The sequence below is a fragment of the Anomalospiza imberbis genome, chromosome 2, assembly GCF_031753505.1.
Source record: "Anomalospiza imberbis isolate Cuckoo-Finch-1a 21T00152 chromosome 2, ASM3175350v1, whole genome shotgun sequence".
Taxonomy (NCBI): Eukaryota; Metazoa; Chordata; class Aves; order Passeriformes; family Viduidae; genus Anomalospiza; species Anomalospiza imberbis.
In genome coordinates this window covers 5,116,552-5,231,031 of record NC_089682.1, presented here as the reverse complement: position 1 = coordinate 5,231,031, position 114,480 = coordinate 5,116,552, and the positions used below count along the sequence as shown (strand labels likewise).

Below are 114,480 nucleotides of genomic sequence, written 5' to 3'. Positions count from 1 at the left end.
AGTCCTCACCATCAGCTGCAGGCAGCAGTTTAGGCAATGTCTTTTTGCTGACTACTTTTGAAACCACTAGGGCAAAGCTTCTCTGAAATGACCTTTTCCTCCCACACAGGGTCTTGGGCTCACTTATTATTTCCTAAGTCTCCTGCTTCTCCTATTTCAGGCATTTCTCTTTTGTATTTATCTCGTTAGCTATTTGTGTCAGAAATAACCTTGCAGCCTGCATTGCCTGGTTTTCAAAGTTTTGATCATTGTTCCCATAGTAGCAAATGAGAGCCATGATATTTTTTTTTTTTTTAATATCTCATGTGTCCCAAATAATATTCAGTCCTTGACATGTGAGGTGAAACTCAGAGCTCTCAATCTGCTCTAAGAAAGTGCCAGAAAACCAAAGGGGTAACATTTCCTTTTAGCTTGCAGGGTGAATGGCTGCTGACCCCTGCCTGCTCCTATTTACACTGCTAATTGCTCTGACATTAATGAATGAATTATGCTAAAGTGATGCAATATGGGCAATGTATATCAGCTGTTCCATGCCGTTGCCCTCAGAATATCAGTGTTTGGGGCTGCTGGGTGATCTCAGTGGCCCCCTGTCCCTGTGTGCAGGTGAGAGGTGTCGGCTCGTGCTCCTTGCAGGTGATGCTCTTTCTTCACTGCACCTGCAGGAATCCCTCCCTCCCTCCCTCCCACCAGCCACTGTGGAAAGGAACAGACCCAAAAACCTTCTCCATGTCACAGTGGTGCTGGATTTGGGTCTTCCTTCCGGGAATCACAACCAATCCACAGGTGTGGGTTTGCTTCAGGTTTTGGTGAGTTTTTGAATCAACAGTGAAGCTCCACCCTTCAGCATTTTCCATTCTCCAAACCAGGACTTTTTTACCAGATTCAGTAGTAAACCCAAACTAGATTATCTTGGCTTTGAGCTTGAAACTTTCACTAGATGATTTGAAAAGATGTCCCTGAGAAATGATGAAAATCAAAAGATGCAGTGATAAAATCATGGGATCGGTCAAATTAATCCCTCCCTAGCCCACAGGGGTGCTCACAGGAGAACTTCAACCAGGAGCAAAGATAATCCAGTCATACACCACATTATTCTCATTTCCCAATCCAGCTCCATCATTTTATTAAATGCTTTCTCGTTGTTTTGTTCTGAGAAATGATGAGTAAATTTTGCTCAAGTCCACCCAGCCACAGGCAGTGATACTTTCCCAAAAATACCCTTCCAACCTCCAAGGATTTGCAGCTTAGACATTTCCTGAGATAGATGTGCAGTTTGGGGATGTAACAGCCCCAAAACAGTTTTTGTTCAATGAGTTCATCCAGGTGCTTTTCAGACTTGTGGGAAGTTTTAACATCCACAGCTGAATTGCATTATATCCCTGTGCTAGGTGATGAACCATCTTCCCTCGTGTGCTTCTAACTTACCACAGAGATTTTTATGTTAGATGAGACCACAAGCTGTGCCTCCTGTGACCTGTCTGGATCTGGAGAGACCTGGTGCACACAAATATTCCTGATGTGGATGCCGTCCCACGCTGGTGTCCCCTCCACGGGACCTTTTACAGGCTGGAGATTGAGAGCACAGCGTGAAAACGTAGACACAGAGCAGGTTTATAAAATGGAAAAAAAAACTTTGTAAATCTGTGATTCTCGATGCCTTGCCTAAGAATTGTTAATCTGTCATTTGCTTTTGTCACGGTTGCTAAGCACTGAGCTGGTGTTTTCACCAAACTGTCTGTCATCCTCCATATGCTCCTGTCATCCTCACCCTGCACTCACAGGACCCTGTGTGATCACAACCAGCTCAGGGTCCTCTGTTGTAGCTGGAGAGGTGGGATTGCTCCTTTCCCAGGTGTGCATCACTCCACGTTTCCAGACACGATGCCTCACATGCCATCCAGCCCTGCAGCCATTCCCTTTTGCACAATCCATCGCAGCAGCTGCCTCATATTTTCACTGCCACTGAAATTCCGTGTCACCAACAGATTTTACCCTCTCACCTCCTCTTTCAGATGGTTGTGAGCCTGTTAAGCTGCAAAGGTCCCTGCAGGAGCCCTCTCATGACCTCTCCCCACAGTGAAAACCATCCTGTCCTCTGCTTGCTTTTATCCAGGAGAAAATTTCCCCATCTGGCCTGTGGTGACTTTGTTTCTAAGATCCCTACACTCTTCAAAACATTTTTCCATAGCTCATTGCTCTCATGAGCCAGAGGGCTTTTCTCAGCATCTCTTCTAATTACACTGTCTCCTTCTTAACTCAGGGCAGCCGGAACGTCACAAAGGGACTGGGACCATACCAGATTTATGTTTCCTCCTTTGTACTCCTTTCCTACTAACCGCTGAAAGCAATTTGCCTTTTTTTCACTTTGAATATTCAGCTGGCACATGCCCAGTGATGGGAAGCTGTGTAAGTGACAGTAGCTAATTTGCAGCCCATCTTGGTGATTATATACTTAGGTTACTCTTCCTCCGTGCACTTTACTTTTTATTTCATTTATCATTTATCACCCAGTCAATCTTGTAAAATATTTCTACCACTGTTCAGTTAGCTGCACTTTAAAAAAATATGAAAAATAATTCTGAATCATCAGCATATTCATCACTTCATTATTCACCAAGCTTTCCTGATCATTTATGAGTATGTTGAGCAAAAATCCCCTCCTCTCCCCTGTGATTGCTGACCTTTGTCTCCTCTCTGAAGTGATTTGTTTACCTCTTTGTGAATTTACTTTCCAGCAGTATTTTTTTTCTATTTTCTTTATTTTACTTTGAAAAAAAAATCTTTTTTTTTTCTAGTAGCTTCCTTTACTCTCTCATTTCATTATTCTGGGTTTAAATGTGTGCCTGAGGACATCCTTCTCATATTTTTTGTTCGATGGTAAATATTTACTGAGTTTTTCATATTGTGTCTTTCAATAGCACTCTGCTGTTTGCCAACAACACACACATTTTACTCTTCCTTTCAGCCCAATTTAATTAGTCTTCTTGATTTATTTTTCCCTTTTTAGATGGTAATAGGCCAGGATTTGGGCTCCCTCATTGCCTGTGGCATGGTAAACTGGAATGTATCATAACCATTATCATAACAAGACCTTTCAGTGGCCACATTTTGAACCAGATCATCTGTATTTTTCAGGAGTTTCTTCCTTTCTCTGGGTCACTACAAATCTGATGGGGTCTAGAAAAGAAACAAAAAAAAAATATTTCCCTGCTTTGCTTGCTCCAGCCAGTGTGTCCTCTTCTCCACAGGCTGGTCCCCGCCTCATTTCAGGAATGATAAGGATTTTTCTGGGGTTATTTTGGTGCTCACAGAAAATGATGGCAATGCTGAGATCACGGACTGCCTGGAGATCCCAGAAGCATTAAGGAAAATTACTGTCTCAGATCAGTATTTCTAAACTGGCACTGGGCTTTGCAGTCACAATCAGACCTTTTTGTAGTGAATGGGATGCTGAAATTCAGGCTTTGAGATCTGACTCAGCTCTGAGTTACACATTTGATTCACTTCAGTAATTAAATCTTGCTTTTCACCTTGGGCAAGGGTGTTTGCCGCAGAAATGTGACAAAAGTCCTCTTCCAGCACTGTCTGTGGTTTGTAGGAATGACATATCCTTTGCTAAAATTCCCCTGAAGGAGTTTGAACTCAGAAAGCTCAAGATGATTTTGACAACTTCATGAATACATCTGTGGTTGGGAACTTTATCAAAGCCATGGATCTCAGGGGTTATTTTGAACTGTCCATTTTCAAAAGGAAGATGTAGGGGTTTCTCTGTTTGTTTTTTGACCCCTCGGTGTTATCTGGTAGACAGACAGATATTGTCCTGGTTTGAAGAATTTCATGTGCCAACTCAATACTTTTCTGTGCCTTGCACAGCTGGAAGGAGCAAATTGCAGACACCCCTTTCCTTTGCCACTGAATTTTTTCTCTGTTATGATGATTTATTTTAGAGAGCACTTAAAACTTGGGCTTTACTTTGTGGGCTCATAAGCAGTGATGTTGGCCCAGTGACAGATTTCTTCATGTCAGCATTCAAACTAAGAGTTACCACAAAAGGAAATTCCCTTCAGGGCAAAACACTCCCTTTAGGATGAAAATCAAAGTTTGCTTGTTAAGTGAAAAGAGATAGAGAAAAAAAAATACCCTTATCCTTCAAAAACTCTGGTTTAGGAGAATAAAGAGTTGCAGGCTGCCACAAATCCACAGCAAGATCCAATACCAGCTGTCATTTCTCCTTGCTGGGAAGGAAACGAGGGCACCACAGTGCAGCTGAAAGGGACCAGGGGAGGGTGGTGATGGAGGAAACGGAGCCTGGAGAGGAGGAAGGAGCCTGGAGAGGAGGAAGGAGCCCTCCAAGCCCCTTCTGGCCATGGGCACCTGCAGAACCTGAGATCCCTCACAGATTTACCGAAAGGTTTAAGGCAGGTGCCGGCCTAAGGAAAGGAAGGAAACACATTTACAGGGAAACCCTAGATAATTTTCAAGGCTTTGCTATATAAACATATTAAAGATCTTTAAGTAATCCCCTGGCAGAAAGCGGGCACTCGTTCCTTGCGGTGTGTTTGCTCTGAGATGCCAATCAAACGCTTTTTCCGCAGAGAGAGCTCGGCGCTAGATTTGCCTTTGTGCCCGCAGCTGGGATCGGGCCCAAGAGGTGACAGCCAGCAGATAAGGGCTGAATTAATGTCCAGAAAGGAGCAGGAGCACAAACGTTATCTGCAGTTTCAGCTGACTCACACGATGGGCTGATAATCTACTGAGAATTCCATGGTCCCCCTCGGGATCGGGATCGCTGCTTTCCTCCTCCAGCCAACCTCACTGCCCATCTCCCAGGCTGGTGGAAAAGCTCCCCATGACTTCTCTGGGCAAGGCACCATGGTGGACCTTTGCACGTGAGGGGAAAACTGGGTTTTAAAGTTTTTAGTCCGATGTTTTCTCTGATGGACGTGAAAGCTGCTGAGTGATGGAGCTGCAGCAGCTGCATCTGCCTCTTCTGCTCCACCTCCCTCTTCTGCCTGCAGCTCTTGTGACATGGAGGATACACAAAATATCGAATTTATCAATTGTGACTGTCAATGAGAAATGCCTCCCGTGTCTTAAATAGGGATGGATATAAATGGAGTCCATAAACTATTGAATAAGTTCATCTTTAGGGAGAAGAACTCTATTATTTTTTCCTCTTGTAGGACAAAATGCCTCCCACTTTGTTGGAAATACTTTTCAACAAATAAACTTCCTCCAAAACACAACCATGGAAGCTGAAAGTTCTCACTTTGAGCTTTGTAATGGAAATATGCACCAAAAAAAATTCATATATAATATTCAAAAGCAAGAAGACACAATTCTGTCAAAGATCAAAAAAGTGCATTGAATCTCTTTATTTTGGTGATGAACAGGAAGGGTTACCTGGTGGTTTTCCCACAGGAAAAGTGATGCTGCAGAGCACCCAAGGGGCTGCAGCCTGCCCTGCCTGCTCTGCAGGTGCCTCCTGTGGGGAGATGGTTCCACCATCCCACTGCTTCTCCCCTCTCCCTGGAAATGATTGTCTTTAAGAGTTGACAAGTAGCTAGAGGTTAAGAAATGTTACAGTAAGTGGTAGAAAATTGTCCAAAAGGAAGACAAAAGCCTTCAGCAGTCCAAGTCCCAAGGCCCGTTGTCCTAAAACAACCCAAAGTCTGCCTGGGAGGCCACCTTTGAAACCAGGAGAAAAGAAATCAGGAAATTATTAGGTCAAACACAGTGTTTCAGAAGTTTGGTTTTGGCAAAACACATGCAGGTGGTGTTGGGTGGGTTGGGAAGTGCTGCTCTGCCTTGGGGATCAGGCAGAGGGGGTGGGGACAGCCCCTGCTGTGGCACTCCTGGAACAGGACCTGGCACAGGGCAGCAACTCCAAAATACAGCTGGGACACTCAGGACTGATGCCTGGATGACCTGTGGGGCAGGCTGGGATCATACAGAAACTCTCATTTCTTCTCTTGTGTCTCTATGCTGCTGGAACTCTTGGGCTTTTGGGGTTTGTTTTTTTTCCCCCTGATCTTACCTTCTTTTCCTAAATCCCCTTGTGTGGAAACCAACAGTGGCCTTATGTGCTCAGTATTTCTCAGCCCCACCTTCCAGATTCTGTGTTTATGTATTTTTTCAGGTGCACAGTGTTCTCCTGAAGCTTGGAGGTATCACAGCTCCAGCCCTCCTCCCTTACCTGTTTCAGAGTAAGCCCAACCAAAACCTTAAGGCCAGGGAAAAATTGAGGCAGAAAAGATACACTGAGTACAAAACATATATGTACATGTTTTTCAGTAGTGACCAGAAAATAAAACTGCCTAGAGGCTTCAAATACTCTAAAGGCAATGAAATCAGAGCACAATGAAGTCTGGCACTCCGAGCCAGAGCCTCTGGCACCCAGAGGCACCCAGCAGCGTCCATGTGATAGATTATGGGATCACGTAATAGAGATGGATCCATAGGTACGTAATAGATATGTGATCAATAGCTCACGGGAGCCCAGAAATTTATCTCTGGGATATCAAAATATGCATGGCAACACTTCCTAACCAAACAAAAGAAAACCCAGCCTTCTGGGTGAAGCTTCAGATGGAACAATGTTATCAGACCTCGCTGGGCAAACACCAGGAGCGCATAAAACCCGCGGCTTCCAGGGAAGCCAGCACCTCTCCTCTGGCAAGAGCCATGGATCTCAAGGTGCTCTGTGCACTCTCCATCGCACTCATCATAGCCCTCAGCACCCTGGCAGAGGGAATTGCACCTCCAAGTAAGTACCTCCATGTGCTGCTGCCTTCCAGGTACGTGTGGGACCCTCCTCCCACGGACTGCAGCCAGAGCCTGTCAGCTCTGACAGACAGACAGACAGCAAATGGCTTTCTGTGCTGCTGTTTATGCCCAAAGTGGAGCCTACTTTTTAATTTTTATCTGAGAGATCTGTAGCAAAGAAAGACTGCAGCTGAGCTCTTGTGTTGTTGGAATAACCAGGAGCCTGCTGCAAAGGCAGAGGTGGTCACTAGAACAGGACCAGGGCTGGAACAGGAGCCAGCTTCGTCTAAATTTTCTTCTGACACTTGGTTTATACTGCTTTGCCACGTGAATACAGTTTTAAAGGAGTCTATCTGCCTCCTCATTAAAGGCAAGCCATTTAGACAGCTCCAGAAGAGGAAAGCAAGTCACTCAATGACAGCTGGAGGACAGCTCCAGAATTTCTTGGCTGTGGCTGACTGTGCAAATGACTTAAAATGTTAAAAGCATATCTGCAGCTATTTGCACATCATCCTGTATTTTATATGATGCAAAGATTTTGTGTCTTTACACCTGTTTGAATATACACTGGACCCTTAAGTCTTTCCCTCTTCACATGAGATGGGCAAAGCAGCAAACATTTAATAGCATAACATTTGAAATTCTTGGGATTTCCCATTGGGTGTGGTCGATTTGAAGCCCACAAACCACACTATGCTGGGCTGGCTTGCCTGCAAGGGAGACCACAGACTCTCAAACTGTGATGTACATCCCTGACCAAAATTGATAATGGTTTAAAAGCGACTTTTAAACCACTCAGGTTGTGGTCTTAGCAGGGGACTGAAAAGATGGAAAGCATCTAGGGAAAGGGCACTGTTCCCAGTGAGCATTTGATAAACACCCCTCCATAACAGCAGTGCAAACTGACACCTGTAACTTGCTTCTTCTGTCCTAAACAGCAAAATGCCAGTGTAAAGTGGTTCCCAGGGAGAGGACAAACTGTGGCTACCCGGGGATCTCAGCAGCAGAGTGCAAGAAAATTGGGTGCTGCTTCAACGCCTCAGTCCCCAGCGTCCCCTGGTGCTACAATCCTAAACCAAAGAAAGGTAATATCTCTGCCAGAAACACCGATTTACTTCGTGTTTGATTATCCAGAAATGTGTACAACCAGGGGAAAAGCAGTTAGAAAAAAACTTAGGAAAAAAAAAACTTAGAAAAGCAGTTCTGCTTTTCTCCTTAGGCAAGAAAAATGGGCACAAACCTCTGTTAGGAGACCAGTGACAGTGAAATGCAAAGTCGAGCCTTGCTTACCTGTCAGACTCCTGCCTTATCCTCTTCACACAATAGATTTCCTCTTCCTTCAGGCTTCTAGTTATCAAACAACGTGTGCTGGTTACTTAGAGGCATTTCAGTGTCATTTGTGGTCTTGTCCATGGGTAGAGCCAGGGATACTCAGCACTTATTTAAGTGGGTTTGCTGTGTGGCTACTTGTTTGGCACCTGTCAGCATCCTGCTTCTATTTTTTACCATTATTTTCTCAGAAAGGATAACAGCAGCTCTTAGTCTTTCTAGGATTAGCTGTATATTTTACATAACTGTGTTAAGTAATGGAGTGTAATTAGCTGTGTTAATTAACTCAGGGTAAGCTATATTTGCTGGGCTGACAGCACGACTCCTTCTTAGGAGAACTTCAGGGCAGTCTCAGCAGCTGCACAGGTGACATGAAAGGAAACGAGGGTGCAAAGGCAATGTTACCCAACAGAAGAACTTGATATAAAATGGAATTAGTCAACAGGGGTCAGAATTACAGTAGGAAAAAATAGTGTTGCTTTTGAGCACTGCTTGCAACTCTTGTAAACCTTGAAAAACAAGCAGCTGCTACTTAGAGTGCCATTCCCATAGAATTGCTTTTCTGAGCAGAACCGCTCCATGAGAGGAAAACTGAAGTATTCAAGCTGGGTGGTATAATCTCTTTACTTGGGATTTTAGTTTTAAGTGCCTGGAAGAGCTGTGATTTCCTCCTAAAAGACTTATTTCACTTCTGTAACTTAAGCTGGCACGCAGAGAGGCCTGGGTGGTCCTTTCCCTGTGTTAGCCAGGCTGCTCTGGGGTTAGCATGGGGTCAGGTCATGGGCATACCTGGTCTGAGGCCAGTGGATGTGTTGCCACCACAGGAGACACAGGACTTTTCACCCCATTGCTGGATTTAGGATGGGCTGCTACCAGACACTTCCAGGGGTGAATTTTGCCTTCTCTTATCTCTGGGGCACAGCAGCAACTCATCACCCTTTGGAATTGAATTTGCCTAGGAGGCTGGGTGAGGATTTGGGTGATTCTGCTGGCTGCAATTGTTTCAGAGAAGGTCATCATGGCCATCCCATCTTCCCAGTGACCTCTCCTTTGTGTCCTGCCTTTTATTTTGAATTGTGTCACCAGCGGGTAGACGGATCACTAAGTAACACATTTCCCTTCCTTCCCTTTTTTTTTTTTCTTTTTTTTTTTTTTGCTTTACACAGTGAAGAAAGTGTGTCCCAACGATCCCTACACCAGGATAAACTGTGGCTACCCAGGCATCAAGCCCAGGGATTGCACAAGGAAGGGCTGCTGCTTCAGGGCACACCCCGCCGGTGTCCCCTGGTGCTTCTACCACCGCGTCGTGGAGGAAGGTAACGTCCCACAGGAGACGTCCCCCGTGTCCCTGTGGGTGCTCCACAGCTCCTGGCAGCGTCTCTGCTCTGCCCAGGTCTGGTGTGCTGTGCAGGCCAGAGAATCCTAAGGTGTGAGCACAAAAAGGTGGCTAAACCCTAAAAAAAAACCAGCTTCTTGTACAGAGAGTGGGGTGTTGCTGATGCATCCGAGCCAGGGATTTGTGGGCAATGTGACAGTCTGGGCTCAGGCGTGAGCTTAAGACCCCAGCTAATCCCAGAACAGAGGTGCAGTCACCCAACTCACATCCACCTTATCATGAGAGATAAAAGGCTTTGCTTTGGGAATGTGGACTGAAACTTACAGACATTTCTGATCCCCAGCTAACTTTGTTTTAGTTAGGATTGACCTTTCAGCATATTTGATAACCAATAGCCTCAGCCACACTGTGTTCTGTACTACATACAACTCCCCATGATTTGGTTTTACTGATCTGGATCATAATTGGCAAACACGTCTACATATGGGGGTTGGTTGAGATGGCTAAAAAATTGCTTTTTGGATGTCCTACATTGAAGCAAAACTCTTCCTAACATCTTGTGTGATTTATGGAGGAAACGTGTCCCTTAATCTGCTTCTCCTCTTCACCTCCCCAGCTTGTTAAAGGAGAAACTTCCATCGAGAACTTTGCAACCTTTGGATCTACTCCAATGGAACGACAGACGGAGGTCCCAAGTCAGACTTTATATTTTGCAACAGCCATGATTTCTAGGCTGTTCTTTACCTGGGATTGACTCCCTTCTGATGAAAAGTTACTGGTAGCTTTTATTCTCTCTGTAGGCTAGCACTGCACAGGTTTTCACTGTAATAAAACGAGTACGACACCACTTGTGAGGTTGGTTTTTTCTGGTTCTTTTTTGGGGTTTTTTTTCTGTCTTTATTTAAAAGCTGTGTATTTCTCAGTTTCCCAGGAAATTTGGCATGTCAGCAACCTGCTGACGAGGGAGCAGGCACCAGTGCTTCCAAAAGGAACGCAGCACTCAGCTTTTTGTGTTAGTTACTCTTCACACTTGCAAGTGACTGCTTGAATTTGTCAGCTGGCATCACACTGGTCACCCGTCCTTCTGAATGCTGGAAATATTCCGAGTTTGCCTTTATATAGATTTAGCTGTGGGTTTGGGCTTTTATTTCCCCTTGAGACACAGGGAAGGGTGCCTCTGATAGCTGATCACGGAGCTGGTCTGACTCAAACGCCTCCTGCTCTCTGCATCTCCCTGTCCCTGGTGCTCACCACAAGCAGGTCCCATGGGTCACACTCAGGAAATGTCTCTGCAGCACCAAAAGCCTCACACAGGCTCTCCCAGCCCTGGCCTAGACCTGAAGTGGAGCTGCTGTGTCTCACCAGACACAGGAGAAGCTCCTGGTGTGGTGTGGCTGCTTTCTCCTGGGAGTCTTCAACGCTCAGCACAGCAGCTCTGGAGCTTCCCTGCTTCAGCTGAGTGGGAGCTCAATACAGAGCCTCTAAGAGCTGTGCTGGGAACAAAGTGGGGACCCTGAGACTGCTGCAGCAGCAAACTCTGCTCAGGGCTCAGCAGGGGAGAGCAGCTGTGGAGGGCTGTGCTGCTAAGAGAGAGAAAAAGCTGGAGACACAGAATCACAGAGCCATAGAATGGTTTATTTGGAGGGACCTTGAAAGGTCATTTAATCCAACCCCCCTGCAGTGAGCAAGGACATCTTCAACTCGATCATATTGCTCCTAGCCCCCTCCAATCTGTCCTCGAACTTTTCCAGGGATTTTTCACCTGTTGCAGCCTTTCACAGCCCCACTGTAAAAATCTTCCTCTTTAGCATGCCTCCTTGGAGATTTGATTTATCCCTGCACACTTTAGTGATGAGTAAGTTTATCCAGGCAGGTTAAAAATTAATCATTCATAAACCACTTCCAACAGAGTCAATAACAGGATTTGAATATGGTCCATATTCATGTTACACATATTACCCAATATTGCCATTGTAATATGAGCAATAAACTGAGCAGTGTGCTGGAGCTGTTTCAAAGAATCACAGAAAATGCTGAGCTGGGAGGCACCCACAAAAATCAAGTCCAACTCCTGGTCCTGCACAGCCCCAAGAATCCCTGCTCCTGAGAGTGTTGTTCAAACACTCCTTGAGCTCTGCCAGGCTGGTGCTGTGACCACTGCCCTGGGGAGCCTGTTCAGTGCCCAGCCACCCTCTGGGGGAAGAACCTTTTCCTAATATCCAACCTAAACCTGCCCTGACACAGCTCCAGGCCATTCCCTTGGGTCCTGTCACTGTCACCACAGAGCAGAGATCAGTGCCTGCCCCTCCTCTGCCCCTCTTGAGAAAGTTATAACTGCAGTGAGGTCTCCACTCTGTCTCCTCTTCTCCAGCCTGGACAGACCAAGTGCCCCCAGCATCATCCCTGGGCATGATGTCACCTGCAAAAGCCATGAACTGCTGTGCTGAGGCAAAGCATTCCCAAGAGCTAAGCCACCACTGGGGTGGGGTTATAAATCAGAGTTAGTTGCTCACAGCACTAATAATTATTACCTAAGGATATGCCATCATCACTAAGCCCAAAGGGATGATGTTGAGAGGAATGATGGATTTTGTCTTTACAAATGAGCTGTGGGCCTGCTGGTGGATAAAACTAGCACTGAGATAAAAGAAGCAATGGGAAGGATTCCACTGATTGATGAATGGAAAAAGATATTTGCTTTTACAAATAAACCTCAGGCTTGTTGATAAATGAAACTGGATATTGAAAGATGAAAGAAACAATGGGGAAAACCCCTAAATTCCATAATTATTAAAAAATTAAAAGGGAGGGTTGTACATTAGAGGGAAATCTTTGGTATCAGGCGTATTGGGAAGTCTGTACCTCTCAAGTACCTCAGCCAGTGGGAGAAGAGAGAAGGGAAATGCAGCCAGGAAATTAGGATAAAAAAGGAGGCTGTGTCCTCCAAAAATTTCAGAGACCCCAGAGGAATGCCCCATGGCCTCTCCCTTTATTCGAATAAAGTAAAAGGGCTCCTCTGTCTCCTTTTTGGACATAAACCTCTGATGCTTGTGGATTAATTTTCCTGACAATGTTTATTCTGGGAATTTACATTCGGGAAGTGCTCGAGGTCTCTCTAGGTAGACTGTTATCAACACCCACACAAATGAACCTGAAAAAAACTGCCTAGAATCCTAAAAACTAACATTTTTGGTGAGAAAATAAAGCTGGCAGAAACAGAGTGGAAGCAGCAGCTGCTGGGGTTTGAAGATGACAGGCAGAGCCAAGGCAGAGCCAAGTGAGATCCCAAAACAGGAGCGCACACCAAAGAGAAGTGAGCAGGACCTGCAGAGAGGTGGCTACAAAAGGAGGGACCTTCCTCACCTGAGTCAGTGTCCATGGGCCTCATTTACAGCCCCAGAGAGAAAAAGCCTCGAATGAAGACTCACCCTTTGTATCTGCAGCTCTGCACAGCCACATCGCCATGCAGAGAGTGCTAAATAAGTAAACAAAATCCTGAATATTTTTTCTGAAGGGGCAGAAAGTAGGTCAGCGTAGTGATTTTTTGTCAGCAAAGGTGCTACAGTGTGAAAAACGCCAATCACTTGGTTTTTAAATTTTTAAAAGTTTCATAATAATAAAATGGTTATAAAAATAGTAATACAATTTGAGTAATAAAAAATTAGAGTTAGGACAATTACAAGACAATAAAAAGCAAAGAATTACGGATGTCTGGATGCTCTCGGGCACTTAAGCCCGATAAGCATGTTTTGTGAACAAAGGAATAACCTTTAAAAACAATACACTGTTGCATATTCATACATACTTCATGGTTCTGCATACATTCTATTCAAAACAAGAAACTCTCTCTGTTATATGTCAGCTGTTTCCTTTAATCCCCATGGTGTCTTCGAGTCTGAGCAAGGCCTGAAGAAATTAGCTTTTTCTGATAAGAAAACCATAAATTCCTCTTCTCTGGAAGATTTAGGTGTTCCATGACAGTTACCTCGAAGTGAGTATCTCATTCCTTTAAAAAAACCCCACACATACATAGTTTCTATTTTAACTACAAAAATTACATTTGCCATACTATTAAAATGTTAATACAACACAACTAATCAATGTAACATAACACATATAGTAACTCTCTACATCGAGCCATATAATACACATTTTTCACATACAGGAACCCATTTGTGTCAATTTGTGACACAAAGGCTTTGTGCTGATGGGGTCATGTTTAAAATCCCAAATACCCAACAGTCCTAAACTGCAGCCATGGCAGCTGAGTGCCACCGAAGCTCCAGCTTCTAATAAAGGCTGAATGGAACATGTTTGACATTGCAGATTGATTGCAATGGTGCTTCAGCGAATGAAGATGTTCTGCTGGCTTTTGAAGCAATTGTCGCCGAGGGAAAGGTCTCGGAAATCGTTCATTTTGAAGTAGTCAGGAAAGCTGAGCTTGGCGGACAGGGAGAACAGGGGAGAAAACTAGGACAGACAAGGAGCTCAGAGCAGATGGGTGCTAGCAACAAAGAACAAACCTGTAGCCATGTGAACACGGGATTTAACTGCAAACAACTCCAAAAAAAAGTGTTTTTTTTTTTTAATGTGCCACTTCCTTCAGGTCCTGTTCCCAAATGACTCTGGGTAGGGTGTAGGAATGTGCCCCTTGCTGACAGAGTAAACAAGTTACCCTTTGTCTCTTTAAAAAGGAAAAAAGCTCAGAAGTTTCTCTCTTTAATTTAGTTAAAATACATCTCATAAGACTTTAGAGACTTCACTTCAAACTTAAGGATAGCTAATTGGACAGAAGCCAAAAAGTCTGCCAAAGCAATTCACTAAAAAAAGAAGAGAACAAAAGAAGTAAATCACTTTTGTGACATGTTTTAGCAGGAGCAAGAACCTCTTTCCCTGGCTCGGGTTTTCTCGGTAAAGAGCTTTTTATTTTGCCTTTTATTAAAACCTTTTTGTTTCCAACACTGTCACAGGAGCCATCCTGCTCCTTTATGCCACCTGAGGTAGCTGAACTATCAAGGGTATGATGTTTTTCTATGAGAGCCTATAAGACCAAGCTCGAATAGATAAAACAGTAGGGCATGGATCCTGCTACAGCATCACACACCTCCTCTGGCAAAGCTCGTGTTCCAAAGAAAGATTTCAGACAAGGTGCTAAACTGAAGTGAAAAAGAAAATGGGAACTGAAATCTTCCTCTGTTGAGAGCGGCTAAGTCACACAATGCTGCCACAGGTCTCTGTGTGAGTTACTGGCTTTACTAATGCTTGAAAACTCGACCACAATGCCATTAAACAGCTTGGAAAACAGAAAATATAACCCAGGCAGAACGATGATCTCCAGACCCAGATTCAGTTTCCAAGAGGTTGCCCCCACTGCCAGACTGAGCCCAAAAATGAAAATTCACTACTCAGGGGTGATGGTTGCTAAACCTTCCTTAGGAAAAAAGTTCAAGTGAGAGTTTCAGAAGCTCTCAGATGATTTTTCCAAGCAGCACTCTGCCAGAAACAAGAGTCCTCTCTGGGCAGGAGAGTCCATTATTACTCTGCAGGCTTTTTTCCCTCATCTGAGCCTTCTTCTAAAGCATTTGAAAGCTGCCAGAGTTGGTATTTGAACGTGAGCTGCCCAGCTCCCACCCATGGAAGGTCCCTGTCCCAGCACACTTCACCTGGTACACAATGGGACTACATTGTGTCTTCAGTACTAGAAAAAACCAGCCAGACCAGCAGACTTTGCTGTAAAATATCTGTCCTTGCACTTTCTGTGCTGCAGCACAGAATGCATTCAAGTTCTAGAAGGAGCTGGGTAGCACTCAGGTGCTGTAGAAGAGGCTGCTCCTTTTTTTCCAGCATTTGCCATGCTTGGGTGCTCCTTCCCCTGCCAGTGAATGGTAAATTTTCCCATTTTTCACTTCATAACATTTTGTTTCATAAAATTTCCATGTACCAGAGGTGGGCAGGGTAAGAAAACAAAGTACTTTTCTGCTGGAGACCAGTGTTTCTATTCACCTAGCTGTGATAACTTCTTGTGCTTTGTGATGTCCCTTTGCACACCCACTGTGGCACCCAGAAACCCCCCTTGGAGAAGCCACCAGACAAAGACAGGCCCTTGTAGGGTCCTGTTCCCACCTGTCTCTGAGTTAGGTCCCTCAGGCTTCCTTCAACCTGTGCTTCTGTCTCAGAGCATAACAGAAGGTTGTTTTGGTAAGCAGCAATTTTGAGGGATTCAGTACTAGAACACCACAATTGAAATGAGAATCTGGAAGTCTTGAATCAAAATATTTCACTGCAGCTGAGCCAAATATCTTAATTACAGAAAGATATTTCTGCAGTATCTGGGGCAGAAATTCTAGGAAATTCCCAGGGGTCTGACCTGCCACCAGTGGGGACTGACACTCCAGTCTGTGGTGTTTGCAGAAAGCTTCATGAGAAGTAAATTTGGTAAGTAAAATGCAGCTCCTTCCTGCCACAAAATGAGATTTCCCCTGCTTGTTACCCTGTTTGAGACTTGGCATCATGCCCCATCCAAGGAATGCTTCACCAAGACACAGAACATGAGTTTCAATGAACAGAAGGAGCAAAATCGAAAGGTTTACTGTCACTTTTGTTTCTTCTTTAAGTACTTTGGGATTACTGTCTGATTCTTACACAGGAGAAAAACAAAAAGCACCTGCAAGACTCTTGATGAAGCCACAAAATCTGCTTCATATTTGATTCTACAGATGCCACGGGGATATTAAAAAAAAGGTCCTAGGAACAGGTGGAGCTTTATTCTGTCTGTCCAGCAGAGCAAAACAGGTAGGGGGACAAGAGAATGACTCTGCTAGAAAGAACTGGGGGGAACAGTGCAAACTCTGAGGGGTGTTTTAGCTGTCAGAAGCTGACAATGGATCAGCTTCATGTTTTGATAATGTTTTCTGTCTGTGGAAGTGAGAGCATTGACTTTTTTTCTCAGCCTTCCCATGTGTGTGCAGGCACAGGCTTGAACAGGAATGTCAGGAATCCAGAAAAGCCATCACACAGAGTTAACAGTGCATAATAAAATTCACAGATCTTGAAAAGATCTACAAGGCACAGGGAGAAAAAAAAAAAGACACAGAACCAAACGAGGCTATGAAATTTAAAATGCACTAAACAACAGAAATGGATGCAATTAGTGTCAGTTTGACTAATCCAGCCTGTGACAGCTTCTCTGCCCCTAAATGAAGCTGGCAACACTTCCCACCAAGCCCTTCCTGAAGGCTGTCCCATGGACAGGTGTCAGTGCTGGTGCTGACAGCACAGCCCCTGCTCCCTGCTCACCTGGGCAGGTCCCTGCACCCTCCCATGCTCCACAAGCCCATCTCTTACTCTGCCCACCTCCCTGACATCCCATGCCTTTCAGCCTGCTTTCCAAAGCAGGATTTAAATGGATAGCTGTTAGAAAATTATGTTTCCTTTAGTTTCAGGTGCTCTTTATGTTATGAATCCATTTGGAGAGTGCAGTGGGTGGGAATTGCATGTGAGGTATATTAATTTCTGCAGTGCTGCTAATGAGAAGTTAATGGTTGGGTTATTTAATAGCATTAACTGCCATATAAAATGCTTAAAGTCATTTATGTTGCCACTCAGGCTATGAAGGACTCCTGTTCCTCCTCTTCCCTTCCTGATCTGTGGAAAAAAATTGGCACTGGGAGGCTTCAAGTTTTTGGGAAGATAATTCCTTCAATTTAGTATTATTTCCAGGGCTATAAAACATAACATAAAGTGTGATCTCTGTCATCATGAGAAAACTGTCTTGAAAATGTAATCCTATTCATCCTTAGGGCAATCCATGCTTTAAGCATCACTGCTCATGTTATTTATGAATGAGTAAAAGTTAGGGCAGTTTTCTTTGAGCTGTGGTGAGCAAGGCAGGTAATTTGGTTGCTGTGGTGGTCTGGATGGGTGGCACAAAGACAGTGATGTTGTCTAGGCTTGACCTCAAGTCCAACACACAAACACCATCAAACAGCCTTAAAAATGCATGAAAACCCACCTAGGCAAAGTGAGTATTTGCCAAAGCACAGGACACCAACACTGAACCATCCTCCTGGCACTGGCATTGCTTGTGGGGCCCTACAAGGTCAGGATTTCTGCCCAAGGGTTTCCCTGCCAGTGCGGGAGGAAGCAGCAGGAAGAGTAAGCATGTCATTTCTTGGCCAATGTGGATCTTCAGGAGAAACACAAGGAATGAAAATACTGACTCTCTAAACCAGCTGAAGACTTTCCAGGTGACAGAGGTGCCCTGAGGGCTGCAGAACATCACACAGGTGCTGTGGCAGAATGAGGGAGAACGGTGTTTGTTAAAATGGGAAATGGACAGGTGGGACTGGCAGGATGAAACAGAGGTTTTCTTCATCTGGGAAGAAGGGAGGAAGAAACCCACCGATTCCAGAGTGCCAAGCAGAAGGCAAAAAGGGAATGATCTTTCCTGCTTCTTCTAATGAAACAGCACAGGGAACATCTGCCTCTTGCAGGTAGCAAGGACAAGATGAACAGAAGATTAGTCCATGGAAGAAAAATTCATCAAAATTGGATGAAAATACAAAGGTAATTAATTCCACTAGTTCAGGAAGTCCTTCAATTCTCAGAGAAGCACTCCCTGATGCTTGCCCTGTTCGGGTCGGAAGGGACCTTAAATATCGTCTAGTTCCAACCCCCAGTGTGACTGCAACTCCTGCTTCTAAGGATTTTTACTGGATATTTCTGTAACCCACCTGTACTGGGAATTACCTGAAACCACCCCAATTGGAAACAGGCAATTCCATGCCCTTGCTGGCTGCCAGGATCAAGGAGCAGGCAGTGAAAATGTGTCAGTACCAACACATCTTCCACTTCCCTCAGAGTGAGAACAGGAACAAAGGCATCTGTCTGAAAATAATAACACTTTATTTGATTTTTTGTGTGAGTGTTACATTATCATAAATGTTCTCTAGTCTCAGAAAACAAAGCCCTAAGTTTGGAAAATAATGCACATACAAATCTCTTCTTACAGGTATTAAGTATACAGAAATATACAAAGATTTCTCTATTACTGTAATATATCATCAGAATGCCCCACATCCCACATTTTTACTCAGGTCCACTGTACCAGGAAGCATAAACTACAAAGGTAACAAGCAACCTGAAAAAGACATGGTTTGTTTAATATAATTACATCATATGTATATATATATATATATATATATCTACAACAGTGCAAATATATCACAGCGTGCAGGCAGCAATAGTCTCTAGAGAAGCAGAATAAAATTGATTCATAGTAATGCAAATGCATTACAGAAACAAGAGACAACAATGACATACTAGATATTCAGAATATGCACACTTTAGCACGCTGATTTAAAATCATACCTTGCATTGACTCTTGCTTTGAAAAACAAAAGAACCGAATGTTAAATAATTCAGTTACAGGTTCAAGGGCAGAATCTCACAATAAGGTCAGCTGACTCAGAAAAGGTATTTGATAAATCTTTACTGACACAGGTAAAGGCTTGGCCCCACTGCAGGACTTGTTATCTTCTTCTTTTAAGATACGTCAGTGTAATCGTCTCAAATTTAATTTTCTTTTGCCATAATTTAATGGAATTCTTTCCATATTTTTTTTAAAAATTGCTCAACAACTCATTCACATTTGGGAAGATTGGTGTAATTATCACTGAGGCCAGGAAAGCTTGTTTCTGGAAGTAACAGAAAGGAGTTTGTATAATGATTACCCTAAATGGGCCACTAAAATAAGCTACAACGGGGTCAGAAAAAAAGACATCACAGATGCCACTGAAGTAGAAAACCCCATCAACCTTAAAAAGTAGAAGCTTCCCTGTTGCCTTGCAATCATCTGAAAAAGACATTTTTGATTTTTTTTTTCTTCTTGAAAGAGTAAAGCACACCCAGAGATCCAGTACACTGGGGTTTTGGTAGCTCAAAGAAGCCTCAGAGTCATCCCTCCACCTTTAACCATCCTGCACTCTTCCCAGGCAGCTCATTTTCACACCCCACGTGGACAGCAGCCATGAATATCCAGAAAAAAAGGGACACAACCAATGAACCAGCAAAAGCTGGATGTGTCCTGAAGGCACAACCAGTGCAGAGAATGCAGGCTGAGCCATGGCCATGTTTTGTGCCATAGGAGACACATCCTGGCTGGTCACCCTTTGTTTTACAGTGCTGGCAACAGGTCTCAACAGAAATCTAAATCTCCTAAAGAAAGGTTCTACAGCTGACAGCTGCATAAAATTATCATTCTTCGTAAGATTTCAAAACAACAAAAAGACTGAAGCTAAATTTTGTGCTCTATGGTACAATTATTCCTTCAGAAACTCTACGTGAAATATGTACAGAAACAGAAATAAAGCATTGAACAGAATTAAAATGAAACTTGCTATGTTTGCAGGCTCAACCTGAAACTTTTAGACATGTAATATGAAGAGGGATATGTGGGCTGACAAAAATCACTCAGTGGGATACACCACAACAGCCCCTTTGTGTATTTCTGGGAACAGGAGGGCAGTAGGAGTCGACCCCTGAAAATGCCACTGCCCCTGTTCACAAATGGCAGAGCTCCTGGTGAACTCCAGTGGCACTCAGCACTTAATTTATGCACTCACCAGTGCTGTGTGGCACTGCAGTGATCAGCCTGTCACAAGCTGTCACAGAGGACATGACACGGTGTCATTTTCTGCCTACTTCTAGTTCCCAACAGCTTGTCACACGATCATACATTATAAATGGATGTGCACACAGAAATTCCTGAGCAGCTGCACCCTATGGGGCTGTCGCCCTGTTCTTTTGAGAGTTTTAAAGTTCTTGTAAAAGTTCCTATGCCTTCTGATATTTACATATTTGAACTAAGTTTTCTCACACGCTGTTCATGTAAATGATGATTGTTTTGCGTTCTTCTTTGTGGGTGGAGAGAATTGATGGACTGTTGGTTTGACCAGTGTGGTTGGAGAGGAGGCAGTTTCACCCTCCAATCCACTGTCACTTTGGCTATTGTATATATAGTAGAGTCAGAAAATAAAGTTGGCTTTTTTGGGTTCTTTTTCTTTCCTTTTACATCTAGCCTGCTTCTCTGAGTTATTTCGTGTTGCAGTGTGACAATGGGCCTGTTCTGGTAGGAAATAAAGGATGGCATCCAAGGAAGGATGGAGACTCTCCTTAGTGCTGTATTTACAGAAATATTTTTTATTGTCTTTTGCAGCAGTATCCAGATTAAGTTCTAGTTGGGCTTTGGCCCTTCTTATTTCTCGTTGAATAACCTCACGGCGTCCCTGTAGTCCTGCTGGGTTGCCTGCCCTTTCTTCCAAAGGTCACACACCCTGTTTTGTTACCTGAGTTCCAACCAAAGCTCTCTGCTCAGCCAGGCCAGTCCTTCTGCCCCTCTGGCTCATCCTTTGGCACATGGGGATGGATAGCCTGCTCCTGCTGTGCCTTTAGGATTTCCTTCTTCAGGATCCCCAGCCTTCCTGGACTTCTCAGCCCTTCAGGGCTGCCTCCCAAGGGACTCTGCCAACCCAGCTCTCAAGCACAGTCTGCCCTCCAGCAGCCCAAGGGTCCAGTTCTGCTGGATCCCCTCCATCTCCCCAAGAACCAAAACCTCTCACTTCATGTTCACTGTGCCCAAGAGGATCTCCAGCGACCACATCAGCCACCAGCCTTCCTCTGCTCACAAACAGGTCCAGTGGGCATCACCACTGCCTGGTTCCCTCACCACCTGTGTCAGGAATTACCTCCCACACACTCCAGGAACCTCTTGGACTGTTTCCTCTCTGCTGTGCTGTATTTCCAGCAGACATTTGGCAACTTAAAGTCTCCCACAGGAAAAGGGGCATTGGTCACAAGACATGGAACATTTCACCTGCCTCTTCATCCTGGCTGGGTGGTCTCTTACAGACTCCCACCAGGATATCTGCTTTGTTGGCCTTCCCCCTGATCCTTAGAACCCCAAAATCCACCCAGCACTGTGTAAATAAGTCTGGCAGGATCTCCTCTGTGAGGATCACTGGGGTGGCACAGGTCAGTATGTACCACACTTCCCTGCAGGAACAAGTGTTTAATGAAACATTCCTTTCTGCTGAGAGCACAGAGTTTGACACAGAAGTGTGGATAGAACTGTCAATCACCTGAGACATCCAGCTCTTGGACTCAAGTTCATTATCTCCCACTTACATAACCAGCTCTCCCTGTTACATGTGCACATATTCTCCTCTTTTAATTAAAAAGGTACTTTGTGCTCTAAATTCTAAGAGCTGAAGAGGATTTCAGCACCAGTCTTCTTCCACTCCCTTTGACCTGTAACAATGGAACCTTCTCAATTTCTTAAGAGTAGTATCTGCTTTTCAAATCTTTTATTTAATTGAAAATAATAATGCTTCAAGTTATTTTTAAAAACCTTCAGGGTTTTTCAGATTATATGCAAGTTTCCACAAAGAAAAACAACAAAAGAAGTAGGAAGGACCTAAAGTCTTAACTAATGCACACAGTAACCAAAGCAACGTCTCAAAACAAGTCAAAATAGAGCAAGGAGGCCAACAGGACACTAAAGTCTTCCTGCAGTCCCAACAAAAGTCATACATTCACTTTTCAAGAGAAACTTTAAGCCTCTTACATAACTTTTAGCCAGGCTGTGACTGGTTTAAATAGTAATAGTGGCATTGATTTCCAAGAGTTTATGGCTCTTTATATATGGCTATAAAACTGAGGATTCAAAAATTGAGGATTTGAAGCCTTCAGAATCTTGCTGGCCTTGTTATTCTTCCAAGTGAAGCCTCCAGAGCTTCACAAGGTGCTGCTCAACACAACAGCACCTGCATGCTCCACTCATTAACCTGGGAATGTGTTTTATACCAGCCTGTTGGAATTTATCTCCACATAAAGAGGAAAAAAGCCAACCTGAGACTACGTTACGAATCTTTGCAGTAGATGAAGACATAATTGGGATGGATTTTAAATGCTTCTGTCCCACAGCAGTGACACAGAGAGATCATTAGTTAATTTGTGAGCTAGGGAGAGGAAAAATTATTATCTCGTCTATGTGTATCATTGAGTCTCCAGAGAATTACTTCTTTACTGGGATACTACAGTCTGAAAGTATTCCTAACAATAGTAACTTCCAGCTAAATGCTGGCAGCAGAAGGCTGGAAAAGGCATATCTAACAAAAAAAGGAGTGACAAAAAATATTCCCAGGGCAGGAGTTTTCTCAGGAACACCCGTGGAGGACCAGATTTTTGGCTACCATAACACAATACAAACTTACAGTACAGGAGGACATGCTGGAGGCTAAAAACATAAAATGAGACAGTCTAAAACCAGAGGAACAGGCACAGATAACAAGACAGAATCCAAGGAATTCATGCAGCTAAACTGGTCTAGATGGGAGAGAACAGCATCCTGCAAGATACCAGTGTGGAAATGCCAGCAAAGTTGCCTCATTTGGAACACTGCAGGGGATTGTCAGGGTGGTATTTGGTAAATGGTGCTGGTAAACACAAAGCATGAACCCTGAAGGTTTTCAGTGCCAGGGATGTCACACTCCTTGACCTCAGCTTGGACCACAAGTCTGCAATCCAAGAGTAATTTGGCAAATGTAGTCCTTTGTCTGCTTGCAAAAATGTTTGAACTGCCTGTAATATCCATAAATATGTTGAGAGTCTTGAAATAATCAAGGCACGTTATGCTAAAGGGATTTCAGCTTGTGCCTTGTTTAAAAACTGTTCACAGCTATGAGCATTATTTAGAATAGCTCAAATTCTTAATTTCTCAAATCTGACAGCTATATAGGTTTGTACCTGCTCGTGATTATGCCTGGAAAAGCTGCAGAGCTGTACAAAAGCTTTTTTGAGAAAAAACGGCAACAAAAATTATGCAAAGAGGCTGAGCAAGGAATGTGTTTTTTCTTCTACACTAAAGACTGATTTTGCTTTCACAGGTAAACCTTATTTTCAGGGAAAGTACAGCTAGCCTTCCTAAAATATGTGACTTAATTTGAAGCCTTCCAGACCCCAGGCTTAGTTCAGATGTCCTGAGTTGAACAGATACATGCAGTCTGTGTCTGTATTGGTAAATCAAACAGAGCCTGGGCATGGGTCAGGAAAACTGGGAAACAATTTTCTTCCCTGCTAAATGGCAGAGCTGCAGCCCAGCACAGCCAGAGCTTTTGCAGACAGTGTTTGGGCTGTGTAAATTCAGTACAGGGGCCATTCCTATACGCCCCAGCTGTGTGAGGACTAACAGAGCTGAGCCTGGCACTATTTATTTCACTAGAATAGACACAGCCATGGAGTCTTGGAAAAGTTTGCTGGATTTTTGGAGGCCAGAAGACGCACCAGGTCCCTCTTATCTACCCTGCTGCCATGAGCTGCTGGGCTCCTCAAGGGTTTGCTGAAATTGAGCTGCATCCAGCCTGCAAGAGTTCAGCATCCTTAAGGGAAAAATGCATTTACAGAACGTGCAGGCTTCACTCAGGGGTCTGGAACACCCAGATAAATTCACAGTCATGGCAGAAGGCTGTGCAATTTGCACCAAAGCCCTCCAAGGTGTCCAACATGAGGATGGTAGATTAACTTTGGGTTGAAAATCCAAACCCATGAAAATTGGTGAGAAAAATCACATCAGCTTGGAACCAGAATTCCCCCTGCCAAATTTACAGAGGTGAGATACCCAAAATAACAGTTTCATAGGTGTTCAGATCAATTGATTCTCATGTTGTGCATACAGACTTAGGGATGAGAACAAAACTTCCTGGCATAATTAGACCTGCAGCGTTACAAGGTCATTTGTGTATTTTTGGGAGAGTCCCACACAGACTGTGTTGCAGATATCATGAACACCTCTGGATGAGGCAGTCACAGGTCTTTTAACACAGTAGCCCAAGATTTGATCTGTGGACAGCTCCTGCACTCCTTTAACAATCACTTTAGGGACAGATCCTGCTTTCACAATTTAATTAAAAATAAGCCTTTGGAGTGCTTTGATTTTTTTCAGTCACAGGAGGTAGATCAAACAGATAATGAACAGAGCTAGAACCCCAAAATACCACAAATACTAAGGATTTAAAGACACTGCAAAAGAATATTTTTTTTCAACCATTCAGTGGCAGCTTGACCATGTCTAACTGCATGTGCTATCCAGTGCTGCTTCCAAATGGGACCACGGGTTTAGTGCAGATTCAGAATCTGCCTTTTTTTCCTATCATTACAGTTTTCAGATATGAGACCAGCTCGACAAGTAAAGCACCAGAATTCTAAATTCAGACAGAAACAAAAATAATTACTTGAATCACTTTAGGTTTCTTTTAAAAAAGTATCCATATTAAAAAGATATCTTCACCTTATTAATACATTTACAGACTTTTAGCCAGAAGGGGTAATTCTGTGGAAAAGAATTGCAAAATAATACATAGAAAACTGCAAAGATGAAATTTAAAAAGATGAGAGAATCCTATTTTCTTTGCATTCCTCATTTTGCATCTCACTACCTTGTCAGCTAGAGATGTCATTACACTATTCTGGCCACCAGAACTGGGATCCTGGTGGCCTTATCCCAAAATTGGTTTTCATAAGGAAAGCTCCTGCAGCCAGGTTTCTTGTTACACTGCCTCAGTATTGATATTCTTGTGGTGTAAAATTCCCTTCTAGTTCTTCTTCCTAGTAAAAGCTAGAAAGTGTAATGAAAACATGACCCAACCCAACTGGACTGATTGGCTTAACACTGTATGTCCACTATCCCATTGTGGCTCTCCATGGGCTCGGTCAGGACAGCATCTGGCTGGGCACTGGGGACCAGCCTGCCACAGTGAGACAATGTCAAGTGCCCTCTATTGCATCTCTAAAGTTCTCCTACTGCACTGGTTCAGCTGCTTTTCCTTTACCTCTCCGCTCGGATTTTGTATCTGAGGACAAAATAGGCAATGAGGCGCAGGGAGAAGAAGAAAATCCCAAGAACAATGAAGTCCAGGTAAAGTTTGGCATTTTCTACATCCAGTTCTTTCAGGATGGCCTCTGATTTTTGAAAGTGGCAGGTGTCATCTTTGTCACAATGCAGATCTTCTCGATCCAGTCCGTAGATGGAGAGGATGACTCCTTCGAACCCATATCTGGAAAGAAGAAGGAGGGATTACAAGGAAAATCCTGATCATCTGGTTACAAGTGCAACACAATCCCCAGGAGAGCTCAGCTGAAATGCTGAGGGGTTCAATATTGCTCTCACACATCTGTCTTGGGGCAAGTTCTATCCCTGTTGCAATCAGGCACATCACATGTCACGGGCATTTTACGTAAAAGGGAACAAGGGCAGAAGTTTTGCCTTTAATGCTTCCAGTTAGTTCACAGTGCAATTTCTCCAAAATAAAAATGTCAAGTCAGAAAGCAGCATAATTTCAGCTCATATTCAGAAATTCCCCATTTAAAAGTTTAAAAGTGACATCATTTTTTTTTTTTTTAACAAGCAACAGGGATATGGCTTGAAGTCAGAAATATGTTAAAACAAGCATCAATCTAGAATGTCCCTTCTCCTTTCCTCTGTGCACTAACAGTTTTACTGATAATGTTCCCAGTATTTGCGATAAACCATCGTGGATCTCAGACATACGAAAGCTCCCTCTGGCTTCAGGAGACCCCACACAAGCCAGGCAATGATTTAAGGCCTCGCCTTGAATTCTGAGTATTAATTCAGGGGGTGCAGTCTCATTATCTTTGATAGGAATCTGTGTAGGACCTCATCTGGCAACAAAGAGGATTTTTTTTTGCCTGGGATTTCTCAGTAACAGTGCAGCTTGGGCAGGGTGGGGAAATGGGGAATGGGAAAATTCCCCTCTCCTAATTTCAGCTAAAAACATTTCAGTGTCTAGTCTAAACTATCCCTCCAGAGGTTTCCTGGTGGGAATTGTCCCATCCTAAGACAGCTGTGTCAGACACAGACAGCATATAAGGTGCCTAGGGATTTTAAAGCAGCAGTTTAAATTATATGTGACACAAATCCTGTGCCTTTTGTGGCCGTGCTACTGCAAAACTTAAAAACAGGCCTTTATCCACCAAACCTATCTAGGATACAGCACTGAATTTTACATTTTCTGTATAATTGAAATGAGGTGCTGGCATCAATTTCTCAGTTGGTGATGTCCCTATTATTTCATACATCCACTATTGCAAAATCCAGGAAGATTTTCATGCTGTGCAATCCCACTGAATTCAAAGGCACTGACACAGACCTGTGGCCAGTAACCTGTTCCTATTTATTTCACAACATAAACAACTTAAAATGCAGAGAGATAATGTGGTTTACATCACATGTGTGAGTATGTTTATACTCTGAAAGAACATGCTGTGAACAGTCTCTTTGGCACCAGAAATAACCAACCAAGCAAGAAAGCAAAGGCAAACAAACAGCATTTCCAGATGGGAGGTGAAGGCATCCCCAGCAGTACCTGACATAGGAAATGTAGGACATCCACTGGAGGTATGTTGGGATGGTGTCAAAGCTGACAAAAAACCCAGAGAACAGGAGGACTGGGATGGCAGTGACTGGGCCCACAAAAGTTGCCACCTGTGAAGAGAAGGAATAGAGTGTCTCTTGCCAGAAAGACAGAGAAAAAGTAAAAGTTAACTTGCTCTTCTACGGCTCCTAGGAGCAATTCTACTCCCACAAATTATCACAGTTTGAAATACTAGAAAAGTGCTGATTTTCTTTTTCTTGTGAGATTTCCTGTGAGGGGAATAGCAGAAGCACAGGGATCATGCAGTAAGGCCATGCTGGTCTCCACAGGCTGGCACAGAGAGGGAATCAAGGGTTCTTCTGCAGAAATCTTGACAGCATCAATACATATTGAGGTCAAAATCATCTGTTCTGCTGTGGAATGGTCACCTCAGCACATCTCCTACCAGGAGTTACATGGGCAGCTTCCAGTCATGCCAACAGCTGCCACTCTCCCTCACTTTCCAGAAATTTGGGTTTTGGGCAAGCCTTTTCCTACCTTTCCTTCTACAGCTTTTCTGGGCGTGCATGGAAGAACCTTCTCCTGAGCTACTGTGAAAAATTTCCAGTTTGTGGGGATGCAGAAACACATCAGTCCTGCAGTTTCCAGGACCTGCTCAGTCTGGGATGAACAGCAAGTGACAATCCACCCAAGCAGGGGCAGGCACAGCCCCTTCAGGTGGGGCAGGAACTGCAGAGCCTCACATCCAGGGCATGTCTGTGCTCTGGGGTGAGTGGGGAGTATCAAGAGCTCTGCTACAGCAAACTTTCTGCCTGTCGCCTCTCAGCAAACATCTTGGGGATACAGCAGCCCTGACAGGGAGCGGAGTTAGGACACAGCAGAGCTTCTGTGAGACCACGAAACACCATTAGTACTGTCTTAGGTCAAAAGATGTAGCTGGGGTTGTGTTCTGTCACCATCTGTCAGAGGTAGGGCAGGTATCTGCTGTTCATTGGGCAGTTTTTTCTTTATCTCTCCCACAGCCAATCCTCCCTCCAGGAGATCTCTTCTTTTCATGGCCCATTAATTATTAATTATCTTCTGTTCATGGCCAGTGAGTGGCCCTGCATGGCTGAGAAAATTCCATCATCCCATGGGGAGATGCTCTGCCCAGGGGGAGGAGCCAAGCATTCCTACCTGGATACAATCTGACTTTTGGAACACCTCAGCAGCCTTTGCCCACTGCATTCCCAGAGGAGCAGCTTTCTTCTCCACTGCATTCCCAGGGGAAGCCCAGGCCCATCTCCAGCAGCCCTGGAGCTTCAGAGGAAAACTCCAGCCTTGTCCAGGATCCCTGCTCCAGCAGAAGCACAGCTGGCATTGCAGGAGGGCTGAGCCACCATGGAATGGGACTGCTGCCACCACCCTGACCCACAGGGTGTCAGGGCCTGTTCTGACTCTTTCAATGTTTTTTTTTGTTTTGTTTTGTTTTTGTTTTTGTTTGTACTATTTGTAAGAGGCCGTCTGAAGCCCTCACATTTGCCTACCGATTGCCACGAGGAGAATCCCCTTCCCCACTGCAGTTCTGGCTTGGAGAGAGCAGCAGTGCAAGTGCAGCTGCTGCACCGTTACGTTAGCTGTTCCGAACAAGGCCTGGCATGGACCCAGCAAGGAACGGCCAACTGCATCTTTGCCCACTCTCCTCCTTTAAGCCAAATGAACTTTTGGGGTGACTCCCGTGGTCCTTCACTCAAGACCCCACATCTGCCTTGTCACCACCTTGACAAATGGACAAATATTGAGAACCCTCCTCCCAAGGACTGAGACTGAGACCCCTACTACAGGGAGGGGGGGGAAAAGGTGGTCTGACCACTAATGACATGACCTGCTTCCCTTCAGTAATTCCAATGGACTTATTCTTCATTGTGTTCATCCTGCCTTGGTGGTTTAAGTGGACTCACCTGTTCCCCTGCAGCAATCACAATGGACTCTCATTGTCCTGCATGTTCCCCCCTCTTTCCTCTGTGGACTATAACTGGACCCGAGTTGACCAGAACTTCGAAGACTTCCCCGACACGACAAGACGGATCCCCATTGTCCGGACCACTGAGGATCTCGCCTGTGTTGGTAGCTATTCCCATCCCCCTCTTCTCTCTCTCTCTCTCTCTCTATCCTTTTATCTCCTTTCTGACCCCCACTATGGCATTTACTGTTTTGGCCCCTAATAAAGGTGCATTTGTTGTGATTCACTGATAGTCCCTTGTTGTTCGCCTTTTTGCACTTTTGGGATCGGTGAAAAGAACCATCACGACACCCCGCAACAAGCGGATCGTGACACTATTGCATTAGTATTTTTAATTTTCCTAGTACAGAACTGTTATTCCTATCCCATATCTTTCCCTGAGAGCCCCTTAATTACAAAATCATAATAATTCAGAGGGAGGGGGTTTACATTCTCCATTTCAAGGGAGGCTCCTGCCTTCCTTAGGAGACACCTGTCTTTCCAAACCAAGACAAGTACCTGGAGGGATGTGGAGGCTGCACCTATGAGCAGGCCCAGTGACTGAGCCACCAGGGATGTCATGGTCCCCAGGGCCGCAAAGAGGACGAAGCGGAGCGCGTCGGAGGGCTGGGAAGTCATCCAGTACACGATGCTGCAGTAAGCCACAGGAAACATGATCTGCAAGGACAGGCACTGGGAGTTAGCCCCTGACAGCCAGACATTCACTGCTACTCTGAGTGACACAGAAACGTGGGGGGGTTCCCATTAATCCACAGCTCCCAGCCTTTCCATTACATGACAGGGCTGGGATACCTGTCTTTCTACTTCGTCATTTGAAAACAGATTCCACTCCCATCCCTTCACAGTTCTCCTCCTGCAAATAACCAAAGCTGGTCACGTGTTTAATTAAAGAATGTTGGGTCAAGTCTCAGCTTTTGTGAAGTCCTGCACTCTCAGGGTGCTTCTGATTCATCCCTGAAGCTTCGCCAGACACATATGGACATTTTCCCCACTATTCCAATGGATAAAGTACCAGTACTAATCTTCTTGGCAAGTGGGCTTGTCATTCATGAACTGAAATGGTTCTGCTTTGTTGAAGAGTAGAGCATGTACCTGAAAAGGAACATCAGCCATGGTTTTGGCGAGGTAATAGGCTTTCAGGCTGTACCAGTAGTTCAGATGCTCTCTGAGAAATACTCCCATCTCAAGGGGAACTGCAGAGAACACAGATTATTCACTTAGATTGGTGCAGGGTGCAATACTGCTTCACATAAAAACAACACAAATGTTGTTAAACACTTAAAAACAAGACTCATCCATGTCTAATCCTGCACTGCTGCAGTCCCAGGGTGGGACTGGAACTCTCAGGTCTTTGACAGAGCAGCAAAAGTTTCAGTGATTTGTAATGGAATATAAAAGGCCAGCCCCTAGATCTGCTCACTGTTGAGACTATGACCAGTCTACTCAGATGATCTGAACCTCCCTTAAAGAGGATTTTTCAACTAAAAGTGGTATCAAAACTTAAAGAACTTGGTTATTCTTCTTGGTCCACCAGGGAATCCAAAGTAACAGCACTCCCAGAGCAAGTATGAAACAGTCCATTCTGCAGGAGTTTGTTTCTGACACCACATGAATAAGCTGATTTTATGCAGAAGTCATAACTTGGAAGCCCCAGAGAAATTATTCCATCCTCCCTAATTCCAACCACAAGCTCAGGGCATGGTTGAGATGCACTGGGATAAGGAGAAATTCCAGTCCAGGACTGTAACACTGAACTGTTTGTGCTGAAAAACACTGGAAAATCTGGGGAGGGAGAAGTGCCACTGGCCAAGCCTGTTTCTGCTTGCACAGTAGTGCTTCTGTGGGTGCAAGATTTATCCCCCCACCTGTCTTAGAGGTAGAATCACAAGTCAAATGCTGTCTTACACAAAAGCAGGCACACTCCAACATTCCAACATCCCCTCCCCAGTGCTCTGACTCACAGGTGAGGACGGTCGGCATGAGTGCAGCAAACATGAGGAACAACATGGAGAAAAAGAGGAACCCCGAGTTGCTGAGGACTTTCTTGGCTTCATTGCCAATGCCCAAGTAGAGCAATCCAATGAGCAGCCCAATGCCAATGTGTGAGGTGATCCTCAAGTGTGTCAGGACCTGTGAAAAGCAAAGAGTGGCATTTACCAGAAAGTCTGGGCTCAAAACCAGTGACAGTGTGGCTGAAATGAAATAGATTGCAGGAAAGGAGCACTTATGTCCATAAAAATCTTACACAGAAACCATTGAGTGGTTTGGGTTGGAAGGGGCCTTAAAGATCACCAAGTTCCAACGCCCTGCCATGAGAAGTGTTAATTTCCTGCTGGGCAAGAAGAATTATGAGCTTCCCACGAAAATTTCTTCCAGGTAATGCAGGCATGAACTGCAAATGCTGCAACCTGAAATCTCACTGTCTGACAATATCATGGAGCCGCTGGCTCTTATTCATCAGGGGAAAGAGACTTTCTGACTAAAAGATAAATTTCCCCAGAGCAGAAGAGAAGCAGAAAAGGTATTTCAGGCTTATGCAGACCGAAGTAACTTCATCAGGAATAAATTAGCTTTCTGTGCTTTCTCTGCAACACAGTATTCCCACAAGAGCTTGGAAGAACAAAAGAAATAACACTGGGAACAACTGCAAGCCTTTAGAGTTGAGCAGGAAAAAAAATATATTAAAAACAACATTGAGACTTCAATCTATGCATCAGCAAATCAGTTGCAGTTTCTCCTGATCTTAATTCATTAACTTAATTAATCCTTGTTGACAAATGCACTTATAAAAAGCAGGAAGGGAGAACAAGTTATGGCAAAGAAGCAAACATTTTATCTACCAGTTTTCCATTTCCAAAAATGAAGACTTTAAGTAGTAACTTTACATCACACTGAAGTTATTATCTCTGCCATCCTGAATTTCCTGAAAAACCTCATTTTGTGACACAGCACTACAACTTCCCACTCCCTTTTCAGTAGGATTAATAACTGTATAAGGGACCTGCCAGCACAGAGGGGATTTAAACTTCGGGTTTTTAGGCCAGGTGCTTCTGAATGCTTTGCAGAAAGCTGTCGTTCACAATGAAGATGGTAGAACTAACAGCAAGACTGAAAGATCAGCCTCTTCCCTTTGAAATTCTGTGATAATTCATGGATGGGCTGCTGGACAGGACCCCTGAGGTGTATTGCAGTGCCTCACACCCAGCTGAACAGACCTCTTGGCCACAAAAGTTAGTATAAAGCCATTCTTACCGAGTCCCTCATGATGGTGAGGAAAGTTCTTTTGAAGAGGATGCAGAACTGGGTTAGGCAGCTGGCAGAGAAGCTGTGGCAGCCTTCTGTGGAGGAGGAGTCCTGCAGAAACACACAGAGAATAAACTCCTTCCTTTGCAGTATCTGCTTTGGTTTTCATTCACAAAAGCCCACTCACATCAGCTGAGTGTGCCCAGAGACTCCTCCACTGACGGAGGATTTAAATTCCCTCCCTCCCCCTGCAGCCCTCTGGGTTGAGATGCACAGAATACCTCTTCAGAGGGCCGGTGCCAGAGGAAGGGGTTCAGCTCGGTCTCCCCAGCCACGTCTCTCTTGTAGTCTGTGTCACAAATCCTCTCCCTCACAGCCCTGACCAGGCGGCTGTTCTGGTCCCCATATTCACCCGAGGCTACTTCCATTACTACAAAAACAGAAAGCTGAAGTTACTGCTTTGCAAAGGCTGAAGTTACTGCTTTGCAAAGGTTGAAGTTACTGCTGACCAGGTACACGCCTTGTTGTTAAATCCCCTTGATGCTGCAGCACTGACAAAATCTGCCACCTGCAAATTCCTGCATCTACACAAACAACATTTGAAATGCCACCTGCAAGTTCCTGTCTCTACACAAACAACATTTAAATGCATCTTTCCATAAATCTTCAGAGTGATCTCTTCATCCTGGAAGTTAAATGAACCAGTCCAGAGGAAAGGCAGTGAATAGAGAAAATAGACAAAAGACTAGTTAGTTTTGTGGCATTTCCATTTTTTTTTTTTTTTTAGTTAAGAAACAACACTGAAAAAACCCTCAATGCTCTAACCTGTACGATACCACAGTGGTACTGCTCAAGATAAAAAGAAATCAAGCACAATACTGGAGCCACTTAAAAAAGTTACTAATACTAGTTACTATGAAACACTAAGGAATACACTTTATCTTTCATTTCCTGAACCTGGACTGCTAACAGACAGAAATACTCACTAAATTGTACCACTAGATGGCATTCAAATTACTTCGGGGAAAAAAAAAAATCTGATTACTTTTATTTTGAATTTTGGTTCATATATGGACAAAGCATGTAAGAATATATGTACAAAAGTATAAATCACACCACAGTCTTCCTTACCATGAAGGTGGCAAAATTATAAAATACAAAATTATAAAATACAAAATAAATGAAATAAACTATTCAAGCTGTCCTTACCAAAATCTGCTGGGTTGTGGTAGGTTGGACAATTCAACCCCAAATCTCTCAAGTAAGGGACGAGGTTTGTCACCTTCCCACGGTAAATGCACTGACCTTGACTTAGAACATAGAGCTGGAAAACAAGAAGAAAAGGAAAAAAAAAAGGAAAATAGAAGGGAAAGAAAAAAGAAAAAAATATGAAATAGCATCAAATTATTTGAACCTGTTGCCCAATAACATCTCCTTGTCCCTGTGGGAAGAACACCTTGGGAAAATCTGTCACCACTTGAAATTAACTTTGCATGGAATCACAACTAATGGAAAATTTAAAGCCTGCAGTTGGAATTCTGCACACATTGCCTGCAGGACTTCAAACACATTAACACAGAAACACACTAATTCCAGCATTTGGCACATGCTGAAAATAGGCAGGGAGCTGGAGAGCCAAGCCATCCAATTTCCACACATTATGGATATTTTGGGCTGGGAGACGAGGCTGGTGGGATGGAAGGAGAGCTGGGACAGCACAGCAACAGCAAATAGCTCAATCACTCACTTTTAGCCACAATTTTGACTTTAAATAAACCTCCCTGCCAGACTGGCAATCTGCAAGAGTTTGTTCACCTGTGGTGGTGGAGGTTTTCTCTCAGCTCTCACAGGACTAATCTAAATCCTCTAACAAGACTCAAATATATTTTTTAATCTAATCTAAACACACATGGTCCACATGCCATTGTTAGCTTGGAGAGAAGTTCTCCAACTGACTTAATTTCAATTAATTTTAAATACTAAATTTGACTGTTATTATTTCATGCGAATTAACTCTTCTCAATCTACACTTGTGTATCTAGGATACACAGATATATTGCAGACATTGACATTGCAGCTCTCCTGCTTTTATATTGCTCAAATTTACTTCAGTGACAGCCCTGTGCACAGGAGCAGTGCTGGGTGAAGGCATGATAATCACCAGTGCAATAAACATGATTTCACAAACCTAACAGCAAGATTCTTCACAAATATTACACATAAATAAAGGAAAGAGGCAAAGAAGGAAAAAAAAGCATAATAAAGAAGCATATTTTGTTGTTATTTATTTAATTTCTTTACATGATTTGTAGCCATCAACTAGAATTATTAATGTTTTTTGATTAAAGAGTGCAGCCTTGAAAGCATAACCACCCTGAACTACACATGAAGAGAAAGTCTGAGAGCAATACCTGGTCAAAGAGCTCAAACAGTTTTGCACTGGGCTGGTGAATCGTGCAGATGATGGATCTGCCACCCTGGGCCAAAGCCTTCATCAGAGAGACCACCTGAAAACATGATGCACTATCCAAGCCACTGGAAAAAAACCAAACAAGTTTGTTTGGCAACCAAACCGGCACCACTCAAAACCAGCACATGCATTTGCTACATGGTATCCCATTATTATCCTTTTACAAATTTTCTCTGTAGCAGTTTCATTTTATCATATGCCAACCTTATGCTTGTACTTCTCCATCAGGCTTTTAATTAAGTTGGAAGCATGCCTGAGAATGAAAAGGAGTATTCTCAAAGCTGCCTTAAGGGACTTCAACATTTTAGGGCTGCAGATTTAAATGCTCCCAACTTTAATGAATAGATACATATTCATAGCTTTGCCAGCCTCCTCCCAGCCTGATCACATTCATTACCAAAAGTCACATTTTAAAATGTTTATATTCAAGCAGTCTTTGCTTGAAAAAGAAAATCAGTGCCACAATATTTTCCTCTCTCTTTTCTTTCCTCCTGCAGTTTGTGAATGCTTTAAATATTACTTACAGCCCCACAGTCCAGCAGTTGCAGCAGTGACCCAAGGCACCAAGAGCCCAAATCAAATTATTTCTTGGCCTTATTCAGTGCTTGCAGGCAACACAAGAGGAGCCTTTTCCAAGGATTTAGAGGTGAATAGCTTTTCTGTAGCTCTGTTCTACTATGCAAAACCATATTTGTCTGTGTTTGGTTCTTGGCCTGGAAGTACCTGGTTGGTTCATCGAAGAACATGACAGGAGGGTTGTTCACCAGCTCCAAAGCAATGGCAAGGCGCTTCCTCTGGCCTCCAGAGAGACTCCCAGTCCTCGTGTTGGCACACGTCAGCAAACCAAGGGCTGTCAGGATTTCCTTCACCTGGAGGGAGCAGAACATTCCACAGTGTTAGAACATGAAAAACCTCCAGCCCCTCCACTGATTTTCACGGAGGTTGCAAACCAGCTCACGACTTTATCACCCACACACTCAAAGCCTTTTTCCATCTAAGGTAGCATGTATTAAACTCAGTGTTAACAGTCTACCATTTACTGTTTTGACCCAAATTCTGCTTGCTTGTCCTGCATGACCCCACTCAGTAAAGAGCTGAAAAAGGAGTGGAAATCAGTTCTCCTAGAGCTGTGTATTTATGGGTATGGCGTCGACATCAAAAGAGCTTTGCAGCATGTGAGGGGTTCTTACACAGTGAAACCAAGAAGTTTCTTTCAATAGAACTCTGGGGCTGTCTCTACGAGGGACTCTATAACAAAAACCAGTGGTTTCTGTAGAGCAGTGACCTGCTTTATCTCCTCTGTTCTCCACAGTCTCCTCTTTCAAGTGCAGCCATTGATTTCAAGTCTTTTCATTCCACTCAGTCAATGCAGTTGTCACAGGTACTCTCAGATGTTCGGGATTTCCTCAAGGCACAGCCTCAGGAAGGGCACAGCTCATCCCAGGGTTTTTGGAGCAAAAGGAAAACAATCCCAGCACTATGATTTTTTTCTGTTTCAGTGACTGTAGATCTGGTCTGGCATGGACACAAAAATGAGTGAATCCATGAGCTACATTGCTCATGCAATTAACAAACTCCACCACTTCAAAGGTAGAAAGCAGCCCAGACATTTAATACTTCACTGAAGTTTAGGAAACAGAGCCCACCATTTTTGAAAGTATCAACTGCTTTGGATGGAGAGAGTTTTCCAGAAAGAGTGCCTGACCTGGTGAAAATTGGTGAGACCAACCAGGGCCTGACCCTTTGCTTGTCCTGATTTTGATTTCCAGGATTTCCCTCTCCCAGTAAGAGTGAGTAAAAAAATAACAAAACCCACTATGCCTTGTTTCTCAGAGAAAAAAGCCCAACTACCTCATTTTCTTTACCTCTGGGAAGGGTAAACAGGACTCAGGCAGCACAAGCAAGGACAACTAGAAACATAAACTGTGGTTCACTGGAGAATTTTCACTTGTCCCTGCTTTCAACAAGAGTCTGCAATCCTGCCAGCACAAGTGTATAAATTCATAACATTTATCTGTGATAAACATTTACACTCCAGTTTACAACAATAAAATGAATTATCTTCTCCTGCACAGGCTAGTAACACAAACTAGAAAATTCTTCTAACATGTGTTGAATAAACACAGCACAGTTTTTAACTCAAAGAGCTGCTTGTAATTACAGTGCCAGTGTGAACAAGTGAATTAACTTGCTTGGCCTAACTTCACTAAAGTATAAATGAACTAAGGCTTCCAAAGTACAGTTAAGTTAACAGCTGTTTCTATATAAATTTATTTTCCAATAGAAAAACAACCTGTTTGTTTTCTACACAACAAGCTGATTCCTGTAGATTTCCCTTTCTGATTTTCAAGGATTCTTTTGACTCTGAAGAAATGCCCATCGCTCCAATTTGTAAATAAACACAAAGCACAGTCAAAAAACCAGCTGATCTACCTAGGAAGTTGCCACAGTTTTCATATTTCAGGAAAAGTTGCACTTTTCCCCATGGATGGGTTAGAAGAGCACTGCTCCTAGTGCAGGTCCAGCTGGGTGATTTATCCCACCCCACATGAGATGCCTGAGCCCTCAGACGTGCACATAGGAGAATCCAAGGTGCTAAGGTGCATTAACAGGAATCCTGCAGAACCTGTGAATTTGTTTCTGTAAACCTTTTACAATTTCCCAGTCTTGTACTGAAAGTAGCTTTCATGGAGGCTGCAGTGAACATTCCCTCCTGATGACACGTCAGCCTAGAGGATATGAATGATTCTGTCATTGCAAGTCCAGAGCAGTTCAGTATGAGATTAAAAATGTCTGCTTTACAGAGCTCACTTCTTGGCATCCCCCAGATTCTGGTTTGATGGGCAGTGTACATACCATTTCTCTCCTCCCTTCATCTTTCTCTTGAAGTTTCAGATGAGCAGATACCTGGAATGCAAAACAGTGGAATTTGATTTTGAGCTGGTCTGAAGCACAACCACCACTCAGAGCAGACGCCTCAGGCACAGCACTCCAAGGTACCACTTTAACAACTCCTTTCAACCCAGTCAGAAAATCTGAACTTGAACTACAATGTTCCAGTCACAAGCGTCACATTTTTCTGTGCAGTAAATAACTGAGTCTAATTTGACTTAGTCAGAGCATCTGACAGAAAGTGTATTAAAAAAAAAGGCCATTCTGCAAGTCAAAGAGCTTTACAGGAGGATGGGAGAGTGACATATTCTGCACATCCAAAAACTTCCCAGGTAATGCTAGAAACACAGTTTATTTGTGGTTCATTCACACTGTTAACTGAACTCTGCCATTCTCCAGCATGCAAACAAGTGAGCACAGAAATAAATAATCTTGTGAAAGATGTCATCTGCTGTCCTGAAATGCAGCCGCACGAAACATCATGATTAACCTTTATTAAAAGCAATTAAACTGTTAGGTAATTATTTTTTGTCAGAGCCTTGATTGATTAATTTTAGACAGCAACTATAATCTGGGCCAAATTCTGCAAAAGTGGTCCCGTGGGATTCTGATGAAAACACTCAAGTAAACAAAAGAGAAGAAAACCTTCTCCACAGAAAAGAGCCTTTGCAGAAAATTAGCCACATAAAAACTGGAGTGATTTCTTCTGGCCTTAAAATTTGTGAATTGAGCTGGCACAGTGTGAGCAACCTAAGCCTTATTTTGATAACAGTTTCTGAGAAAAACTGGCCCATTTCTCAAGCTGAGCTACAGACACTTCCAGACTAACTGCTCAAGGTGGCAATTCATAAACTTGCTGACGCGATGCAAAACAATGAGAACAATTAACACTGCCTGTACATCCTGGACTTATTCTGTTCCTGTTTTTTTCCCATGAATAAATGAAAGAGATTTTATAAAATGCCTTTATTTTTAAAAAGGCACAAAAGAGTAGAAGTGGCAGAGAGATCACACCGAAGTGTAAATACCAATTTTCAGTCAGAGCATGAATGATGGGCAGAAAGAGAGAGAGAGATGAGGTTACACATCCACCACCCAAGCAGACACATGGTCCCTACAAAGGCTCATTTGTGAAGAATTTCAGGTTCTATTCTCTAGGAGATCTAAGGAGGAGACACTTAGATCTCCTTCCAAATCACAATGCTGGGCACAAACTGGAAATTATAAAGCCAAAGAATCCCTAGAAGGATGAGCCTGAAATGGAATTCAAGGCATCATCAAATTCCAAGAACTTTCAATGAGCGGGATCAGACAGGGATAACATCTTGTGGCACTGCCAGGGGTAGGACCAAGGGCACAGCACAAACCATTCTCCATTGTCTCCTGCTCAGATAAATTAGGGTAAGGAACAAAGCTCACCATCATAGCTTCCTGGACAGTGAGGTGAGGAAGGAGCATGTCATCCTGCATGATGTAGCAGGAGACCTTGCGGAAGGAGCGCAGGTCGCGGGGCTGCCCGTTGATGAGGATTTGTCCTTTCATTCCCGTCTCTCTGAAACCAAACAGCAACAACCAGAGGTGAATCTCACCATCACTTGTGCTGCCAAATGACTCAGCACGTGGAAGTCTTAGGTAGTTACTGTCACTATGAAATAAATTTGGTAGACTGGACAGAAATTAAATTATTTCCTGATTATGCTTTCTATCATATAAAGCTTCATGCCATGATGCTGAAAATTTTACTTGAAATGTGTGCTGTTGTACATAAATCTGAAAAAATACCAAGAAATTAAAGTAGGGTTTTTTTTAGATTTCTCTATCCTGTTCCTCATGCCCCAAATGACAAGACAGAGACACCTTGTACAACCATACAAGAGGGGATTTAGAAAAATGAAACACAATCAACTGCACTTTGGTGAGGAAGACATCAACATTATGAAGTGGTGACTAAAAAGAGTAGATTTTTCAAGTGTTTATGTGATTTAAAAAACATCACAAACATAAGACACTGAGTCAGATTTGCTACACAGCCAAAAAAGGAGATTTTCTCTATATGTGTGTTTTTTTGATTTTAAAGTGATTCTTCTTTTTGGATCAGACCTGTTAAGAGATAAATCCCAAGTGACCAAAACAGGACACAGAGGAAAAAAAAGATAAGCAAAAAGAATCTAATTCAAAATCTTTGAAGTGACTTTTTTTGACAAACTCTAGGCCAAAATTTCTTCTTCTGTTGTCTCCAAGGAGCCCTCAGCCTCAGTGATTTTATCTTAACTTGGGATTTCCATTGGTACTGACCTGTATCCTGCCAGAATATTCATAAGTGTTGACTTCCCAGCTCCTGAAGGTCCCATAATTGCAACGAGTTCTCCACTGCTGAACTTCCCTGATATTCCTTTCAAAAGGGTCTTATAACCTGGAAGAAGGAAGAAAAGTTCACTGAACCCTTAATCACATCTGGGGAGCAATAAAAGTTCATTTCCACTGAATATTGATGACAAATGGGCATTAACAGCCACCTACTGAGAAGCTGATGCCAACATCAGCAAAATAACTATCAAAAGCCAAATTGTGAGTGGGAGCAAGCAGCAGCTTCCTGCCCTGACACAAATGGGATTACAGGGTCTCACATTCTTGCCTCACTGCAGGATGATTTTTAAAAAGAGCTATGAAGCCTTGCAGCCATTCTCTACATGTCCTCTCAGAATATTTTACCAGGAAGCTGTTAAAATATCCAATATTCCACAGCTAACAGTCTTGGAGCAGGCTGCCCTCCAGTCACTGCAGTTTCAGTGTCAAAATTCTGCCCTCTCACCAAAACAGCAACCTCTTAGACAGAGCCACAGCCGAGGTCTCAAAGACCTTTGCCTTTTTCCATAAAGAAATGGAAAAATTGTCTTGTATGACAAGAAACTCAGCAGAAGGAGACACACAAACTTCTTCGTTCTCTTGCCACACGAACTCTCTTACCAGAGGAACTCTAAAGGCTTTTCTAGACAGGGAGGCTGACCACAGTAACCGTAAAAACAATTTCTAGGGAAAATTTATAGTTAAGAACATGCAGGGTGTTCTTCTCATTTAGATTAATCCATTCCAAAACTTCATGCCACTATAATTACATCCTCAGGCAAGGATGCTCCAGAGTGACAACACCACCTTCTCCAAGCATTTCAACTTATTTCTCAGTTAATTATCTTTGCCAGTAAACCTTTATTAAAAGCCTTAACTCCATGTTATTCTAAGTGTAAGCAAACTGTGCTCCAATGAGAATTCCAGATTTGGACCAATTGCATCCACCTTGCCCTGCAGGATTTCCATGTAAAGGCATAAAAGCTGTGTAAAGAAGGTGGAGAGAGCCCTGATCAGCATTTAAATTTTTCAGGATCTCTTTCCCTTTTGTCTTTTTTTTTTTTTTTTTTTTTTTTTTTTTTTTTTTTTTTTGCTTGCTTACTTTATTCTAATTACCAGTGCTTGTAGCTAAAGCCTTTAATAAGAAAAAATGCTAATTAAGGTGTCAAAAGCCAATCTCATATGTTGACAATGTTTATGTGGTTCAACTAAAACTAAGACAGAAGAGTGGAAAATCCATTTAAATGCAGAGTCAGGGTTTGGCAGTCCATTTTGCCACTCTGGTGGATACGCAAGCAGGATGTACATTCCACATGTAAACTATCCCAGAGCTCTGATGATCAGCACAGGCTGTAGCTGGAATAAGGAAATGCTGTAAAAAAACCCCACATTGTCGGCAAGCTCCTAGAAAAAAAAGAATTGTGGGTTATCTTCTGATTTCTCTTTCTTCCTAACTTCATGATTTGTTTTCATCTCCACTTACTCTCTTTAAATTTTCTTCTTGTCACCATTCTTGATTCACACTCCTCCTATGCCACAAAAGAGCAAACTTTGCACCAAAAACATTGTCATGCTGCTGTGGGGTCTCCAAACCCACAGCAAATCCTCTTCCCTGAGCACACCCCAAACCGGGGGCAATGCAGGAGCCGCAGAACCTCTCTAGAAATATCTGATCCTACTGTTTTCATGGCAGATGTCCTAGAAAATGTAACTGACTAAATGGATCAAAAACACTTATTTCGTGAGTGCCTTTTTTTTTCCTTAAACAGGCTAGTAATTTTTCACTACAAATCTTGTCCTGGACCTAAAGGAAACAACTTGTTTGGAAGCCAGGAGGTAGCACAGATACAAAAATAGCAGGGTATCCACATAGCCTGTTTATGGCACAAGTCCTGAAAAGGAAAGCAAGGACAATCTATCAAAAGGCACAGCAACTTTGAAAAGAGAAATCCATGGTACCCCCACAAGGTCAAGCAGCTTGTCCTTCACACCAAGGCCCCCATCCACAGCAGCATCTGAAGGCAAAGGGCAAGGAACAATCAGGTCTTTCAGATGTGGCAATATTTAATAAACAGGGTCTGTAGGGACAGTGTCCTTCATTCTCCCTCCTCAGTGTAATGAGAACCTGCTACCTCCCAACCCTGTTAAACCTCCGGGACTCAAATATTAGAATGTACCACCAAATATTAGAATGTACCACCATTACCTGCATTAACTTGTAACATATTGCTCAAACTGATGAGGGAGGATAAAAAATGTACACTGCCATCAATGAGGGACATGCAACCTAAAATACAGGCTCAGGAGCTGCAAACGTGGTAACATAGATATAATTACTTAAAACTGACACCTTTCCTCTCCCTACGTATGACTGTGAGATTTAACATTACACACATCAAAGTCACTTTTCCAGAGTTTCACAAGTGATGATTGGTTTATCGTTAACTGCAGTATCTTCCCCCTCATGACCTTCACGTGTTTCTGTCCCTCTGATAGAGTTTTCCATTTTAAGTATCCTGCACACGATGTTAAATCAGAGCAGGACTCATCAGAGAGACACAGAATCAGCTTGAAAAAGACCTCCAAGATCATAAAGTCCAAGCTTTGACTGATCACCACCCTGTCAACTAGCACAGAGCACTGAGTGCCATATCCAGTCATTCCTTGAACACCTCCAGGGATGGGGGTTCCACCACCTCCCTGAGCAGCCCCTTCCCATGCCTGACCACCCTTTCCATGAAGAAATTCTTCCTGAAATTCTCAGCAAGTCATTTGCAATACAGTAGAGAAATATACTTTAAGAAGAAATAAAAGAAAAGCCCCAAAACTATGAATATTAGATTAGGATCCTAATCACTGGCATTTTAAGTTGCTACAAACTCAAACTCCTCTCCTCCTTTGACTGGAAGCGCATAATAAGCTTTTCCATTACAAAGGTTAATTTAGCAAACCCAGAAAAAGATTTGACACTGTGGCAGTAGTGTGGTGCCCCAGTATAATCCTTTATGAGGAATTAAAGTCCCCTGAGCAACAACAGCCTCCCTTTTCAGAATACCGAGGCTAATCTTCAACTGAATCAGTTGACCTAAAACTTCTATACGGGGCCACGTGTCTTTCACAAGAAACAGATTATGCATTTGGAGGGGATTGCGTTCTCACAGTGAGGGCCCCTTCCACGTCCATCTGCCATACATCAGGAATTTCTCACTGCCTCCAGCACCAGCCCACCTCGTTTTCCTCAGTCCCTGCGGCAGGGAGCTTGGGTATGGCAGGGTTTAATGGGCGGCTGGGCCTCAAAGCCAGCCCACACCAGGGTGTGAGCACACCTTGGGCTGGTCAGTTCCAGCACCACAGCAGCTCTCTCCCCTTGGACCCAGAGCAAGTGTAGAATTGTGACTGTTGCCCTGATTTTTAAAAGTGTTAAGTTTTCTTTTGTGGTTCTTTTGAAAGTTTTAAAGTTCTTTTCAAAGTTTTCTATGCCTTCTGATTTTACATATTTCTACTGGAGTTCTCACACGCTGTTCATGTTAAATAATGATTGATTTGCATTCTTCTTTGTGAGAGAATTGATGGACTGTTGGTTTGACCAGTGTGGTTGGAGAAGCAGCAATTTCATCCTCCAATCCACTGTCACTTTTAGAATTCTATATATTCCAAAGTCAGAAATAAAATTAGCTCTTTTTCTCTTTTGAACTTACCAAGATTCTGTATAGTCATTTCGTGTCCAATAGCGACATGTGACTTTCTCCTTTTTCGCTTCTCCTAAAATCGTTCCAATTTCCAATGGAAATCAGCCTGGATCTTTCAGTTTCCCTATGTCCCCTCCTTAAGTTACTGTGACACAACCTTTAAAATATATATATTTAGGGGCTGATACCCATGGGAATTTTAATATCAGTTTTCAAGAACTACTTAAAATACAGATTTGACATTAACACGCCATCACGAACCAGAACAACCCCTCAGAAAATTTCTCAGCCCAACCCCCTGAAAACAGAACACAGCAGAAACAAATCAAAACTGAAACTGAAAATTCTAGTGACACAAAACTTTTTTGGTCTTAATTTCACCTCACATTACATTCCGGAGTTCAAATGCTTCTCCTGAGAAGCAGAACGTGTTTTGTTTTCCCATGTGAGGATTTCCCATGAAATCAAATGTGATATTCAATCACTGTGATAATTGATCAGATTCACAGCTGAACCACCTGCCTGGCCTGACCAGACCTCCCTTCCAGAGGTGGAATTCCCTCCCTTCCTGGCAGCAGCACAGAGCCCACAAAAGTCCCTTTTTCAGTGAATGGACAGAGGTGACCTCGTGTCTCGGATGAAGATACTGAGGGAGCTCTCTTTGCTCAAGTCAACAAAATTTCTTTACTACTGGAAATCAGCAAGGGAGAAACATGTTGATGGTTTTATCTGCTTCCTCGTGGATTTTACAGAGATTTATGGGGAGATCTGGTTTTACCATTCCCACAGAAATTATGATTAATCTGGAGAGAAGCAAGCCATCCCTCCTCATCCTCAGGGTAGGAGCAATGCTTCAGGATGTGTCTGAATCAGCACCAATTAAAACACAACCAAAACCCACTCCTACCTCACAGTGAATTTCCTCAGGTAAACACCACCTCTAGGTTTTTGACTGAAATGCTTCATTCATTTGCATTTCATTGTCAGTAATCCTCATTTGTTACTCAGAGAAATGTCACACAGATTTGTGGAAGTTTCTAGGTGCTGTAACCTATTTTTGCCTCCATCGGTGGGCACCCAGACCCCGTCTCAGGTCCCGGGTGAGCACAGCAGGTTTTTCCTGCTCGCTGCAATTAGAGCAGGATTTGCCCTTCCCAATGTATTTGAACTGCTTCTCTTTCATCACAAGCTCTTCTGGGGGCAGGAAATCACTGCTGGTGCCCTGCAAGTGCCACTGGCCTGAAACTGCTCAGAGGTTTCTCAGAGCATTTATTGAAGTAAAAGGCAACATGAGAAATTTCAACTCAAGGAGCGCGAGTTTGGCAAAGCTACAAACAACTGGAAACTGACCCACAAAGAAATCAGCATTTGGCACTTAAAAATCAAAACCAGAGACATCATAACATGCTCTTTCCACACTCCCTGCCAGGCAGAAATGAAGCATTCCTTTATTAAAAATTAAGTAATTATACAAGGGCTATATTTCTGCATCTTTTTGTGGTGCTTTTTTAAGACAGGATGTATTCCTGCTGAGAAATATCCAGCTGGAAATACAGAAGACATCTCTGGCAACTACTGTATTACTTACCTGCCTTCCTTTAATGCTTTCAACAAGAAACATACTTTTTAAACAGCAGTTTAAATTTCAATCCACAAATATGTTCTCTTACTATACTATCAGGCAAATTCTTTCTTAAATCATGACAAGAAACCACAGCAATTTCTTGGCACCATATATTGACCCATTAAAGAATCCCCACTGTATTTTTCTATTCTAAAGTTGATCTGCTCAGCCCTCACCTGGCTTCCTCTTACATCAATTAAGAAATCCCCCAAATTATGCAGAAGTCCAGGTAATTCTCTAGCACAAAACTGAAATAAGGGGATGTAGAGCCAAGCTGTCACGTCTTTCCCCTTGAGGCAGGAGGAAGGAATCCTCCCTTTAAGGAAAAACGCTGCTAGAAAATTCCTGGCTTTGCTGCTGCCCCTGAGATCCACCAGAGTCCCACGTCCATGGCCAAAGGCCCTGGATTATGAACTGGACAGCAACTGCACAAGGAAGGGAAAACCAGGATAACTTGGTCCCACGTCATACTGAAGGGAGGGTTAGTCACTTATTGGCTGAGAGAAGGACCTTGCAGGAGTCCACCCAGACTCTGGAAACATCCTCAGGTGACCTGGCAGGCATTTCATTTGTAGACTCTTCAGATTTCCATCAGAAAACCGAAGAGCTGGGACATACTGGCAGAAACTCTACAGAGAAGCACGAGATGAGAAACACACACAGAGATAACAGCTCAAGGCCAGATTTACATTTGGAGATGTAATTAAACATTAGTTAGGAAACATTTTTCCTTATCATTTTTACATCATCCTTTTCTAGGTGTGAATATGCCAGAAAGTTCTCTTGCCTGCTCCTTCTCAGTCTATTACTCACTTTCTGCATCTCAGCCCTTTTCTCACTCCTGAGAAGCCACCCTCACAGAAAACATCTTTGTGTTTACTAGAAGGGACTACACCAATCTGCTTCCTCCAGTGAGAAGATGAAGTAACTTGGGGCTTTTCACCTAAACCAGCATTAGATCAAAGGCAGGGTGTTTCCCTAAGCTGGAATATAGTCAGGGAGGTGTTTGCCATATATTTCTAATTCTGCTTTAACCAGCCAGGGCACCGTGTTCCCCACCCACTGCTTGAGTACAGAGCACTTTCCTGTCCCTGCTATCAACAGGTTTTGTAGATGTTTCAGTTTGTAAATGCTCAGTTGAAAGGGATTATCTGTATCAGTTGATGATTATTTAAATAATTTGGATTTTAAAAACCCTCCTGATGGGGATTATTTAAATGGAGGTTCCTTTCCCAGGCTCCACACTGAGTTCAAACAAGCTTAAGTTAATTACAGGTACAGATACTTGGGAAGAAAAAAAGCATCTTTTAATTCCCAGAAAATCTGGGGGACAGAAACAGCTTTCCTGACAAACAGAGTGAAAAAATATATTGCTTTAATAACAGGCACCTTCCTAATTTTATACTGGTTTGAACTGTACCTCTACAAAGCCTGGAGGGGCAAACTCACACTAGAAACAATAAACATGTTTTAGCCTACCAAATAAAACCTATCTGTGAACTCATATGTCATTGGGTCATAATTTCTGCCATCCACTGTGTATCAAAAGTGAACAAACCTTTTTCACCCATCATTTTCTCACTCTAGTTTCAGAATCAACACGTGGACATAGTTCTGTTCTGTTCACACAGTCTCTCAGGGACACTGAACAATAGGATTCTCCATTGTCTAAGCTCTGAGCCCTGCTCTAGGACAATTAAGGGAATTTGCAATTGTAATGTGTTCTTGTACCTTGCCTCAGAGAAACGACCTTCGTTATGTAAATGTCTATAAAACAGCAAACCAGGCACCAAAACATCAGGACAGAAAGTGCAGAGAAGCCAAGTGAGTGCTTGAAGCAACCAAATCAAGTTGCTCTGCCTCACAGCTCGTTCCAGCTCAGAAATGAGGAATTTATTCCTTGCAACCTAAACGAGTAAGTCTTTCAAGCTTTAAAAAAAGAAAAGAAATCCCCCTGTGGGCAGCAAAGCTCTTTCTTTGTAGTGGACTAAACTGCATTTCTTAATATAGCCCACAGCCAGGCCTTGTCAAACATATTGCTCTTGATCCACAGCCGATTTCCCACTTAGTGGTCATGAGGTGGATTAGTCCCAACTCAGATGCAGGGCTTAGCCCGTGCTCACAGCGAGGCTTGGGGTGTTCAATCTACCTAATCTGACACATCAAAATGTTGATGCTTAACCCAAATTCATTTCTAGGGCCCAAAAATTATCAGTGGATAGGAACTGGCACACCGAACTGGTGATTAATTCTACTTATTTTGCATTCCTGCTCTGGGAAAGGATAAATAACGCTGTGGAAGTGCCTCTCCCTTCACTACAGTGGGAGTTTAGGACAATTAGCTTAGGTGAGCCTCTCGATGCTGTGAGAAATCCCATCCACTGCCAAGAAAATGATGGCTGACTTTAGTATCTTTTTTGAGGGTTGAAATGTCAGTTTGACTGTGGTCCCTCATTTGCTTGCACCATCGCAGCACTTGAGCACAGCAATTGCACACCTCCGGTCTTCAGGCTGGATTGGTGTCGGAGACCAGGACATCCCTCTGGCTGCCCTGGCTGTCTCCAGACCCTGGCAGGGGTATCGGAGACCCTGGCATGAAGTCAAAAACACCTGTGGCTTCGATTTTAGCCCATGGAAAAAGCTGTCAGTTTTGTATGAGGAATTACAAGCCACAAGGGTTTGAGTAGTGTGATATTTAGATTAACACAGGATGGAAAAGTAGAATTTTGGGATTTTTTAGAATATAATTCAGGGGTACAAGATGGAGGAATTTGGGTGCGTCCTAGCCTTCTTCTCCTTCGTCTTGTCATCCATGCCTTGCTGTGATGGTGACACTTTTCTATTGGTTTAAGGTAGAGACAGACTGTCCAACATAAACGATAGATATTGGCATGTTATTGTAAACAGACTATACATAACTTTTGATATAAAAGGTAAACAGATCAGGACACCTTCAGATGCTCCCTGGGCACTCATCAGAAGAGCAGCCTGGCCACGTTCAGGATGTACAGAGGTACCAGATGCTGTTTTCCCTCTGATAACTGGGGGCAGGTCACACATTTTTTCTTCAAGCTATCCCCTAGCTCCAGCACACAGCACTGTGCTGGTAGCACTGGCTTTAAACTTAACCAGAACATCTCAGAGCCTGAAAAAACCCAAATGAGCTTTGGAAGATGTTAATCAAAAGCTAAACATTTGAGGACAAACTTAAAAGCAGTTTTTGAATTTTGTTTGTATGAATGTCTAACATTTGACACCACTTCCTCTGTGCTGAACAGTAACTTCCTTCTGTGGCAAGTCAGAAAAACACACAATAAGTTGGAGCCTAAAGAGTGATTGTGAGCCCCCAAGCCAAGATTTACGACACAAAATCCCCAGCAACTGTAAACCATGTTGTATAATTAAAGAGAATGATGAGGAGATGGCCAATCAGGCAAGAAACCAAGCTCTAGCACAGGGGGAATCTTAAACCAAGCTGTAGGTTATAAAGAATCTGCAAAGTCCTTTAATTTCATTGTTCTCTCAGATCCGTGGACTAGATATTAAACTTATGCAAGAGACTGGATGTGACAGCTCACATTGTGCAGTCAAACAAAAAAAGCCCTGACTAAGTAAAGATTCCACTCCTTTGAAACTCTGAAATAAGAGTTATGTGCACCATGCTCTTTCTCTGTTATCCTGGCTGCTCATCACATTATTTTAGTATCTGAATGCTGCTCTTCCTCAGAATAACTAATTAGATATGACACTCTGCTGGGCTTGCAAGCTCTGCAGCCCCCTAATTTTGAGTTTGAAGCTTTAATAGACTATACAGACACACTCCCCTCATTTTGAGAACCCACACCTCCAAGGGACAAAAACCAGAGGTGTTTGCAGGTGGACACAAAATTCTGGTTTTCTTGACAAATGTTCCACCAACAGAAGAGAAGAACAAAGTGGCACCAATATTGTGGCAAACCTCGCCCCTGCTACTACTGGTTACACCTACCCAGTGTGCTGGGAGATGGACGGGTTTTTGCCAGCCCCCTTTAATTCTATGTTTTTTATGGTTATCACCAGAGCAGAAGCATCTAAGTAACCTGTGTCTCCTTGCATTCACCTTTTCTGCCACCCTTTTATTTGGTTCTGCAGCCTTCTAGTGAGGTTTACAGGAGGATTGCCATTACATGTGAGTCCAGGGGTATTATTCTTATTCTTATTCTTATTCTTATTCTTATTCTTATTCTTATTCTTATTCTTTTATTCTTATCAATATATTGCTATATATTGCTATTATTTTTATTATTGCTATTATTTTTATTATTACCATGCTACATCCATGTTAAGATTCAGTTCTTGGTTTTTTTCCTGTGGAATGTTTCTGCCTGAGAGAGTTAAAGCTGCTCCTCTTCCCTCCACAGGCACATGGAGCCATATGCCTGCAGCCAGGGATAGAGAATGACAATTAAATAGGTCAATGAACGAAAGTAACCTTCAAACATGAACGCAAATAAATCTCTACTTGCAGCAGGACCTGATGGCTCCAGAAGCAGTATTTACATGTTGAAGCATTTTGGAGATCTGGGGCATAGCTTGTTCTTTGCCTGCACAGAAAATAGCTACCCTAATTTATCTTCAACCCTTAGGAAATATGAAAGGAGGAAAAAAAAAAGTATGAATGACGCACAGCTTCATCTTTCTTCTGAATCTAGTGGAATTGTCTTTTCCAAGCAATACCCACAGCTTAATCTTTGTTTGATAATTGCTTTTTGCTGCCTTCTTTTTTTTTTTTTTTTTTAATTGCCTTTGTTTCTATTACTTCAGCGCACAGGAAAGGTCTTTCCTGACAAAAGAAAAGCCAAGCCAGTTTGAAATGAAAGGCTGACACATTCCCCGGAATGACAAACTGGAGTCACAAGCCTGATGCACTGTGAGATGAAAGCTGTTTATGTGTGACAATCAGGCAGAAAGCTATTTCTCATAATTGCAGTACCTTCATACATCAAGGTACAAATAGTGTTATTCACATTCTTATAAACAAATAAAACCAGAATCCTTCACAACAGCCCCTTCTTTTTGAAAAAAAAAAATCTTTTAAGTGGGAGATATTCTGAAATATTCCAGCAGCTGTTCTGAACTGAACTGCCCCATCTGCCTTCCCTGCCAGGCGTGGATGCAGCTGGGTCACCCTGCAGACAGAAAGCCTTCCTCCCTCAGAGAACACTGCTCTGGCTCTCCTGTGCTGCTGCTCAGCTCAGAGTCCCCTTTCATTGCAAATCTCTCCCTTCCTCCTCCCAGCCTCCCCACTCGTGCACCCAGAGCAAGAAGGAGGGAAGGGGAAAAAGCAAAAGTAAAATTTTGGCTCCTTCCTCCCGTCCACCTGTGTAAGGGTTAGGGGGGAGCCCTGGGGCTTTCTAGAGTTACGGCAGAAGCAGCTGAAGTTATTTAGCATCTCCTTCCTCCACGCTGGGCCTCATGGCAATATCTGGTCCAAAGAGCTTGGTGCACAAAGGAAAGCCTTCAGTGACCTTCATCACAAACTCTAGGTTAAACTGGATTGTGATGAAATGTCTCCTGTAAACTGCAGAGGGGAAAACCCCTTTTCTCAGACTATTCGAAGCAGAGTTTTGTCTAAACCAGACTTCTGCCATGGTTCATATACTCACAAGACAACGCTTTGTCCCCAGCCTTCAGACATGAGGAGAGACATCTCTTGGGTTTTGAAAAATGTTTTCAGCCCTAATCACTGCAATTTAAAAGCTGACAGAGAGTCTGATATAAAGAATAAAATCACAGATCATTAGTCAGCTTTGGAAACTCGAAATGTTACATTTGACTCCAAACAAATTCCATTTTTTCACATCAGTCTAGCTCAGCTGCACTAGTGATGACAGGAACTTTCTCTGAAGAGCAGGCAATCTCAGCCATCCAACCCTCTGAACAACCCCTGCACATCCCTGCCCTGCCCCTCCCACCCTCCCAAAACAATTCTGCACTGCAAACTGCAAGATGCATTCCATCCCCTCACATTCCCACTGCTCCTGTCCCTTTCTCTCCCACAAGAAGCTGAGGAACACTTGGAGCCAGGAGGACCCTTTGAAACACACGCTGGGGCAAACATCAGAGGTGTTTTAAAAGTAAATTTGAAGCTCTGGCACCAAGACTTTAACCCTTCTATACACACCCAGGAGCAGAGACATGGACAGAAAGTTCCTGATGGGCCTTCAAACCTGGAAAAGCTCTCCAGAGGGAGCAGGAGTTGGGTTTGGGAGAGCTGCTGAGGCTGGAGCAGCCCCGATGGCAGCAGGACATCCCTGCTCCCTGCCATATGGACAGCTGGAGCATGTATCCTGGGAGGCTTCTATTTTCAGAAATAGCCACACTGCCTCTCATCACTTCTCCTCCAAACACTCAAGACTTCAATGAAACAGAAATGCAGGGCACTGTATTTATTTTATTTCCACACTAATCTAGTAAAAGATACAACCTATGATCCTGAATGGAAAAGCAAAAAGTGTGTGCAGAAATAAACCTGGATTACTTCCACTTCTCACATTTTACTTAGAACAACTGTGTTTTTACCTCTGTCTTCTACACTAATGAAGTTGCCCAAATTAAAATACTTTTTGTTGTCAGCAAAGTAAATATAATAACCTTTAAACACCTCAGAAGTAATTCTCATCTCCTGCAGCATGTCGGTGCTGAATCTGCTACAAACAAAAGCCACTGTACAGGGCATTGGTGGTTCTGGAATGGAAATGAGGTACAATGAGCACCTTTCAGCACTCTGATTTCTGCTTTTTTTTTTTGCATTTGGAGAAGTTGGCAGCCTCACAGGGACATACATCCATTGCACTACCATAAACTCCTGAATTTCCATCTGTTTTTAAAAGCTCCAGCTGACCTACATTTTATGTTATGGATTAGTTGAAGCTTATAGAGTAGCATGAGCAAAGCAGGAGTATTGCTGCTAACCACAATTAAATATTTCATCAATAATATGTTCCACGGAAAAATCAAGAGTTTTTAAGAGAAAAACTCTTCAAACACAAAACAGAAAAAAATAATTGGATATACGTGCTTTAATTGTAGTATAACTACCATCCTTTTGATTAATTTTGATTTCACAGACTAAAAAAAAATCAAATGTACACATTAAAATTATTTGAAGTTTAAAAAAAAGGATGAACTTTGATTCACATTTTCAGGACATACTAAAATAAGGCGTCACAGTCATTCAGCATTTTGGGAATCCTGTCTTTTTTGGAATTATCTATAGAATTATTATTGAAGCAAGGTGGGAAGCAGTAACTCATATCACAAAAGCACGACTTCCACTTCTACAGGGCTTCCACCTTATTCTGAGGCAGAGAGAAAATTCAACTCTGAGTTTTGGAGGCGGATTTTTTTTTTTTTTTGCTTGGTTATGTTCTTGGCAAACCAGCAACAAGTCACTCTAGAGGCCAGTGGAACTCACTGAGGTGAGGATGATCCAAGCCTAAGTCCTTGAGTCGGATCAAGAACTTCAACTTGGGTCTTGTAGAGTTTGAAGAGCCCTGGTTATCCACTCAGCTGGGCTTTCCAGGCTATAAAGTCCTCGACCTAACAAATCTCCTGCATGAAAATGTAGCCAAAGGAAAACACAGTGAACAAACAACAAGTTTCTACTCTGATGCACTGTCATTTTCCAACAAAGAGAGGATATTGAGAATTTCCAGAGGGATTTTCATTATAGGCTCATCAGGAGGCCCTCTGTGTTAACGGCTTTTTTTCCCTTGTATTTTTTACTCTGCTCTGGTTCATTTCCCAGTAACAACTGTAACTTCTTCTGGCATTTTCTGTCCTTCTTTACAATTAGGTTATTCAGCTCTTCAGTGAAGAAGCAAAGGGTAAGCTATGGGCTGATTTAAGCTGGCTGACTCAACTGGTCTAATTAGACAGGAGAAATTTGGTAGTAAAAGCAGCTGCGTCCTCCACAAACTGGTAGTCCATCAAAAGAAATGAGCTCTTTTAATGGCCTGAAGACTCATGTATATCATTAGAAAGAGAGACACACTTAAAAAGTGCTGGTCTTCTCAAATCCTTCTAATTAGATGTCTCTGTGAACCATATTCCAGTGCACATCTTTTCTCCCAAAGTCAAGGTAGCGTGTTTCCATTTTTTCCTGACCACCAACTAAATTGACAAGGACATTTCAGAAAAGTGTTAGTTGGGTGCATTACCAGAAAATTCAACTTGACTTGTCACTTGAGGTTTCTTTATTCCCTTATTACAACTTTGTACCACTGGCCCACCTATGCTTTACTCCTTCTCAAAGTTATCACTGCTACCTATTAACACATCAGTACACACAGAAAATAAAGAGGAGATAAAGATTCCAGGGTGTTCACACTGTTTTCCCCACAAATACTGTCATTTTAAATGAAATAATGAAGAGACACAGCCAGAAGAATATCCATGTCACCTCAAAACATGCTTTGATCCTAAAAATCACAGGCACTCTGCACACTCAGCTCCTGCCAAACAACACAGCACCACCAAAATCAGCACAGTGGCACAGAGTTGTGTTGGTTCAGAGGCTGCCACAGGCTCAGGGATCAAAAGCAGGGATTCTTGGCAACCTAGACACAAGGCAGTAGTGCACCACTCAAAAGAGTGGAAGATGGAAACCTTCCATGTAGTAACACTGATGTGAGGAACTCAGAATATCAGTGTGGGATTTACTTCAACCAGCTGCAAAGAGCTGTGATGTGAACACTAAATGTGAGCTGTTCTGCTGGGTCTGGCTGGGACAGAGTGAATTTCCTGCAGTGCAGCCCCCATGGAGCAGTTCTGGAGCAATATGGGTCACACGCTGAGTTTTGGCTATTGCTGGGCAGGGCTTGCACCAAGTCAAGGCTTTCTCTTTCTAGAGTGGCCTGGAGCATGCCAGAAGCTGGGAGGGAACACAGGCAGCTTGGCTTCATTAATTAAACTGTCCTGATCTTCATCTTCATGATTTTCAGCTTTTGCTCTCCCCTGCTCTTGGGGCATGGAGGGGCTGTGTGGATGCTCAGCCACAGGCCAGGGCTATTTCCCCTAGGAAATGTGCAGACTCACTTGTCTGGCATCTTTTGGATGAAATTCATAGTAACTTACAGTCTGCTGGCCATCAGTGAAATCTTTTGTCAATACAAGGAGCCTAGGGTTGCTGTCTAATTTGTCCACATGCTCTTACACAGCAGGAATGTACATGGATTCACAGGAGTGGCACCTCTGATGTGAGGAAAGGTCTGGAGAACTGGGCTTATTCAGCCTGGAAAGGAGAAGCTTTTGGCCACCTAGCTTTGGCCTTCCAGTGCCTGAAGGGAGCCACAAGAAAGATGGGGAGAATGTATTTAAAAGGGATGGAGTGACAGGACAAGGGAGAAATTGGCTTCAAATTAAAATAGAGTAGATTTAGATTAGATATTAGAAAAAAATTCTTCCCTGTGAGGGCGGTGAGGCCCTGGCCAAGGTTGCCCAGAGAAGCTGCGGCTGTCACATTCCTGGCAGTGCCCAAGGCCAGGTTGGACACTGGGGCTTGGAGCACCCTGGGACAGTGGAAGGTGTCCCTGCCCATGGCAGGGCGTTGGAACAAGATGATCTCTCAGTTCCAAACCATTCTGTGATTCTAGGAATGTGTCCAGCCCTGTTTCTCACTGCTGTGAGATACCTGAGGAAAAATTTGCTCTACTACCTATAGATACAACAGCTCATGCAATGCATGTTTTTTAAAATACTTTAAAAAGAAATAAAACCTTAAACTAATTTCAAATCTTATTGTCACAGGAATTACACTCAGTGATAAAGCAATTGTGGTCTGCCAGGCTACAGACAATTCTCAGGGCAGCATGTTCAGTGTCATATGGGCAATGCACAAGTTCAGAGTTTTGAAGCAATTTTTTTCTAAGTGTATGTGACAGAACAAGGCACAGAAATAACAGCTGTAGTCTGTGTGCAAATGGAAAAATAAGCACCTCTAATATTGTTGGTTTCCATTTCGGGGCTGGCTAAATGCTTTTGATCATTGTGTGCAAGTGATGAATGCACCACCTGTGTCTTTTTTTGTCCTTGTGCCAACAGGTGAGATTACCTTATTCTGACAGGGGCTGCAGCAGTCTGGGTAATGGCACAAGTACAGAACATTGCTGTGTTACCAGATCACAACATTTTCAAAATATTGCCATGTTTTTAAATTCCTGTGTGTATGTGTTAAAACTGAGTCACTGCTCCACTTCCAGTGAAGACCTGAGTGGAACCCAACACACTGCTTTTAAGCTCTGCTATCTGCCCTCAAGAGATGAGCTTCTACTTCAGTACTTGTAATATTTGTAATAGTTCTTGTTACAAATATTCATTTGTATACAAATATTCTTCATTTACAGCTGATATTACTGTTAGCATGGCAGCCTCCACATGCCCTGGTCCCATGCTCTTAGTCTACTGACATCAAATATTAAGCTCAAGATCTTGGAGCAAGGACGGGATCTTACCTACTCAATTCCCGTCTCCCACACTCTCCATTTATTTGCTGATGGCAAATTGTCCTTATACAACGGAAGGTTTTGCTGCAGTTCCCACAGCACTGCTCTTTAGACCCTCATACGTCAGTAAGGCGAAGGTCACACAGAGTGGTTTATTCAAAACAGAATAAAAATTAAAATTTGGCTTTGCCCACAAAAAATCCCATCATATGTTATGTTAAAATAATGCTTGGGGAAAGTGCACAAGGCATGCTCTTGTGGAGGAGTGTTTGCTGAACTTAAACCAGAAAGAACTTTCAGAACTGATGCAGAAGCAAGGGCAGAGAACAGGGCATGAGTCCCAAAGTACAAAAACCCCAAGAATGGGACCTGGTCTGGTGGAAATAGCAAGGATGGCTCAAAATCAGACCTTGTCCCCATGAATGCCAACAGAGCTGTTCTGTTTCTGTCCCAGCAGAGCAGGGACAGCAGAGGCTGTGGTCACCCCCAGAGATCACCCATGATGGTGCAGGGGGGCAGAAGTGTCTGGAGGCAATGCACATGAGGAGAACATGCAACTGCCTTTGGGGAGGTTTACAGCTGTCACTTTTTCCATCTTGCAAAGCTGCAGAGAAAATGGTGTAGGAGGACGGCTCAGGATTGCTCTTCTCAAAGGCTCCCTCCTGAAATGGGTGCCTACGCTCTAATACTGACTAAGCTGCTGGGCTTTGCTTCTGATCTCATTAGGTAATGATACTGCAATACAAAAGGAGAGGTTAATCTTGACTATATCTCCAATCTCCTTTCCTTGTGTACAGTTGTAAACACCCTGGAAGCATTTGGAGCCACCTCTTTCTGTGTGGTTTTAGCATCAGCACTTGCACAGAATGGCTGCTACTGTGGATGGGGGAGCTGGAGGAGGGACAGGTGGGACCATCTTCTAGAAGGGCAATTGACACCAATCCCGAGGTGTGGGAGTGCCAGTGTGGCCAGCAAAAATGCCATGACAGCTCTAGTCACCCCTATCCCACTCTCCTCACCCCAGTGATGAAGTGACCACAGACCACTCCTGCTCACAGCTCTGAGATGTGTGGGGGGTACACAGTGTGGATCCTCTCCAGGCCGACCACAAACAGACTGTTTCCTCCCTAGCCCATTCCCTTTTCCACATCAGAGGTGCTCAGGGAAGGCAAAAGCAGCCACAGGGGAACATGGACACCCACCATGTGCAGAGAGCTCTTCCTGGGAAGTGCCCTCCAGCTGTAGATTTGCAGTGCTGTTATTTGCCTTCCTGGTGCAGTTAAGGAATGTTTCTAGTCCCCAGAAAAATCAGTCAGAAGAACATCTCTACCATATCCCTGTTCTCTGCACCAGTCTCTTGGTGGCTCTTGCAAATCAAAACACATTATTCTACTTAAAACCTCAGTATTTTCCTTCTGCAATCCCAGATGCACAACTCCTCCAGTTTTCACCAGCAAACCACTGTTCAAACAAACAGAAGTAGCAGCCATTTATCTGGCACATAAACATACTCTCCTTTACACCCAGCATGAAAGCAAGCTCCAAAGATGCTCAGCTAATGAGGGAATTCAGACAATGATGTTGGCAGCTGCAAGCAGGCAAAATAGCCCAAACAGGTCTGAATTGGACCCACCACTGCTACACATAGGAGCTCCAACCAATTCTTACAACTTCTAAAGGAAACAAGAACAAAGCACAAACAATCTCATTACAAGAGAAATGACTGGGAGCAGAAAATTACTCAACTTATGTAATGTAATAAGTCCCTCTTGAAAAGCATCTGCAAAATGCTGCCATTTCTTCATGCCATTCTTTTCAGCCCTGGCATTCAGATAAAACAGCTTCCATTTTACATCCATTTTTCCTGCTATTTTAGCCTGTTATGCTGTTAATCCAGTAGCAACAGACCTGAAGCACTTCTAAGCAACTGATACTCTCTTGCTTTCCATTAAAAAAAAAAAAAATCAGGTTGCTGCTGCTTTCCCATAATTAGATCATCTTGTCACTACAAAGGAGGAGGAGGAATATACACCTCGATTAAAATGTTATCTTCAAAGTATTTGTTGCAGTGATATGCAGCCAGTTTTTGTACATAAATAAATATACCTGAGTGTATGTGCACGCACACATCTAAATATGAAAACAGAGATAGCCTATAAATATCTATATATAACCTATATATATATAGAGAGAGAGAGATATAGAGTTATATATAGATATATAGATACATAGATATGGCCTGGGTGTATATTTATACTCACTCATACTTACAGGTATCTATATAGGTAAATTAAATGTACATATATTCAACATATTTATATCTAGAAAGACAAGACACATACAATATAATTGTAATATATTACTTTTAGCGCTCTGGAAGGAGGTCCTCTCATGATTTCAGACACATCTATATAGGATGGTGTCTGCTGACACATTCCACCACTATATAAACATGCCTTGAATGTTGGTGACATTCAGCACTGACATTTGAAATTAATGTCATTGGCTTCTGTACTTTTTAGAATGCAGTTTTAGCAGTGAAACATACAAATAAGTGAAAAGGTTCCTTCTGGGTATTAGGCCATACCCTTCCTTCATCAAACTTTATTAATCTATGTTAATTTGGACCAAAATGTTCTACCGTAAGACAACGGCCCAGGCAGAATGCTGACACCTGCTCCTTGGCTAAACTGTCCAATGTGTCATTGCAGTGATTCCAACATTCATTTGGGCCTGTACTTTTAGAGCAGCACAGTTTGAGCACCCAAGAAGAATTGTAGGTTGGCTTTGAAGTTATTTTTATTTGCTGTAAAACGTGTGCCACCCTTTGTCCCAATTCACTTTGCTGGAGGAGCTTATTTATACTGCCTGTCAATAAGAATCAAAAGATGAGCTCTAAAATGTCACAGCCATGCCCTATATGAGAAGGCCTGCTTTATTTTTATTTGTTTAGGTTGATTTTATAATGCAAATAGAATGTATGGGATTCAGGAGATTAATGCCTATATTTCTGCTTGGAGACTAAAGGGTAAATCTGTTAAGTATTATCATGTATATTCAGACGTTTCATCTTTCTTTTGGTGTCCTCAGATGTCAGACTACTGCACAAGGCAAAATCATCCTCCATGAACACCAAGTCTGACAGCAACTCCAGGATTCGTGGACTGGTGAATACTTCTGTATTTGTCCTTCAGGTTTACATCACTGTTCTCCCAGGCAAGAAATCAAGCATCAAATCCTCCTTCAGGGATGTCTGTCAAGCTCCCCTGACTGTTTGTGATATAGCACCTCACACATATTGTCATAACTCAGCCTGTAAGACAGCAGAACCTGATTTATTATAATCACAAGTGCAGCAGCTCCATTCCCTATTTGTCACTCACAACTTTCCTGAAACTTTCATAGGAGAGGGTAAAAATGTGCCTAATGTGAGTTCCACTTCAGTGGTGATTTACACCACAGGGAAACTTTCCATGGGCTTAAACAAACGACTGGCCAGCCATAGTATTTCATTTATTTTTCAAGTCAAAGCTTAGAAAAATCAAATCAGCCGAGAAGGTCTAAAAATGGTCTTTGCTCAGTTGTGTGATAAAAGGCCAGTCAAAGTGAGCACAGAGACTGAGTTGAGGCTCTGAGGACACAGCCCCCTGAACTGGCCACTCTGGAGATGCTAAAATTGAAAGGACAGGACTGCTGTTCCTGGAGGAAAACCTACCAAGATGTGTCCACAGGGAAATTCTCTCTGTGGAGTGCTGAACTTTACCATGCCATGCAGGGGGAACAGGAGTATGGGATGGTGTAAAACCAGCCATGGGGTGGCTATGGGAATTACAGAGTGAGAAACATCCAGCACAGCACGCTTAGGGGACTTGCCAAAGGCAGGGAAAGGAATGGATCAAGGACTGAGGAAGAACAGGCCTGAGAAAGTAGATGGAAATGGGGATTAAAGGGGCCAGAGGTACGTCAGGAGGCAGCTACACCTGTCTGACAGAGCTCCTCATCACTGCAGTCCAACCTGCACTCCTGCTAAACACTGTTCCCAAATTTCTCACGTGGGAATGCCCTCACCACTGTTGAGGTCATGTTTAGGAGGCACCACCGTTCAGTAGCAGAAGTTTTTCCACACCAGCTGCTGGAGCATGAGGTTGCAAATCTGAGGGGTTACTGTAGGTCCAGGTGCCAACAACTGAAGGAGACCAAGGTCTGAGGGACTGACTGGATGGACAACGTGCCCAAAACCCACTGGTGGAGAGATCTTCTCTGCGTGTTTGTGTGTGCAACCCACAACCAGCCAGAGAGGAGGAATGTCAGTGAGGCACTGGGGCTGCTCAGGTTTGCCCAGGTGCCATCTGTGTTTAGGAGGGTGCTGGAGAAGCCCCGTCCTCCTGCTGGTCCATACAGCTGGCTGGGTGCCCTGCCTCACCACCAGCTGGACTTGGAATTCCAGAACCAAGGCTGCCACACACCAGGACAGCAGGAATCCCCTCATGTCTCAAAGCCCCACCAGCTCCAGCTGCTCCTAACAGTCAAATTTTTATTACTGTCTAATTATTGTCATTATCACTGGACACTCCTTGTGAAGAACTCAGAAGTTCTGGTTACAAAACAGACTGACCCAACTCGCTTTCCCATCAGTCATCTTTGTATTTACGTACTGCCAATTTGTTCCTCTGGGGAAAATTCTTCTTCAAGCAGTTCTGCAAGACTCAGGGTCAAAATGAAAACCCAGGGGAGTAACTTTTCATTGCCAGCTGTGCACAGATGTGCCCCCCTGCACTGTCCTTGGCTTTCTGACTCACATTTCTCTGGTGGCAGCTTAAGACCTTCACCTCTCCAAGTGGATAAGGAAATGGAACTCCTTCCACCCACAGGCTCCAGCTTTATGAGCCTCAAATAGCATTTTGGACAGTCAGGCCTTGATATTCATATGCAATAAGCTGGCTGCAGTTTGTGGCTTTTTGACCCAGAAAAAGAAAATGCTCTTCCTCTAATAGCAAATATTTAGCTTCAATCCCCTTTCTTTTAATTTGGTACTCATTTACCCATTCCAACCCTGCCATGCTGGTGTTATTAGAGTGCTTAATTTTTAAAGCACTTGAGGTAATAACTAGATCATGGCTAAAAAAAAAATTACACTGGCTGGGCTCTGCTGGTACAGCCCCATCCACTTGACTGCTTCAAAAGAACAAAACAGATGCAACAGGACAGAATTTAACTCCATTGCTTAACAAGAGTATTAAAAGCTTCAGTTTGTGGTGTTTTTTTTCCTTTAAATTTCATATTAACCAGGTGCATTGCTTCATTTGAAACTTCTTTCTTCTGTCTGGCATAAAAGCCTACTCTCTAAAGCTCAGCAGGAGCACAGGTCCATTCTCATTTACCCAGGAACCTGATCACTGCATATTCAATCTTCTCCTCACTTTTGTAGCAGATGCTCTGCAATTATAAACAACATTTGTCATTACTCTAAACATGCGAAGCCGGAAGAAATATGATTCTTACACAAAAGATGCAGGCTGTACATACTAGAGGAGAGGCAGATGGTAAATTAGCTTGTAAAGCCAAGGTCTCTGCCCTTTATTTTTATTTGGAACAGATACATTAAAAAAAAAAAAAAAAACAACCTGAACAAACAAGTGGTTACCTCTTCAGCTATTATGTAATTCCATGTAGTTCTGCCTGGTAAGAATCTGGATGGCTTTATCCCTGTACCTTCTGAAGAAAATTAAGTCTGCAGAGTGCATCTGTTTCCCCCACAAATCAGCAGAGCCTAAATGAGCTGTAAATGGGAGCAGAAACCCAGCAGTGACAAGAAAGAAGGTCCAGTGAGGACCTGCAGCCACATTACAGCACATGTCTCCAGCCACACCATTTCCTAGACAGAATTGTTCTGTCCTCGTTCCAGAGGCACTTACACAGGACTAGTCCTGCTGTGTTTTATACCACCACTCACATTCAGATCAAATATTCTCTCTGAAATCTTATTTTCTAAGCAACAAAGTGCCCAAAGGCCAAATTAAACTCAAACATCTGCACCAAAGCACAGAATTCACAAGGGAGCAGGTTTCAAAATAATCATTAATGGGATATTTCATCAGGTCTCCTCCCAGTTACTTGTGGGAAGTTACTGAGGTTCAGTTACTGAAAACAACCCAAACTGTTTGGCCTCCTCTGTCTGTGCTGTTACCCTTCTCCATCATACTTGGGGATGAACAACTAAAAGAATTGAAAAGGGCAGTAATTCTTCCATACATGGGGTATTATGTATTCCTCTTGTGAATCTGGTGAAAAAGTGAGTACATTTGGACAATTTGGGGACCCTCAGCTTTTCCATTTCCAAATGGACTTTGATATCAAGAAGAAGATGTCTGTTAAAGCTTGGTCCTGGGATTGATAAGGAACACTCTGCCAGTCCTAGGGACTAAGCTTCTGCATGTAAATTACTTTCACAGAAGAAAACTAAATTTTCCACACGGTAAGTAACAGCTTGTGGATTTGTTGTCCTTCTGTACCAGTGGTGCTAACCAAAAACTGCTGGCTGCTGGGTCCAAAGCTGGAACAGTGGACTGGCAGTCTGCAATCTGAACCACCAACACCTCAGCATCTTACTCTCCCAAGGCTTTTGATAAGAGATAAAAGGCCTTGTGCAGAAGTTTCTGATACAAGGTTTGGCAATATTAATTGCATGTGATTTCCTTTAGAAGGATTACCTTAAAAAAAGGGGGCATTTTGTCATCTGATATTGATGTCATGTTTCAACAAGGCATTTTATTAAAGCTCTTAAATAAAAGAATCCCACCAGAAAGTAGGTGGCCAATTCTCTCAGATGTCTGCAGCAAAGGAAGAGACTCTGGGCATGATGACCCAAACTCCCAATTTATTTTTGATAAAAACTCGGTCTTTTGTAAGATCCATGTCCTTCTGCACCTCTCCAGATGCAAGTCACAAAGGTTCTAGGGTTAAAGCATCACTGGCTAATTTAGGTTTTGCCTCAAGGAATGAACACCCACCTTTCAGTTTGCAACACTTTAATTATAAATCCAAATCAGTTCATTCCCACGTGCTAACCATGTAAATTTTGCCGGGGATCTCCTTGCATGTTGTTTCTTGTAAGTCTTGCCTTGTTATTTTAATAATAAGAACAAGCACAGTGTTCTAATAGAAGTCAAAGTTATCCATCCAAAGGTAAAAGGGTGCAGATGTGAATTATAATGCAGCTGAGTTGAGTGAGGGCCTGCCACATTCTTAGTGTCATGTTCTGACTGTATCCACAGTTTACCTACAAGAATAATGCTACAGGGAAGTGTGAGAAGCAAACAATTTCTCAGAGGATACAGAACTGAACTGTGAGATATTAAATCCCCATAGAACAAAAGTCTGCCCTAAAGAGCTGGTAAGCTCAGACCCTAAGGACTTCCAGAAGGCACTTTCCAAAATGGCGTGAAAGTGCACAACAAAAAATCAACTTCAGCAGCATTTTTACTCAAGTTAGCTTCTACTTTTGTCTGCTCTTGTGATTTCTCATTCCTTTTAGTGAGGCTGTGGAAAACCCTGATCAACCATGTGATGTCTGAAGTCTCCAATTGCAAAATGCCTCTTGCTTCATCTTTCCTCAGCCTTCAGATGGATCTCCAGACTACAGAAACAAAGTCTACTTTGAAATGTGACAAAAGTACACCCAGATGCTGGGGCATGCTGTCTCCTCAACACCTCGAGCAGGGCATGACCACCTATGGGCAGAGGATGAATAATTTCATTAAATCCCACTCAGCATACAGCAAATTGTAGTGGAAAGGTGTCAGGGTGAGTTACAGACAGCCCCCAACATTTTTCGGAGAGATGGAAGCAGCAAAGACCAGAGCTCAGACTCCCAATAACTCACTGTAACCACTTCCTGGCATTTGAATTCCAGAATTCCAGAATGCTAAAACATCCTTCTTCAGCCACAAGCTTTCACAGGACCAGTTAACAAAATTCATTGTATCAGAACATTAGCTAGAATGAAAAATAGCAAGGTCATTGTAATGTTTAGGTTTAATAAACAATACAGCAAAGAGAAAGATGATGTTCTGCTTTAAGACTCAGTGACCAAAATGGACTGAGTCAAACTCAAGGCACATTTCTAAAAAAGCTCCAGAAACAAAAAAAAAAAAAAAAAAAAAAAAAAAAAAAAAAAAAAAAAAAAAAAAAAATCCAAAACAAAACAAAAAAAAAACCTCCAAACAAACAAAAAAAGACTCCAAACCCCAACAAAAACAATCCCAAAATAACAATGGATTCTGCTTGAAGGAAAACAAGCAATGCTGAAGTAAGGACATGCTCAGCTGGGAAACAGTAGAAGGATCAGACAAAGGGGCTGACCAAGATTTGTTCCAAATAACCTCTATTTTACAGAACACATGCAAGAGGACACTGGGAAGAGTTATTTATCACTTAATAAAACACTGTGAACTATTCCAGTAAGAGCAACTACTCAATATATTTTTACCATCTTGAAACAGCTTAAGTATTAAAAACTACACAGATTTTATCAAGGTTAATACATGAGCTTAGAAACCCTCTGCTAAAACATCATGCCTAATTTTAATTAATTTTGCCAACACTTTAAGCCACTGAAAAGGAATCTACACAATATTTGCCTAAAAAGCCTTTTACCAGTATGGCAGTTGGTTTCAACTGCCCTAATTTGTTTATTCTTCCCAACATATGGATCTTAATTTGCACAAGAGATGAAGACAAAGCAGGAAAAAATGGTCGAGAACAATACAACCCATCTGTCAGAGAGAGGCGAGAGGAAAAAAAAATGAAAGAAAAAAAAAGGAAGAAAGAAAAAAGAAAAGAAAAACCTCTCTCGCAAAGTGGGTTTTTGCTCGCTCCTGTTGTGCATCTTTCCCTCCCTCCTCCCCATCTTAGCAACAGAGCCTGGAGCAGCCAACCAGGCAGGCGCGCATCCCGCCGGGTTACTGCAGTGCATCGCCCGGCAGTAACCGCGCCGGGCGCGCCCGGGCGGGCATGCGGCACCTCCACCGCACTGCACCTGCCCCAGCAACACCGGCTTTTTCCGACTCCCCCAGCACGGATTAGCACATCATTTAGGCCAAATCCTCCCCTCCCGACACCCCCCCCCCCACCCCGCCTCTCCTCTGTTTCGTTTGGGTATCTCCGGAGGGGATGGGAGAGGGGGGTGTGCGAGATCTTTTCAATGAAGTCATAGAGAGGATGCTGAAAAAAAAAAATAAAAAATAAAGCTCTCAACTAAATAAAAAGAAAGGGGTCTGTCCGAGTGTGTGTACCAGAGCTAATTCCTAAGACAGCACCGAAGCAAATCAGCAAAGCCCAGCCTGTTTAAATCTCTGCTGATGGTTTGACAGCGGTGAAGTTTCCATCTTCTGCAGGGAACGCTATTAACATAACATGCAGCGCTCGGAGCCGGAAGGCAGGGATCGCGCTGTTCTGATGACACTATCTCGGGCTGTGACGGCCACTTTTGGCCTTCCATGAATACCAAACAACCTGCCAAGGGCTCCGTGTTCCCCCCTCGGACACCTCGGAGCCATCCTGAACGCGCCCGGTCCTTCATTCCCCTCCTGCCGCTCAAAGCTGCGGAACAACCTTGACAGCAAAGACAGCAGCAGCTCTCCGCTTTGCTTCCACGGGGTTTGAGCCATCAGAACAAACCCAAAATAACAAGAAATGTCGCGTTTTCTGCTGAGCATGAGTTTCTGTACCCAAAATCCCCGGCTGCACTGTGCCCTGCTGGAGCCCGTTCCCTCAGAGGTTACTCCAGACCAAATCCTACCAGAACTTGCACTCGAACGCAGCACAAGTGACTCATTACAGTCCTAAAAATAACAACGGAGAAATTTCCAACTAAAACGTTGCCTAATTAACCATGAATACTGAGAAGTGTGAGAGGGAAAAAAAAACAACAAACCAATCCCTGAGTTGTTGTGGTGTTTCTCAAGCAATTTTATTACTACTTTCTTACTGGATGCACTCACTTCTATAGGCAGAATATTTCCATTTCCATCCTATATTATAGCAAACCCACCTAGAAACAATAAAACAAATGTCCTTTCATGGCTATATAGAATGTATGTACCTTTTTAAAGTAAAGCTAAATGACTTTGACCTAGATAGAAAGCTCCAAAGTACTTTTCATGCCCCCTTTGTATAGTTAATTCATCCCCAAACCACAATTCAGATTATTTCATGGTGCTTTTAACAAAAATGACAGAAACCCGAGGCACTGACTTTTCTACCAAATCCTCTTGCAAACAGTTTTCAGGAGTCCTAGTACAAAAACCTACACATCTATCATTTTTCTATGAACTGGTAAAACCAATCTCTGTGTTCATGTGATTTACATTTCAAACTGCAGTTTAAACATACAGCTCAGAAGCCAAGACCCACTTCTATCTCCTTCTCAGCCCTTAGATAAATGGCTTTGTGACAAGACAGTGAAACTTTGGGCATGTTTTGTTCCAAAGCTCTGCAGATCTTGCTTTTCACATTTAAGGATCCACACTGGATCTAACACAGGACTCTTTATTTTCCCCTCCAAGCCAGCTGGGTACCTCATCCTAAAAGAAAGGAGAAGTATCCCAGGACTAAGCAGCCCTACTATTTCTAATAAATGTGCTGGAGTTCCCTTTTTTCTGGCTTTGCCAGCCCATCTTAACCTCACAAGAGTTCCACCAGGGGCCCTGGGGTTTTCTGAAATCATGAACCTCGCTGACCCACAGGAAACCCCCAGGACATGCTTGAACATAGCCTGGATTCAAAGACTGAGACACATTTTCAGTTCTGGAAGATTCTTAACCTCACAAGTCACTGAAAAAATCCCTTTCCTTCAAACCTGAAGGAATAGTTGTTTCTACCTGTTGGCCAATTCCCTAAAAGCTTTATGGGGAAAATGCCAAAGTCAACCGAGACCTTCTGAAACTTTTACCTCTTTAACCTTTCCCAAATTCCCGTATTGGCAACAGCTCCTACTGAATGGAATGGGTCAGATACAGCAGCTCTGATCAAGCACTGACCTGCCATATTCCTTCCCTGTTAATCCCACTGACCTCAGGGGAAATTACAGCAGGAATTAATCAGCTCCAGAGTCCCACCAATCTCTGCTATGAGTCTGATAAAACCTCATAAGGAGAGCAGCATTTATCATATAAACCTCAGAATCAAAATGCCCCTCCTTATATTTAAAGAGAAAATGGTATTTAATTGTTTAATTAAGCAGTTTAAGGCTGAGACAAAAATCAATGACAAATTCCAATTCGAAGTCTACTATGGCTTTTTTAGCTTCTTTGTTGTTGACAAGCAATGCAAATTCACCTTTCTTTGGGCTTTTAATGAAAAATAAAAGACATGACATACCATGAGTTGCATTGTCTGAACAATCAAGCTAAGTACAGAACACAATGGCAGCACTACTAATTATTCCTCCTTCTGCTAATTTAAAGCCTAACCTTAACATTACTTTGCAATGCCATTTTTACTGAAGGGAATTGCTCTTCAGTCGAATTCCTGTCCAACATGCTGGCACAAATTGTCTTTGCAAGGAATCTGTACTTCTGCCTTTGTGATCCAACACTCTTGAAAGGTTTTAACTAATTCATTACAGTCATAGAGAATGATGTAGAAATAGTAAATTTTCTTTTTTAAGCTCCATTTCAGAATAGAAACACCATTAATTGAAAGACTTTTTTGAAACAGCATTTCTTATCTCTTCCTACCACAACCAGCACCCAAGAACAATGTGAACTGAGAGACACCTCCTTTGTTTTTTTCCCCAGCATATTTTCTGCTACTCTTCTCATAAAAAGTGAATTCAAATATTTCACATTACAGCAATGAGAGAGACTTTTAGCACAGGGAACCCACAAGGAGTGCTGAACTGCAGCAACCACCAGCTTTTGGAGGCACAATATTGCCCTTCTCTCGGGCACTGCAAAGTCCCGGTTTCCCACTGGAACAGAAACCGGTGTAAGGTGTTCAGAATAGTTTTATATATAATGCACTCAGCTACAAATCCACCAGGTTTGAACAGAGATATCCCAAACTGCACACAAAAAACTTCTACTTGAAAAACCCCTAAAACAACTCAAAGAATCTGAACTGTTTGGTTCCTACCTTCATTGAGGACTATTAAAGCAGTTTGGTTTTCTATTTCTCTAATGGAAAATCTTTTCTTTTAAAACCAATATATTGAGCCAGTCCCTGGAGGAGGGAACGTGGCTGGGAGGAAAGTTTGGTTCTAGAAGGTTTCTATAATCTGACCAGCAACTCACTGAAACACTGGAGGAAGAGACCTTTGGAGGTCGCCTGGCCCAGCCTTCTACTCAAAGCAAGACAACCACCAGCTCCAGACCAGATCAGCAGCTCAGCCACATGTCCCACACTCCCTGTGATGGAGAAAGCCCCACTGTCCCTTGGTGACACATCCCAGTGCTGCAGCTGGGGAACAGGAATTTCTTTCCTGGTGTCCACTCTAAACCACCCAAACTGCAATGTGTGGCCATGGGCTCATGTTATTTATCATCTGGCGCTATTGGCAGGAGCAGCCCAGACTCTTCAGCTGCTCTTTGTAGGTCCCCTGAACCATTTTTTTACCCCTTTGACAGACCCTTTCCAGCTTCATATCTCTGTTGATATGAAGCACCCAAAACTGACAGAATATTCCAGCTGTGCTCTCACTGATGAGGAGAAGGGTAAGGACTTGCCTCCAGCTGGGAACGGCCTCAGCCACAGTATGTGATTCACCTTCCTGGCTGTGAGAGCACCCTTTGGCTCATGGGCACTTGGCACTGGGTGCAGGCCTCCCAGGTCTGTGTCAGCTCCTTGGCAAGCAGAGGAGAGCCAAGCCCTGGTGGCAGACAGCAGCTCAGCCGTGCTGAGCCTGTCCTTGGTGGTCCCAGGAATGACACACGGTGTGAGACCAGCTGAGGAGGATCTGAACCCCTCCACACAGCCAGCCAGGAAAATTCAATCTCCTCTTTCAAATCCAAATGTGGTGACACAGTCATAACCATACCCCAGAGCTAAATACCCTCACAGGTCATTTTCAGCAGCAGGACTTTTTGCCAGGACATTGTTTTGTTCAAGCCAAGTCACCCAGGCATGTCAGAAAATTTGAACAGAGGTTTTGGGTATAGAACCCCTCAATCAATTCTGGTCAGTGAGAAAGAGACTCAGTTAGAAATCTCAAGCTTTTAAACCTTAAATGAGACATTTTGGCATAGCTCCATTTCTTGGAGGACAAAAAAAAAAAAAAAACTTCAGTGTTTTGTGTTCATTCTGATAAGATAAAGAATAATTTTGAATGTACCAAAGTTGCTGCCAAACCAAGTTGTTCTTCTATGGACAATGTGGCTCCATGCAATTTTAGCAAGTAATTAAAAGAAGGCCAGTGGGTCTACATACAGTTTTGATGTTGAAAAACCCATTAAAGCATGAAATCTGCAGATCTTTCAACAAATGAATAATTGTATGCGCAGCCTGTCCGTATACAGTAGCACTTTCATGGCAACAGCTCCAGAGCTTTTCATACCACACATTTTTAGACTATTGAAGCCTTGGTGTTGTGATAATGATACAATTTACAGACAGCAGCCAAGTACTTGGTGAAACAATTTCAAGTGGAACCTTTAAGCCAGTGGATTTATAGTTTCAGGGCCAGTGCTGATATCAAGTATGCCTCAGGTGAGGGCTGCACTGGCAGGACCTTATCTCTAAAAAGAACTAAAGCACACAACCATACCAATTTACATTTCTGGGAGAGAGTTCCTCAAGCAAAGGCAATTATGCCATTTAGTACACAAATTTCTCCTGAAGATTTCAATTTTTTTTCTCTTGGGCATACTTCTTTTCACTGGCAGGAATTTACTGCACGACCTAGTTTTCCTTTCAGAGAGGACTAGTCACACACACCAAAAAAACCCCCAAAAAAACCAAAAAACTCTCTAGGAAACACATGGTTACACAAAGCAAATGAAGGCATGAAAGGAAATGATGCCAAGCGGAGGAGAAAGGACAGAATCACCTTTTAGAACTGGAATCAACCAAGAACCTGTAGAGAAGAGAGCTGAATAATCCCTTCTTACTCCACACTTCTCTTCCTTGAGAAGTGCCCAATATCTACCATTTTGGTGCTCTGTCTTGCAGACTGTGAACTCTTTGCAGTGTGTCTCAGCAAAGGAGCTACCGAAAGAGCATCCTGGTCCTTGACTGAACCTCAGGATGCAGTCCCAGCAAGAGCCAGTGATTTCATCACAGAAATTATAAGCTTTGAGAGACCCATCTAAGCTGTAGAGAAACCTGTAGCTCACAGCATTTCTTTCCAAACACAGCCTTTAAAGAAAACAGTTTTTATCCTGGTGTCTACTGCCTTCTGAAATTCTGAGATACTCGCTGTTCTGAAAGAGTACTGAAAAAACAACCATTTCACAAAACAGCCAACTGCAGGAGTAAAAAAACAAAGCCTCCTCACTTCCCCCACCCCCATCTTTAAACTCCTGCATGCTCTACCCACCCTCAACAATAAATTGTAGACAGGCAAGATCACAGGACAGATATTTGGCAGCACAGCAATACTATATTTGCTTCAGATCCTTAAGAATTGGGAGGCAGAAATAAGCAGTTGTATGAACTGCTGCATCTACAGCTTCTTGTGGATGAAACCTTGTTTTCCTCACCTTTCTTTCTCCACCATGGCCCTTCCTGGATAGAGTAGGACAGTTCTTTAAACTCAATGTTCACAGCTGGCCTGCGGGGAAGGTAGGAAAACCTGTGAGCTTCTGTCAGAGCATTGTCCACTTTTTTTAAGTGTCCATTGATGAGTCGAATGTCCTGGGTGTCTGTGCCATTGGAGACCACCTCGTCCACCGAAACACACACAGACTTTGGCTCGGCCATGGTGCAACCAGAACTGCTGCCACCCTGCAGGAAATTGGAGAAAGTTCACAGACTTTTGTTTAGGAGCATGTTTCAAAACCTTCTGCACCAGAGGAATTATTCTTTAAATAGCACAAAAACCCAGCGTTGTAATGCGCTGAAAGGTGAAAAAGGAGTAAAATAAAGCAATCTTTTGTTTGTTCTTTTGCCTGAGCCTTGACAGAAGAGGTAAAAGAGCTCTTGCAGCACATATAGTTCCTTCAGCACTAGTTTTTCTTTCAGATCTTGCACCAGATTAATACATTTATAAGTTCAGTTCCCATTGTATTTGGTTTCTCATGCACTTAAGGAATTTGGTTCTAGTTACGCTGATTCAAGAACTTGGGACAGAGCTGAAGGGGGAAGGGATCTGGCTGAACAATTTTTTTTGCAGACATTTGAAAAGACAGCCACTCAAAGTGTCCAAGAGCTCTTGTTCCTCTGGATCAGCCTATGCTTCTGTAAAGGTGAAATTATATTTCTGATAATTTCCAATGTACTGTTTCATGCCTTATTTTCTCCTGCACTGATAGTTCTGGAGAGTTTGCAACCTGGGACGACAGTACAAGATCTCTTCTGGAGGTATTTTAGGAAAGTACAATGCTTTGCACCCAAAATCCTTGAGTGCTTTCCATGCTTGATAGTGATAACTAATGGAAATCTTATCAGCTACATGAACACACAAAGCCTGCTCCAGTTCTTGCACCGCTGACACTGTAAGGTCAATGTCCTGTGCTCACAGCCATCCCTCTTGCTACATTTTGCCTATTACAGCACTCTGTGCAATTCCACTTGGCCCTTTTTTGACTAAACCTCCTTCCCCTCCCCTCCTGGCCATGACAACGGCCTTCCACCCACCTTTCTCTTCTTTTTTTTTATTATAAGTACAAAATTTGGAATTTTTTTTCCATTCCTTTTACCTCTATAGGTGTCTTGCACCAATATGAGCAGGATGTGTGTAAGCTCAAAATAAAAACAGTCATGAATTTTCTTCAGCTAATCAGAATTTTGAACAGTTCAGAGGCTGTTCGCTGTCACCTGTTGTTTGGTGGATGTCATAAGCAGAGCCAAACATCTGCACAGTTGTCTATTAGGAAATTTAGTATTTTTAATGCAGATTTGTATTTAAAGGACTTCTGTAGATGGCTTAAGTGCCAGGCTTTCCATGCTGACACATTATACAAACTTATCTCTTGGAAAGCAGATGTGCTGCACTACTTTTCAATGCATGAACACAAACAGAGCTGCAGATCTTGCCACTGTTTCCCTCTATTTGTCTAATTCAACTAAGAAGTGACACTGCCTCCTCTTGCCTGTGCCACTTCCTTTTCCCTCTCATGGTTCCTGGTCTTCCCATCTTTGCTGTAACAGCAGCCCAGCTCAGATCAGTCACTTGTCATGAATGCTGCCAGAAACCTCCAGTCCTACATAATCACTGATGGAAAAAAAAGTGCTCCTGCTTAACCACTCCATAGCTAGCATCTTCACATTCTTCACGCACAAGCTCCCAGTTCCGGATGAAAATAATCACCTCTGCTCACCACATTTTCTCAAGAAAGAGATTTTAATCATGCTCTCAACTTACTTAGAGGTCGGGTATCCAGTAACACTTACTGTCAAATTCTTAAATAGTTGACTGCCATGGTATGTAATTTGAACATAACAAGAGTAATGTGAAACATCTTAGAGCTCAACAATTAAAGCAGGGGAACTTCCCTAAAAACTAAGAGAAGGCGAGTTAACAATATTCTTCCCCGAATGTTTTCAAGGTTGACTTTGGCACTCATAATCTGTTTTGTTCCAAGGAACCACTGGGGACTTTCACACAATCAGAGGGAATATCCAAAAATGAACTGAATGAGCAGGTCACCTTGATTATTCAGGTGACAGTGAGAGCTTCTCCAGCTTAGATCGATTCAAAAAGAAATATCCTTTGGACAAGACGCTTGCCTCTGACTATTCAATCATCCGAGAGTATGAAGCCAAAGACTTTTGTTACTGGGACATTAAACAATTTCAGTCACTCTGTGGACCGAACTGCCTGTTCACACACCTGCAGGGACCACCCGCTATGGGGGAGGATCGCCCCGAGCAACTGGGATGATCCAAACGCCTCCCGGTATCGGGATCACCTTCGCTTGGAAAAAGCTGGGCAATCCCGTGACTACGACAGCCACAGACTTAGCCAAGCCGTGCGTAAGGCACAGACACACCTGAACCCCCTGTGTACCTGCTCCAACACCTGCAGCGCGCTCTCTTCTCCGCTGCCACCCCCCAGCGATGCCCCAGCCCCGCACCGAGCCCTGCGCGCCGGGCACGGCGAGCGGCCGCTCCGCAGGACCGCGCTCACCTCTCAGCTGCTTTGGGGCACTTTGGGCTATTTCCCATGGAGTTTGATGGAGCCGCTGAGGAGCCGGGCCGCTCCCGGCGCCCGGCAGGGACGGCAGCGCCCGCCCGGTCGCGGCGGCAGGACGGTCCCGCGGGCTCTGCCCGCTCCGTCCCCCCCGGCCCCGGGTGTTATGCAAAGGTTACGGTCCCTCCGCAAATCCTCTGGGAAGCCGGCGGGGCGCAGCGGCGCAGGGAGCATGCTCGGCGATAATCCCCCCGCCTTAGCTACAGACAGAGGTAACCAGCGGTCAAGTCCCGCCGTGCGCCGCCGGCCGCTCGCACACTCGCATCCTTCATCCCGCATTTTTCATCCCGCATCCCTCACCCTGCATCCCGCATCTCGCATCCCTCAGCCCCCGTCCTGCCCCCCGCAGCCCCGGGCGCACCATCCGACCCTGCTTTTCCCTCGGGAAGCGTCTCGGGATGTCCCCGCGGAGCCCTCGCTCCATCTCCGTCCCCCAGCCCCGCACCTCGCCCCTCGCCCGACGCTCGCCGCGGCCCTGCGGAGGCAAGGCAGGGCGAGCCTTACCAAAGCGCTGCCCAGGGAGAAAGCCGCCATCAGACATGCCATGTGCACCGCTGCCCGCCCGGCTGCTGGCGGAGGAGCCCTCCAGTCCTGCCTCTCCGCCCCGACTGGCTGCGGGAGGCGGGCGGGCCGGGATGGAGCTGGGGCCGCCCCCGCCCCGGCCCGCCCCCACCGGGGATGGGGAGAGCGGCGGGGTCGGGGCACCTCTCGGCACTGGGAAAGGTGGGCAGCGTGTCCCCAACCCGCTGGTGGCCGTGGTTCTCGCTCTGCCCAAACACGCGGCAGACGCTCGTCCCGAGGACTGGGGCACCAAAGGTCGCTCGCCGGGACAAAATGAGGAGGGCAGTCAGCATTGTCCCCACGCTCCAGGCAGGGACAAGCTTCCTAAAGAGCTCCCCGTGGCTTTCCCTGAGGAAAGGGGGAGTAGAAGCACCATCCATCCCATCTTCATGAGAACGAGACAGCTCTTCTGGCTCTGGGACCCCTACCCACTGATTTGTGAGCAAGCCATTGTAGTTCAGGAATGGAGAGGGAGGAAAGTTGTCGCCGAGTCACCCTTCATTTACTCCTCCATTCATTTACTCCCCACACCAAAGACCTGCATTTCAGCGAGGTCACACAATCACTAAATCACAGAATGGTCAGGCTGGAAGGGACCACAGTGGGTCACCAGGTCCAACCCCCCTGCTCCAGCAGGGCCATCCCAGAGAACATGGCACAGGGTTGTGTCCAGATGGTTCTGGAATATCTCCAGTGAAGGACACTCCACACCCTCTCTGGACAATGTGTCCAGTGCTCGGTCACTGCTGAGGAAAGTTCTTCCTCATGTTCAGGTGGAATTTCCTGGGCATCAGTACTGCCCATTCCTCTTGTCTGGGCACCACAGAGCAGAGCAGACTCATCCTCTGACACCTCCCTTCGGACACTGAGGTGCTCACAGTGGTGCACACATGGCATTAGGGCTGTGCTGGCTCTGCTGGCTTGATTCTGGTTCTGTGACTAGGCTTGGAGATGGATTCATTGGCTGTACTACCTAGGGACAAAAAGCTCTGCCCCAAGAAGCCAGATGCTGAAAAATCCACCAGCCATCTGAGTGTTCCCATTCCTGCTGGGACTGTTTTAGGTGTGTGCTGAGGGTCTCTCTCAGTTCCTCTGGAAGCAGCAGAAAGTGGGGATAAAATACAGCAGTGGTCTGAGAAATGGTTTCAAAGCAACTACCAAACATGACATACAGGAGTTCATAATCTGAGAGGAATCTTCTAATCAGGGAGCTTCCCAGAGTGGTTGGAACTCGTGTAGCATTGCACAGGCTCGGGATAAGCCTGACAAAGCCCCTGGGAGGCAGGTAAGTACTTTATTCCTGTGTTTACCACAGGCAGCATGGCGCTGCAGGGAGGGAACTGCTGGCCAGAACATCTGTGCCAGGTCAAATGTGCTCCTTACCCTGCAGTGTCCCCCCGCCTGACAGTGGCTGCGAGATGGATGCACAAGCAAGTGCTTCTAGCACAGGGTTGGCTTCTATCAAATGTCTCCCTGATGCTCTCCCAGCCCACAGCTATTCTTGGCTCAAGGATTTCCTGACGTGATTGTCTCTCCAGAATGTGCTAATAACCCTCAGTGGGAATCTCTCCCATGAGGGAAGACTCCCCCTTGGAAATGTGCAAAATTCACCATCCACTGCAACCCGTGGCCGGGAGTAGTGTGGGGACTCTAAGCTCAGCCTTGGATTCAGTCCTTAGGTGTTGCAGAAAGTTATTCACTTATAACTCATTTATTGGGGAAGAAATATCTACCTGCTGTGGAATACCACTCAAACATGGATGGATCCATCCAGAAGTCCTCACTGAAGGCTTAAATTGTGTTTGAGTAGACATTTTAAAGACAATTATGACCCAATATTAAGAATAAAGAGAATTTATGATGCATTTTTCCAGTGAGGATCCCAGGGTTTTAGTTAACTTGATTTGGAGCATGTGTTTGTAGCACCTACAATTTATTCAAGCTTGTAGTTTCCCTTAGAGCATTGCAAACACTGCATTCTCTCCATACTGGAGCTGAAAAGGGCTATGAAATACTGATGTGTGTGTTTAAAGCATTTACAGGGTAAAAAAAAAAAAAAAAACTTAAAGATATCATTGTTTTGAGGTGGAACTAGAGAGAGAGGAAGCCATACCCTGATCCTAGTGAATGTGTGATACAGACCCAGCACAATGTTTGCTGTCCTGTTTTAACTTCCTAAAGGCTGAGAGAGAAGCAAGGAAAGCAACATAAAAGCTGTAGCAGAACTGAAATATACAGTCCCGAAATCTGCTGCACAAACCAAGTTTCAGCTCTGTCCATGAGAAGTTTGTGGTACCAAGGTGCTGCCTTCCACAAGAGTATTTCCTGAGCAAGTGTAAATGACCAGATCCCCAGGATTTATTTTTGTCATGGTGGCTGCAGTATCAGTATCTACAGGGATTTCTTGTAAAACACTGAGACATAAAACAGGTTTATCAGAAACCAAGTTCTATTTGGTATTTTGGTATCTATTTTGATACCACACAGGGAAAAAAAAAATTATTACATAAGATGAAGCATGCTAAAAATAGCAGTCTCCTGCATTCTTACATTACCTCATTAACTCTTCCATTAACTTTACAGGTGATCCCCTGGTCCCTGCAGACAAAAAATACCAAGAATACAACTCTGTGAGAAGGGGAAAAAAAAGGAAGGGAAAAAAAAAAAAAAAAAAAAAAAAAAAAAAAAAAAAAAAAGAGAGAGAGAAAAGAGAGAGTTAAAACTGTGTTAAAAAATCCAGGACCAAAGGAAAAAAAAGGGGGGGAGTTACAAATGAAGGTGAGGACAGGCAGGCAGGGACAAAACCCTGACTCCTAAAATAGATGAGGAAATAGTAGTAGCTTCCAGGCTTTACAGCAGGATAAGCATTACAGACACTAGACTGGTGCAGCCCACAGGATAGAAAAAGAAGATTGCAAGCAGAAATGCACTGGGAAGGGCAGGGAAAAGTGGAAATGCACCGACAGCAAGAGAGGGCAGATGTTCAGCAGAGCCACGGGAGGCATTTTAGTGCAGCACTGCTAGCTCGGGAGTCTCTGCAAGAACTAGTTCATGTGTGGAAGTGCTGCAGCCTGGGGAAATGCAAAGGCCACTGTGGACTTCAGTGCTGGGGTACAACACGTGGGAAAAGTCCAGCGAGAGTGTGGAGGAGGCAGAAGGGAAAGAAAGTTAGAACTGTAAAAGGCAAAAAGATTTTAGATGGCATTTTCACTAAAACTGTACCCCAGCTGGACCAGTTTGCAACTTGCTGTTAATTTAAGCTGCTGTGGGCAGAGTTGAAGGAGTTTTCTGGAAAACATTTCAGGAGAAATCTTCCTAAAGAGTCAAGCTGAAAGCCAAAAATGAACTGCCCTCTGTGAAAGGCTCATGCAATTATTCGTTGGGACACAACTGCAGCAACAACAGTTTGTGGTGGAGAGAGGATCATTTTGTCATTTGAAACCACAAAGTGTTTTGGATGGCTTGTGGAGCATGTTTGCTGTCTTCTGATTCTCTGGCCCAGCTTTTTGTTTTTGGTTTTGGTTTTGTTTTTGTTGTTTGGTTTTGTTTTTTTTTTTGGGATTTTTTTTTTTTTTAGGTTTATTTATCATATAGGGGAAAAAAGGTGGGGGGGAACCGGCATAAAGTCTCATGGCTCTTGTCATCTATTATTATAGGGAAATAAAAGTGGAAAGAACACAGGTTTGAACAGGAGAAAGATGAGGTTAAGAGAAGTGATGGTTTGATTCTGAGCCCCTGGGTTTGTGGCATGGGGTAGGTGTGAGTCTGGACGGGAGAAAAAGGGAGAAGAGGAAAGGAAGGTGTGGGGATGGGGTGTGAAGAAATGAGTAGGTTAGTGAAAGAGAATAAGGAATTGTAAGGAAAAGGGAGATTTCATCCCCCATGATAGCAGGTTGGAAGTGCCCATCCACCGCAGGAGCTTAGTAAGTTTCGTTCGTATCTTCCGCTCCCGCTCGGACTGGGCACTAAGATCCTTTGCAGTCTTGCATTACTGAGATTGTCGGTGCCGCCGTCATTCCAACTCGAGCGCTTATACCCCTCTCACAACTGGAGAGTCTTCCAGGCCAATTCTGTCCCCTCAAAGCCCGGAGGCGCTGCGCTCTCGCCTGCACAAACCAGAGAAAGCGCACTCCTGCCGCTTTTCGCGCCACGGAGCGCGCAGACGATGGCGAAGCCGCCGCTGAACGCGGCCGCGAGAGCTGGCTGGACACCCTAGGATGATGGAACCCGGCACTCTGACTCGAACCCGCCGCCGCAGAATCCTCGGACAGTCCCCCAAGGCGCTGAGCCAACCATCGGCTCCGCTCCACCTCCCTGCCTCGGGCTCCTGGTGCCTGCGCTGCCGCCGAGCCCTGCGGCGCTACTTTGATGGCATATTGCCCGCTCTCCTGTCTCTCCCGGCATTCCCACACCCTGCCATGCTCCCCGCTCTCCCGTCTCTCCCGGCATTCCCACACCCTGCCATGCTCCCCGCTCTCCTGTCTCGCCCGGCATTCCCACACCCTGCCATGCTCCCCGCTCTCCCGTCTCGCCCGGCATTCCCACACCCTGCCATGCTCCCCGCTCTCCCGTCTCTCCCGGCATTCCCACACCCTGCCATGCTCCCCGCTCTCCCGTCTCTCCCGGCATTCCCACACCCTGCCATGCTCCCCGCTCTCCTGTCTCGCCCGGCATTCCCACACCCTGCCATGCTCCCCGAAGCAGCCCGGCCATGGAGCCCTGCCGTGCCACGGCCCCCGGGCAGCTCCCCCAGGAGCCGGACACAGACGAGGCCAGCCTGCGGCAGCTGTCCTGCTGCCACTTGTCACCCACGCCCTGCGGGACCCAGCTTGGAGCAGCCTGGCCCTGAGGGGCTGCACCCCGGGCAAGAGGCAGCCACGCTGCAGCAGCTTGTGGAGAGCTGCTGCCCGAGGGATGGACTCACGCTGCAGGAATTCCTGCACAAGTCTCCCGTGCCATGGCAGAAGCTCACGCACAACCATGTCCCGAGGGAGGGGCCCCCGCTGGAGCAGGGGAAGGACTGCCTTCCCTGGGCAGGGCAGGAGCAGCGGCTGATGGACTGAGCGCAGCCCGCAGTCCCGTCCCCCAGCCACAACAGGGGAGGAGGCAGAGCTCTGGTTTTATTTGTCGTTTTCCTGCTCTGATTTTGTTGGCAAGAAATTCAGTTAGTATCCCCTACTGCGTCTGTTTTACCCGTGATTGTGTTGAGTGAGTGGGCTCTCCCTGCCCTTAACTCACGGGCATTGTATTTTCTCTCCCCCATGAGCGGAGAGTGACAGAGTGGCTTTGGTGGGTGCCTGGCATCCAGACAGGCTCATCTCAGCAAGTGACCCCGGGAAGAGCAGGGCCTGTGTTGTATCTGACCAGAACCCCCTGGATCCTGTTCCACTTCAGCCACTAGACCTGAAATTATCTTGGGTTTTGTGGGGAAAGAATCTGCAAGCAGGGCAAAATCATATTGGAGAACTAACATAAGGAGAGGCATAATTTTTTTCCCCCCGTATTTCATACCCATAATTTGAGTAACTGTCTATGGTGTCATTTGAGATATGGCTCTTGCTAAAACTAAGGCAGTTTGGCCAAATTACAATTTTTTAGGGTGTAAAAAAAAAGGGAGTGGAAGGTATAAATTCACATATTTTTAATAAAGTCTGGTAATGGTTAAAAGATACTGAACAGCCTGAGTATGCTTTGGTTCTGACTTCAAAGTTACCCTCCCCTGAAGATTTGATTTCACAGCTGTGGTCCTTCCTGTTGTTCCCTTTCCCTGTTTATTGGAACAACAGTAATAACCATCTGAATTTTGTCATGTCTTTTTGTACATGACATTAATGCTTCCCTATCCATACTGGAAATATTCACATAATGCTATTTGAGAACAATGTGATCAGTCAGTTTAAACAGATCTGCCTTCAGATCTATTTAATACTGAAGAACATAATCAGTCATTCCTTTCAGGTTAGGTATACTCTGTGAAATGGGTGGGATCCATCTCCAATTTTAGCTGCCTGGAAAATTGCTATCTGAGCTACTCCTGTGGATTCTCTTTCAAAAGAGTGAGAATCTTGGAGAGATTGGAAAGAAATGGGCATCCCCAAAAGAAAATTCAGGCTTTCCTTCTTAAATATTGACCTTGATTTGGGGTGGATTCTGGATCCATCTTGGCTTCCCTGTCACCTGTGGAGGGCTCCAGACACCTGACATGGAACAGCCATGGCCAGTGCTACAGGCATGGGTGCCACCTGAGCTGTGTCTTACACCACATTTGTCTTCAGCTGACACTTCCAGGAATAACACAAGAGGTTTCACAGGCTCATTTCACACCTGATTTTATCTGCATTTTTACATATGCAGAGGCAAAAATTGAAGGGCAGAACAGCAACCTGTGTCATCTGACCAGTTCAGCTGCAGTTCATTTCTGTGGCTGCTGCCAGTGGTACTCCTGGCAATCAGTAGGGGTACTGCCTTCCCTATGATGTAAGGTTTTCTTTTTTTTTTTTTTTTGGTTTGGTTTGGTTTGGTTTGGGGGTTTTTTGGTTTTTTGGGGTTTTTTTTGTTTGTTTTTTTTTTTTTTTTTTTGGTTTTTTTTTTGATCAAGCAAACTAAAGTAGGGTATCAGTGGGAAGAAGAAACCATAGGGGCTTATCTCAGCTCTGCAAGAGCTGGTGGTTCATTAGTCTGTATCTTAAGTAGCCCTCAGTTGCCAGCTGATCCCAAGATGTGCTAGAAGAGAGCAAGAAAACACGGTGTCAGGCTTCCTGCTTGAGCAAATAGAGTTATTTTGTCAGAGACTGGGCATAATTTATATGAACTCATTGCTTCTAGTTGATGTAAACAGAGCATACTTGCAGCAAATTTACTTTCCCTCAGTCATGAAGGAAGAAAAGCAAATTTTTCTTCATACTGGAAGAAGACAAGGTCTCTAGAGAGAAGGCCCCCAGCACAGAGGCTATTTTGGACATCTTTCTGCATTCCTCCAGGGCAGTCCCCCTCAAATCATACTGCCCTGGTTATAAGCAGAAATGTGCACACATTGCTCAGACTAATGTCTGGAAATCACAGCTGGGCTTTAGGCATCGTATCTCCTTGGACTGCACCTTCCCAGACTGTAGCCCCAGGGTCTGGGCACAGGGGAGCAAGGGAGAGCACTCATGCAGTGATAGCCAAGGGGAAACCTTCAGCAAACCTGTTCTGAGCAGATTAGGTGAGGAAAATATTCTTGCAGTCTGATGAAAAGGCTGCAGTCTCAATTTGAAGGGCAACGTGGAAATAAGCCATGGCACCAATCTCCTGAAATCCTTTAGCTCAGCCTCCCTCTGCAGTGCCAAGGGATGGAGTCAAGCCCCTGGGAAAGGGGGACACACAGACATCACCAGGAAAAGTTGGGCGGAAGGAAATGCCAGGGGAAGAGTCATGCCTGGAGGATATGACTTGGACTCAGTACCTGAAAGCTGTTTCCAAAGGGAATTCTCAGCCATGACCCAAACTCACGTTTTTCTCACTGAAAGCTGCAAGCAGCACCTCTCCAACAGCACCCTGCCCCTGAGCACTCACCCTGGAGATCAAAAAGGTAAATTTCAAATTCAGTCACTGCTCTGTTTCAGGAACATGCCTGACAGGACAGGACAAGGCCTGAGTCACTGCTGTTCAGTATTCTGTGGGGAAAGTTTTGTGTGTCTTTCCCCCTCACAGTTGTTCTGCTTTGAAACTGCAGCTAAATGCCAGCTGGGGGAAGGATGTGAGTACCACATTCCTCATTTTTCCTCTGTGAAGTGGAACAGCTTCATGAAATCCACAGTTTCACCTCAGGGAATGCAGCTCTTCTACAAAGGGCAGGGGACTCTGAATGACCCCACGTGCTGCAGGTTGGGTGGAGCAGTGGCTGTGCCTGGCACATGGGCACTCTGACCATCCACATCAGGAGAAAAAGGACTCCTTTTCCCAGCCTGTCCGCCTCAGGTGTTTTTGGACATGACTGGCAGCAGAAGCACAGAAGATTTCAGATTTTCAAGTGTGATGCACTCTGCACAAGGTGCCTGCTCAGCAGGGAGGTTCCCAAGGAGGCAGAGCTGTCATTGCCCAAGAGAGAGGCAGAGTGCAGGCCCTGCACCACACTCAGATTTGTCATGGTTGTTGGAGTGACAGTCTGCCAGTTTGGACAGATGAGCTCATTGCAGTCCTTGGCACAGCTGAAAAGGCTGGAGAGTGGTGAGCTTGGAATCCTGCAAATTCTTTGGCGCCATCACAAACGTCACAGCCGGAATTCAGTCAGTGTCTGACTTCCTTGGTCAGTGCACAGGCCCGACATGAAAGCCTTCCACAAGGAGCTGTGTTGCTACTGGACACGAAGTGAGTACACAGATGCTTGGTAAGTTCAAAGGAGAAAAAAGAGAGTGTTTTATTCGAACACCTGGTATTTATAGAATTCCAGAGGTGACCGTGGATTGGAGGATGGAATTACCACCTTTCCAACCACACTGTCAAACCAACAGTCCATCAATTCTCTCCTTCCACAAAGAAGAATGCAAAGCAATCATTATTTACTTGAACAGTGCGTGAGAACTCCACTAGAAATATGTAAACAGATCAGAAGGCTGAAGAAGTTTTATGAGAATTTGAAAACTTTCAAAAGAACTATAAAAGAAAACTTAACACTTTTAAAAATCAGGGCAACAGAGCAGTTCCTAATTCCTGCACATTTGGCCACTGATGGGCTGGCACGTGTCACTAACATGTCACACCTGGTCACAGCTGCTACTCTGGTCCCTGGAATCCCATCACTCCTTCAGCCATGCAGTTACTCCTTGTGGGAGTCAGCAATGTTCATCTCTCTCCTCTCTCCTGGCTTTATTGGAAGTGCATTTTAGTGCAGCACTGCTAGCTCGGGAGTCTCTGCAAGAACTAGTTCATGTGTGGAAGTGCTGCAGCCTGGGGAAATGCAAAGGCCACTGTGGACTTCAGTGCTGGGGTACAACACGGGGGAAAAGTCCAGCGAGAGTGTGGAGGAGGCAGAAGGGAAAAAGAAAGAACTGTAAAAGGCAAAAAGATTTTAGATGGCATTTTCACTAAAACTGTACCCCAGCTGGACCAGTTTGCAACTTGCTGTTAATTTAAGCTGCTGTGGGCAGAGTTGAAGGAGTTTTCTGGAAAACATTTCAGGAGAAATCTTCCTAAAGAGTCAAGCTGAAGGCCAAAAATGAACTGCCCTCTGTGAAAGGCTCATGCAATTATTTGTTGGGACCAAACTGCAGCAACAACAGTTTGTGGTGGAGAGAGGATCATTTTGTCATTTGAAACCACAAACTGTTTTGGATGGCTTGTGGAGTATGTTTGCTGTCTTCTGATTCTCTGGCCCAGGTTTTGTTTTTGGTTTTGTAGGTTTAGTTATCATATAGGGAAATAAAAAAGCAAGAGGTCTCATGGCTCTTGTCATCTATTATTATAGGGAAAAAAAAAACGTGGAAAGAACACAGGTTTGAACAGGAGAAAGATGAGGTTGAGAAAAAAAGAGATGGTTTGATTCTGAGCCCCTGAGTTTGTGGCATGGGGTAGATGTGAGTCCGCAGTGGAGAAAAGGGGACAAGAGGAAAGGAGAGAACAGGGAGGGGGGCAAGAAAAGAATAGATTAGTGAAAGAGAAGAATTAATTTCAAGAAAATGGGAGATGTGTTCTCCAAATTAGAGATGGGCCATCCAATGCAGGAGCTGAGTGACTTGAGCTTCTTGTCTTGTTCTTGTCAGACAGAGCAGTCAGGTCTTTTCCAGTCTTGCACTGGTGGGAAATTGTTCCGAATCAAATTCTTTCAAAGTGTGCTCCCTTCTTGGCTCTTCTGCGCTGCACAGTTGAGGCACTTCAGGTTCAGTCATACTGGGTAATGGTTGCGCTACCCCCGCAGCAGGCAATGTTCATGGTAACATCAGCAGCAATCACTGTGGCGGATGTACCACGAGCGTTTCCCATGGCACCGACACAAACTCCGAGTGCTGCTGCTGCTGCTCGGCCCATGGCACGGCCCAAGCGATGCCAGAGCTTGCGTTGCCCCCGGGAAGGGCCGGTGCTTTCGGCTGCTGGATGCGGCTGCTCGGAGCCAAGCTCGGATGCAGCCGTGCTGAGGAGCTGGCAACTCACAGGGTTCGAACCCGCAACCTCGGCACTGCCAACACAGCGTTCCATCTCTCTGAGCCACACAATCTCCCGTGCTCCACCTCCCTCCAACACAGCATTCCATCTCTCTGAGCCACACAATCTCCCGTGCTCCACCTCCCTCCGTCAGGGTGGGGACTCCTGAGCTCCAGCCTCTCCCCGCCTCCCCGATTCTGAGCCTCTAGGTTTGTGGGAGCTGGTAGGTTGTGGGAGTCCTTAAAATCAGAGGGTTTTGGGCAGGTTGCAAAAGGCAGGCCTCAGGGACAGCAGAACTGTGATTAGGGCTAAGCAGTAGCCATAGGATTTGTCAGCAGAAAAATTAGACAAGAAGTAGAAAGTAAGGACAAATAGAACAATGGTCAGTGTATTAACGCTTGGCTGGAATAACTGCCTAAGTTACAGAAAAGTATATCTAGCGAGATATTAGGAAATTCTAAGATTAATAATGGAGCTCTGTGCATTATATCTTAAAGCTTACAAGCAGGTATTGTATTCTAAATCAGTGAGCATTGTTTTAACCAAAGGTAGGTGTGCTTCTAGTGGTTGGACAGAACTACTGTCAATATGCTCTTGCTTGGTGTGATTGGTCAAAAAGTTTTTAAAGTAAGTTGTAAGATTAAGTTCTTGGTGTGCTGCCAGAGATGCAAGCTGCTAACATCTTCTCATTGTCATAACCATGTAATGAGACTGATGGTGGAAAAGAAACAGCTCGAGACGTGTTCCTCAGCAGTCCCATCCCATTCGTAATTGATGCATAGTCCCTGGGCAGCGACAGTAGGTGTGAGTCTGGACGGGAGAAAAAGGGAGAAGAGGAAAGGAAGGTGTGGGGAGGGGGTGTGAAGAAATGAAATGAAATGAAATGAAATGAAATGAAATGAAATGAAATGAAATGAAATGAAATGAAATGAAAAAAGAAATGAAGAAATGTTAGTGAAAGAGAATAAGGAATTGTAAGGAAAAGGGAGATTTCGTCTCCCATGATGGCAGGTTGGAAGTGCCCCATCCACCGCAGGAGCTTAGTGAGTTTCGTTCATGTATCTTCCGCTCCCGCTCGGACTGGGCACTGAGATCCTTTGCAGTCTTGCATTACTGAGATTGGCAGAATTCTGTCACTTCAAGCGGAGCTCGTTAATCCTACAATGCCTGCCTCATCTTAAATGGCCACAACCCCGCGTTGGGCCAAGGTGATGATGGCAATACACACACACACTCACACACCACCTGTGGCACTGACGGAGGAATAACGGAGTCATGCTCCTTCCGCAGAGCGGCAGAGAGCCCACAACGCAATCCCGTACGGGGCAGATTCGAACTTCCGACCTCAGGCCTTCGAAACAACACCACAAAGCTCCGAGCCAACCATCCGCTCCGCTCCACCTCCCTGCCTCGGGCTCCTGGTGCCTGCGCTGCCGCCGAGCCCTGCGGCGCTACTTTGATGGCATATTGCCCGCTCTCCCGTCTCTCCCGGCATTCCCACACCCTGCCATGCTCCCCGCTCTCCCACACCCGGCATTCCCACACCCTGCCATGCTCCCCGCTCTCCTGTCTCTCCCGGCATTCCCACACCCTGCCATGCTCCCCGCTCTCCTGTCTCGCCCGGCATTCCCACACCCTGCCATGCTCCCCGCTCTCCCACACCCGGCATTCCCACACCCTGCCATGCTCCCCGCTCTCCCGTCTCTCCCGGCATTCCCACACCCTGCCATGCTCCCCGCTCTCCTGTCTCGCCCGGCATTCCCACACCCTGCCATGCTCCCCGCTCTCCCACACCCGGCATTCCCACACCCTGCCATGCTCCCCGCTCTCCCGCCGCCTCTCTGCCCACGCCAGCCCTGCCAGCCCGCCTCTGCTTCACCCGCGGCACGAAGCAGCCCGGCCATGGAGCCCTGCCGTGCCACGGCCCCCGGGCAGCTCCCCCAGGAGCCGGACACAGACGAGGCCAGCCTGCGGCAGCTGTCCTGCTGCCACTTGTCACCCACTCCCTGCGGGACCCAGCTTGGAGCAGCCTGGCCCTGAGGGGCTGCACCCCGGGCAAGAGGCAGCCACGCTGCAGCAGCTTGTGGAGAGCTGCTGCCCGAGGGATGGACTCACGCTGCAGGAATTCCTGCACAAGTCTCCCGTGCCATGGCAGAAGCTCACGCACAACCATGTCCAGAGGGAGGGCCCCCGCTGGAGCAGGGGAAGGACTGCCTTCCCCGGGCAGGGCAGGAGCAGCGGCTGATGGACTGAGCACAGCCCGCAGTCCCTAACATGTCACACCTGGTCACAGCTGCTAAGCTGGTCCCTGGAATCCCACCACTCCTTCAGCCATGCAGTTACTCCCTGTGGGAGTCAGCAATGTTCAGCTCTCTCCTGGCTTTATCTGATGGTATTAAATCAAAGGAGAGCAAGGTTACATTTGACAGTTTTTTTCCACCAGTTTGTCATTTGCTGTACAATAGTTTGTAGAGTATTTACATACTTACCCCAGTTTTAAACCATTTGTTTTCATGTGTGTTTAACCAGGTTTAAAAGCCCTTTGCAGGTTGGTACTTTTCCCTCTCCTGGTCCCAAGAAGTTAAACACCTCATAGTAACAGCAAAGACATAATAAAGTTGTGTCCAATCTTTTTTTCTTTCTTTTTTTTTTTTTTTTTTTTTTTTTTCCTTTTGGTATAAACTAAATGCACTGAACCCTTTAGTGCTCCCTTTGTGGCAGTTTCTCCTGCCATCCAATCATTTGAGGGTCCTTTTTTGTACCCTCCCAGTCTTTCTTTCGAGCAGTCGAAGCCAAAACCCAATGTGGCATTTCAGTGTTGATCCCACTGATGCCATGTTCAGAGTTAACATCACCCTGCTCGTGCGCTGTTAATCCAAGCATCCCATTAACCTTTTTTGGCCACGTTGTAACTGTGGGGGAGCTCAGGCTGACCTGCTTATCCTTCCACTGCCAAATCCTTTGCAGAATCCATTCCTGCTGGGAGATACAGCCTCCTGTTCTGGAGACATGGCCTTCATTCCTGATTCCTAAAAGTGCATTTGGGCAGTCAGCTGCTTAAATTCTTTTCACTTAAGTGAGTCAAGCTTATCAAGAAGTCAGGATCGTTGCATTGCAGCTGTTCTTGCCTCTTTGTTTACCATTCTGCATAAGTCACACACCTTAATCAGCAGAGGAGTTATATTTACTTCCAAATCACTGATTCAAATATTTAATCTCTCCAGGCCTAACACTGCCTCCAGTGCAATCTTAATCAAAACATGCCCATTAGAAGCTTTCCCAGTGATAAACGCCTTGAGGGATGTTATTTTACCTGTTGCTGAACTGTTTTTGTTATTTTATGATACTGTACAGTGTGGAACAGATTAGGAGAGGACACTAATTCAAACCTCACAAGAATGTAGCTGAATCACATGTCAAGGTGTGCATGCCCCATCCCTCAAAGTGTTCAAGGCTGGGTTGGATGGGGGATCTGAGCCAGCTGGTCTAGAGGAAGGTGGCCCTGGCCATGGCAGGGGGTTGGAACTGGATGATCTTTAAGGTCCCTTTCAACACAAACTTATTCTATTCTATTCTATTCTATTCTATTCTATTCTATTCTATTCTATTCTATATAGAAGAGAAATACAAAATAAATTAAATATAAATATAAATATAAATATAATTCTATTCTTCTCTGAACAGAACTAGCATCAGTGGTGCCTCTGCAGCCACTGGCTTCTGATCCAGTGAGACAGAAAATACATAGCTGTCCTATGTTGAGCACAACGTTTTTAAAAATTACCAAATAAATACTTTTTAAAGATTCCAGCGTTGGCTCAGCAGACAGCTGCACAATACAGCTAAAATCTTTCTACTTTTATTTCCACCAAGGTGCACTCTGCACAGCACATGGACAGCATGCATCTCTCTGTTTCCTTTTTCCGTTTTCAACCATTTAGGTCAACTTTCCACCCAGCCTGTGCATGCTCTGTGGACATCTGGAGTTTCCAGATGTAGCACCTGTGGTGAGAAGCTCCTTGCAACCAGTCATGTACATGCTCATGGTGTAACAAATGTTCCATGGCAGTGGGGTGCGTTGTTAAGGGCAGGAGCACACACTGAGCATCCCAAATTAGCTCAGCAGTTCCTTGGACTTTGCTCAGATAACTTAAGTAGAAGAGGATAGGCCAGATTACTATGACAGCCCCCCAGACTGATGGAAGCATCTCCAGCATAATTTTATTCAAGATACTCTTCCAGTTTTGTAGAGCCTTTATTTGGGAAAGTAAGGGGAAGGAAGGAGCCCTCAGGGAAGTTTTCACTGTTGAGCTCCACACCATCCTATTTGAAGCAGATTGAAGGCTGGCACCTGCAGCCTCCCTGGCCAGTCTGAGCTGACAGGAAATCAAGTAAGATCCTACACAGCCATTTGAATTTGGCAGTTTTCCAATGCAATGCCTTTGGCCTGGAAGAAAATGACAGCTAGTTTTGTGCTCTTGAGTCTGTGTCAGAGGTAATTCCAAAACTGAATAACCCTTTCACTCTCTTTTAAGCCCTTCAACTGCCTCAGCACTTTTAAGTAGTCAATTAAATAAATAAATAAATAAATAAATCATGATACGTGGTGATTGTAACCTTAATATAAGAAAGACTAATTAAAGTCATAATGAAACAATTGCAGACTGCATTGTGCAATGTAGAGAATGAAAAGGGCAACTGCTCCTGGCTACTCTTGGAGAGATCACTTAATAAAAGAGAAGGAGACAGAGACAATTGCAACACAAGCTGCAGGACAAAGCAGAAAACTCTGTTTCCTCATATTTAGGATATCAGTCACTTCTGACCATTGCACAAGCTGAACAAAATCAGATTCCTCTTTACAGTGACCCAAGAGCTTCCTTTGCTAGGGTTTATTTTCTTTTTGGCAGTGACAGCCTAGAGCATATTTTCCTGTGAGAGAACTGTAAACACCTCACATGCCTTTGCACCCTCATGTTGTAAAAGGCTTTAAGGACAACCCGGGTACAGAGTTGTTACAGTAAAGCAGGAACCAGTTTCTGGCATGAGACTGAACAACTCAAAGAAAAGGGCATTTTCAAGCATGGCATAAAACTGCAGATCCATTCTCTTTTCTAACTAGGCTTTTCAGCACTTTTTGCTAGAAATGAGGACATTTTTCTCAGAGCAGTATAAGGACACTCATTGTTAGCAACAGGCCAACCACAAACCTTTGTGCCTAGACAAAATATATTAAAAAAAAAAAAAAAAAGAGGAGGAGGAAGGGTTTATCTGGTTTCCATCTCAGTATCAGCTGAGCCACCCTGCTGCCTGCTGCTTGTCTGAGGCAGGCAGGTTGCTGGCAGTGAGAATCAGAGCAGTGTCTCCTGTCAGGCTCTCACAGTCAGAACACATCCCTGTTTTCTTGCTGCTTCCAGAGCTCTGTGCAGGAGCCTGGGCAGTGGCCTGCCATGAAGGGGGAAGCAATCACAACCCTCCTTAGCTTTCTTAGTTCAACCAGCATGCACTAATTTGGCATTAAAGAATTTTTCAGCTTATCCTTGCTTTAATCCTTTTTTTTTTCTGTCTTCCCCTCTCCTCCTGGGTTGCCCAGTCTTTGCCAAAACACAAGATCAGGCTGCAGCTCTGCGTGCAGGGAGGATGAGGGCACGTGCAATAGTGCATTTGCTGTAATGTGTGTGTATTGAGGTCAAGTTGCATTCAACAGGCATGGTGAGAGGGATGTGGGATGGAAAGGCACGAGGGACCTATGTCCTCTCCCACAAAGGACCAAAATCTTGTTAGTGAGAGCCATCCCATTTATGCAGTTATTTAGGGCTAGAGGAAGGGGCCTCAAGCTGCACCAGGGGAGGTTGAGGCTGCTCACCAGGAGGAATTTCTTCATGGAAAGGGTTGTTCAGCATTTGAAAGGGCTGCCCAGGGAGGTGGTAGAGTCACTATCCCTGGAGATGTTCAAGGAACAACTAGATGTGGCACTCAGTGCTCTGGGCTTGTTGGCAAGGTGGGATTGGGCACAGGTTGGACTCAACGACCTTAGAGGCCTTTTCCAATCTAAACTGTTCTGTGATTCTGTGATACTCAAAGCAAAGAGGGGAGGCAAACCACCAGTCATGAAAGGAAATGGGGTAAATAGACCCTTTTTGGCAAAATCCTGAAAAACAGAGAAAATGCTAGTGCCACCTGTGTGGCTGCAGAGCCACAGCCTCCCTGACTGCTGCTGCAGCTGAGCTCCCCATGCCTGCAAAAACTCCTGCTCTTTCTTCATGACCCAAAATGATGTTCTGCCTGTGCCTATAAAGCCACAGATCTGCTGACCCACCTCACCAGATGTTGGCACAACAGACAAAGCTAGTACCTTCTTCCAAGTCATGGAAGTTGGGAATGGAACCTTCTTCTGAACCCCTGCAGGTGTGTTATAATGGAGTTTGTGTGGCTCCCTTCAGATACAGGGGAGAGAAACTGCCATTTCTGGGAGATTTCATCTCATCTGAAGTAGACACACAACACAGGGCACATGAATCATGTCCTGGAGGTGCTCATTTTTCTCTGTTGCCAGCAGAGGCCAGCCCGAGGCGAGACAGATGCCTCATCCCTGCCACAGCATCACACACACCGCAAACACAGCTGCATCCCTGGGAGGACACAAAGCTGTGATTCCTGCAAGGTCTCCTTCCTCCTGGAACCTCCTCTTCTCCCCTGCTGGACCTTCCTCCACCCTGCTGGGTGGCAGCCCCCAGGCCAAGGATGAGCTGCTCTTCCCAAGTCCATTTCTTCTGGAAAGATAGAAAGGAGGAACAAGAGATTGTTCTGCCCATACCTTTGGCACTTTAGCGCTGCTCACCAGCCCGTGGCTGGAGGGTTATGGCACATCACGTGTGTCATGTCTCGGTTTGAAAAGACAGGTGTCTGCTAAGGAAGGCAGGAGCCTCCCCTGAAATGGAAAATGCAAACCCCCTCCCTCTGAACTATTATAATTTTGAAATTAAGGGGCTCTCAGGCAAAGATATGGGAATAGGAATAACAGTTCTTTACTAGGAAAATTAAAAATAAAAATGCAATAGTACAAAAAAACCCCCGACAGAGTCAGAACAGGCCCTGATACCCTGTGGGTCAGGGTGGTGGCAGCAGTCCCATCCCATGGTGGCTCAGCCCTCCTGCAGTGCCAGCTGTGGCTCTGCTGGAGCAGGGATCCTGGACAAGGCTGGAGTTTTCCTCTGAAGCTCCAGGGCTGCTGGAGATGGGCCTGGGCTTCCTCTGGGAATGCAGAGGAGAAGAAAGCTGCTCTTCTGGGAATGCAGTGGGCAAAGGCTGCTGTGGTGTTCCCAAAGTCAGATTGTATCCAGGTAGGAATGCTTGGCTCCTCCCCTGGGCGGAGCCTCTCCCCATGGGATGATGGAATTTTCTCAGCCATGCAGGGACACTCACTGGCCATGAACAGAAGATAATTAATAATTAATGGCCCATGAACAGAAGAGATCTCCTGGAGGGAGGATTGGCTGTGGGAGAGATAAAGAAAAAACTGCCCAATGAACAGCAGATACCTGCCCCACCTCTGACAGGTGGTGATAGAACACACCCCCAGCCACATCTCAGAACCTAAAACATGTCCTGGAGCTGAACACCACAGCAGTGACCCACCTGATGGCCTCCTATTGCCATCTGGTGCCAATCCATGCTCCTATTTCCGTGTTCCTGGCGTGAATTCAGTGAGTACCAGGCACGGATTTAGGCACCGTCCAACAGAAGGGAAGAAAAAATTATCTTTTCCTTAAACACTAATTAAGATTTAATAACTAATGGCACAATATTCAGGATCTTGAATGTGATGCTCAAGAGGAAGCTCACTGATAGCTGCTCTCTGCAGCTACCCCTGTCCTTAGACCAGGGGAATGATTAGACACAGGAAATGACCTTACTGACAGTGAAGAAAAGTGACAGTTGGAATATCTCATTTTTTAATTATCAAAAGCTAAAATTTAATTACATTTTTGAATAATAGTTTTTTTTTCCTCAGATAATTTGGCCATGGTCATGAAATTATATCTTTTTTTATATTAATTTACTTAAATTGCTGCTTCCCTGAATCCAATGTGAAAATCTCCACAAGGAAAAACTGAAAAAATAAAGACCCCATAGGCTGCTTAAGCTTTCTGATTATGAGAAGAGAAATCAAATAAAGATTTCAAATGCATTTCATAGACAATTAAGCTTTTAATGAGTTGAATAATTTATTGCAGCAATGAGGCAAATAAAATTTTAGGAGCTGCTGTCAATATCTGACCACAGTTACAATGAGGTGGCTTTGGTAGTGTCCAACAAACACATCAGTGTCTCGGGGGGAGGCAGGTGACTGCACCTGCCTCCCTGACTCCTTGATGTCCTCACTTCCTTGCACCAGCCCTTGCATCTCCTTGTGATGTCCTCACTTCACCTTGCACCAGCCCAGAATGTAGAAAAAACAAGAGGAAAAGGAGTTTGCAAAGCAAAAAACCCTTTTCCTTCGAGTATTTTCTGAGGGTTCAGGGCTGTGCTTTAAGCTGGTATTTAGGTGCACAGAGAGACAGGTAGGATCACACTGAGATTCCCACAGACACCTTTATCCCTTCCTTTTTTGGCTGTAATTCCCCCAGGAGCTTAAATGCATGCGTGACCAGAGAGCTGCATGGCTCCTCACACCTGTGCCACCATGGCCCCAGAGCTGCTGCCAGGGCACAGCCAGGGTCAGCTGCAGCTCCCCTGGTGTTTCCAGGGTCACCTGCAGGATGTGCAGCTCCCCTGGTGTTTCCAGGGTCACCTGCAGGATGTGCAGCTCCCCTGGTGTTTCCAGGGTCACCTGCAGGATGTGCAGCTCCCCTGGTGTGTGCAGGGTCACCTGCAGGATGTGCAGCTCCCCTGGTGTTTCCAGGGTCACCTGCAGGATGTGCAGCTCCCCTGGTGTGTGCAGGGTCACCTGCAGGATGTGCAGCTCCCCGGGTGTGTGCAGGGTCACCTGCAGGATGTGCAGCTCCCCGGGTGTGTGCAGGGTCACCTGCAGGATGTGCAGCTCTCCTGGTGTGTTCAGGGTCACCTGCAGGATGTGCAGCTCCCCGGGTGTGTGCAGGGGATGTGCAGCTCCCCTGGTGTGTTCAGGGTCACCTGCAGGATGTGCAGCTCCCCTGGTGTTTCCAGGGTCACCTGCAGGATGTGCAGCTCTCCTGGTGTGTGCAGGGTCACCTGCAGGATGTGCAGCTCCCCGGGTGTGTGCAGGGGATGTGCAGCTCTCCTGGTGTGTTCAGGGTCACCTGCAGGATGTGCAGCTCCCTGGTGTGTTCAGGGTCACCTGCAGGATGTGCAGCTCCCCGGGTGTGTGCAGGGTCACCTGCAGGATGTGCAGCTCCCCGGGTGTGTGCAGGGTCACCTGCAGGATGTGCAGCTCCCCTGGTGTGTGCAGGGGATGTGCAGCTCCCCTGGTGTGTGCAGGGTCACCTGCAGGATGTGCAGCTCCCCTGGTGTGTGCAGGTTCACCTGCAGGATGTGCAGCTCCCGGGTGTGTGCAGGGTCACCTGCAGGATGTGCAGCTCCCGGGTGTGTGCAGGGGATGTGCAGCTCCCCGGGTGTGTTCAGGGTCACCTGCAGGATGTGCAGCTCTCCTGGTGTGTGCAGGGGATGTGCAGCTCTCCTGGTGTGTTCAGGGTCACCTGCAGGATGTGCAGCTCCCCGGGTGTTTCCAGGGTCACCTGCAGGATGTGCAGCTCCCGTGGTGTGTGCAGGGGATGTGCAGCTCCCCGGGTGTGTGCAGGGTCACCTGCAGGATGTGCAGCTCCCCTGGTGTGTGCAGGGTCACCTGCAGGATGTGCAGCTCCCCTGGTGTGTGCAGGGGATGTGCAGCTCCCCTGGTGTGTGCAGGGGATGTGCAGCTCCCCTGGTGTGTGCAGGGTCACCTGCAGGATGTGCAGCTCCCCGGGTGTTTCCAGGGTCACCTGCAGGATGTGCAGCTCCCCTGGTGTGTGCAGGGTCACCTGCAGGATGTGCAGCTCCCCTGGTGTGTGCAGGGGATGTGCAGCTCCCCGGGTGTGTGCAGGGTCACCTGCAGGATGTGCAGCTCTCCTGGTGTGTTCAGGGTCACCTGCAGGATGTGCAGCTCCCCGGGTGTTTCCAGGGTCACCTGCAGGATGTGCAGCTCCCGTGGTGTGTGCAGGGTCACCTGCAGGATGTGCAGCTCCCCTGGTGTGTCTAGCCTCTCCTTGCTCTGTGCCACCTCTCCAGAGCAATAAAACTTATTAATTCCCCAACTCTCTGGGCATCTCATGTGCTGGGGAAGAAGGCACGGCTTGAAGAGAGAACTGAAGTGCACTTAAGCCATTGGAAGGAAGTGAGTTTCCAGGCTGCCCTGAACCAAAAATGGGTGAATTACTGACGATTTTGGTGCGAGCAGGTCTTGGAGCAGCTGATGCCGGCACAGGGAGCGCTATCTGGTGGCTCCTGCTGCACAGTGCAGCACTTTCAGATCCCACACCTTCCTGGATGGAGAGTTTTCCATGTCTAATCAAGATGTTGGCAGGATTTCTGGAGGCTCAGATGTGGTGTTATATTCGTTCAGCCTCATATTAAAAAAAAAAAAAAAAAGTTAAAAAGTGTTTCTTTATGAAGCTGGAAGTTGAGAAGGAGGAATAACTGGCAGTGAAATAGCTTTGAAGTCAGCCCACTCACACATATCCCGTTTTCTAATTAATCCATTAAATATTTTTTGGCTGCCTGTGCACATCTGCTGTGGGATACAACACCAGCAACTACAGCTTATATATCCCTGAATTAAAACATCAATTATTGCTATGGTGTCTAGCCTGATTTCACAAATATTAAATATTTCACTTATTACTTTCTCTATCCAAGAAAAATAAATTTGTCTCCCACAGCAAAAGGAATGGAGACAGTTTAACCTGCAGCTGAAAAGACCTTCAGTTTCTCAGGACAAATTTTAAGTGGGGCCATGGGACAGCAAAGTGGATGTGAGCTGGTCAAATCCCAGTTTTCCACTGCAAGCTTTCTAACCAGAAGTTGAGCACAGCCATACATTTTTGGACTGTTCAGAAACTGAGCCCTTAAAAGAACCACTTAACTGGGAACAATTTGCAGGTGGGTGTTTTTATACACCAAAAAATGTTTAAATCCAACTTGTTTTCAGCAGCAGTAGCACAGTCTGGATCTGCTCAGAAAGGGAAAACTGGGTTTCCAGCAGGCAGATAGACCAGCTTGATCCATTCAATGTTAGCTAAACAGGGATGTCATTGATTTAGGTCCCCAGGATGCAATGTTCTTGGGCAACCCAGCTCCCATAAAAATGACTAAAATGACACAGGCCTGTTTGGATTGCCAAGCAGTAATATTTCTGTTCCTGCATTTTTTCCCCACTAGTACACTTAGAAGCTGATGTCAGCAGGTTTTTTATTCCAAAGTCAATCATGAGGACCAGCCACAGCCAGTGCTAAAGCCCTGCAATGTCCAGTGCAGGAATGTGAGCCTGAGGAGGGGGCTGGCTGATGTCTCAGCAGGTCATGCCTGTTTCCTGGCACCAGCTGCCAGACCCAAACCCCCAGTTCCTTTTCCCAGGCCGCGCTGAGGGCACACAAGCACTCCTTAGGCTATAGGTCAATCTGTGCTTGGGATGTCCTGAAGTCCTCCAGCACCTCCTTGCTGTTTGAGAAGAGGAAAGCAAGGAGCTACGTTTGGGGAATGCACATTGCTATGCTTTTTGTGACTTTGACCCCTCTTGTTGCTGATTTGTGTCACTTGAGTGTCTTCAGACCCTTTAGTGTCTCATTCCAGTCTTTCTTGCAGCACATGGCAGATCCAGCTCCCTGCAGGGGGAACTTCTGGCCCTGTGGCTTCCCTGTGTTGATCCTCAGTTCCTTCTGATCCTCTGGCACGTGGCTTGTCACAGGCTTGTCACCTGGCTTGTCACAGACATGGCATTCCCAGTGTTCCCCAGGCCTGCTTGGTTAAGTCTGAGAGCTTGTCCTGTTGCTTTCAAGGAGTTGTTCCATCATGAATCTACAATGGCAGAGGCACTAAGGGAAATTCCTGGCACAGCCTAAATAATCTCAATTAGATAGATGGCAACTCCCCAGGCTAAATAATCTCAGTTAGATGGCAACTCCCCAGGCTAAATAATCTCAGTTAGATGGCAACTCCCCAGGCTAAATAATCTCAATTAGACAGAAGATGGCAAGTGCACAACCTGCTCTTCCTAAGCTTGGCTTTATCCGGTCCCAAACTGCCTGTGCCCTTGGGAATGCAGTGCAACAGCTAGGTATGGTCCTGGTTCCAGAGCACCATGGTTTTCTCATGCTCATGAAGTGAAAGCTTTTGGTTATTGACAGAATCTAGAATAATAAATCGTGGAAAAGTGAAATTGCTCAAAAAAAGCCAGCTGAAGACTTGAATCTCATCTCATCAGTCCCAACAGGAACAGAACACAGTATTTCCTAGGACCTTGGCTTTGATCCCAGCATGCAGGAATGGATTGGTAGGTAGCTCAGGTTTTTCTGGATCATAGTGTCAGTTCCAGGGGTGGGGAAAGCAAGTCTGAAATAGGCAAAATGCCCTTCACAGATATCCTGGCACACAACAATGGAGGAATTGCTTAAATCCCACTGATTCCAACAGGAGCCAGCTCCCTCAATAAATGGAGTGTCTTATCCTCAGCCATTTATTTCTCTGTCCCACTTGCTGCCTCTCTCTGAGAAGGGAATATGCATGAGGAGCCCATCTGAATGCTGTTTGGGAGCATTCCCAAATGCTCCTCTGTGGAAAGGGGAGGTCTGATCTGGCTTCTCCGGCTCTCATTTTCAGAGAGTTCCCAGAGTCTAGACTCCACACGGTGGTGGTAGGGGGGTTTTATTGAAGTAGAAGGTTAAAAAAGATAGATTCAGTCGATTTTCTCTCTTGTTTGACTTAGCTCAAAGAGATCATCGTTCTGTGTAATCATACCAAGGTCAGCTCTTGTTGTTGACTGCACTGGCCACCCTCTCCCCCCACTGCAGGTAGAAGAGGCTCCAAATTACATGACAAAACAAGAACAGCAGATTCCTTCAGAATGCACAGTTGCAAAAATAAAGATTTTATTTGTAAAGCATCTTCAAGAAAATAGTTTAAAATACTACTTTTCTTTTTTCCCTGAAGACATTAAATACATTTTGCATGAACAGTCCCAGGATTGTTCAAGCCTGCTGTACATGGTCTCTATTTAACACTATTTACAAGGACATCAGAAAGGTTTACTGACAATGAGGATTTGCTATTCAAAGCAGATCCCTCAAAAAACAAATAAAAGAATATTAAGAGAGCACTCATTTTAATTTTCAGCAGGGCTCCCTGGAGAACTTGTATTTACTGACAGAATACATTGCTGAGTGACTACTCAGTGAGTAGAACACCAGAGCTAGCTATATTTAAAAGCCACATAATATAAGTTTAACAAATACTAATCACTCTCTTCCCACCAGTGAGGTGTCTGTGACTCCACACCCCAGATCTTAATCAGGATAGACAAGTTGACCCTACATGGAAGGAAAGGGACAGCAAGGCATGCAAGACCCTGTTTCATAGGTCCCTGCTACTAAAAATAATATTCCAGACAGGATCCTCAGCAGGGCTGTCCCAGGAGCTGTGTTATAGCACAGGGAAGGAGGGATGAGAAGAATGAAGGCTGGCTGCACATGGAGCAGAGCAGAGCTGCTTGTGCCCCTCCACACTGCTTGTGCTGCAGTTCTGGCACCAATGTACTCTAATCTGTGCCAAATAACCACAACCTAATCCCCAAAAACCAGGGGTGTTCAGGGCCTGTGAGCCAGGGCCTCAACGTCATGGGATGCTCAGTGCCTCAACAGGAATTCCAAATGTAGGCAGACTGACAAAATATACAGACACAGGGAGAGCTGGTCTGAAATGAAACACATAAATCCTGCTGGAAATATGTACAGCAGTAAACTGCCCCTTTATCATCTGTTCAGCACATTCCAAGCAGGAAGAACTGCACCACAGTAGGGACAGAATGTAACTTCACCAGGACTGCAGTGGAGTGTGGTGGGAAAAGGTAAAGATCATTTCTTCTAATTGCTCTAAAGCAATTAGAAGAAATCTGAAGCAAGGTCTGCTCCAATGCCACAGGATTTGCTTCCATTGGACTGGACTCTACTCTGAGATTATCAAGAGCAGGACAAAATTGCACTATATGGCACGTCCTTGCTCAGCCAACCATTTCTGACAGGCAAAAATAGGTGAGTGAAATACTTTTGGCTCAAATTAACTTTATGTTTGACTTCCCCATCTCTGAGACTATGCTGTGAAAGCACAGCTGTATTTACCATGCTATACATTTGACACATATAAGCAGTTATTTCTTCATAGCCCAGCAATTAAAGAAACCTTGGATTCAGAAGACTCCTAATCAAGTTTCTGGTCCACCAGACTTCTCTAGCAAGTCCACATAACAGAGATGTATCCCATTTTTCTCCAAACTCCTAATCAAGCTGTAATGCTAATTACTCTGGGCTCATTCTGCAGTCACAGGAGAGAAAAAGGCATATATATATATATATATATATATATATATATATATATATATAAATGTTATACAGTGATAAAAGTCTCAGGGGAGGTGAATCACCCTTGGGCAAGTGCACAAAACTCAACAGGATGACTCTGGGCTCAGCTGAGCATTCAGGTGGCCTGCCACAGCTACCAAGCTCAGTCACCCTGCTTTCAGTGTCACCTAAATACAGTATTGAGTAGTTTGGGTCTTGTCTCTCTAGATTTTCAGTGTTAAGAGTCATTGCAGTGCCTATAGGGGATAGGCTGAAGAGAAGTTTCTCTGCTCCTCACTCTATCACGTGTACAATGTGGAAAAATCCATACCTGTTTAAAGGAAGATTCATGAGGTGTTGTTAGAAGCTCAGGAATTTGGCAATGGACATTGGGAAGGAAAGGGTGGAATTATCCTAAGTTATTATGCACAATTAACATCGGATTACAAGATAAATATATTAATTTTCTGCCTCGCCCAAAATATTTAAGTGAAACTGATGGTTTATCTTAGAAGTGCTTGTAGACAAACATTCCGATGAGTCCTGAGGGTTCAACCAAGTATTTACCTGATCTTCTCCTCACATGGATGTAAAACACTATTGCCAGGAGAATCAGCACTAATGCAACTCCAAGTAAAACTCCAAGGACAATCACTGCTACTCTCCAGGAGGAGCTGTTGTCAGTTGATGACTGAACAGGCAGAGCTGGAAATTTAAAGCACATTTTAGGAATGTTAGCTAGAAATAGCAAAAAAAAGTGGGTGTAAGAAATCCTGGAGCCCTAAGTGACAGCTGTGTTTTACTGCTTGGCAGCTTTGAAACTTTTGAATAATATTGAAAATATTTTTGTATGTGGTAAAGATTTGTTAACAGGAAATCTTTTCTGAGGGTCCCTGTGATCTCTTGGTGACACCCATAACAGCTGCTCTGAGGATTTGCTGGATGGAATGGTGTAACTTGAGAGTTTTTAGATCCTTCAGTGTGAAGAGAACCCATCCTTTGCGTCTGGAACTGGGTATGTGTAATGACTCTTTAAAATAGGTCCATAATCTGTATTAAATCACTGTATGTTCATTGAATGCTTAAATAGGTTACTGGAACTATCTGAATCTCTTAAAAGAGAGAAGTTAATTTATCATTTTAATTTAACAGCAGTAGATGCGACCCTTTAATCCCCACACCATTACAGGAAAGCTGTTTCTGCATCACTTACTTTGCACTTCACTTTGGCTCCCATACATTCTCCTTAGCACGTTATTCAGGTGGGTCTGTATATAATCCACATCCGTGGCTTTTTCTTTTGGCAGCAGAAAGAGAAAATCAACAATCACACTGCCAGGTCTGAACCCCAGCACGAAAATGTTGGAGTGGTCATTCCCCAGTTCAGCGTGCATTGCTGCAACAACCTGTGCGAGGTGAAATTGGTATTGATTCCACTTGTCAGTCAGCTGAGGCAGAGCAGGAACACACACATCCTGCACACATCAGGGTGTTAAATTTTCCTCACTTGCTACTCTTTCAAGGTAATTGCTTTGGGATAACAAATAAAAACACTTATGGAAAGAGGATTCCGGAGCGATGCATTGTCTGTGATTGAAAATGTGAAATCTGAGTTTGACTTCCAAAGCTCCAATCTGTTTAGCTAGTTATCAATGAATAATGCATTAAAACAAGTTGTCCTCCTCCACAAACCCATATGGGACCCCAACTGTACAAAATTTGGAATCTACAAAGAGCACCCAATATTTCCAATGTTATGTTCAGTGTCCCCTAACTTTCTTTAACATGTGCAACTAAACTTCAACCGTGGTTCTGCACGCACTACCAGCACAGAACTTCATGTGAGAGGTTTAAAACTTATTTTTGTCACCAGATTTTCAAAGTCATGGCGTTACAGATCACCTTTGCAAAGAGAGACAAGGGTGTGATTTGCCTCTCAATCATTCTGGCATAAACCAAGTGTATTCCTATGGCATCAGTCAAAATCAAATCAATTACACTGATATCTCCAAAAGTAGAGCCTTGTTTAGTGCTTTCATGTGGCTATAAAGCAAGAGCAAGCAGTCCTCTCTTTTAAGTAAGACTGGTTGAAATATTTTTGTCAGGACTGATCTTTTCAGAAAATTAGGTGTTTGATTCAACCCGCTAAGAGAAGCTATCTTCTCCCTGTGGATAAATATGGCATTTTACCTGAAAAGTCTGAAAGATGACTATTTTTCATAGATGATAACAAACCTTGTTCTGAGTCAGTGCTCAGTTATCTGCCTCCATCTCTTCTATGGAATAAACCCCCCATCCCAAACTTTACATCCCTTTAAGTTCTTTGGCCAGAGGGTCCAAAAATTATTTTCTTTTCCTCACCTTGATGAGCAGTCTAGATAGGAAACCTGGCTTATGCAGGAGAAACTGTAACATTTCAAAGCTACTACTACAGAGTGGTAGTACTGTGGAATATAAAATAAATAGTTCAACATTCAAAATAGGAAAAAAAATCCAATAGAGAAATTGTCTATATTTTAAATCATGTTAGTACAGCCTCTCTTTGATTTTGCCTTTTTTTTTTTGAAGAAAAGCTGACACTTTGCATGAGCTAAAAGCTTATTAAAAGCCAGTAAAGGAAATACCTGCTGTGTTCAGTCAGGTTGGAGGAAACCTTTTACATCCACCAAAATAAACTTTCTATCCATGAAATGGAGATGTTAGCAGTCATAAGACAAGGTTACCTCCGAGTTGGCGTGATGAGAACAAATTAATTACTGCTTTTGAAAGCTGTGGAGTTTCTTAGCTAAAGGGTATGATCATCACACTAAAAATAGCTGTGTTAGTTATTTAAAGTAGTCTACCCCAATCCCACAGTAGATTTACCTTTCCAGCAGGTTTATATGCATCAGGATTCCTGAGAGGTGTCAAAATTATTAGGGTTTTTTTTTTAACATGCTGCTAAAGACAGTTAAGTGGCAGACTGATAATTCTGCCTGTCAGCATTACTAGCTCAAAGCTTCAACTTTCTCTCCTCATTTTCCCCCTGAGATGGACCCCTTGATACTCTGTCCAATCCTTCAGCCACTTCCATGAGGTGAATTGCCAATAATCTGGACTTAGTGTACACACTTGCAAATTTTTCATGTTTCCAGATCTGAGCTGAAATGGTGGTTTTGAGTAACATCCTTTTTTTTTTGTCTTCATGGGCATCAGTTAGTGAAGTGGGAGAAAATAAACAGAACGGGATGTTCCTTGCAAAAATAGAATTTTAAAGTGCCTTTCACTAAGTACTTGAGGATGGCTTAGGGAATATAGCCCTCCCTATTGGACAACAAGCTCTCTGTCCTTGGCAGATTTTGTGCTTCCTATACTGTTTTTTCTTTTTCACCTGTCAGAGTCTTGATTTAACAATGAATGTAGGAGACTAAGGCTGCTAATCACAAGCCTTTCTGCAGTTCATTCATTGACAAAGAAGATTGCATCAACTTACATCTGTTTTGAAACTTTCAGCCATTGTTATGTAGCCTTCACTATCAGAGTTATAAAGTGTATTATTAAATGTCTCGTTTTTTAACCAAACTGTGCAGGCAAATGCTTGGTTATCTGGAAAAAATAAAAAAAAAAAAAGAAACAATTAGCTGACTGCCAGGATTACCTCCACAATTGGTCTTTGGACTTTAATATCTCATGTATTTATAATATGAAGTGATAAAACCAGGATTTAATAGTAATAGTAATAATAATAGTAATAGTAATGATAATAATAATAATAATAATAATAATAATGTTGGCTTTGGAACCTTCAGAGCTGAATCTCTCCAAGTTTGTCAGCCATCACAATCCTCACAACTTGTTCACCATTCCTGTATTATTTAGGGTGCATCCCATTCCCTTATTCAACAGCCACTCTCCCACTGATTCCAGCAGAAGTAACACCAGTCTGTTAGACTCTGCAAGGCTCTGAGCGAGTTTAAATCCTCCTAAGTAGGTGGATGAGCCCTGAACCAAAAGAAGAAATCTTTACATAGAAAAGTCCAGACTAAAATAGAGCTGGAAGCTGACACTGAAGTTTGATGGAGGCAGCTTCTTCACCAAAGAAGTGTGAACTTCAGATGCTGTGTGAACTGACAAAATAAAGCAGATGGCAAAATACTCCTGGGAGATACTATATTGTGAAATAATACCCCATAGTTATGGATAAACAAATGTTAAGGTTCTATAAACTTACTGGAGCATACAATGCCTTTTAAGTCAGAACAGCCAGTACTTTGTGCTAAACACAACTCAGCTCTTCTGAAGCAGGAACGAGAATCTGCAAAATAAATGTAAAAATCAAAATAATCACTTCTGTGCATGCATTATTAATGCTAATAAGAAAATTATTGAATAGGTGAAAATCTTTAATTATGACCAAGGAGTCACCTAAGCAGCAGTTCCTTTGGCCTAGTGAGAACTTAGAATTGCAAATTATAAAATTGGAGCACATCAAAAGAGAGGCAGGTGGTGGGTGGGTAGGTGGTATTTGAGAACTCACTGAAATAGCATTGAGAACTCTGACTTCTTATGAGAGCTAAAGATATAGGTTGTGCTATTACGTGCTTGCACACCTCAGGTAAGCTAGATGGAGTTTTCAGAAATAAAAGTCATCTGCAATTTATTTTGGAAAAAGATATGCATCATGGAGCCTCAAAACCTCAGTATGATTGTCTGGACTTGCTGATCTGAATTATTTATGAAGGGTCAAAACCCATTAAAGGCTGGCATAGCAGGTTTTATGCGGTTAGCTCATTGGATTTTATCTGCAGTTCTCATAGAATTGAACATAATCTTTAACTTTACATGAAATATGGATCACTTGGTTTTATTGCTCTTTTTAATTAGCTTACAAACAATTTTCTGGTAAGGCAGATGGCTCCAGATTGCAAAAGGAAACAATTTTTTATATTTCTTGAATAGAGAAAGTAGTAAGTGAAAGCCAGTGGACTGAAGAATTGAAAAATTTCAATGGAAATAATGGTAAGGATTCCTTGGCTTTGTGGTCCTAAAGACTAAGAGAGGGTAAGTCCATCAGAAGGAACCCCACAGTCCACTGCCAAAATAATTGCCCTAGAAAGGTTTTGAGAATAATCAGACAATCCATTACAGAGCTCAAAAAAGGATTGCAACACGGACATTTATGTTTTATAGGTCAAGAAATGCTGGAAGAAAGCAACAATTGTCAAAAGTCGAGTTAGATCTTTCAAGTTATATAAAAAGAAATCGTGAGCACTTTCTCAGCCACTGGGAAAGAATGATAAAGTGCAGCACAGTTTTATCAAACGTGGATCATGCCAGAATAACCCGGTGGCTTCCTTTGCAGGCTGACTTTTTGATCTCTTCCAGCGATGGAGAAGCAATGGTAAACAGTGCCAAGTGGTAATTTGTTTAGTGGAAAAAGTTTTTTCTAAGGGAATTGGCTAAGGGGGAGATGGCAATGGGGAGTTTTAAAAGGAGAAACCTTGATTTAGAGGGATACGATGTGTCATGTTCCTTCAGAATCGGTTTCAGCACAGAGACATAACTAAACTGTTTGCCTTAATGTCTATAACCTAGGATGAAATTAAAAAGGTAACAGTGACAATTAAGGACTGCCTGCATTCACAAGAGCATGTAGAACCCAAACTTCACACTACCAGCATATTTTCTGGTAAATTTGCAACCAAAATATCCTGACTTCTGTATAGAATTATCTGGCTCAATAATACAACAAGATCAGAAATTTTACAGAGCAAGCTCTTACACTTGCAAATTCCTGTTTAATTCAAGCAGTCCCATCCAAATAAGGGGATGAGTCAAATAAATAAAAAATAACTTGCAGGAATAAGAGTCTGTGAGATCAAATCCAGATCATATGGCAACAAGACACTGTGAGTTTATATTAATTAAAAAGAGATTCCAGGGTGATGGAGGAGGTACCTGTTCGGACAGCGACTGAAGCAGCATTGTCCTCAGCACAGGATGACACTGCCACAGAAATGCTGTACACATGGCCAGGAAGCAGGTTTTGAAGCACAGTTTTTGTCTCATTGGTGGTTGTTTTATGAATGTCCTTTCCACCATCCTTGACAGAGATGTTGTAGAAGCTGCCTTTGCTGCTGCTGGTCCAGCTGAGCTGTATTTCTTCTGCAGTCACCTTCTGAACTTTGATGGACACTGTCACTGCAAAGTGTGAAAGTTTCATGCAGCTGAGAGCAGCTCATTTCACTTCTGCAATTCTACACATTTATTATTGAAGAAAATATACTAATGAAACCAATATAAACTCTTGTGTGGTTTTTTGGAGCTGATTTCAGTTTTCCACCTCTTTCTCCCAAAAGAGCAGATGAGAACCATTTGCTCTACAGACAGAAACCATACATTAATGTACTTTGTTTGATGGCTCCAAAACACAAATGGGTGATACTCTGCTTGCTCCTAGCCTTTGTAACTGCGGGCAAAGTGTGGTAAATGGTCAGAATTGTACAATGTTGCTTTTAGATAATAGAGAATTGATGAGGCTGGTTGAGTAAAACATGAGCATTCTGATGTGAACTGATATTTGACTCATCCTGATATCCTCAGGAGGATGGATTTTTAAAATACCACCAGAAAAACCTAAATTCAGAGCAGTAGAGAGGCATTTATTAAATGTGCTTCATAATAGGGTTAAGAAAACTCACCTATCATAGTGGTTTATGCCTGCAAGCAGGCACCCAGTGAACATTTACTGGGTCCAAGAGAGCTTTACCAAGCTGTAGAAACTGCCTTGACTGATATTTGCATAATTTGTGATTTTATCAGGCTTCCCTTTCTGAAATCATACCCAGGACCTTGCGCTTGACCTCACCGGACTCTGTGAGGTTCACAGGGGGCCACCTCTGAAGCCTGTCCAGGTCCCTCTGGAAGCCATCCCTTCCCTCCATGGTGTCAACTGCGCCACACAGTGTGGTGGCATCGGCGAATTTGCTGAGGGTGCCCTCAATCCTGCTGTCAGTGTCACCCACAAAGACACTGAACGGTGCCAGTCCCAGGAGTGACCCCTGAGGAGCCACTGGCCACTGCGCTGTCCTTGGCCACTGAGCCATTGTCCAAGACCAAGTTGTACCTTACTGTGTGTGCACAAAACCGCACTCCATGAACACCGTGACACCAGATCAGGGACAGATTAACCCCTTGGACTAATAGATCTTGAAGATTCTTATGTGCCCTAAAAACGGAAGTCATGCTGCCTTTGTTTTTGGGTGCAGAGTAAAAAAAAGGCTGCATCCTCCTCTTTTCCATCCTTGCTTTACTTTTTTAGCCATTGAAAAATGATGAAAGGTTCATTACTGCATATTCTCTAAATATGGGCAGATAGCCCTTTGGCAAAAAAATTAAAGATACACTAGAAAAGAATTAGTATTGAAACAAACGAGAATCGAGTTAGCAAAAAAAAAAAAAAAAAATCAACTGGATTCTCCCAATGGAGGAACTGCCTGTAGTATTCCTAAAAGGAAATTTCAAGACTGAAATCAACAAAACCAATAAAAACCAATAAAAATCAATAGAAACCAATAAAACTTCCTATTGCCATAACTTGGCATAACCGCATAGCATTTTACCCCTGTGGCACTGCCTAATACAAGGTGTGTCACTTCAAAAGCAACTCCAGACAGGAACTGCAGATTTTCAGAAAATAGATAGATGCAGGGATTCATATTCCTGGATTAAATTCCCATCTTAAAAAAGACATTGTAAAAAGCTCAAATTCCAACCAAAAATAACAATAATGAAATAAAATTATACTCAATTCTTCCAAAAATAGAGCAAAATAAATTTAGTACCATGTGCTAAAATACTCACAGCAAGGACTAGTAGAAGAAGGATTAACAGATGTTGATGTACTAAGGTTCGTCGTGGATGGGGTTGCCAGGGATGTGGAAGGGAGGGAGTGGGAGATCTCAGCATTGGGGTGAGTTGTTGTTCTGTCCCCCGGGTTCGTGGTGGAGCTCTCCTCTTCTCCAGGAGGAATGGTGGCACTGCTGCCTGCAGAGGCCGTGGCTGTGGGGGGCGAGGGGCTCCCGGTGGGAGGTGAGGTGGCCGTGTCCTGCACCGTGGGCTGTGCCTGTGGGAGGGCTGTGGAGCTGTGTCCAGGTGCTGGTGTCCCCGTGCTGCTGCCTGGTGCGGGTGAACGGCTGGCTGCAGTGCTGTCTGAGGCAGGAGAGGGGATGGAGGCAGAAGAGTCTGGGTTAGTGCTGGCTGTGCTGGGAGCTGGGCTGGGTGCCACCTCCTCTGCTGTCACAGTGTCCGACCCCGCGTCTGTAACACCAGCAGTGGAGAGCACGAGGGCTGTGGATGGCTGGGATGTGGTGGCCAGGGGTGCCTCAGTGGTGCTGCTGGTGCCGCTCTGCTGTGGGCTGGGAGACACAGCTGAGGAGCCCATGGGAGAGGTGCCAGAGGTGGAGGGCACTGGGTTGGTGCTGGCTGTGCTGGGAGCTGGGCTGTTCATGATGGGCCCCGACTCATTGCCCGTAGTGCCAGCAGTGGAGGATGGAGAGGAGAGCACCAGGGCTGTGGATGGGTGGGCTGTGGTGGCCAAGAACATCTCAGTGGTGCTGCTGGTGCCGCTTTGCTGCGGGCTGGCAGTCACAGGTGAGGAGCCCTCAGGAGAGGAGGAGGAGGAGGAGTGGCTCATCACTGCTGAGCTGAAGGACAGGGAGGAAGCAGTGCCACTCTCTGGAGCAGTGGTGGTGCCAGTTCCTGTTGTTGGGAATGCTGGGCTCACTGCACCACTCCTAGGAGATGTCCCTGGTGAGCCCGCTCCTGACGTTATTGTTGTGGGTGCAGTGTCCATCCTCCCTTCTTCACCCACCTCCTTCCTCGTGGACACCGGGGATGTGGAAGGGAGGGAGTGGGAGGTCTCAGCATTGGGGTGAGTTGTTGTTCTGTTCCCCGGGTTAGTGGTGGAGCTCTTCTTTTCTCCAGGAGGAATGGTGGCACTGCTGCCTGCAGAGGCCGTGGCTGTGGGGGGCGAGGGGCTCCCGGTGGGAGGTGAGGTGGCCGTGTCCTGCACCGTGGGCTGTGCCTGTGAGAGGGCTGTGGAGCTGTGTCCAGGTGCTGGTGTCCCCGTGCTGCTGCCCAGAGTGGATGAAAGCCTGGCCTTGAAGGTACCTGAGTCAGGAGAGGTGCCAGAGGTGGAAGCCACAGGGCTGGGGGTAGCTGGGCTCTGTGTCGTGGCCGTGCTCTTTGCAGCTGGGTCAGTTCCGTTGCTGCTCTTTGTGTCCCTCGAGACATTTAGGTGGCTCTCAGTGGTGGCAGTCGTCGTGTCTCCTCCCTCTAATGCCATTATGGTACCTGCCAGAATTTCAGAAATGTGGATTATGGATTGTTGCCCTGCAATTCTGTGAAGTACTTTAATAGTCTAGTAAGTGTGACTGTGTTGTGTGAAAAATTCACTCAATGTTCTCATCTTCTTTGTTATTCCTTTCCTTCCCCATTTCCCCTTTCAAAATCTTTGCTATTCCTGAACTACCACAAAATCTCTGTTACTTCCTTTTCCACTTGCATAAATTGAGGATATCTTAACCCAATTTCCTGGTAATACTTTTTTTTCTGTATAAATGCAGAGATTTATATTACGCTTCTATTCCTAATCTACTTTTTTTTTCAATTTTCTATGTACTTTTCTTCTCATAAATATTATTTTATTTACAGTAAGGAAAGGGTTTAGTGGCGGACTCATCAGTATTAGGTTTAAGGTTGGACTCGATCCTAAAGACCTTTTCCATCCTAAATGATTCTGTGATCCTATGATTGCTCTCAAGTAAAATTCCTAGAGAATTAACAGGAAAATTAAAAATTAGCAGAATGAATTTTTCAGCACAATTTTCTCCTTACCTGTTTGCAAATATTTTATTGCTTCAATTTCTTTACTTTGCAAGGTATTTATTTCTTTTGTAATTACTTTCTGTCAGGCAGGAGAGAACAATTTTTTCTAAGGATATCTTTCAGTTGATGTTCTAAATCTTATTAATCTTGCGTGAAAATTCATTGCCTTCCTGTGTTTACCTCTATTTCTAATTACAAATAAATTGTAACTCCTGTAGTTCCCAAGTGTGAAGGTGATAACATTTCTAACACTCTCAAAGTTTCTTTAAAAGGCAAATCAAACCCTTTTTCCATTGTGATTAAATAGTCAGGCTAATTTGGGCTTATTTAATTAACTTGATCTGGTAATTCTACTTTAATTTTGAAGAGTGGCTTTGTTCCTGTTAAAAACCCAGACATATCCTTCTGCCTTATTGCAATTTTATGCCTTAGCAACACTTATGTATTATCCTGGATCTTTGGGTTTGGCTGAATGAAATGTAGAGGATTTTCAGACGGGGTGTTCTGGAGCAGCTCTATCAAATTCTTAAGGACCACATTAATTAACTGCTTTTGACTCTATTCACCTGTAAAATGAAGGTGGTATTTTCATATCGTTTTAATGTCAACATAGAAACTTGTAATGTTACAATTCATGTTTTTCAAAACTCTTCCTACAGACTGATACCTTTTCTACACCCAAATACAGATTGATTTGTAAGATCCTGTGCTTGCATCTCCCAGATTTTTAACAGCAGGTATTGATCAGTCAAGAAACTTGTGTTCATCTGTACTGAATGACATGAAACCAGATGTTAAGAATAAAATAATGCAGCCCTCTGAATTTCTAGATTTTTTTTAAATCTCTTGCAGTGCAGTGAGAACATGGCACAGTTAATAAAACCTAATCCATGCTTTTTTATGTGTTTTTTTCCTAAAGAATCTTTCAGAGGAGAAAAATTGGCAAAATGCATCATTCATAACTAAGCCTAGGGGTAAAAAAAGTTATAAAATCTGGTCAGACACTGCATGTTTGATCTTTTAGATGAGTTTTCTGAATACTTTGCTCTCATTCTTTTACCTACTTACAGCTTTGTGTCCCTACTAAAATATCTGCTGAAATCCAATGCATTCAAGCTAAACAAAAGAAAAAAACAAAAAAAAAACCCCAAAAACAACAACAATAAAAAAACTACAACCCTGTAAATATTGCATGCTATTGGATTTACATTTATTTTTAGCAGCCCCCCTTCGTTGATTATCATTTTGAATGTTTCTCAATGACATCCTCTAAATGGATAGCGACAATAAATAATCAAATTAATTTCTACTTACAGAGGAGAACAGAGAGGAGGAAATGCCAGAGGTAATTCTGAGTGCCCATGCTGAGCGTTCCCCTCCTTGCAGTGCTGGTCCCGTGCGTGAGAGTGGCATTTTGAATGGAACACTCTGGGAATTTAAACAGGGGCGAGGCTGCCCGTGTTACCTCCCAGCCTCTGCCAGTCCGTCACGCACACTGGGAGCGCAGCCAACGTCACGAAAATCTCACACCTGACCTGTTCCGTAATAAATTCCGGCGTTTTCTGTTGAAGCAGGCTTGCTTTTCCTTCATGGAGCAAGGTCTGAGTGTGATCCAAAGTGAGTCAAAGACAGGAAGAATTTAGCAGTGCAACACATCTGAAGACCCTTTTGTTCAGGGTATTCAATAACTAAAATATTTTAACAACCTTAGGTCTGGGCAATGCATGACTAAGATCCAGAACTAAGGAGCCTTGGGTCCAAAAGTGGCCCTAATCAATAGATCCACCTTTTTTCCCTTCGTATTTTCCTGTATTATTAATTATTTGGGAGCAAATGTTTAAATATTCGGTTCTAACTTGCATGTTCATTGTATTAGAACAACAAATTGCTAGAAATGCACCAAACAGATGCCAGTCACTGCTTCTGCAATACTGTAAAGAGACTGGAGTGGTTGTAAATCTCCATCATTTCACTTCTTTGAAGCAGGTGGAAAATACTGGACGACAAAGCTTGTCATTCTTAGCTGAAATTTATCCCCATTTAGCTGAGTTTGTCCCCATTTTCTTTAGCAGGTAAACTGCTCCTAGCTATAGGCAGCTGCTGGTCACCAAATCTGAGTCACAACTTTAACTCAGTGATGTCAAACCTGCCTCTGTGTGCCTAGGGCTCATCAATGATTTAAACATTTACATTTTGTCATCTTTTTAATACCCTACCCTGCCTGAGGTTTATACTGCTAAAAGACTTCATTAAATCATTTCCAGTGAGATTTTTTTTTCCAGCCACACTATGTGAGAGGAATGCTGTCCTGAGTAGGGTGGGATGGGGTGGAGTGGGGCAGAGTAAGGCCTGAAGAGGGAAGATCATTGTTTACCTAATTCTTTTTCAGGTTTTTTATAGACTTGCAAGACTTGGCACATCTGTAACTGCATAAATTCCAGATTTTGCTTCGGCAGCTGTTTTCTAAAATTGGTTTCATTTTGGTTTTACTCTGACAGGGAAGTAAGACAAATAAAAATATTCCTTGAAATGAGCTTAAGGGTATTGTTTTCTGGTGTGAGGCAGCAATTTCAGCTTTGTGCCTTGTTTGATGTAGCAACTCCTGACTCAGTCAGATCTTTTCTTAGCAATCACTTGTTTACAGATCTAACTGGAATTCTCAAAGATTAAATACAAGCTATTTCCACTTGCATAAATAATTGGAAATCACATTTTCCCTCTGCTTAGGAGTTCAGTGTTGTCAGACTTCTCCCTTTTGGACTTCCATAAGACCAAACCCAGTCTCTAATTCTTGCTCATGGTATAAGAATTAGAGATTCTTATCTCTAATAAAGTGAGATTATACCACCATGGGGACTATGGTGGTGTAATTCCACACATCAGGGTAGTTTTTGACCCTCAGCCCCTTTCCTGACTTCTGCAGGTCCTACTCATGTGCAAATAACCTTTAATGAGCTTGCAAACTGTGGAGTACCGGGTGGGAAATGCCACTCCCTACTTTCTTAACCGGGATTTTCTCTGAAATGACATCCATGGAAACTTGGCTGCAAAGTCCATTAAGTTAAATTCCTAGCATCTTAGAAGCACCACTGGTTTTTAGTGACACTTAACTTGTATGAAGTCTCTCATGAACCTAAAGAAGAAACCAAGCTCAGATTTTGCAGCAGAAGCCCATTCTTACTAACATACAGCAAATGACATATTGCATTTATAAAAACTCCAAAACTCTCTCTGTTTATTTTCTTTTTTTTTTTTTTTTTTTTTTTTTTTCAGGAAATAGAGACACCAGAGGGGCTGGATGTTGTAGTAGAGCCTGTCACCGGGGCTGAGGTTCAGATAAGCTCCTCTGTTAGGCAGCCTCAATTCCACACCTTCTCTTCTTTCACCTTGACCAAAACCAAGCCAGCTTTTAATTCAGCTTGTCATGTATTTTACAGTTTAAGTTGCTTTCTGGTAAACACAGAACAAGTTTTGCCACATGCCTTACAGGTAAGAGACTTTCCAGTATGAAACTGGTGACCCTTCTCAAATATTTTAAGTTCCTTGTGACTCATCTTACCAACCTTTAAACTCAAGATTTAAATGATCACTTAATTCTTACATTTATTTTTGAAAGATGTTGAAGAAACTCAGGTTTCGCCTAGAGTTGGAAGGTGAAGATACACAAGGAAATAACAAGATTAAATGACATGTAGTTCACCTGCAAAAAACCTTGTCATTCCTTTGGGGTGATCAAAGACCCAGGACTTGGGAAAAAAAACCTCTCTTTAGATACTAATTTCCATCTGCTTAAAAGCACGTGTTTACCAAGGATTTCACTTCTCAAAACAAAGAAGGATGAAGCTAAAAGAAATACAGAGGGCAGCTGAATTGGTGAAGGCAGTATCTTTTATTAAATCAAAGAATACAATGTGGAGAAAACCAAAATCCTCCTGGGCTTCTAAGCCCCTCAGCCGACTTGAATTAGAAGCAGCAAATGTTGGGGAGAAGTGCTAGTGAAAAATAAACAGCTAGCTGAAAAATAAAAGACTAGCTGAAAAACAAACAGCCCATCCTGAGGCACTCAGTTTTCTTATTTTCCCTCCTGACAGCCATCCCCAAGCACTTCCAGACTCTCACGTGTCATTTTGAAAGTCAGAGGTGGAATTTCTTGTGGAAATCACAATCTGGGGGAAGTGGATAACGCTGCTTTTACCTTTTTTTTTATCCTGCAGTAGTACCAAACTTTCATGTCCAAGAACTTCCAGAAACGTGTCAGTACTGTCAGTGAGGATGTGCATTGGTCTGTGGGTGTTAGGAGTGAAGGAAAAATGGGGTTTTTAGGTAAGAACTGTGCTTCCCATTTGTGTAAAAATGTCTGTAAGTTCACATACCTGTCACTGGTAAAAATCAAAATGTGTTTCATTATTATAAAGAAAACCAAAAATGTATTATTTGTGCTAGAATAACACAAACAGGGCTCTGTAGCTAGCCTGTTCCCATAAGCAAATGCTGGTGAATGAAACAGCATTATTATTATTATTATTATTATTGCTATTATTCCTTAGAAGTAGGATGTACCTGCACTGTCACAAAATGTGGTCACAATATGGATTTCAGACATTCAAACCCCTCCTGCCTTCTACAATCACTCAAGATCATTATTACTGTTATTGTTGTTGTGGTTGTAATTTTCTTTATTTTCATTACTATTATTATTATTATTATTATTGTTATAATTTTAACACTAGCTGTGGGTCAGTGACATTTCCAGCTGCCATTCTGCGTTATTTACAACCACACTTGTGTAAGAAGTGCCCTACCACTGAATTTTCTCTTCAGTTCCTTGGTGTGTGATTTCAGAGGGCTCAGCCCCCCTGAGCTGCCTTATTCAGAGGAAAAAACTGGGTTTGTTTCTGTATCAACCTATTACATATTAACTCAGAACTGTAGATTTTTATTTTATGTTTACTCTCCCATCAGTTATAAATCACGAGATTCTCCCATGTCTAAATCTGCTTCCAGAAAAGCTACCTTTTGTAATTTCAGTTCCAGAGAGAATGTGGGTAGGTTTTTTTCATCAACTTTCTTACTTCCAACTGATTTGTGCATTTCTAATTTGGTGTGATTTGAAACAGCACAGATATGATAAATCTCAGAAGCCCCAAAGCATTCAAAGTGTTTGGCTTTAAATGTACACCAAATAATTACAGGTCATGAGGGTTTAAAATGTTACAGGCTAAAAAAAAATATTTCTGAGAAGCATTAAAATGTAATCAGATATAAGGAAATTAGATGGTATTGGCACTGGGTATTCAAAGAGTATAAATTGCCTTGGCCTGAGACCTAAACAACACATCCTGTCCCAATAGTGTCCCTTCTCCCACATCAGCCACGCTGAAGACCTTCTTAAAACAAGATCCAAAGCTCAGCCCAACCAGGCTAGGGAAAGTCATTATTTTTTATTGGGAAAAAAAAAAAAAAAACCTAGGGAAATTAAAAGGAAAGCAACAAGAGACAAAGGTACCTCTATTCGCCTCCTGGATTTAGGGAATTTGGAGTTCATGTTGAGATACTTTTTAATGCATTATAAACTATGGCTGTTTCCAGCTGGGAAAGCAGAATTCCTTTTGTGGTGCTGAGCCACAAAGGTGATGAGTGGGCTCGTAGCTCTGCCTAAATGAAACCTGCATTTTCCTTCCCAGCCTTGCATTGGATTATCCTGAAAGGAGCAAGTGGAAGAGGAATCAAGTACAAAACACCAGGACAAACAGAACAGATAAAGAATCAGAGATGCAGCTGAAACAAATCAGTGCCCATAGGTCACAGCATAGCTTGGAATCCCTGAGGTTTCCAAAGGATGGATTTGTCAAAATGCTCTGGAAATAAGGATAGCAAAAATAGGGAGAGATTTCTGTGCAGGAGAGGAGTTTGGAAGGGAGGAGGTGTGTTCTGTGTTCGGGCAGGGCACGGAACCAAAAGCACAGCACCGTCAGAGGATGCTGCTGCCTCACCCAGCAGCACTGCACAGAGACACAGCTCAGAAAGGAGCAGCCAGGGTGGCTCCAGAGCCAGAATTAGAACAACTCTGATAATTTGGATCTGTGCTAATGACACCATGCTCTTTCCATGACTGCATTTCTTCACTTCTTTCTTCTGTGCTGTGCATTTGCATTCGTTTGCTCTACCAGGGAATAAAGCTGTGTAGTCCCCATAATTCCGGGCAGGAAAATGAAGAGAAAATTACTGCAGAGAAGAAATTTCCAGCTTTCCACGAAGCAGCATCCCTGACATAACATCTGCTGCAGCAACAACGTTAAAATACCCCACTGTCAGAAAACAAATACCCAGTTTAATCACAGACCACAGGTGAAAATAAAGGAATTACCTCTGGGTTCCAGGGTACAATTCAAGAG

The 114,480-nt window shown here is 44.1% G+C and overlaps 3 protein-coding genes and 1 long non-coding RNA gene across 8 annotated transcripts; 2 read left to right on the top strand and 2 right to left on the bottom strand.

Annotated features, from left to right (window-relative positions):
• The first annotated feature begins 6,020 nt into the window (after nt 1-6,020).
• On the top strand, nt 6,021-10,614 carry LOC137465630 (trefoil factor 2-like). The gene is made up of 4 exons (XM_068177705.1): nt 6,021-6,766; nt 7,704-7,850; nt 9,261-9,410; nt 10,047-10,614. Exons 1-4 carry the CDS (start codon nt 6,532-6,534, stop codon nt 10,052-10,054), a joined length of 540 nt encoding a protein of 179 aa, XP_068033806.1. The 5' UTR covers nt 6,021-6,531; the 3' UTR covers nt 10,055-10,614.
• A 9,004-nt stretch (nt 10,615-19,618) lies between these two features.
• Nucleotides 19,619-73,618, bottom strand: ABCG1 (ATP binding cassette subfamily G member 1). Of its 3 annotated transcripts, XM_068179611.1 has the most exons (17): nt 73,479-73,618; nt 70,324-70,567; nt 39,780-39,897; nt 38,904-39,036; nt 37,449-37,499; nt 35,316-35,461; nt 34,534-34,657; nt 33,332-33,446; nt 32,404-32,552; nt 32,132-32,233; nt 30,841-31,009; nt 29,972-30,072; nt 29,378-29,536; nt 26,869-26,987; nt 20,950-25,539; nt 20,551-20,910; nt 19,619-20,217 (listed from the first exon to the last, which is right to left on the bottom strand). In XM_068179611.1, the coding sequence occupies exons 1-15, from the start codon at nt 73,518-73,520 to the stop codon at nt 25,311-25,313; spliced, it is 2,001 nt and encodes a 666-aa protein (XP_068035712.1). In that variant the 5' UTR covers nt 73,521-73,618; the 3' UTR covers nt 19,619-20,217; nt 20,551-20,910; nt 20,950-25,310. The 3 variants fall into 3 exon arrangements, with proteins under 3 accessions (XP_068035712.1, XP_068035714.1, XP_068035711.1); XM_068179613.1 differs by having other exon boundaries at nt 19,619-20,209; nt 20,544-25,539; XM_068179610.1 differs by having other exon boundaries at nt 20,551-25,539.
• Nucleotides 73,619-96,494: 22,876 nt separating this feature from the next.
• LOC137468181 (uncharacterized) lies at nt 96,495-104,979 on the bottom strand. Of its 3 annotated transcripts, none has more exons than XM_068179609.1 (6): nt 104,156-104,979; nt 102,429-102,512; nt 101,691-101,803; nt 99,432-99,624; nt 98,786-98,923; nt 96,495-96,722 (listed from the first exon to the last, which is right to left on the bottom strand). In XM_068179609.1, the coding sequence occupies exons 1-6, from the start codon at nt 104,418-104,420 to the stop codon at nt 96,694-96,696; spliced, it is 822 nt and encodes a 273-aa protein (XP_068035710.1). In that variant the 5' UTR covers nt 104,421-104,979; the 3' UTR covers nt 96,495-96,693. The 3 variants fall into 3 exon arrangements, with proteins under 3 accessions (XP_068035710.1, XP_068035709.1, XP_068035708.1); XM_068179608.1 differs by lacking the exon at nt 96,495-96,722 and adding an exon at nt 96,738-98,549 and having other exon boundaries at nt 104,156-104,954; XM_068179607.1 differs by lacking the exon at nt 96,495-96,722 and having other exon boundaries at nt 96,738-98,923; nt 104,156-104,969.
• A 6,358-nt stretch (nt 104,980-111,337) lies between these two features.
• Nucleotides 111,338-113,944, top strand: LOC137465623 (uncharacterized). Its single transcript, XR_010994733.1, has 3 exons — nt 111,338-111,574; nt 112,303-112,408; nt 113,770-113,944. It is a non-coding gene; the product is annotated as an uncharacterized lncRNA (long non-coding RNA).
• The last annotated feature ends 536 nt before the right edge of the window (nt 113,945-114,480 follow it).

Coding starts and splice junctions, on each gene's coding strand:
- LOC137465630 (XM_068177705.1), top strand. CDS start 6,532: ATGGCAACACTTCCTAACCAAACAAAAGAAAACCCAGCCTTCTGGGTG. Junction 6,767..7,703: donor AGAGGGAATTGCACCTCCAA/GTAAGTACCTCC, acceptor TGTCCTAAACAG/CAAAATGCCAGTGTAAAGTG. Junction 7,851..9,260: donor CAATCCTAAACCAAAGAAAG/GTAATATCTCTG, acceptor TGCTTTACACAG/TGAAGAAAGTGTGTCCCAAC.
- ABCG1 (XM_068179613.1), bottom strand. CDS start 73,520: ATGGCATGTCTGATGGCGGCTTTCTCCCTGGGCAGCGCTTTG. Junction 70,568..73,478: donor TCTCCCTGGGCAGCGCTTTG/GTAAGGCTCGCC, acceptor AATTTCCTGCAG/GGTGGCAGCAGTTCTGGTTG. Junction 34,658..35,315: donor TTCTTCGATGAACCAACCAG/GTACTTCCAGGC, acceptor GTTTTTTTCCAG/TGGCTTGGATAGTGCATCAT.
- LOC137468181 (XM_068179607.1), bottom strand. CDS start 104,420: ATGAAACTTTCACACTTTGCAGTGACAGTGTCCATCAAAGTTCAGAAG. Junction 99,625..101,690: donor CTGAAAGTTTCAAAACAGAT/GTAAGTTGATGC, acceptor CACCTCGCACAG/GTTGTTGCAGCAATGCACGC. Junction 98,924..99,431: donor GAGCCAAAGTGAAGTGCAAA/GTAAGTGATGCA, acceptor TTAAATTTCCAG/CTCTGCCTGTTCAGTCATCA.